This window comes from Liolophura sinensis, chromosome 10 (genome assembly GCF_032854445.1).
Source record: "Liolophura sinensis isolate JHLJ2023 chromosome 10, CUHK_Ljap_v2, whole genome shotgun sequence".
Classification (NCBI taxonomy): Eukaryota; Metazoa; Mollusca; class Polyplacophora; order Chitonida; family Chitonidae; genus Liolophura; species Liolophura sinensis.
The window spans coordinates 9556906-9678801 of record NC_088304.1 but is presented as its reverse complement, the minus strand read 5'-3'; the positions used below and the strand labels follow the sequence as shown (position 1 = coordinate 9678801).

At 39.5% G+C, this 121896-nt stretch overlaps 4 protein-coding genes across 5 annotated transcripts; 2 read left to right on the top strand and 2 right to left on the bottom strand.

Moving 5' to 3' along the window:
* Window positions 1–759: 759 nt before the first annotated feature.
* Window positions 760–8586, top strand: LOC135476227 (uncharacterized). The gene is made up of 4 exons (XM_064756173.1): window positions 760–957; window positions 2126–2730; window positions 4158–4306; window positions 5562–8586. The coding sequence occupies exons 1-4, from the start codon at window positions 859–861 to the stop codon at window positions 5717–5719; spliced, it is 1011 nt and encodes a 336-aa protein (XP_064612243.1). The 5' UTR covers window positions 760–858; the 3' UTR covers window positions 5720–8586.
* A 6866-nt stretch (window positions 8587–15452) lies between these two features.
* On the bottom strand, window positions 15453–36741 carry LOC135476860 (protein moonraker-like). Its single transcript, XM_064757003.1, has 19 exons — window positions 36687–36741; window positions 33373–33913; window positions 32634–32783; window positions 31147–31355; window positions 30628–30870; window positions 29268–29391; window positions 28647–28715; window positions 27964–28157; window positions 25679–25827; window positions 24905–25054; window positions 23851–23884; window positions 23339–23403; window positions 23111–23189; window positions 22385–22465; window positions 20699–20869; window positions 20073–20142; window positions 19487–19571; window positions 18590–18844; window positions 15453–16416 (listed from the first exon to the last, which is right to left on the bottom strand). The coding sequence occupies exons 2-19, from the start codon at window positions 33878–33880 to the stop codon at window positions 16260–16262; spliced, it is 2793 nt and encodes a 930-aa protein (XP_064613073.1). The 5' UTR covers window positions 33881–33913; window positions 36687–36741; the 3' UTR covers window positions 15453–16259.
* A 306-nt stretch (window positions 36742–37047) lies between these two features.
* LOC135476680 (coiled-coil domain-containing protein 74A-like) lies at window positions 37048–47963 on the top strand. 2 transcript variants are annotated; one of them, XM_064756787.1, is made up of 8 exons: window positions 37048–37342; window positions 38075–38545; window positions 39487–39606; window positions 42060–42110; window positions 42779–42917; window positions 43205–43397; window positions 43764–43975; window positions 44571–47963. In XM_064756787.1, exons 2-8 carry the CDS (start codon window positions 38221–38223, stop codon window positions 44713–44715), a joined length of 1185 nt encoding a protein of 394 aa, XP_064612857.1. In that variant the 5' UTR covers window positions 37048–37342; window positions 38075–38220; the 3' UTR covers window positions 44716–47963. The 2 variants fall into 2 exon arrangements, with proteins under 2 accessions (XP_064612857.1, XP_064612859.1); XM_064756789.1 differs by lacking the exon at window positions 42060–42110.
* Window positions 47964–50645: 2682 nt separating this feature from the next.
* Window positions 50646–66512, bottom strand: LOC135476533 (replication factor C subunit 2-like). Its single transcript, XM_064756580.1, has 9 exons — window positions 66366–66512; window positions 64377–64488; window positions 63638–63744; window positions 62698–62799; window positions 60856–60956; window positions 53641–53798; window positions 52981–53046; window positions 52408–52602; window positions 50646–51292 (listed from the first exon to the last, which is right to left on the bottom strand). The coding sequence occupies exons 1-9, from the start codon at window positions 66482–66484 to the stop codon at window positions 51179–51181; spliced, it is 1074 nt and encodes a 357-aa protein (XP_064612650.1). The 5' UTR covers window positions 66485–66512; the 3' UTR covers window positions 50646–51178.
* Window positions 66513–121896: the final 55384 nt, after the last annotated feature.

Below are 121896 nucleotides of genomic sequence, written 5' to 3'. Positions count from 1 at the left end.
GTCTATACAAGCAAATATAATTATCGAAAGTAGACTTTAAGTCGGCTATAGACATGTGCGGGTGTATAACATTACATAATATTAATTAACCTATATATAGCAGGCATTTGGCTTAGGTCACACAGTGAGGAATAGCATATATGTACATGGACTTATATGCTGGAATTTAAACTGTATGGTGTACACGCGAAAGTTTTACAGGGTCTACATGTGTCCATGTTAAATATCGGTTTTATTTTAACCCAATGGGGCCTCAATAAAGTGGGGAGGGGCTACAGTATTTTGGGCTACACTCCCCCAACACCTCAACACCATCCCACCCCCAATAACCACCATCGAATAAATTATACAAAGAGACAGTACGCATACACAATATCTACAGGTTGCACAATAAAATATATATTTTTTTGCTAAAACCCCAGAAAAACCTGGGATCCACACATTCCATCGGAATTTTAACTTGTTTTTTCCCCTATGTACCATTACGCATGCACAATATCTACATGAAAGCATTATGTGTATACTAGAGCTTATTGCATCAACACGATTTTAGTCTGCCTCTTCACCCAATTTACACCACATGGTTCAAGATCAAAATGCGTCATCACTGTATGCGCAACGCTAAAGGAATTCAAATTATTGGCGCTAAGGAGTCTACATTCTGAAATACAAAGCCCGCTAATGACGTCTGTCCGGCGAGAGTGACTTCCCTTGAGGTCCAGTCACTCTTCTTCGATAGAGGGCAGGCTGGATAGCAAAACATGTCAAAGTAAACGTAAACATGTGAAAAGAATGTTTAAGATTTACGTTATATACTCTAATCCACCTGGTTTTAAAATGTGACAGTGAGTGACGAGGATGCAAGAAAGATGCGTGCTGATAACCACGCAGTGGAACGCAGGAATAGTCGTTTGTCTTTTGGCAGTCAGCTTGACTGGATTTTCAGCTGGAAAGAAGGTATGATTGCTACAACAACAACGTTAGACGTTCGACGTGTCGGAGAACAGTCGGGTTGAGCTCAACGCGAATAAGGACCAACCTTTCGTTGTCTTCTAAATGGACTTTGCTATTACGCTTTAATTTTTCTAATCCAGCAACCTGGGCCCTTGAAATTTTGCTGGCAATCAATGATCAATACCCGTGCGAAATGTTTAGCAGCGTATCCAACCTACCTGGTCTTTCCCCACCTGCATCTGAGGCCAGGTGCCAAAGGCTCTGTGTGTACCTGACCAAGTGATGTTTTTTTTCTGTCAAAAAGTGGTTGAGTGCTTAGTAATTTCTTTAAAAAAAAAAACATCGCAAGTATCATTCAGAGTAGAATTATCTTGTGTAACATGTTGCAACAACAACATCTATCTGATCTGACCTTTTCTGACGGTTTAATCTGAAACCACTCCTAGCCTGTGACATACAGGCCTCATCACAGTAAGGAAAATAATTTTCTATACCCTTAGCTACTTTCTCAGAAAGTTACATACTTTAAGAAATTCTGTTTTTGTGTAGCAAGCTCCGACATAAAGGTACTAGCATTCTATGAGAAAGCAAAACTTTTTTTTTTTCAATAGGGCTAACTATGGCACCATGTTTCCACTAGGCTAGGTACTAGAGCCTCAGTTTCGGATCCTTGACTTTCCAACTATGACAGGAGATCAGTGCACCAAAAAAGAGGATATTTGACAAAGTTTAACCCAAATTTATGGTGACAGAATATGAATTTAAAGTTAAATGGACTGTTAGTTATGTGATAAGTGCACTGTTCTACATATGCAGACTATTGGATTGTAATTTCCACCAGGTTTTGGTCTTAAATGTACATCCTAACAGTAGTGTACATCTCAATCAACAACGTACATGTTGTGCCCTCAACACCTCTTAACAGTTCATAGTCTTGCGAATACTGTAACCTTTGACTTTCTATATGGTAGACTCTCTTAACGGTAACCTAATGAATAAAACTGGGCCTCTGGTGCTGTCTTAGACATATGTAGAATTTTGCCAGTAATTGAACTAGTGCTTTACTAATTTGTTAGGTCAAAAAGAATTGATGATGTATTATGGGTATTGACCTAACTTTTTGATACGTGTATATGTTATTGCAATGTTCTGAATTAGGCTTATGTTTCAGGGTTTTCATAAAGATGTAGAAAAGGAGGCTTCTGTGAATGGTCATGCTGGCAGCATTAAAGGGCAAGAGTTACTGGTCCTGAGGCCTTGGAATCCAGGTCTGAAGACAGAGAAATTCTCTAAATTGTATGAAAAAAGGAACAGACCATTAATATACAATGGAGAAAGAATGAAAAAGACACAAAATGGAGGGCATGTCAACCTTAAAAAGCCAGAAGTATCAAGGCAAGCAGTGATGGCTTTCGGAGTTGACAAGCACTGGTCACCTTTGATCTATCGAAATCCTCCACGGTTAAAAAAAGAAGTACTAAAGGGAAGGAAGAAATTAAGAGAAAATAGTGTTAAGAAAACACTAATAATGCATAAAACTGTAAAGCATTATGGCAGCATGAGACTGTATTATGACACGGAAGACAGGGGTTTAAAAAGAAGGCTCCTTGCAGTTGTGTCGTCTGGGACAGAGGAACAAGACAAGCATAAAGATAAGCAAGGGACAAGAGCAGGCGTACCAAGGCTTACAAAGGGAGACAAATCTGTGAATGTATCAGCTGAAAACTCCACTGCATTCCCGATTCTGACAAAGAGAAGGTGGAGGAACAGAAGAAGGTGAGCAATATAGGATTTTGTTTCTTTCCAGACTTTGAGAATAATGAAACAATCATTCTGCATATTTTTGGTTCAGATGCCTGCCTCAGCCGACTTTCTTTGGTGTGTTACATGAAAAAAAAAACGAAAACAGTTTCAATCACAGGCCTTTCATTCTGTATTTTCTAATACATCTGCTGTGCACTTGATTACATTGTATGTATTACAGCCAGGCAAACAAGGGTATAAAACTTCAAACATTTAAGGAAAAAAGGGCAAAATATTAAGCAAAATCACAACTGTACATCTCAGCATTGGGTTCCATGTGAACTAGGTTCCACATGTACCAGGTGCAAATTCATGAAATAAATATGAACACAAACCCCAGCCATAAATCAAGAATGAGTCGTCAGTGATTTCCAGACTGATCACAGGGGCCTTGGGAAGAGAGCAGCTTTTACTGCCAAATTTATCCCAAAGAACAAGGCTGAGACTTTGCTTGTGCACTTTTATTTAAAGAACTAATCTAATGTCAAGACTTGTATGTCAGAGCTAGGTTAAATAAAAAGGATTGGGATAGTCGGAATTGCTTTCTTATATTGCAAAAAGAAAATACATTGTATTAAGCCCGCTGTTGTTAGTTTGGGAATATAATACTGAAACAGAAGTTCTCTGTCATCTCCAATTTTGCCTGGTGTGATGTCATGCAAGAACACTTGACGTCACTCATCACTGAAGCATAGCCACAAATGGCGTTGTACTTTCATATATGTGCATGATGTCTTTCCAGTATGACTGCCTTACTCGACATCACATCTGCCTGATTCATCGTCACATCAGGAAAATTTCATGGAAACTGCTGAGGATTTAGTGTTTAAGGATTGACCGCTCATGAGGGTTAAATAGTGTTATTCGTCATAAAATTTGTTTGAACCGTATGTGCTAGATAGGGCATCCTACATATCATTTCAATATTTCCACCATGTTACTTGTGGCACTGAAGTAGCACTTAAAAACTTCAAAAACATTTTAAACTGCATAATAAGAAATAACAACCATACCATGCCTGACTCAGGCCATTTTTGAAACCTTCAAAAGGATTTGAGGGTCAGAAGTTTGAAATTCCAAGTGATGACGCTTTCACTTTTTTGTGTTACGGACATATACCAAACGGAGGGAGGAGGGTATACAAATAAAACTAAAAAATCATTTAATTTGTTTGAAATTGGATTGTCACAGCAATCGTTCCTGTTAAACACATATATACTTGATGGGAAAGACATTTAATCCAGGAAATTCATCTAAAACATGAAGATTGGGACAAATTCAAAAGGTGGATTTTCAATTTTATTTCTAATCCACTTTTGAATTTTTTAGTGTTGGCTTGCTCGTAAAACACAGAATAAAAATTGGTATAGCCTTATTAAATGTCTACATGTGTGTTTCAGTGGTGATGCCATGTGGGGACTGGCCTGCACCTCATTCATCATCATCCTGCTAATATGGGCAGTCTGGTTCTCCGGCATGTGTAAGGGGAAGAGGGAGGAGTTTATTCATGTGGAATATTCAACAGCCATTCAGCACATGACTGTCAGAGGTACGAGTATCTGTGGTGCTTTGTATGCGTGGGTTTTAACGTCCTACTAAACAATTTTCCAGTTACATGATGGCGAGGAGTCATTGATATGTGTACGTATATTATGTCTGCTTGTGGCAGGGTGAATCAATGCCACCAAAGTGCTGCTGCCATTGAAGTATCATGTTGAAGACACCAGACATGACACCCCACCCAGCCACATTAAACTGACACTTGGCCCCCAGTCTTTGTTTCCTTGCTCTAATCTCTGAGTGCTAAGCAAGGCAGCAACAAATACCGTTTTCAAAGTTTTTGTTATGGCCACTGTGTATGAGCCTGACACTGGCCCTGTTAACTTGCATGAAGATAGTATTAAAGTTGCTCATACCTCTCTGACAACTCAAGCTTGTTTAATATCGGAATATCCAGGAGCATCCCACCAATGCAGTTGTTGTGAGTTCAAGTCCAGCCCATGCTGGCTTCCTCTCCGGCTGTACGCAGGAAGGTCTGGCAGCAACCTTCGGATGGTCTTGGGTTTCCCCTGGGCTCTGCTTGGTTTCCTCCAATGAAAATGCTGGCCGCTGTTGTATAAGTGGAATATAATGGATAAATAAATGTTGAAATGCATTGAATCTGTAAGTCATTCGATTAAAAAAAAAAAAAAAAAGGCAAAACTTGTGTTGGCAAACCCTCTTGCTTCTTCCTTGATGGAAAGTGGAATTCTCAAAAGGGTTGCCTTGGATGTAGGTTAGCTGGATTGGTTTTCTGATACCAATTTTGATGGAGGTTTTTTTTTTTTTTAGAATGGGTTTACTGTATAGCAACTAAATGAGATATTATGCACAGCTGTGTTGGCCATATTTATTTGGCCATAGGCATGGAAGACTAGAAAAGTTACTGAAAATCCATTCAAGGTTACTGTTATGAATAGTGGCTATTGTTTGCTGAAAGCTAGTTTGGATAAAAAGCTAATATGAGTTTTGAAATTCTCTGTAAATCTGTGTAATATTAAATTAACTGTTTAATAAGATTAATAATGTAAATAGATTTCACAAAAATGCATTTTAGGGTGTAAAAATGCTTTCATATAAATACATACCAAAAATATGGCCCATAAAGCCCACCTCACCATCTCAACATCTAATACCAATTTTCTTGGTCAAAAAAAAAAAGAAAAACAAAGTATAAAAAATGAGTAACCTCACACATACGTCTAGAACAGTTGTTGAGAAACTGACGCATATAGTTCAGGATGCCTGTTTTTTTTTTTTCTTAGAGATGCTGAAGAATAGAGCTCGCCATTTACCAATCTTCAAATCATTATATAAGAAGAAACAAGTTGACATGATCCCTTTATTGGAGGTGATGGAAGAAGTGGAGGAAGAGGACAAGATGTTTGACCAAAAGTGGGAAAGTATTGAAGGCGAATCCTGACAGAGGAAGAGGACAAGATGTTTGACCAAAATGGGCAAAGTATTGAAGGCGAATCTTGACAGAGGAAGAGGACAAGATGTTTGACCAAAAGTGGGAAAGTATTGAAGGCGAATCCTGACAGAGGAAGAGGACAAGATGTTTGACCAAAATGGGCAAAGTATTGAAGGCGAATCTTGACAGAGGAAGAGGACAAGATGTTTGACCAAAAGTGGGAAAGTATTGAAGGCGAATCCTGACAGAGGAAGAGGACTAGATGTTTGACCAAATTGGGGAAAGTATTGAAGGCGAATCTTGACAGAGGAAGAGGACAAGATGTTTGACCAAAAGTGGGAAAGACATTCAATAGCAGGCAACCAAAACATATCCAGTATGTTGCTACATGTATACCCATGTACAACTTTCTCTTTTAAGGTCTTAAGTGTGAATTGACCCAGGATTGACCCTGGATGTACCGCACCTGATGCAGACGCTCAACCAGCTGAGCTATCGGGGCCGGTCAGGGAAACTTATGAACATGGTCAGTTTTCTTCCATTCTCACATACATGCAATGTTACTGAACTGCAGGTACCTGCAAAGTGGCAGGAATTTTGAATTTTACATTAAACAAAAATCAAATAAATAAAGAAATTACATATCAGATGTCATCACATACTGTAGTCTAGTAGCTAGGGGTCTGACAGATGCTGTGTAGTCTCTCTCGTGGGAACAGTGCAAGGTACTGACTGAAAATTAAGTGATGTCAACTCATGCTGGCCTAATAAGGATGACCAAATTTTTAAAAATAGCATCGGTACTGTCAGTGTGTCTTGGACTGGGAGAACATCTCAGAGAATTGAATTTTTTTTAATATTCAGTAGTTTATCCATGTGGCCTTTTTAAAAACATCTACATTTTATAAGGGTGCTCTCACTGTATTCTACTTGTCAAGCCACTATCTCACTACTAGCACACCCTTAGCAAGCATCTGGCAGCTTACTGTCAGTCTACTATCTCACTACTAGCACACCCTTAGCAAGCAGCTGGCAGCTTACTTTCAGTCTACAATCTCACTACTAGGACACCCTTAGCAAGCAGCTGGCAGCTTACTGTCAGTCTACAATCTCACTACTAGGACACCCTTAGCAAGCAGCTGGCAGCTTACTGTCAGTCTACAATCTCACTACTAGGACACCCTTAGCAAGCAGCTGGCAGCTTACTGTCAGTCTACTATCTGCACAGGCTGCAGGGATACTTTAATGACTTGTGATTAATGTTGACTGGTCAAAAGTAGAACTTTACAGTGCTCCTTCCCATGATGACCAGGTCATCATTACTGTAGGAAATAATGCTGTGCATAATAACTGTGTGATTTTTATGTAGTTATATCACTCGTAGTTCACTTTACAAATCTTTGTATGGACTCGTTGGACGTGTAAAGGTTATGTGTGGGACTGTGCCAGATATTCTGTAAACTCATAACATAGTTTATTCCCCAGGGTAACGCAGGACAAAGTTTGAAAAATCCGCCTGACCTGATGTGACATATTACCATTTTTATAGTACTTGACACCTTGCATATTCTGTGTAGTAACGTAAATGTTGTGTAGGCTTCACTCTCTCCTTACCGGTAACAGCCATTTTGATTGTTTACAATGAGCGAGTGCTTCTAAAGATTTGTTGTCAACCCAACTCTGCCTAACTTGGAGTCCGGCGTAGCAGGGATTTCAATTGTCTCTCCCCCAAGGTAAATATACGAGGTGCTTTAATGAAATATTACTTTAGGAATAGTGCTCCTCAGGTAATAAAGGCACAAAAGCACCTGTTAACTATATTTCCATTGGGATAGTTGTCTGCATTTTTCTCTGGAAAAGTAGTTTCCCAAATTTGGTTGATCGGTAAAGCTTGGATGTGATTGGTTAACTTTGGTCACATGGTCAATAGCCTGTTGGGTATAAATAGAGAAGCTTTCCAAGTATTTGCAGATGACACATGGAATCGCAAACGGCAAAAATTTTACTACATAATAATTAATACATCCTGTAGTGAATACCACTGCATTGAGTGGTAAATGAATGGATGGTTGGATATTTTATGTATGTAAAATACTGTAGTTTGATATGGGAAATAAGGCTAGTAAAAGTTGTGCCATCTCCCATTACACTCAACACCAAGCCTAATACATTAGAACACATTATATATAAAGGTGTATGTATCAATGAATTTGTGAGATATCACAGTACATATATTCAGTGTGTATATCAGAATACAGAAGTATGTGTTACAGCCAATATTCACTTACGTTTATTGGTCTTGTACTGATCAGCTGGTTGATTATTTATGTCGCTGGTCTAGGTAGAATTTCATTATGTGTTCTTTCAAATGCAGTGGAGGCCTATTAACATACACCTGTCTGTCTCAGTGTGGGTGTACCTGTAGGTGTGTATTTTTTGAGAAATCCTCAATTAATATACATGCACACACACTTGTGTATGTGTATTTCATTCAGGATTTCTGAAGGGCTGTTTGAGATAGAGCTTCCAGATTTGGTGCACACATCTTTTGTGTGGTGGACATGACCTGATTAAACTTTGAGCCTAGGCGAGAATGGGGGAATAGGGTGAGGGGTTGGTCAGTTGTTTGATTTTCCACTCATTCTTTGTCTTACGCTGTACACGTAGTATTATTCCTTCACGATTCAGGAAACCAACTGTCTTGTATGTACTTCTTTACAAACAAGGGCGTAAGTGTTTTTCATAAACATCATAGTGCAGCGTCTAGTTGTGTACTAAATGTCAAATTTGAGTGTGTGCTTTACCAGCCACCAGTCCATGATTATAACGTAATTCGCATGTACATTGTCTTGAGAGTTGCATTGCCATACAAGCAGAGGAACTGGTCATGTAACCACAACTTCAGACAATATAGGCCACATTACCCGTTCTTTTGCTACACTGTTTTGACCTCTGTAGGATTGTAGTTATTTAGAATTGCATCTAAAGCTGATCGAATAAATATTTCGGATTAATTTTACATTTCATTGGAAAACTTCCATATTTTGTATGTGGTACCCCATATATACAAATATCAAAGTAAATATGTCTGCTGTCAGTGCTCTATATGTCAGTATAATGAAGACTGCTGGTAATGGTAAATTATCCTATGGTTTGGTATATGCAGATTTGTAAATTGCCAGTTATAGATATTTTAACAATATATTTTTTTGAAATGCACTGTGATCATGTAAAACATGAATAGGTTGAACAGTACAGTTGTTTTGTGACCCGTGCTGGATTTGTGATGTTTTCACAGTATTCTATTGTTCTTTGTTCACATTAACCGGTTAAGACGGCTACATGTATCTGTAAAGGATTTCTCTGAAGCATTTTTGTTCAACAATCACAATTTCACATTAGCTCAGAGGACCCTCACAAAGTCAACCATAAAGGGTGTTGTGTCTTCCAGTCAGGCCACTTGATAACACAGGCCATTCACTTTAAAAGCTTGCAAATTTGCGCTTGTTTCGAATTTGTTGGAGCATTGCAACTCAGAAATTCTTCTTTTACAAATAGATAGCATTTCACTGGATGGTGTGCGATTTGAAAATTCTGAAATTCACCAGTTACCCAAGCTCATTACCTTGGTTCCTTCATTGGTCATTTCCCGGTTAAAACTTGAAAAACTAATGTCTCCATTAACTTTCCTTAACAATGATGAAACATCTTAATAGATGTGTGTGGACACTATTGAAAAAAAAAAAGCTTGTATGGTACTGAAATCATTCCCAACAACCAATTCAAAAAGCCTTTCAGCTAACCAATCAAAATGAAGATAATGCTGAGAAACTTTGTGTCAGTTATGTCAGTGATTGGGGGCCCCTGAGTCGAAGTCCAGAGATTTATTGACGGACTCTGTGTAACTGTGAATGTCAGAATATTCTATTTAATCACTATTTAATAGGGTGTTTTGTATGCGGTGTGTATAAAATGTGTTATGTGTAAACACACATACATAAGCGTATACTTTAAAGTACTTTGTATGCAATGTGTAGGACATGTTATGTGTAAATATACAAACAAAGACTTAATATCCCAAAGAAAATATCAATGCTCATACACACATATACATAGAATACCGATTATGGTAAATGGTAAGAAAAATTCACTCCTAAAAATGCATTTTGTCAAATATATATGTCATAATGTATTGCTTTTGGCACTGAAACTTGCATTTTTCAAGTAGGATACCATTCCACCTTTCAAATAAACTTCAAAACTACATACTCCCTACCTACATCACAGCTGTTCAGTCACAGACACGTATATTTCAATATATAACTATACTTTGACTACTAATATATCACTGTATAGTCTTAAATTGTTAATTATTTAACAGTTAATTAATTATTCAGGTATTCATTGTAATTATATTATAATTGTGTGTTATGTACATGAAACTAATATGCAGAAATAACCGATATATATAACAGCACGATGTTATCTCATTATCTGAAGGACACATTAAAGGTAGTGACTTACATGCAAGTGAGAAGTGAAATTGAAATGCCGACAATTTGTCAATTAGAATGAAACCCTCTTTGAATTTTTAATTTGTCCTGATTGACTCATGATTCAGCTTTGGACATTTGTGGGGATAAAGTTGTAAATTCGTGATTTATTTTCATTCATGTAGACCTTTATATGTGTATGGGAATTCCGGCACATAGCTGGTGCGTTACTCAAAGTTTGCTGCTTTATTCACGGTACCGTACTCCAGTCTGATAAGGTGACGTCAAGTAGCAATTTTCATTTGTGTTTCACAAAGAAGACCTAAGAAAATTATGTGTGAAGTGGTATGTACTTCAGAGTATGGTGTAAAACATCAACTCTTTCACCTAGGCTTCATGAAAAGCCGTGGGTTCTGTGATTTTATTAATTGGTATTTGGTGATTGTATACTTTTTATGTGATTACTAATCCACGCCCAGCCAAATTTGTTGAGTGATATCAGTAATGCCAAAGGTACAAGCTAACAGTTACAACAGTGTTACAGATCGTAGAAATGACCTACAGAGCTGATTATGTATGTAAATGTTTGCTAATTATAAGATCAGATCATAAAGGTAAGACAGGCAAGGTTTCTATTTAATAGCAGAAACTCATTCCACTGATGGTACCGGTCATCAAATTAAATCAGATTGCTTCATTGAAGACATAGGTTTTTTTTCAAAATGGCTGTGCTGATCAGTCATACTGGTGATGCAAGCACAGCTGATATCAATGTTACTGTGGCATTGACCAGAAATTTCTGAACTGTAAGATATTTACATGTATATATTGTATGCTAACTGTATTTGTAATAATACTGTGAGTCTATGATTTAAATTGTTATGCCTATATTTTTCTTACGTTTTTCCTACGTTTTGGGTGGGTGGGGATTGGTGTCCAAGCTGTTGTGCAAAACTTCCAATCAGTCAGGGTTCAAATCCGGCCTTGGACAGAGAATTTGTAGATTCCCGTGCTGTCACTGCTTCTGGGGCCTTGGTGACAATAAGGGGTTAACAGTGCCCAAGTGGCTGCTTGTGTGCAGTCAAAGGTTCATCAAAGACCATGATGTGCATACCAATATGTCGAGAATGGGAAAGTTTGTCTGTAGCTTACCATAGGTCAGTGATTTACCTCACACTTTGGTTTCTTCTGCCAGTAAAACTTACTGGCTGAAAAATTCTTAAACAAATCAATAATTCAGACACATGAGATATTGAATCAGTGTCTGTCATTTACAGGGAAGCTTGCTGATTGATGACTGTTGATGTGGTCTAACATGAAGTTTGTTAGAAATCATTTGCCTTCTATCGATTAGGTACTAGCCCCAATAGTACAGTTGGTAGAGCGTCCGTTTCAGGAGGCGGTAGATCCAGGGTCAATCCTGGGTCGAGTCACTCCTAAGACCTTAAAAGAGGAAGTTGTAACTTCTTTGCTTGGTGTCCAGCATGGAAGGGATAGTGCAACGATTGGTTGACCTGTATCAGTATAATGGCTCGGGCGGGGTGCCTTACTTGCCAGTGGTAAGGTGTCTCAGTGAAGCAGCACTAGATAAAAGAGCGGTGGAAATCCGTCCTGCAACAAGGAGGCACATTACATGCACTCTAAGGATTCCTTTAGTCGTCATGTCTGAAAAATTGTTAAGTATGATGTTAAACCGCAAGCACTCGCTCACTCTACCAATTAGGCATGCAAGCATAGAAAAGTTTTATAGATACTTGCCAGGGGGCTTTATACTTCAGGCTCCTTGGCCTCCTCTAGCAGTAAAGCACCACTATCATAATGGTAAAACACCAGTCAATCACTCTCTCACTTGTGTGACATGCTCTACTAGAGCACTATAAAGGCCCTTCTGTTCGTTTTTGGCAACCTGCAAATTTGTTAAAAAGAAAAATACACCATAGAACACACCACTATGATCGCAGTATACCAACATTTGGTCGGCCTGTGTTTAGTGTATATTCAGCTTTGGGGGATTGCCAAATGAAGAAGAGCCAAGACGGACAATTTTCAAATCTTATGTGTAACTAACCTTTGTGCTGAACCTGAATTTCATGCTTACTCAACCACTTCAATCATGTGATTAGTCAGGCTATTCAACACCTACAATATAGTGAGCCAATCGGGTCATGAGGTCTCGCTCTTGCTGCATTGGTGCGGCTTTAAGTCAATGGGGTTCACAGCATTCTACAAAATGAAGCACATCTTGTAACTTATAAAACAGCAGTGCCCTCTATCTATTTTAATAACAATGTCAGCTTTTATTATTCATGATTACTGGTGTTGGTATTGAAATCAGTGGTATTGTTATTTAAGTAGGTAAAGGGCACTGCTGTTTTATCAGTTACAAGATTTGCTTCCCTTTGTACAGAGCTGGCGGACCCCATTGGTTTGTCAGATACTTGGCAAAGGTAGGTGCTTCATCCTTGCACTCTTTGTACCAATCTTACACCTGAGTGCTATCATATAAATGAAAATGTTTTTGAGTCTGCCATTAGGCATGTCCAAGTTAGTGCATAAATCAATAAAATACTTTGCATATTTGACAAAAGCAACGCCTGTAACAAAAAAAAAAAAAAAATTACACGTCAGCTTCATTCTTATTTATTTGGAAAGATAACTTGAAACAGAAACTAAATACAAATACACATGCATATATATATAATATTGAAGTTAAGACTGCTGTCCAGAGATTTTAATCTGACTGAGCATTAAACCGTACATATGAACTAATCCCAGTCCTATATATTTTAGGATGTATTAATTTTTACAGAGAACATAATACATGCAGCATAACAATATACCCCTTTTTTTAAAACTCTTTACTTTAACTAATTTCGTATTTTTAAAAATTTCATTTGTGTTTAATGGCATACAAAAGAATTAAAGGTGGTTAGGTATATGGGCGGAGAAACTTTGAGAAAACTACCACCAAAATAAAATTTTGATTCTACCTCATTAAATTTGATATACCTCTACAAGTGTTTTTGTATTCCACTAATTGCCTTCTCTTTAGTCTCCAGAGAATGTCTGTGCCCTTGAGTACAGATATTCACAAAGTTAACAAATTTCTAAACCTATTAATGCAGATATTAACTTTCCAACCGTTATGTTTGTATTCTTAACACAAAATAGAGCTAACTCTATTTCAAGATGCAGCAAAATTTCTACTGTATATATCTACTGTATGTGTTACATGCTGATGGCTTACATGTGACACCAGTTGCAGAAACAGTTGTCATAGTGAGGGAGCAGTCATTATTTCAAAGCTATATCACTACACCAACCAAACCAGTTGTGCTGAGAGTATTTCCTCACATCTAGTGATTGAGAATTTAATGAAGGCAGTGGAGGACATGACTTTAGTGTAGACATTCATGGTGCACGTTACCTTTTTCAAAGACTGGTCAACAGAGACATAAAAAATTTAAAACCTGTCCTTCAATAAATCGTACTGAAGCACCAATTACAGACCCCAGTCATAATCAACCTACAAAACTAACAATACACCGCTCTGATCACTGTAGGGCCAGGCATATATCAAATACCAAAACTGTGAACCTTTTCAGTCCCTATTCATGTGACTTTTCAGACCTCCAGAAGATCTGTTAACTAACTGAAGGCATGAACTTTGGGGTTTTGGAAACCCATGGTGAATGAGAGCTTTCTCATTTAGATACCTTTTTAGTAGGTTAATTTTGCCTAAATTATTTACAGATACTGTATTACGAAACCTGAAATTAATGCCTTACATATCAAATGAGTTTGTTTTATATTTTGTACTGAATTTTTGTACTGTCAGTACACATGAATATAGGGACTTTCTTTCGAACATGCGAGTTAAACAGGCAGTATTCTCCACATTCTGGGATTTTTAGGGCATTGGGTAACTTGGGCACCTCCAATGGGTGTCAGAATACATGTTTTCCTTGTATCTGGCCCTGTGAACATGCAGATTTAGGTCAGAAACTAGGATTTCAGACAGCTATGACATACCACGTTGATTTTAAATATAACAGCAACACAAGCTACCCATTGTAATCACGAAGGACTTACGCAACTTTTTCCTGGATGGGTTGATTCTCACGCAGATGTTGGTATCGCAGAATTAGCCAACGTCTGTTAAATCATTTTATTGATTCATTTATTTCATTGGTGTTTAACGCCGTACTCAAGAATATTTCACTTACACGACGGCGGTTAAATGATATACATGTACCAGTACAGCTAACCGTCCTTGGCATACTGTAATGTACCAGATCTAATGTACCCCATTTTTTCACTTGCTACAATACAAACTTTCAAACCAGTCAATTGTCACAAAGCCATTAGCCAATCGTATGTGTTTTCCAGCCGTTACACTGTGCCGCAAACAAACACACATTATGAACCTCACTCAATGTCTAAATGCTCTTTGTGGGACAAGGGTTGAAGCGAATTCTTCCTGATCTGGTGGAATTTATGTTGATTTGGCAGCTGTTTCCAGTGTGTTTAGTGGTGTCTGTGGTTTGTCTGTAACTTGAGGGAGGGAGATATTCCAGATGTGTCCGTGAGCTCACTCAAAGTGTTTCCCACAGGAGGTCTTTGTGGGACAGTGACCAAGGGCCAATGCGAACACTCACTGATCTGGTTTACAGAGTGTATATTGATTCAGATCATGTTTCAGTGGTGTCAGTGGTTTATCTGTAACTTGAGGGAGTGAGATATTCCAGATGTGTCCGTGAGCTCACTGAATGTGTTTCCTACAGGACGTCTTTGTGAGACAGTGACCAAGGGCCAAGGCAAACACTCACTGGTCTGGTTTACAGAGTGTATATTGATTCAGATCATGTTTCAGTGGTGTCAGTGGTTTATCTGTAACTAGAGGCAGTGAGATATTCCAGATGTGTCCGTGAACTCACTCAAAGTGTTTCCCACAGGAGGTCTTTGTGGGACAGTGACCAAGGGCCAAGGTGAACACCCACTGGTCTGGTTTACAGAATGTATATTGATTCAGATCATGTTTTAGTGGTGTCAGTGGTTTATCTGTAACTAGAGGCAGTGAGACATTCCAGATGTGTCCGTGAGCTCACTCAATGTGTTTCCTACAGGACGTCTTTGTGAGACAGTGACCAAGGGCCAAGGCGAACACCCACTGGTCTGGTTTACAGAGTGTATATTGATTCAGATCATGTTTCAGTGGTGTCTGTGGTTTGTCTGTAACTTGAGGGAGGGAGATATTCCAGATGTGTCCGTGAGCTCACTCAATGTGTTTCCTACAGGACGTCTTTGTGAGACAGTGACCAAGGGCCAAGGCGAACACCCACTGGTCTGGTTTACAGAATGTATATTGATTCAGATCATGTTTTAGTGGTGTCAGTGGTTTATCTGTAACTTGAGGGAGTAAGATATTCCAGATGTGTCCGTGAGCTCACTCAATGTGTTTCCCACAGGAGGTCTTTGTGGGACAGTGACCAAGGGCCAAGGCGAACACTCACTGGTCTGGTTTACAGAATGTATATTGATTCAGATCATGTTTCAGTGATGTCTGTGGTTTATCTGTAACTTGAGGGAGGGAAATATTCCAGATGTGTCCGTGAGCTCACTCAAAGTGTTTCTACAGGAGGTCTTTGTGGGACAGTGACCAAGGGCCAAGGCGAACACTCACTGGTCTGGTTTACAGAATGTATATTGATTTAGGTCATGTTTTAGTGGTGTCAGTGGTTTGTCTGTAACTAGAGGCAGTGAGATATTCCAGATGTGTCCATGAGCTCATTCAATGTGTTTCCTACAGGACGTCTTTGTCAGACAGTGGTGAAGGACTTGGTTCCAGCCGGAGCAGATAAACCACAATTCTTTAAGCCTACACCATATCCAAGAAACTACCCGTAGAAGATGTTTTGTCTGACAGTAACAACCATGATCCTAAAAATTTTTGTTTCTTATTGAACTGAATACTTGCTTTTTCTATAAATATTATAAGATTACAGAATCAATAGTTTATATATCACAGACACTTTTTGTTTGGTTTGAATTTGAGATCAGGAACCAAAGGAATCCAGGGGAGCGGCCGAAGGTGGGTCTTGCGTTGTCACGGCAAACTCAGAGGTGTACAGATGATTGACAATGTCAGAGCTCATGTCTTCTAGTTCCCCAGCAACTTCTGTGAGACAGTCGTCGATAATTTCATCAGATACCCTGGAAAAGGAGAACAAAATTTGTATTCTTTTATATTACTTTTCCAAATGTAAAAAGTAACTTACACGTGCACATGACTGGTGCAACATCTTTGTTTATTAATTTGTTTGATTTGTGTTTTGTTGGCGTATTCAAGAATATTTCACTTAAACGTCAGCAGACATTATTAAGGTAGGAGGAAACCGAGCGAGCTGCTTCTGCAACATGAATGCTTCTTTCAGTAGTTATATTTCCATATATGTCATCAGGGCAAGTGAGATGGTACCATTATGTTGTTTTGATGTCACCTAAGGAAAACCCAAGCTAACTGCTCTGTAATGCAAGCATTAAAACAAATGAGCTGAAAATGGCCAAAAATCATAAACACTTAATACAACTGTGCCAATTAGGCATGAATATATTCATGTGCATGAGTTAGGCATGGACACAAAGTTATGCATGAGTTAGGCATGGACACATACATGTGCATGAGTTAGGCATGGACACATACATGTGCATGAGTTAGGCATGGACACATACATATGCATGAGTCAGGCATGAACACATACATATGCATGAGTTAGGCATGGGCACATACATGTGCATGAGTTAGGCATGAACACATACATGTGCATGAGTTTGGCATGAACACATAGAAATGCATGAGTTAGGCATGGACACATAGAAATGCATGAGTTAGGCATGGACACATACATGTGCATGAGTTAGGCATGAACAAGTAGGCATGAACACAGAAATGCATGAGTTAGGCATGGACATATAGAAATGCTGGATATATGGATGTATTCACAACCTTAACACACAAAACAACCCTGTTGCTACAGTGTTTGGTCACACACCCTGTTACTACAGTGATTGGTCACATACCCTGTTCCTACAGTGATTGGTCACACACCCTGTTTCTACAGTTACTGGTCACACCCCCTGTTACTATAGTGATTGGTCACACACCCTGTTCCTACAGTGTTTGGTCACACACCCTGTTCCTACAGTGACTGGTCACAAACCCTGTTCCTATAGTGTTTGGTTACACCCCCTGTTACTATAGTGATTGGTCACACACCCTGTTGCTACAGTGTTTGGTCACACACCCTGTTGCTACAGTGATTGGTCACACACCCTGTTCCTACAGTGATTGGTCACACACCCTGTTGCTACAGTGTTTGGTCACACACCCTGTTGCTACAGGGATTGGTCACACATCCTGTTGCTACAGTGTTTGGTCACACACCCTGTTGCTACAGTGTTTGGTCACACACCCTGTTGCTACAGTGTTTGGTCATACACCCTGTTGCTGCAGTGTTTGGTCACACACCCTGTTGCTACAGGGATATGTCACATATCCTGTTGCTACAGTGATTGGTCACACACCCTGTTGCTACAGTGTTTGGTCACACACCCTGTTGCTACAGTGTTTGGTCACCCACCCTGTTGCTACAGTGTTTGGTCACACACCCTGTTGCTGCAGTGATTGGTCACACACCCTGTTCCTACAGTGTTTGGTCACACACCCTGTTGCTACAGGGATATGTCACATATCCTGTTGCTACAGTGATTGGTCACAAACCCTGTTGCTACAGTGTTTGGTCACACACCCTGTTGCTACAGTGTTTGGTCACACACCCTGTTGCTACAGTGTTTGGTCACCCACCCTGTTGCTACAGTGATTGGTCACACACCCTGTTCCTACAGTGTTTGGTCACACACCCTGTTTCTACAGTGATTGGTCACACACCCTGTTCCTACAGTGTTTGGTCACACACCCTGTTGCTACTGTGTTGTTCACACACCCTGTTCCTACAGTGTTTGGTCACACACCCTGTTACTACAGTGATTGGTCACACATCCTGTTACTACAGTGTTTGGTCACACACCCTGTTACTACAGTGATTGGTCACACCCTCTGTTACTACAGTGATTGGTCACACAACCTGTTCCTACAGTGTTTGGTCACACACCCTGTTCCTACAGTGTTTGGTCACACACCCTGTTGCTACAGTGATTGGTCACGCACCCTGTTACTACAGTGATTGGTCACACCCCTGTTCCTACAATGTTTGGTCACATAAAAAGATTCACTATATTTTACTTCTCTATTCACTGAGTATAGAATCCAATATGTTTAAAAGATGTGTATGTAAATGTATGTAGATCTATGAGTACCGGTACTCACTCCTTAACGAGTTGCCAGGGATCAAACTTCCCTGCCACATGGTGGCACGTCCTCTTTAGGTAGCTCTCATACTGCTCCACATTTTTTCTAATCTCCATGACAACTTCCTGTGGCAGTTTGACAGGAACTCTGGTTATAACCTCAGGAACACCAGTATTGACAGAGTTAGGCAAGGGTTGTCTGTCCCTGTCTGCCCTGAATGGTTTATTCACCTTTGTGAACAAAATAGGTCCAACATCTGCTTCTGGCCTTGATCTAAAACAAGTATTTATTACATTTAAACAGTGTAAAGTAATCGAGAACAGATTCTGAATTGACGTGAAATTCCACAATTTTACACAACTTACGTATTTTTAGTGCAGTTTATGCACATTTACAATTAGATTTTAGAGACAAAACTACACTGGTTGGATTGCGCAATTTCAGGGTTTCACAAAAAGTATAATTTTATCAGTCTACACAGAATATGCTACACAGAACAAACACCTTGTAAACGTGCAAGAAGGTTGAAGAAATACCAGTAATATCAACAGACGTATTTCCTTTGGAGCCAAGTAATTTGAAACGAACATTTTCCACTTGTTTAAAGAGTTTATATCAACCTCTGTTCAGTGAAATGACATGGACGAAATGGTGGAAGAAAACAATGTATTTGAAAAAAAAAAAAAGAATGACAGATGTTTTCAGAACGTTCAATATAACATGTTCTTCATACAAGAAAATTCAAATGGCAAATTAGAATCGGCAACCAGAATAAATGTTTCCCACACATATATCACCATTACAAATTTATCGGGCTATCAAAGCTCAAATGAGAGTGTTATATAAAATAAAATTTTTGCACTAATATGACTGACAGTTGTGTCTGGCCAGTAGATATGCTTATTGATAGCTCACCCTAATTTCAGTCGCTCAACTTCGTGTCTGGAAAATGATGCCAAATCTAAAGGTCCAGGGTCGGAGGGTCCGTCATCACCAACAACTGGAAGGTATGAAATTTGAGAACAGATCTAGATATTCTGATTCAAGTACAGCTCATGCTGGTTCCTCTCCGGCTGTAAGTGGGAAGGTCTGCAGCAACCTGCTGATGGTTGTGGGCTTCCCCTGGGCTGTGCCCGGTTTCCGCCCACAATAATGCTGGCCGCTGCCATATAAGTGAAATATTCTTGAGTATGGCGCAAAACATCAATCAAATAAATAAATAAATAGATATTCTGAATATTATCATGATACATTAAGCTTCAAAGTGTATCTCACAGCCATCTCACAGCCCTCTCGCAGTGCTGGGTACATATCAGCTTTTCTTATTTCCCAATCATTTGAAAATTTACTGGAGCAAACCAAACCCCATAGAAACCCACTCTTACTTCTGATTAGTTTAATGGCTTTCTTCACAAAAACGAAACAAATAAAAATGGTTGTTAAAGGTGGGATTTTAAAATTGAAGAAACAAACCATAAAAGTTTTATTGAGATCTACATACCACATCTGCGTATCTCTTCTGTGTCAAACTTCACTGATGTCCACCTACGTCGTATCGCTTCCTGCTCAAGCTGCAAAACGTTTCATATTGGAAAATATTAAACACACAAACCAGAAACAACAAGACATATACTTTTATACATGACGTCTCTTTCTTGTTGATCCACCAATATATGCTTAGCATAAAAAAAGCATAGATACTTCTTAAAAAGCTGAGAATTCACACATTTAATGTTTCCATATTTTGACCAAACTTTATATGTAAGCTACAAATATACAGAAGGTGTATACAATAAAATACTGTGTCTTCTCGTTAGTTGTTTCAGGTGAGTCCATGTCGCCGAAGTGTTGCCGCCACAGAAGCTTCATGCTGAGGAAGTCAGACACGACACTCCACCCAGTCACAATATCCTTACATCCGACCAACCAGTCATGTTTCCTTGCTAAATCTCTCACTGCTGAGCGCCACGTGAGGCAGCAACAAGTGCCATCAGATCCAGGTCTGATCCCAGGAAGCTGTCCCCTCTAACCATTAGACTATTGTGTGCTGTCCTATTAAGATACAAGCCTGGCTTAAGCTCTAATACACGCTTCAGCAATCTCTGTACAACCTAACCAACATCTCACCTCCATTTGCTCCAGTCGCTGTACCATCACCTCCAGTGAGGGGTTGTTCATCAAACTGGCAGCTTGTTCGGTGACAGAGTTCTTTCCCTGTATAGCTTGGAACTCTTCAACAGTATTGGTGAGGAGGTCATTAAACAATAACTCACTCAGTACCTCTCCTCTTGTCTGTTGCTATTAAGAAAGAATTTAAGATTTAAAACCCAAATCATAGAAAACCCTTCACTGACAGACTGGGTTCCAAATAAAGCTTCTTGATCAGGATTTATTTATTTATTTATTTGATTGGTGTTTTACGCCGTACTCAAAAATATTTCAGATATGACGACGGCCAGCATTATGGTTGGGAGGAAACAGGAAGCCCACAACCATCTGCAGGTTGTTGCCAGACCTCCCCGCGTACAACTGGAGAGGAAGCCAGCATGAGTTGGACTTGAACTCACTGCTTTGGTTAGAGCCTCCTAAGTCATTGCACTCTGATGGCAAGTTAACCACTTGGCCACAGAGGCCCCTCATGATGTCTTAAGATTTTCTCAAGGTTATGTCTTAGTACTCTCTATACACTGAAAAAACAAATGTTTGTCATTTAAACATATCTTTGCAACAGATAACAAACGAGTTTAACAAATTAATGCCTTTCAGTAAATATCAGACTCGTACCTATACTATTTAGAGCATTAGAATGATCTAACAGTTTCAAAAGCCTGTAATTTGATATGTTTTATACATTTTAGGACATTCATCAACTATTTTGAATGGTAACACCAGCACATACTATAATAACTGCTTACTTTTAACATGTTCAAGGGATGTTCGTTTTTCAAATACACGTGTTTGTTTCATAAATATATTGATTTATTTTATCAATACAGTATTATCAGTATTTTATAAATACTCACATTTACTGTATAAATGCAATAATTTATGCAGTAAATTGGATGGGTTTATTGCTTAAACAGAGTGATTTGAAGTTGTTAATGTATATGATCAACATTTTAAAGGGGACTTATTATCAGTTGTTGGGTAAACATGTTAAAGTGTTGAAGTATGATATGTTAAATGTTAAATATTAGCTTTTTCAGTGTACAAGAGACTACTGGCAAAAAATTGATCCACGTAAATCTCATCAAATCTTTGCTACTATCTAAGAATAGCCCAAAAATATCAGCCTTATCTATGCACATGTAACCTATCAAAATTGTTAATAAAGTTCCTAAAATTATAACTCATAATTTCTTTTAAACTTTGGAGTCATTTTAACACTGTAAATAGTACAGGTATGAGTCTGACAGGCAATAGGTAGAGATATTCTTAGTATACAATACAGAAAATTTATTTTTATCAGCGAATATGGATTTTTTGCCAAAAATCTCTGGTACAGCCTCTTTAATGTTCTCAAAATATACAGAGAAAATGGGGTTTTGGATTTTCAGCTAAACTTAGAGAACAGGTTGTTAATATTTGTCATTTTGGGGAGGCAATTTCCTAAGCTCCTTGATTTTTTTTCTACAGCTAAAATAAACCAAACAGTCATTTCTGGTCTGTGATGAAATGTGCATTCATTTACTTATCTACGGTTCTTGAATTGCAGGAAGTCCCAAACCAGTTTTTGCGGACAAGAAAAACAGATCCCAAGAAACATTTATCTAAACTTACCAAGAAGAATTCTCCCTTACGCAAAATACTCACATCAATGTCAGAATCAAACTGAAAGTTTCTCCTCCGGTCTAAATTTGCTCTCATCGCTGCCTCTTGCTTCTTGGCTAGTAACTGGATTGAAAGAAATAAACCAAAATAGCGACTGATGCATGTGGAGAGATATAAAACTTTGTAGAATTACTCATACGCTAATGAAGTCTTTCATGTGAGAGAGAGCCCCTCTCCAACTCTCACAAAGTTTTCCTTCCAGCAATAATTACATGTGAGACAAATTGATTGATTTGATTGCTGTCAAATTATGTCATAGTCGAGAATTCTGTTTTCCGGTATTGAAATAGCTCTAGATATGGCCCTGCTGGCACTCAACTTTGTGGGTGGCAGAAATAGGAATGCTATGGAAAACCACCAAACATTGGAAAAACACTCAAAAACATTCTCACATTTTTGTCAACACTTTATGGTCGCAAAACTCCGATAAACAATGAGAGCAGCAGAATGTATAAAATCAGGTCCAAGGCTGGGATTGAACTCATATCTTGTGTGCCTCCAGATAACATACCCACTCTCACATACGCACTGGTTCTACATATGTACATTATTTTAAATCGAAGAACACACAATTTTCACATTTCTATGTGAGCCATCTGGGCATATGAAATTTCAACAACAGCAGGACCCCAGCAACCTTCTCTCACTGCCGAAAAATGCATTAAAATGACATCCGTAGTTATATTCTAGACCCTTCACCATTCTCACCTCTGATTGGCTGTATAGGGGCTCCAATCGCCTGGCAATATCTTCTTCACTGTGTTGTGCCACAGGAAATCTTCTATAACTGTTTCAACAAAATACAAAAGCTAGAGTAATACAATTGGAGAATTTGCACGCACTTAGTGTGGATGGAAGTTTAACAACAGCCAAGGAAGAAACCTTACAGTTGATGACCTATGGGTGATGAAAATATTTTATATTACAAAAACATACCTTGGTGATGGCGACCTTGACCTGGGCCTAGACCTTGAACTTGCAAAATGGACATGACCTTTGGGCTAAAAAATGAAAAAAAGAAATGACCTCAAGATAACATTGTAGTATGATCTGTTTTGTAAATTGATGAAACTTGCTTTTTTTAAAGACTTTTCTGTTTATGGCAGAGTTTTTACATCAAATCTGCTTTGAATACTGTATTTCACCTGAAGTTAAGCTTTGATACATTTTGCTTGATTCTGATACATTTTGCTTGATTCTGATTGGTTCATCCACCTCATAGAGCCACTGTGTTTTCTATGAAGTCTGGAAACATAAGTGTTTGCGTCAAAATGATCATGCCTTTATTTGTTTCTAAAAGTGTACTTGTGCCAAATATTACGTAAAATACAGCACATGGCAAAAATTTTACAGAAGCAGGATAGATTACAAAGTTAAAAAACAGATAAAACCACTTGCTAGAAAATAAAACGTCTCATTTGTCACAAATCTTCTGCACATGATCTCACCGATTTTTGTCTCCTTTTCTCCCTGAACAGTTCTCTGTGGACAAAAAAATTGACGGACCATATATTTTGTATCGATAACAGTAAATATTCTCCAGATGTACACGTTAGCTTCAATTTATTTATCAAATGCCATACAAGCAGAGTTTTTCACTTACATGATGACTGGCATGTACACGTATAGGGTTTTCATTGGTGGACAAAACCGAAGTGCTGAAGGCAACAAAACTATTGGCAAGTTCCTGACAAACTTTTCCACACATTAAGAACTGCACACTGTTATATTTAAAAAAGAAAAATGCATTATTCAGATCTCCTCTCAAACATTTAAATGGGATACTACAATAGATAATGGAACATTTTTACAAAGAAATCTATAGTGAATCCAAATTTGAATAAAAATTTGATTAAATGCCAAATTATGCACAACAACTTGTTTAAGCCTGTTCCACGGTATTTATTTCATTATGTATTTATTCATTAATTTTCGTTAATGTTTAAGTGGTTTACTTCGGGCGCTCAAATTTCCTCCACCTATAAAACTCAAAACCTTTATATGAAGTATGAAGTGAAAAAGGGTATGATTAAATAAGTCAGATAAATATAATACTTACAAAGTATTACTGATCTTACTGGTCAAGTAACTGAGTCATTCTGAGTAAATGGCATTAGGTGAGTAAATGACACTTGGTGAGCAAATGTGCTTTGGTGATTAAATGACACTTGGTGAGCAAATGGCATGTGATGATTACATAACGTTTGGTAAGCTCATGACCTTTGGTGATTAAATGACACTTGGTGAGCAAATGGCATGTGATGATTACATAACATTTGCTAAGCTCATGACCTTTGGTGAATAAATGACACTTGGTGAGCAAATGGCATGTCGTGATTAACACTTGGTAGGTTCATGACTTTTGGTGATTAAATGACACGTGGTGAGCACATGACCTCTGGTGAGTAATATACCCTTGATGAGTCAATGACAATTAGGTGACATTAGGTGAGCAGAGGCTGTTAGTATTGTACATGACCTTTGTGAGCAAAAGATGCTTACACAGAGAGATCCTCCATGGAAGCATTGAGGCTGGCACATGTGACACACCCAGGGCTGTGTGAACGGCTGCGTGGGGTGCTCAGTTTACGGGTCTGAGTTGGGGTGCCTGGAGGAATCCAGTAGGCGTCAGGTGGTTGACTTCTTCCTCTGCTGTGAGAAAAAAAAATAAATAAATAAAAATTGATTGTACTGGAGTTAATTTGCCAAAAAGGAAGTTTCATGAAAAAATGAGTCTAACTATACATAAATAATGCAAAGTCACAATATTTTTCTTCAAGCATTCTCTCCCGAGGTGGCACTCCTGCCAGCTCACCCTAACAAGTTATTGCAGTCTCCTGCCCAACATGTATGCATTGTGATACGGGCAGCCGTTCTCAGTTTCCTGAGAACTCACAAATGTGTGGTCCAATACGCATCAGTTTAATAATGAAACTAACCTCAAAATCCAATTCACTGCATCAATATCCATCTATCCACTGCAAAAAGCCACACTGACAATCAACAGCTAAGAAGTTTTTTGACGTGACAGCCATTTATCATGTGATGCTTTCAGCGTTAGTCATTAGCCAAGGTGATGAGGGCTTCTACAACATGGCTACTTGGAATGAATTGTCTGTCAGTGCTATATCCCCAATGCTGAACTTCATTTTCTTGGCTTTCAGAGTTTTATAGAATTTTTTTACATATTTTTCTGTGATAACTGTATCCTATATCATATTTTCTACGTATATATAGTGGCAGATTTTATGTCCATTTGAAGCTTGTCTGGCATACCTAGGGGAGGCTGGAGCAGAGGATGACCTGGGTTCACTGACATTGTTTCGCTGGGGGACAACTGCCTTCAGGTTAAAAGACATGGTAGGTTCTGCAAAATGACCACTAGGCACTGCGGGAACACCCATTGTGGGGGCAGGCCGAGGTCGCTGGAAAGACAAAATCGGATGCATATGTACATGTATGTGTGCTGTTGTTTTAATGTCATACTTAATTTTTCAGTCACTTTATACTGACAAAGAGCTAACCAGTCCTGTTTTCTTGCTCAACATCTTAATACTGAACTCGGGGATTCATGCAAGTCCATATTTTTACAACTGGAAACACAAAATTGAGTTTTTTTTCTGGACCAGATTGAGTTTATTTATATTTTAAGCGCTGACTGTAACTGGGTAATGAATTTTATTCTGCTCTAGCAACCAATTGTGAACCTGAAAGTATGTATTATATATATATATATATATATATCTATGAGAGAGAAAGTTTAACATGTGCACGATAAGGCGAGATAAGGCTTATCCTGCTCAGAGGTATGTAACGAAATAAACCATGCATGTTCAGTTGTTGGTTGCTATGAATATTAGAAGAAGAAAAGGAACTAACAAATATTACATAAAAGATAAAAATATAGGGCCTACATAGGCCTACACAACAACGACAACACTTATCCTGATCAGAGGTATATCCTGTAAAGTATTTTTATTTTCACAGATTTACTTCAAAAATGGGTTCCCCGAAATTAATCTTTGGTGAATTAATGAAGGGAATACTGAAAAAATATCTTAGAACTCTGTCGAGTGAGTACTTTTAGTTTTAATCAACTGGCAAAGTGACCTGTCACCTTTTAGGTAGTTGAACGTAAAATATAAATTCACCATTATCGGAGCCGGTCTTTCATGCTTGATTAAGTCAAGCAGTCAACGGCCATTGCGTTGTCGTATACAACTCATAATTTGTTAGAAGCTCACTCACTGGTCCACGGGTGACACACTGGCCAATGGGATAGGGTGTATCAAAGTGATATTCATTTGAAGCTAGTACGTGTTGTATCTACTTTTCTTTCACTTTCTTGGCATACCAAAGATTAATCAAACTAAATACTAACGAACTCCTAATTTGTTAGAAGTTCACTCACTGGTCCACGGGTGACACACTGGCCAATGGGATAAGGTGTATCAAAGAGATATTCATTTGAAGCTAGTACGTGTTGTATCTACTTTTCTTTCACTTTTTTGGCATACCAAAGATTAATCAAACTAAATACTAACGAACTCCTAATTTGTTTTATACTCACTAAGTCATATCACCATAGTCTGTATATATTTACAGCTTAATTTTAATATAATTACAGCCAATATATGCATGACCACTTCGGCCTGTCACAGATACAGCCGTCGGCGATGAAAGTCAACCACTCATCACTACGCTTATAGTGTTGAAAGCAGTTCCAGTTTCTATCCAAAAATTTGAGTAATTGTACCAGAAAACACAGAATTGAGTTTTTTAACCCCAATATTCAGTCCTTAACTGAATTTTACCACTGAATGGGTCTAAAATTGACGTATATGAATCCCTGTAAACTCCAAGCGAGGCAGCAAGTAACATTTTTGACCTGACGCAAGTTTGATCACAGGTTTACTGACTTTGAAGTGGAGGCTCACATCATTACATCACTGAAGCGGTTATCAATATCTGACAACAGGTTTCATGGAACATTTCTATATAATCCCCACCGTCCTCCCTCAAAACAACTAAACGTATTTACATGTAACATTTTCAGAAATTTAACCAAAAAAACTCATCAAGGCAAGCATCACAAGATGAGCTACCTCATATAGTTTCTCTGATCAGTGAGGCTGTGTGCCTGAATCCAGCTTCGGTTTGGTCGCAGATTTTTCGGGGCGTGAATTTACTTATCTGACTTGAGTTTTACACTGTACTAAAATATATCCCACTAAAATGACGGTGATCAGCATTATGGCGAGAGGGAACTGGTCAGAGCCTGCAGCTGGACTTGAGCTCTCTGCAATCGCACAGGTGAGAATGATGTGAATTAAGTAACTAATATATCATCATTGGTAAGTAACTAATATATCATCATTAGTAAGCGAATCTGAAGAGTAATTCATTTCTTCATTTGAGGTATCGGTATGCTTTGACTTTTTGTTCAAGTTTGTACTCCAGGCAAAATTACATATAAGAATGTCAAATTGTTTCCAGATATCAAGGTTTACCAAATACCAAAAATTTTCTCATACAAGTGGGGGCAGGCCTACAGACCTTACCTGTAAGTGTGGGGGCAAGAGTATCCCTTTGTGTTCTGCTGGTAGGGACAGAGGCTCAAACCTCATCCCCCTCCAGTTTACGCTGTCTTCCTCTGGCCCTGGCCCCGCTGCGCGACCAGTGGAGTTGTCTTCCCTTAGTATGGCAGCCAGGCCAGCTCTGAGGGCTGCTCGTCTTTCGGGGCTAGCAGATTTTACTGTGTGAGGGAAATATGAATTTGTATTAGCAAAAATGATTACAGAAAACTTAAGATTGGTAAATTTTTTAGCTGTACTCTCTCCACCATACATTAAAACCTGCTTGTTGAAAACAAAACTAGATCAACAAAAAAATACAAAATCAAACTAATAAAATACTGATCATGATACATGACCGTAACATTATTAGGCCTCACGGGGAGTAAGAACTTGAAATATATTAAGTTAATTTTTTAAGACGGGAAGCTTTGAGAGAAATGAAAAACAACAAATGACAGACTGAGAACTATTCCTGGAAGTAACTTGAGTACATTAGACAACATTACAGAATCTGCACACGACCTTTCCATTTATACATGTCATATGATGGTGGTCAGTTATATGGGAAAGAGGAAACTGGAGAGCTGTTGACCACTTATTGTCAGTAATGCTCACACACACAGTTAGAGCTGGCGAAGGTAGTGAAGAAAATACAGACTGTACTTTACCTGATTGTCTCCCCTTAGACTGAGGTTTAAACTTTCCAGCAGTGGATTTGGTTGCCTTTTTCAACACACCTACGGGTACATGGAAAGATATGCTTGTTTATACATTTACACTAAAACAAGTTCCTTGAAATCTTAAAAAATCAGTATAGTACCTCACCAGATTGTCAAACAAAAAAAAAAAAAAATATGGGCAAATATTTCCATTTCCACTGATAAGCTTCATAAAAGTAGAGGATTGTGTTAATTTCAAGAAACGATACAAAGCGATGTATGATTCAATATTTTGGTATTATTTAAACCATTTTCAAGAATGGGCAAAAAATCTACAGCTATAATATAAACTCCCAAATGTCAATGGTCATGGGCTTGTGCACTCAACACATAGCTTTTGAGTTATCTTTATGATAACATAGTGACATCCCAATGCAAATTGACATTCACATATTGCTAGCAACATATTTTTATGGCCTAAGACAAGACCGCATTTAGTCTGAAATTTTGCAAGATACCTTTACTGTTTTCATGACCATCTCGGTAATTTTGATTTCTTCTAACTACATGTACTGACAACAAAATCAACCCTAATGACCTTTTTGCCAGCACAGCGATGACTGCACCCACCTCTCTTCTTGGTGTCCACCTTGCATCCGCTTTGTTTGGGTCGGTCACAGTTGATGTTCCTCTCTGGCGATTTGTGTGCTGCTTGAATGATTCGACTTTCCTCCTCCCATACCGATAGCAGATCCTTTAAAGAGCAAAAAATGAAAAAATGATCATCAAAGTCAGGCAGTGAACCGGGAATATTTCACTTTTGCAAAGATTCAATGTATTTATGAAATGAACTATGACATTCATTTCAGGCATTCATAGAATGCCGATAGCTCGCCTGAAGTTCATAAGGCTTCATACTGTTTATGTCATGTGAAACTTTCAAATCTAGACCTCAAAACCAAAATAAAGGTAGAATGACTGACACTGTCATACACAGATATTATTCTCTTGTTAGACAGTGCTAAGATCTTGCCATTAATCAGCAAGAAAGGACAAATTATTATACTGTAACAACTATGACCGTTTGTCGCATGTGTAAGGATTGCAGAACAGTGACTGCGTGTGTTCTGGAGTTGTAGATCGTTCCCGTGGTGAAAGACACAGCGGAGAGTTTGTGCACAAATTTACCACAGAGGTCTCTGATATGCACATTGAGAATAGCATTTAGCAATCCATGTACTATAGGTGGCAACTGCAACCCTGTGAATGGCTAAGGAAATGTTGAGCTATGAGGTTAAAAAACTCCCTTGGTCTGATATGCAAATTGCTTCTGAGGACTGGCTATCTGTGTACTATGGATGATCAGGGCAACCCTATGATTGGTCCAAAACCGACCGAACCTGATCCCCACTCTCACAATACCCCTCCTTACTTTGTACAGGTAAGCTAAAATGAACAGCAAAAAGGTACCGATGGACAGTTGGATATGCACACCATACTGGTAGAAGACAAAGGGTATTCCACAAATGTAACACTCCACAAGATGGCCACATGCATATCATGAGAGCAGGTGAATCCACACTTTCCCTGTCCAAGTCTTAGCGACTCTTCCACAATCTGTTCCCTTAGATCACTCTAACTACATTTACCGACTTCAACAAGTGTTTTGATTTGTACATAGGCTTTACTTTGAAAAGTACAGATTCACATGCAGTGTACGTGCATATTTTATTTGGTGGGTGTTTAAGAATATTTCACTTACAAGATGTCGGGTGGCATTTTGCTCAGAGGAAACCGGGCACAGCCCTGAGCAAGTACATAACCATCTGCAGGTTGATGCCAGACCTTCCCAGTTAAGACCTGAGAGGAAGCCAGGAGAAAATGGAACTGAACTCACATCAACCGCATTGGTGAGAGGCTCCTGGGTCACTGCGCCATGCTGCCATGTTAACGACTTGGCCATGGATGTCCACTGAATAAGAATACTTACTTCAATGTGACCTAGAAGAGTGACTGTTGTCTGAGCATCCGTCTGTTTGTCTTGTGCGTCTGTCTGTCCATTCTGAACAATTTGTGATGACAGAGTGGTTAACTGTTTGACAAGTCCTGTCAGTTCCCTGCACCCAGCTGGGGGGCCCTCACGGGGCAGCTGGTTTTGTAACTGAGTGACAAATGTCTGTAATGCCCTCACAGCACCTCGATGGGCAGAAGCTAGGCGGGTTAGAGTTTGAGTCTGAAATATGCATCAACATGTTTGGTGAACATTAAAACAATGAAAATGCTTCTACATTTTTTAATGTTATAGGGCAGAATTTACCATTCAACACTTTTCCAGTGACACTCAAAGTTTTCAAAATCACGGACTGTCTTAGGGGCGTTAAAGGATTATCAAAAGCTACATGTAGATCTTTTCGTAGATGCTTTCATAGGCACTGCAGAAATATCCACATTTTATTGTGGATTCAAAAACACCGAAACAGAAGAAAACATAGAAAGGCGCTATACTCACCATTTTCACTTGTAGGATTTTCTCTGGACCCAAACGAGTGAAGTCTTCCTGTATCCCTCGCACCTGTTGTTTGAGGAAGTAGACTGTCCGTGATGAGCGCGTTGCTTGTTCTTCACATCGTAATCGCCTTCTTACCTCCCCTTCCTCCTGACCCAAATGTAGGTCATCTTGACCTCTCAGCTTAATTGTACCATCCCGCATCATGTCTCCTGTCATCAAGTAAATTTATTTATTATCTGATTGTTGCTTTCATAATGCCATACTCAAGAATTTTTCACTTCTATGATGGCAGTAGGCTTCATGGATGGAGGAATTCAAACTCAGAATGCCCAGCATAAACCACCAATCTCGGGCAAATTACTGACAGACTTTCCCACACTTGACGTACAGACATGCACACCATTCTGGTAGAAGACAAGTGGTCTTCTAGACTTAAGACTGTGCAAACAGCCATACGTGCTTCATGGACAACTTAGCAAGCAGAGAGTGGGGGAAACCAAGCAAAAGGTGATGTACATAAAAGCCAGTCAATTCAAGCAATTCTGACTTAAAATGTAAACACACATACAACCATAGCTGTAATATTTTTGAAAACACCCCTTTGGACAAACTGAGATGAGCAGTATAATATGGACAATATGGTTCTTGCCACTTCCACCGAATAAGCTTGTTTCCAAAAATATAAGGCTCCCATTTTCAGGCCTGTGGAAGCAAGATATACAAGAATGGGTCACTCTCTGAGTGGTCTACGCTGCCAACGTCCAGCCCACTAACCACTGGGCCACGAAGCTGCGTTTTTGAAACCGGTTCAATCGGTATTTTCTACCTGGTCCAACTGCGGCATGTAGTCAGGGTACTTATGTAAGGTACCTTGAGAAGAGGAGTTGTTATCTCTAAGCTCTGCTCGGTTCCCTCTACGCTGAACGCCAAGCGAGGAGGTTACAACTTCCTCTTTTAAAGTTTTAGGTGTGACTCGACCCAGGATTGATACTGGATCCATCGCTCCTGAAGCGGACGCTCTAACAATTGTGCTATCCAGGCTGGTCATGGTGAAAGTACTGTATTTGGTCTCAAGTTTCGTATTTTTCACGTCGCACATTTTACTTGATTATGACTGATTCATCCACTGTATCATCCACTCGTAAGATTTCTTGTAAAGTGTTATTAATTTCTTATCACAAAAACTTAAGTGCTTGCATCCCACGTAACTGTTTTAAAGCATTTACAGGCCAAACTTTATGTGAAATAGAATGTTTGTTAAGTTTTCATTGTTTGTTATATCTCATTTGTGCATAAAGCATTTACATAACCAACTGCAGTAACATTTTTTCATTTTAAAATACATATACTAAATGTTCAATATGTTTATACCAAAAATCAGAGAGAAAAACTTCTTTTTCCCATCGCATGGCAAAAGAATACGAAATGTGGCAAATATCACATTATAGTTTGACAAGAATGTATGAAAAATAATTTGTGATAAATACCGTCTAAAATTCCCTGAATCAAATCCTGTATTTTCACCAGAAATTGCTGGATCTCTGTCTGCAGGCGCTTAATTTCAGAAGATTGAAGCTCATCTTTTGTGAGAGCTCTTCTGGGGTTGTAGTCACGTGTAGGTGGAGAGGACGTTGTTACTGAAAAAAAAAAAATAAACATATAAAATAAAGATGTTTTTGATGTTTCTTTGCAGGTATTTGACAATAATGTTCCTGCATGTATCATCTTTGGCAGGTATTATAACTCTTCCTCACTGACAAATATACTGGCAAAAGTTTGACCAGTACGTCACACACCCCGCTGCTGAGCATCAAGCAAAAACCAAAGAAAGGCCATAATATTTTGTAGAATGCAGCAATATGATGTGCATATAATTATCTGCAGGTCACATGTGGGAAAGTTTGCCAGTAACTTGCCAAAGGTTGTTGGTTTAAATGGGTGCTCCGGTTAACTGCACCTATGAAATGCAACGGAAAAATCTTTACTGTGTCATTAAGCAACAATGAAATAGATCAACCAGTTTGGAGGAGGTGTGCTCTGACATGTCTTTGAGGAAAAAAAAAACATTAATTCATGCTTAGTTTTTTTCAGTCAACAAGACTACATTTAATTATGTGGATTTATGTTTGTGATTGAATGTTATGTAGGAGGAAACGTCAATCCACAACGACATTCTTGGAAAATATGCATTTAGCGAAAAGTGTGATTCAGTCTATAAACACAAACCTGGAAGCTGGGAGGTAGGAGTTGGACTCCCAGTCCTTTCTCTTGATACCAATGGCTTTCCCTGTTTGCTGTTATTTCCAAGAATTCCCTTCCCAACCCGTTCCCTTATTTTCAGCACATTTGCTTTTTTCTTCTTTAATTCCTGTTGTCTGAGTCTTTCTCTGTATTCCCTGCTTTTTACTATTTTTGTTCCTCTTCGACTGAGTGGTGAGGGTGACCTTGAATGATCTCTTTCATTTGGTGACCTTGATTTTTGACCCATTACTTCTGCGAGTTTTTTCTTCTTCATGTCTCGTTTTGCCAACTGAACTGCGATGTCTAGTTTGTCTTGTGAAAGAGCCTGAAACTGGAATGTTTTCCCAGCATTGACAGCCAAAGGGGGCATAACTCTGCCTCCATCTACTGCTCCAATTTTTTCCACAATGATCGGGTCAATAACTTGATGTCGTAAGGCCAGGTTTGAGGCAGATGGAGGCACGCTCATGTTGAACTGCAGCTGGTTCTTCATACTGATTGGTTAACTATGCTTCATAAATTATTTCTGAAAGTCAAAAGGCATATATATAAACAAGCATTCTATTTATTTATTTTTTTTTATTGATGTTATGCCATACTCACGATTACTTCATTTACATGACAGTGGACAGCATTATGGTTGAAGAAAAGCTGGGAGGGCCCAGGAAAAACCCATGTCCATCAGCAATTTGCTGGCAGAAGTTCCCATATACGACTAGAGAGGAAGCCAGCATGAGCTGGACTTGAACTCACAGCAACCACATTGGTGGGAGGCTCCTGGGTCATTGCGCCATGCTGGAGTGCTAAACTCCTCGGCCCACGAAGGCCCCTAACAAGCATTCAGGAAGTACAGGGAAAGCAATACATGTCCCAAACAAGTTTAAGCTCAATACTTACATGTAAACTTAATCTGTAACTTGGCATGATGAAGAAATGTTTCAATTCAATATGAACCGTTGAAAATATGGACACATGGCTTTCACGGCAGACCAAGCATGTGTTATATTCCGGAGAATTTTTATTTTCTGTAGATAATTACTAATTACTTCTATAGTTAGCCACTTGTAAGAGTGTGTAATATCCAATTTGCTTATGGAACCTGCAGCATCCCTGTCCGATAAAATGGTTTCATCCACACGCTGCAATGATATAACCACTGACACAAGGGAATGTCAACAATGACCAGCTCATGGAAAGTTGTTGAGTAGTGAAAGTTTAAATTCGGTTCAAATTGAATGTCACCTTTCTCCACCTACCGCTACTTTCTCACCAAGAGCACAATACATGACTGACAAATGCTGCCAACCAACACGTGTTGTGTACATAACAAAGGAGACATGTAGTGCGTATGGTCACTGTAGGAAAATGTGGCTGACAGTTGTATAGTACTTTCTCAGTGAAAAGGTTTTATATTTTTGTCAAAGACGGAAGCTTTCTCAGGGCTTATCTGTATGCCATTGCCAAATTAATAGGTGGTTTGCAGACTTTACATTACAGCACAAATTACACGAGACAGTGCAGATGCATTGACCTGATTAATAAATAGAGCACAGACCTCAACCCAATTTGGTCAGAACAGAAAGCTAGTGACTGCATTTAGTGCATAATGGCACTGAGTTCAAGTCCAATAGTTTGCAGCATCACAGCACCACATGACAACTTCGTTCACAGTTGTATTAGCACTTGTTTTTTGTCAGCAGTTAAGTATTAAGACAAACTGGGAAGAGGTAGCTCTAACAACTGACACGATTTCCATTTTGTGTTAGCTGTCTTGACATCATACCCCGAGGATAGCCGGCAACCTGGTGTGGGTAACTGTAGTATAACCGTTAAGTGCTACTCAGTTCAAGCGCTGCATTTGTAACAACGTTTCGTGGGACAGATCAGGATAACCTATTTATCGGTCTGCACAATTACACTCAACGCAACCGATCGTTTCGTTCGCGTCAAATTCTGTGGCGTGTATAAAGCTTCATTCCCACCCATTATTGATAATAATAATTGGTCTAAAACTTGATTTTCGTCGTAGTCTGCATAGCATCATCGATGTCATTATGGAAAAATCTGGGACACAATTTTCTTAATTTATTACAGTACCATAACATCACTGATGGACTCCGCCACAGTGTCAAAAATAACGCAAAGACTAAAGTTCATCTACATGTAGATGGAGTGGTGCGTTGTTGCAAACTTTAGGTGGATTCTCTGGGATGCGGACGAAAAGTTCCCCAGATGAAAAATCCCCAGACAAAAAGTACCTGGACAAAAAGTCCTCCTATTACTGGAAAGGTGGACAAAAAGTCTTCATAACTCTTCATAACTTAAGCTTGTTATCTTCATACATTTGAACAAACTGATACTTGTAAAAGAAGAAAAAGACATTACTGTTGTTCTTGATATAAATTGAAGCACATGTATTAAAAGCTATAGCACATGAATGCAGCACAACTTTCTAGCAACATTAATGCAAAGCAGTCCACTTTGATTCTTCTCTTAATCCTCTTACCAGATAATGGGGTAACAGTGATTAGCAGCTATAACAGTATATACTGTACAACAGTATAACAGTATATACTGAAAAAAATGAAGTAAAGGAAATTATTTTCAATTCATTCATTCATGGATTTATCGTTTATAGTAATTTAAAGTGGCACTGTCACCCAGAAATTAGAGAATTTAACACTAAAACTGAAGCTGTGAAGTGTACTTCTTTGCATAAATGGTGCTAGAAAGTTGTGTCACGTTTTTGTGCTATAACTTTTAAAAAGCAGGCTTCAATTTATATCAAGAACAACAGTGATGTCTTTTCTTCTTTTACAAGTATCAGTTTGTTCAAATGTATGAGGAAAACGAGCTTTAGTTTTGAAGAGGACTTTTTGTCCACCCTTCCAGTAACAGAAGGACTTTTTGTCCAGGGAATTTTTTGTACTACACCCGGCTTCTCTTCCACTGCTTCATAAGACATGGGCCAGAGAGACCAAAGATACAGAAAACTACAAAATTACGACAGGGGAACAGAAAAATCAACAAATGCTTTGAATCAATCTCTGCATTTCAACTCTACCTGAATTCATGTAATTGCCGTACGCTGTTTGATTTTTTTTGGCGATAAACTGTCACTTTGTTGTTGTTGTTGTCAACAAGCTGTGACATGTCAACCTACATCAATCGCCAGTTTGCTGCAGCTTACTGCCCTGAATTACCAAATAAACCAACCAACAATAAAAAAATTATCTGTATCTTAAATCTTTTCTCTGAACTAACAGGACCGTTTAGAGCAGAAATAGAAACCAACATACTGTTTCAATTCATATCTTTGCAGAACATTTGCCGTCAACGTTCGAACCATCCGCCATTTGAGCAAAGGGAGATAATGCGAACCGGCAAAAGTGTTAAGATTGAATGAGAGCAAAAACAGCCTGATTCGACAATGTGTCAAGTTATATAAGCCAATGTAACTCTCATTTTATGTTTTACTAAAGTTTTCGATGGAATAAAAATCAAACAAACGGGGACGTCAATTATGAACGCTGACACAGTTTTAGATAAATGTTTTCTGGTGGGCTGCTCTCCCCTATAGTACTTCTTTATAACTGTACTCTACTCTCCCCTAGTGGAACTCTTTGGTCGTGGAGGAGCACCTGTCCCGCCTCCTGACAACTGAGTACGCACAATATTTGTACTGAAATTCGTTTTTGGTCGTTAGGCTAAATCTAAAATGAGTTGTGTTTAGATTTGTAGCAATTGGAGAGCTAAAAACATGGATTTCTGGAGTCATTTCACCCCAAAATAATTCACCTTGGTTTCCCTCTCCGACAAATTGTCACAATTCTGTGCAAATTCTCCTTACTACCTTTGTGTCCGTTAGAAACAGGGTCATTAACATATGAAATTATGACATGCCATAGGATGAAAGAAGCGTTGTGCCTGGAAGGTAAACTGAGGTGAACTGCAGGTGAGATTCCTATATATGTCTGTTATGTTCGGTTGAGTGTACTAAATTGTGAAGTCACTGAATTTGATTAGGAGTTTGACTGTGTATAACCGTGGGATTTATGGAAATGAAGTTGATATAAGTTGTTTGATTTGTGAGAGATGATGTGTTTTTCACTGAATTTGACATATATATATATATATATATATATATATATATATATATATATATATTACATGTACAGGCAGCTAGCTGGTGCGTGAAATTAAATGTTGGTGTCTGTGTCCAAAAATTTCTGATATTGTAGAACTGAATGTTTGATTTAATTGAACCACGAATTGATCTGAAAATCCAGGCTAAGTGATCTCCTTAATATTTCATACAACTCTCATTGTAGTAGAAGTGGACAGGAATTATATGGGGTGTCCAAGCTAGCTGCTATCCAGACTTTAATGTCTTGATATTCTCCCAATATTAGTCATAGGAGTGGGCTTAGTCCCACATACTTGACACCATCTTTGCTCCAATACTTTGATGTCTTGTGCAATGTTCCATACGCTTTTCTTGGAGTAGTACCATCTCCCATCTCATGCACTGCAAAAATACAGGTCAGATCTCACTACAAATATGCACACTACAATGCAGGTGATTCCACCTTTAATCCGTAGCAGCCTGCCCACTTCGCAGATCGCCCCAAATACGTTAAAATGTAGTGTACCAGTGTTTAATTAAAATCATTTATATGTTTTGCAGGACCTGTTTAGGTGTTGTTTGAAGATATTAGAAACCTAAGGTGAAGTTCAGGAAATGACAGGCAGTTGTATCTAGTGAAGTGTATTCCCAGTGTGTGTGTAAGTGGTGAGGGCAAGAGGTGGAGAACTGCAAGTGGAACACTCGGAATGCTGAAGCAGAGCTTTGTCCAGGAGAAAATCTCCGATTTGTCTCCCATGAATCACCTACCCCCGCTGAAGACACTTCCTCAGTGGTCCCGAGTGAACACTCTGGACAAAGCGCGCTACCCCAAACCCTTTGTGAAGGACAGATTGTTGCCCCCGATGGAGCCCCCCAAAAGTGATGAAAACTCTGAGCAAGACATGGCATCGCAGAGCGGATTACAGAGGGTTCATCATTTGGAGAAAAGCGTGGTTTTCATGCGTCAGCAACACAACGAAATTCTCCAAAGTTTGCACCAGGAAATAGAGGCTCTCAAGAAAGAAAATAAAGGTATTTGTAAGATATACTGTACGTAACCTACAATTCCATGCATGACTAATTTACTTATTTTGCATGATTCAGTGAGTTCCGTTGATCTTAGAAAGGTGTTTTGGCAATTGTTTGAAAGGCAGAATGATAACCCTGTAAAAAAACACAAAAAGATTAAATAGCTGTCATGTTACATTACATATTACCTTTTCTTCACAAAAGGTAATATGTCATGACCTGTGTTTGCTGCTAAATGTGCCTTTTTTGTACAAATTTTTAGAGCGTTTGCAGTAATTGCAGTTTAAAAGAAAAGAACACATGTGTGCAACCTATGGTATACCTGGAATAAAAGAGATATACCAGCTATATGGAATTCTATTTTTTTTTTTTAAGTTTTCATAAGGAAGAAACCTCTTCATTTTCTGCAAAATCCACTGATTTTAAACTTGTCCAGTGAAAAGCCTCCTTTCCTCCTCATGAATATTCATTGTGATGTCACTGTGCTTAAGGTTTTAATCCTACCATATGATTAGCTTGAATTTAAAGTCTCAACTAAATATATTCAAATAGTCTCAACTTAATATAAAAAGGAAGACTTTGGGCTGTACCACATGGTCTTGCCCTGATCACCCTACTTCGAGAAATTATGAAGTAACATTCATTCTTGTATACATGTGCCCAACCACGAACAGCCTCAGAGTTCAGTAGAGTCCATTGTAAAAAGAGGTTAATAAGGTAGCCACCAGGGACTACCATTATTCTTCTGATTTTTCGGACACTCTTATTTTTTGCATATCTTGAATATTCCCCACCAGCCTAGAAGTCTGAATTTCTCAAAAGGTGATGAAATGACATTTGAAATGAAATTTCCAAGATCAAATCCTTTAGTCTAGAAACAGTTGTACAAGTTTAATTTATTTCAATAACTTGGTCATTTTCTGTATTATGTACCTCTTTTATAGATCTCAATTTTAAGATAATCATGACACAGAAATCAAAATCTCCTTCAAATGCCGATTTTAAGTCTGATGGAGAAGCTGGGCGGGCGAGTGCTGCCAGAGAAAACCTCATAACAGAAAAAGGTAAAGTAACATTTGATATAACAGCATGACACTGAAAAGATGATATCTGTTTTCCAGCTGGCCTCATTAAGAGCTCTGCAAAACTTTCTGCATAGATTGTAATTGTTTTTTTGGATGAATGACTTTAAAAATTTAGAAAGTATATGTAAAGATGTCTGTAAATTTGTCCGTGGCAGGTATTCATTTCTAATCTTATTTTCATAGTAAGGTTGGACAGTTAGTACATGTACTTGCCTGCCGAGTTTTACGATTACTGTGATTCTTCAACCTTTTCACATGTTTGAAAGGTGTTTATTCAAGCATATTCTGAAGGCATTATTCCAAGTAGACTGATAAAGTTACACTTCTGCTGAAGCCCTGAAATTGGCCAATCCAATCAACAGAGTTTTGCTCCTGAACCAAATTCAGTATGTGCCTAAATTGCACTACAAGTTCCTCTTTGATGTGCGAAAAGGTTGAGGAATTAGGGTACAATGCTTTCCCATTAATCTTACTTGAATGTCCCTACACAGTCATATACTCTATGTCTGTGTTGAGTGAATGGTATCATTTCCACAACATGTACAGTGAATATTTTATTTATTTGATTGGTGTTTTACGCCGTACTCAGGAATATTTCACTTATATGACGGCAGTCAGCACAATGGTGGGAGGAAACCGCGCAGAGCCCGGGAGAAACCCATGACCATCCGCAGGCTGCTGGAAGACCTTCCCAGGTCTGAGAGGAAGCCAGCAGGAGCTGGACTTGAACTCACAGTGACAGCACATGGTGAGAGGCTCCTTGGTCATTATGCTGCGCTAGCGCGCTAACCAACTGAGCTATGGAGGCCCTCAACAATAAATGAGTAAAATATTATATTAATAAAGTATAGTACTTACATGTAGCACATATTATTTGCCTGGTAGATGATTACAGATATACTCAAATATGCATAAAGTAAGTTTGTAGTTTGATTAGTAATACATCTGTATTCATACATTGTACTTTTTAAGAATGCTATGCTGCGTGGATTATAATGTTATTGCTTTTCATAATCATCTAGGCTTATATATATATATATATATATATATATATATATATATATATATATATATATATATCATGTGTGCACATGTATATCTACAAGCCTGCATAATATTCTAAGATAGCTAAAAGCTTTCTCATACTGTACTGTGTTAACATGCCCTCAGTCTGACATATGTGTACACTGTTTTAACCAAGGTTTGCCATTTGCTCAGTATAGGTTGGGATTTCCAAATGTATGTGCAGTCATAGTAACACATTGTGTAAAGTTTCCACCACTTCAGAGGATAACGAATTATCACTCACATGACCTAAATGTAAATGTTACATGACCTAAATGTTAATGTTACATGACCTAAATGTGACATGAACTCTGTGAGAGCAGGAAGCAAAGGATAAAATGATTTTTTTTTTGTTTTTACTTTAAACCACACTAATTTAGATTGTTGTTTTTTGGGTGGAATAAGTCTTATTTTAATGTTGGAGGAGGGCATAAAAATAAAACTTTAAAATTTGCGGGAAATGTGGAGTATCCCAGGGCCTGGGATCACAAAGCAATCTTAGTCAAATTTCAAACATTAAATTTGGTATGTTCATTTGCATTATATTAGCTGAAATTTGTTATACAATAACTTTTTTATACCCGAAATTTATGTTGCCAAGCTATATTTTGAATTCGTTACATAAGAAATAACAATATTTTAAGGTTTTGAAATTATGACTTTAGTCTAAGATCTCTTCGTGGTCCCGAGACCAGGAATATTTCCTCTTGATGGCATATTTCTCTGATAGAAAAGCTTTGAACAACATGAATATCAGACAAAATGAAAAGGTGGATATTAAGTTTTATTTTTATTCAATTTTTGGATTTTGTTAGCTTGCCCGTAAAACACAACATAATGACACTCTTGCCTTATATATTAAATTCAGAAAATCTGTGTTTACCCTTCTGTGTCCTCTAAACTCATTGCCACCTATTGCTCCCCTTATTTGCATATTATGCATATTGTCTCTGTGAACAAATTGGTATTAAAAATGAACATATGAATCATGATCTATCAAATAGACAAGTATTTTTTGGACAGTCTGGCTTAAAAGGAAAACAGATTCATTTCTTCAATCTGTCTTAAGGTTTGAGGGATTCCTCGTAGATATCAAAAACACATTAACATGTAGATACATGAAATATGTCAGAACTAAAATCGGTACAGGGATTTTTATTTTATTGCTGATATGATATCAATCACACAAATGGTAAATGCCAAATAGCAAATGGCAGTTGTAAAATGACAGTATGGAATAAGAGGATAGCATTTACATTTTTTCTTCAATCAAGGGACCTGACTGAATAGCATGTCCTAGCTCACCTGTGTGTGCGCTGCTTTCTCTCTCTTATTTATGCATGACAGCTATTTAATCTTGTTCCCAGAGCTTTCCTCATCCTCTTTGAAATCCAAGGTCTCTGACAATTCTGACAGAGGTAGGTATATGTGTACATATCTGTTACTTGATGTGAGAAATACTGCGAATTTCACCTACACTCTTTTTCTACTAACCTTTTCACATGTTCTCTTGGTGCTGTCTTAAGCATTTTTTGAGGATATTTCTCTGCTGTGTAAAATAAAACATTATTTTTTTGCCCTGATGTTGGCAAACCCACCAAAACATAAATTCTCACAAAACATTGAGGTGGATAAATTGCAATCAAAGTTGCTTTTAAAGATGCAAAAATATTGTGTGGGTGTACAAAATAGGGTGTGTATTGTGTTACACCATTTCCCTAATTCCTTAACCCTGTCATACATGAAAGTGTAACTTTCAGTGCTATTTATGCACCCTTTAAGTTTGATTTTGTAACAAAACTACAGTGGCATAATTTTATCAGCTTTCACAGAATAGTGCCCTCAGAGTATGCAGGAATAAACACCTTGCGAACATGTGAGAAGGTTGAAGAATTACAGTATGTAATGTCATTTTGAGGCATTAATCTGATTTGGAGCTGTCATATTGATCTACTCCACAAGCAGTAAATAACTTCTATATATGTATTATTTTCATTATTAAATTTATTGTTACTCCATGGATGCCTTTAAACTGATAAGCCAGCATATGTGTCAGAAAGTTTATAGATCTTACTGGTGTTTACAGAGGAGAAGCTGGATGAACTGAAGGTGATTTTCCTGGAGGAAGAAGTTCGCGAACTCAAACAAACGGTCAGGGAGGCAAAAAGTCGCAGCGCTCATCTTAGTCAGATGCTAGAGCAGTCTGAAGACCAGAGGAAGCGACAGTGAGTATGAGACTCATAAAGATTTTCGGCCACCCTCCAGAAACTCTGTAAAACTTCTTCAGTCACTTTATAGTAACTTTATAGTAACTTTACTCAGTTTCTTAGTTCGTGTGTATGACGTCGTTCCATGAAACTATAAGATATTGCAAGACATTGGTAGCGTTTCAGTAGCCTGATGGTTTAGAGCGTCCACATTGGAGTCAGGAGACCTGGGATCAAACCCATACCAGTGTCATACCAAAAGTCTTTACAGTCCTAGCTAACACACCGTTTGCATGATTTTACAGGCACAAGGCTATAGAGGCGCTTCAGTACCAGCAATATCAACAGGCTCAGGCCAGCGGCTTCACCATAGACAGGCTGCCTCAGCACCTCAACCCCCTGGGGCTTGTCTCTAACCCCCAGAGGCCCCCAACCCTGGCCGAGTGTGAGCTCATTATACGACATCTACAGCAGGTCAATGAGAAGCAGGCTCATGAGGTAAGCTCATAAAGTACAATTTGGTACCTAGCTTCATGTGGTATACTTCCACAGCAATGTTAATACATAATGTTATCTTAGTACTTTACCTGGACCCTTGTTACCTCCCCTGTTTTAACAACACGGTATGACACTTTCCTTTTCCAGTGCTGTTGGCTCATGAAATTCAAAAGCTGCTGATCTCGAAATTCTGGAGTTCTTGAAATTCAAAAAACAGTTGTTAAAACAAGAAAGGAGTTCTTGAAACTTAAAAATCAGTTCTTGAAACTCAAAAAGTACTTCTTGTGCCTTAAAAAAAGCAAACCTATCATTATGCTATCAGCTTGTTGCTGTTATGATGTTACATAATGGGTACTGTGTTTTCAGTTAGACAGGTTAAAGTCAGACCTGAAGGACGTGTTATACTCGCACAAGTGGACGCCTGATGCTTACCTGCTGGCTAAAGCCTACGTGGCTGAGGATGGGAGGGAACCTGGGGCTGCCCCTCCCCCACTCATCCAGGGGGCACCACCCCTGGATCAGCCTGGGTCACGCCTTCCGTCCAGTCGTCCAGTTCCCAAGCATCAGCCAAGAAAACTGTGAGTTGTTGTGTTTATAATAGAACATCAATGAAATGTATAGTTTGTATCTTAATTTGCAATTTAGGGTGTGTTGCAAGATGGAAAAGTACAATAAAACTTCTCAGCCTTGTTCTTAATCCTGTGAGGTGGTACTAGTGTGAGGACTTTGAGTGACTTCTACTTGTAACACATTGTGCACAGTGTTACAATGTATCAGTTTCTACTGTAACGTTCTGTCTAATGTGATGTCATTATGATGTGCTGGGAAAGGAATGTTTGACGTCAGTAAAATGTTGTCAGAGTCCAGCTGTCAAGGCATGTGATGGGTACCCATTAAAAGATATAAAATTTGAAAGATATACCTCATGATATTGTAATGGGAGCATCTTGGTTTGCATGTGTCCGTGAGTGGGTGTGTCAGTTTGTTCATCCATTTAGTGTACATTTAGAGGGCTGGGGGAGCATTTATGTTTAGTAAACACCTAGCATAGCATTTAGTATTTGTTCTCGCAATACCAAAAGCCATCTTTTCAGATTGCCTGAAGCAAAAAAGAATCATTGACATATTGTAAGATGTTCGTTTACTGAGTACATTAATACATCTTGTTTCCAGGCCTGACATAGCATATATCCAGAGGGAGAATGTCACACTACCAGCTCTGAAGCAGACCGTAGGTAACAAAGCCGTAGAGAGACGGAAGAGAACACAGGTGTTACAGAAGGCTAGAATGAAGAAAGAGGTCAATGAGCAATACTGAGATACCTGTGGTCAAGGCATGGGGAGTTCAGGTTTTCTTATTGGGTTATTTTGTGTATGGGATATATGGTAAATTGTTAATAGATGAAAATTGACTGTTGTATGCCTCACATGGCTATTCAGAGCTCAAAGTCCTCATTATAGGCGGCTCAGTGGTAAGCCGGCAGTCAGCCTGTGATTTGTCTGTAGTGTGTGCCTGTGGAGTGGTTATGGAAGGGTTACACTAAAATGATATTCCAGTGCACCATTTGTCTATAGACCTGGGCAGACTTAAACAAAAGTTCGCAAATTATATTTTGTAACTGTCTTGGTATATTAAGTCTCTCTGTGGCGCTCCAACCAACATAACGTCATTTACAAAAATTTTACAATAAATTTGACCTACAAAGTTTTGTGAAAGTGTCCTCCAGGGTAGATAGGGGCTGGATGAATGGTAGTGGAATGCTAGAAGCCTGCTAGTGGAATGCTAGAAGCCTGCTGGTGGTAGCTTGCCACTGTAAATCTTCAGTCTAGTTGGCACTGTTGATATTGTAAAATTCAGTTCCACGTATGCCACTCTGGAAAACATTAGGTTTGTACATATGACACATAATTTCCGTTATGAACTATTTTGTTAAATTGTTGAATGTTTTTCTTTGTAGCATATTTTATTCCCCAGTTCAAGACATAATAATGGACAGACTTAGCAGTAGTAAGACAACGTCAAACAAGTTTTAAACTCTAAGATTAAGGAATCTTGACTGTAGTTTAATATGAAAAGGGCTTTAAGGAGACATCCGTCCACTCAGAAAGTCCCTCCTTTGTTGGTTACATACATAGTAACATTTGTATTATTTTATTGGATAAGAAGAAGTCTATGATATGTTTTCATTGTTGAGGAAATAATTGATACTTTAAAATTTGTTGACCTCCTTTGTTTCCATGGCAATTAGTATTTTGTGTTGAGTTCTTGTATAGTAATTGTTGTATTTTGGGGGAGATTGTGGGGACAGTTATCAGCAGCTGTGTTGGTTATCTTGATTACAACATGTAAACCAGCTGTAAAAAACTTTACTTGTCGTTTATGGGTACTGTATTTCTTCTAATTTTTGGGACATGTGATCTGCTCATCATAGCTGATATACATGTATATGTAATTGGAGCGGGAATATTGAGTTTCTTTTTTCTCAAATGGTTTGACCATCTAATGAACAACATACTCATATCTTTGCTTTTCCAAAAAGCTGGTAAAGAAATGTAGTATTCTACTTTCAACACTACTTGTATTTGTCCCAAGACTTAGGATATATCAAAAGTAAAAGTACAGCCACCAATGGTAAAAACTTTAGTTATGGTTTATGTGTGGGTATTTTCATTCCTCCATTCTAAGCCATGGGGGTAGTATTTTATTTATCAGGTGTTGTTGACTTCATCCCATGACTACAAATGAACATTCCAGCATTCTGAGGGTATGAATTGTACTATGTCAGAGTAATTCCAAATTTCGCATGCAGCTTCATATTGAGGTGAACTACATGTAAGTTCTTTTAATAATGGGGCAATATTTCAGTCAAATTTCTGGTTTTTACATGTATAGCAACCAACTAGAAATGGCATGGAATTTATTCTAAGTTTTACAGCGATTACCAGCGACGTATTATTTGTGGCTTGTCCTAAGTAGTTGTGAGTGTAACTGTGATCAGGCCTTGACAGTTTTAATGTTTTGAAGGATTTGGGTGTAACAGGGTTTAAGGATTATGGTTTAAGTCACACATCTACATGCAGTTAACACTCAGCATTGTCTTTTCTTGAAACCTACATTTTCAATACTTGTTCGTGCACTAAAATCAACATTAAGTCAAGAATGTGTGTCACGTTTCACTAACCAATTCTTAACAAATAGATCAGTTGATGGCCTTACACTCAGGGGTCACTTTCATGATGTGTTCGTGACCTTATCCAAATTTTACTACCTTTTCGCATATGAAAAAGCAACTTTCAGTGCAATTTATGCGCTTTTTAAAGTTGATTTTGGAGACAAAACTACATTGGTTTGATTGACCAATTTCGGGGCTTAACAAAAACTGTAATTTTATCAGTCTACACAGAATAATGCCCTCGGAAATTGCTTGAATAAACATCTTGCATACATGCGAAAAGGTTGAAGAATTACTGGTGTGGTTTTGTCAGCCTACACAGAATAATATCTTCAGATTTTGTTTGAATAAACACCTTGCTATGATGTGAACAGATTGAAGAATTATAACAAGTACCACATAGCTACACCTGTAAGTATACTTCATATCTCTACAGCATATTCTGTGATGGTAGTTAAGGGCTTGTCTGGCCAAGGGCGCTTCATGAAACTGGGGCCTGACAGAGACTGTTACATACGTGTGCATTTACATTGTTATGGGTCATCCGAAAAGAAAAGAAAAAAAACCCAACAAAACAAAAAAGAGGACACCTTACGGCCATTGTTCCATTAGCCTGTTTAGTTAGCTGCTCCATACACAGTTGACCATGATTGTACACTGTGTGCCAGATGATCTCAGACTGGGTTAGCATTGACATGCACGCGCAATCAGAATAAAGTATTTGAGGTTGGGTGAGCAGGAAACAGCTGTTTTACCACACACAGTGCATGTAGAGATGTTAATAATTCTAATAATAGAAGATGAAGTCATTAATTACACCATGTTTAGATTGACCCTAGGTAGTTGGCTTACAAGGTCATTTGCACATTTATGTGTATTTACAATTTCCATGATTTAAATTTGCCATTTCAGCCAAGGATGCGTATTAAGGTGTACCCATACGGCACCCTGTGCACACTGGAGTTTGGTCATGACATAGTGTAAATATATTCTTTGTTATGGCTCAGGGGCCTTTTCTCTGTTAAATTCATCAGTGAGACAAACATGATATTTTTTATTTTGTCTGGTTGTTTAGCTAAGTATTTTGTCTTCACATAGTGTGACAGGTGCACTTGCTTGTACTTTGATTTTGTAGTAGAGGGCAATTTAAGATACAAGCGTTTTGATTGGTCAATTGGTACAGTGCCACATAGTACATCTACATGATTGGTTGGGTGCTGCTGAGTGTTAATAAGTTACAGTTGTTTTGATTGGGCAATTACCTGTAATGCCAGTGTATATTGTATGCACTGGGAAGCGTGACATTTGATTGGTTGAGCCATGTTTTATGTTGATGACACACGACAAGCTAATTTAATAATGTGATTATCACTAATTATTATATCATCCCATTTTGAGATTTAATGTGACATGAAAAAAAATCTTGCAATATTTTATGAAGAAAGGTTAACTTTTTAATTGATTTAGGGTCTCAAGACATTGTATATTCACAATTAATAACTGCTAGGGTATTACAGGAATTTATATATTTCTCATTTATTGAAAATATGATAGCTGTTCTGCATTACGCATTTTATACGAACAGGTCCCAGAGTTATTGTAGCTTAGGTAGATTATGAACATCACAATAAAAACAAATGTAGTGAACATGTTCACATGATAAAGCTGTATTCCACGTGTGCTAGTTTCAAGTACGACAAGTCAGAAAACACGATAAATGCTTGTTCCATACGGTTTTGATCTTTCAACCAAAATTGTGATCGTGTTGTGAATGGGGGCTTTGGAAGAAATGCAGCAGTATTTTGTTATTTTCTTATATTTTTCGAATTGTAGATACTTTTATAGCATCCAGTTTTTTGACATTGGATTTGTTAACAACATTTCATTCCTAAACATAATATGTGAAGTAAATTCACAAAAGCATCATTCATTTGTTGATTTGATAATACGTTAATATGTCATGTATGTACTAAAATTTATGTTGTACACTTAAAGGTGTAATATCTAAATGACAAAATGTTTAATTTTATGGCTGATCTTTGTGACCACAGAAGACACTGTGATAAGAAAAGAGAAATAATGAATTTATTTAATGTGAAATAAACTGATAAACAGCCTAGATGAACTTGTTTTGGCTTTTGTGTATTTCATGGTGATGCTTAACAGCATAAGAGTACATGTATTACATTCTCTGCTTAATTTGTTATGTTTTATCCAGGTTAGGTTCTGTGTTAGGTTATGAATGGAGAGCCGTACAGGAAAATGTGGGATTCTTGGTTTTAACTGTCAGAAATTTTGGATGTTAAAACTGCTGCCCTAAAAAATTTGGCTCTGGCATGAATGTTTTCTGCTCTATGTTATATTCTTGAACCAGGAATTTGGGGTTGAAAATCTAGTATTAAAGTTTGTTCTACATAAACACTTTCTGGCAAGTTAGGCCAACATAAGGACTCTCTGGTGAGTTAGGCCAACATAAGGACTTTCTGGTGAGTTAGGCCAAAACAAGGACTTTCTGGTGAGTTAGGCCAACACAACGTCATTCTGGCGAGTTAGGCCAACACAAGGACATTCTGGCGAGTTAGGCCAACACAAGGACTTTCTGGTTTTAAAGTTTTCGCTGACATGGACTTGTGCAGAAGTCTGGCTGATATTAGAATATGACATGGACCTTGAAATGTCAGTTTTGGCAGTGATAGATAAACTTTTTGTTTTATAGGTAACTGAAAAGTACTCATTTTCCGGATTTGTGGAAGTTAAGGGGCTGTGACAGAATTTCACATGATTTTAGGTTTGCTCCAGCATTACACCATGTACATGAATCAGGGGCCGATTCACTTGTGTGTAGTTTAGGTCTACTGAAATTCTTCAACATTTTCACATGTTTACAAGGTATTTATTCAAGCATATTCTGAAGGCAATATTGGATGAAGACTAATAAATTTATTTTTTGAGATGTCCTGAAATTGGCTAATCCAACCGATGTAGTTTTTTCTTCAAAATCAAATTAAAAATATGCATAAATTGCACAGAAAGTTGGTCTTTCCAATGTGAGATGGTTGAGGAATTAGAGTACACTCAAATTTTGTCACCATTCAGGATTCTGTCTGAAGCACGTTGACCTAGCAGCATCTCACCAATGCGATCACTATGAGTTTAAGTCCAGCTCCTGCGTGCGTTCTCTCAGGTCGTACGTGAGAAGGTCTGCCAGCAAGCCACAGACTAGTGTGAGTTTCCAATGGGCTCTGCTCGGTTTCCTTACACCATGCCTGCCACAGTGGTGTAATCGAGCTGTTTTTGAGTAAGGCCTAAAACTCCAGCCAAATAAATTCAAGTTTCCTTCAGCCATGGGTTTCCTTCAGGTATGGGTTTCCTCCACCCATAACCCGGACAGCCACAACAGAAGTGAAGAAGAATTGAGTATGGTGCTAAACATCGACCAAAGACATAAATACATGAGGTCATCTTTGTTATTTCTTCAGCCCCTGGCCCCTCAGGATTTTATAAGCCTGCTAAGTAAATGACCTAAAATTTTGCCCCAACTGAATATAACAATTTTTAAGGCAGGTTATCTGCCTACCTTCCATAATAACCTCAAAACACCTTTCAAAGATAAACAGAAATCTCACAAGTGAGATATATGTGTAATGTGAAACTTTATCATTGATGAATTTTTTGGTCAGTTACTAAGCTCATTACACCAGTATTTGTGACTAATGAGCTTGGATATAGGCATGGCTACGCGTGTGCTGTTTCCATAGCCATCTGCATAATGGGCCTACCTTACTCTAGATTTTGGTGGCCCTGACGCCCATGCCTTAAAGGCAAAGAAAACAATAAAATGAAGCGTAGGCCAAATGACAGACCATTGCACATTATCCAGAAAAATTTTTGGATCTATTTTTTTTTAAAGGAATTTTCAAACCGAATAAAATGTTTTCAAAACAATGGATTTTATGTTGGTCAGTTCTGATCAAGCATTTTAATCAAGCAATCAAATGTGGGCTTTTTTACACTAATCACTCTTCATGATTGGAACTAATTGGAAAAAACATTTCTGCAATAACGATAATCCAGAAAACGTTTGGATCAATGTCCCAGCTCAACAGACTACGCAAAAAACACAATTTCACAAAACTGCTTGTAATGTGTATATTCTCAGTTCAATGAACATAAATGGTGTATATTTACAGGCAATGCTGATGAATTTCAGAACTGACAAAATGCTTTACTTTCTTTGGGTTGCACTTTTTGAAATCTTTATGACTGCACATATTACATTTATCTCCGTTAAACATGCGAATTCTGTGTAATGAAGGCATTTCAACAAACAAAATTCTAGGTCTTCAGATCAATTTTCTGGGATTTGCCATCTCTAATTTCTACACCATGAGTGTTCTTGCAAACAAATGCCTCTGCTTACTCTTTTTATCAAATTACATGCCAAAAAAAAACTTTCGCAGAACTTCATGGATATATGTAGATTTGCTCTCTGCCGTCTTCATCAGGGACATAAAAGAGATAGCAATTATTCATGCAGAAAATTATTCCTCTGAAGTTCCAAGAAACTGGCCTCCAATCAGTGACACAAGTGCACATTTTTTGATTTCGTCACACTTTAAGTTTGGGATCCAAAGTCTTTTTACACATTCTTGCCAGCAATCCGGACATCTGTAAAAGGGAGTCAACTCCGTCACAAATCTTCATGTGAGTGAATCCAATTTCCTGCAAATGGAAATTGAGAAAAACATGATCTTCATGTGAGTGAATCCAATATCCTGCAAATGGAAATTGAGAACAACATGATCTTCATGTGAGTGAATCCAATATCCTGCAAATGGAAATTGAGAACAACATGATCTTCATGTGAGTGAATCCAATATCCTACAAATGGAAACTGAGAACAACATGATTACGATGTGTAACAGCAGCTTCAGTATGCAAGATGACTGTGCTATAAGTGGCATGTAATTTGCGAGTATTTAAAACAAAAACACACCAGACTAAATGTTCATGTTCATCAACAAAGTATCCCACATGAAGTTTTAAAAAGCAGAACTTTTTGTCCTTGTGATGTTGTATAAACAAGTTGAACATAAGCAAAATTGCACACACTGATAAAATCAATAAAGGTGCCGTGATTTTATCAATTCTGATCAATCAAGGGAGAAAGATCTCTATAAAGCGAGACTGCAGCTGTTTCTGCTTACATCACCTGAACCCTGGTTTGCCTTTTAGCTATATGTGTGTGACAGGTATGAGTCATGTGACAACTGTGTCCAGGTGCTTTACCATGGCGCATCCCATGGCCCAATCAGAATTCCTGATTGAAACCTGATTTGTTGAGATACCAAGCACATCAGAAAAAGTTAGTTGTGGCCGTTCACCCTAATTCTTCAACATTTTTGCAAATGAAAGAGCAACTCCCAGTGCAATTTATGCACAATTTTCATACAATTTTGGAGACAAAACTACAATGGTTGGATTCACAATTTCAGGGCTTCACACAAAGCATAATTTTATCCGTCTACACAGAATAATGCCTTCAGAATATGCTGGAATAAACACCTGGCAAACATGCGAATAGGTTAAAAGAATTCGTGTTCTAATTCTGAACATCTCTGGTTGTAATGTTTCTTTCAAGCATTTACATGAGCAGTTATGACGTATATTGACATAAGGCCATGGCTATGTGTGACCCTTTGTCCAATATCCCACCGTCTTGGCTGCTGTAAGTCAGCAAGTTTCCTTCAATTTTCAAGGCCCAATTCTATTAAATTTGAGAATCTTATGCTGGAACAAAAATTCAATTCACTGAAATGATCCCTTCAAGACTTTACCTTTATGAACTCCAGCTTGAGAAACTCTGGCATGTTTGTCGTCTTACAGACCCTGAAGATGATGGTGATGATGTCATGAGGGGAATACCCTAACTTCCACAGGTGTGCCATTACAGTGTACGCCTCGTCAATGTTACCTGCCACACACTGTTCTAACATCCCCTTAATGAGCAATGGGTGAGGCTCATCACATACCTGAAATTACAACAACAACAAGACAGGTGTGGCATAATTGTGTTTATACCTGCCCACAAAGTCGTTACTAACGTGAAATGGAAAGGCCAACTGATTTCAGATTATGGCTTGATTTGACGCATCATTTCCTCCATCTAGGGACTTAGCTACCATTCTTTGAAGAAATTACTACATGATGATACCATTCTTGAGCATGGCACAAAAAAAAAAAACAATTGTATAGAATACAGAAATAACTCATTACAGGTATTTTTTAAACTTCTGGGCCCAAATATTCGAACATGCTAGCAGCAAATGAAGTACAAAACAACTGAGCTCTGAATGGTTGTAAAGCACTGAGATAATTTCAGAGGTTTCCCTCGGGAAATGATTGCTTACCTTAAACACATTTTCACTGCTCACATGCCCAAAACCTTGGAAAGTGGACTGTAAGTTGTTCAATCCCTGCAACATGTCAATCATATGCAAATTAGATACTTGGTAGCCAATGAAAACAGTTGCAGCAACATACATGTATTTCCCCATAATATTACATACTGACAATCACAAAACTCTCCACAGTAACTACTCAACTTCCTGTACCTTTTCAACTCTTGATGCACAGTCTTGTCCTGTTTGTTTATAGCAGCCATCGTTTTCGAAATTTGAGAACAAGTGACCAATGTTATTGTTTACATATAAACTACAGCTTATTTTTTCCTGCTTGATTCCTATCTCATCACCTGAAAACACTATTTCTATTACAAGATTTCAGTCCAAGCACTGCTAAAGGGGAGAGAGGCCCCTAATAAAAATATCTGAATTTTGACAGAGTTTGTAAAAATATTTTTCTCACAATGGTACTTTCTTTAAACCCCAATTACTTCAATAGCAGCCTGCAGATGATTGTGGCTGCTGTCGTATAAGTGAAATATTATTGAGTATGACTGAACACTCAATCAAATCAATAAATCAATCTTCAAAAAGCGCCAGACTGAAACGTGGATAGAACCTTGCATAGATTTCCTTCCAGCTTTAAGGCTTCATCAACTCCCCTACCTGTCTCATGTCCCCTTGAGCTGTGAAGATGATGGCCTCCAGTCCGTCATCTGTATAACTCACGCTCTCCTGCTCACAAATCTCTAAAAGCCTGGCCAATAGTTGGGCATCTGATAGTTTGGAATATCTCAGCACGGCACAGCGAGACTGGATGGGCTCTGAAAATGTTCACTGGAAATATTTTTTTTATGCAACCCTCAAGAATATTTCACTGATACCACAGTAGCCAGCGTAATGGTGGGACGAAACCAAGCCGAGATTGAGGAAACCTATGACCATTCCACTTCCAATGAGAAGGAAGTCGGCACGAGCTAGACTTGAACTCACAGGGACCGCATTGATGCAAGGCTCGAGTTCTCAGCACACTGCCCACCAGGTCGTGGAGGCCCCCTGTAGCAAAAATATCAGTTACTTAAATGAGGAGGGTGGGTTAAAAGTGATTTTCAATTTCCTTTGTGTCCATTTTTTAAAGTGTCTGTATCATCCAAAGTCATTCCATCAAGTCAGACACTTCATGTATAGCTACATTTAATGCCTTGATCTAATAAGGATGAATACCCGATCCACCCAGCTCATTGGCTGATGAATATAAACACAGACACAGTATCCAATCAAACTGTGATTTCCTTAACAACGGACAGAAATAATAAACAACAACATGTGGAAAGGTCTGGCAGCAACCTGCGGATGGTTATGGGTTCCCCCCGAATTCTGCAGGGTTTCCTCCCACTATAATGCTGGCCGGTGTCATATAAGTGAAATATTCTTGAGTACAGTGTAAAACACCAATCAAATAAATAAATAAATAGAAAAAACAACAACATGCAAAGGTTGTCTGCATTTATGCCTGGTGGCAGGTAAAACCTCATAACACAAGCACTTTCCACACGCTCTATGCATGGGAGTTAAAACTGGTAGAAACAGTTAGAGGCTGGTTCACTGTCATATCAAAAGATGATGACAAAATACTTCTTAGAGCTTCCAGTGCATCTGACCAACACATCTGAAATTTTCAATCTGCCAACTTCTTCTAATTGGACAGCGATGGCTGTCTATTATTATATTCTGGTATAAAGATTGTTGAGTAGCCGTTGGATCAGAGTGAATTACATATATAAGAGATATACCTTGTGTATGGCTGGATTTTGTGACAAAGTCATACTCTAGGTGAGTGTAGCTACACAATTTTTGAAGTCGTACATTTAATGCATGGGTACAGTAAAAGGAACCATGTGATATCAGGGTTCCCACACTTCTGAAAAAATATTTTACCAGGACTTTGAAGGACTTAAATGGTTTTGTTTTCCAGCACTTTCAAAGACCTTAATTCACATACTAATGAGCCGTTGGCATGCAGCCATACTTTTTTTATTAACTTGTTTGTACAGTTGCACCGGCTGACATAAAGCCAACATACTTGATAGTGAAGTCCCTCATAATGGTCGTAGTGTCTCACAGGTAATTTGAAAACATAGTCATCTCCATGACCTACCACTGGAACTATGCATTTAAAGGTAAGAGCAAGGAGTACTTGGCCTTGGCTTTTGTCATTATTTTGACAGTAATGTGACTTGATTGGCCATCCGTGTCTACATGTACCACAAGGCACTTCAGTGCTGACACCTCTGTAGTGTCAGGGACCAGCCCCCTCACAGGCAGACACAGTGGTCAGGGGTGTATGTGGTGTATGTCCCAAAACCCAAACCTTATACATGTACAGCCTGGCACTTCAGTGCTGACACCTCTGTAGTGTCAGGGACCAGCCCCCTCATAGGCAGACACAGTGGTCAGGGGTGTATGTGGTGTAGGTCCCATAACCCAAACCTTATACATGTACAGCATGGCACTTCAGTGCTGACACCTCTGTAGTGTCAGTTACTCAGATGTACAGCATGGCACTTCAGTGCTGAAACCTCTGTAGTGTCAGGGACCTGCCCCCTCACAAGCAGACACAGTGGTCAGGGGTGTATGTGGTGTAGGTCCCATAACCCAAACCTTATACATGTACAGCATGGCACTTCAGTGCTGACACCTCTGTAGTGTCAGGGACCAGCCCCCTCACAAGCAGACACAGTGGTCAGGGGTGAATGTGGTGTAGGTCCCATAACCCAAACCTTATACATGTACAGCATGGCACTTCAGTGCTGACACCTCTGTAGTGTCAGGGACCAGCCCCCTCACAGGCAGACACAGTGGTCAGGGGTGAATGTGGTGTAGGTCCCATCACCCAAACCTTATACATGTACAGCATGGCACTTCAGTGCTGACACCTCTGTAGTGTCAGGGACCAGCCCCCTCACAGGCAGACACAGTGGTCAGGGGTGAATGTGGTGTAGGTCCCATCACCCAAACCTTATACATGTACAGCATGGCACTTCAGTGCTGACACCTCTGTAGTGTCAGGGACTCACCCCCTCACAGGCAGACACAGTGGTCAGGGGTGAATGTGGTGTAGGTCCCATAACCCAAACCTTATACATGTACAGCATGGCACTTCAGTACTGACACCGCTGTGGTGTCAGGGACCCACCCACTCACAGGCAGACACAGTGGTCAGGGGTGAATGTGGTGTAGGTCCCATCACCCAAACCTTATACATGTACAGCATGGCACTTCAGTGCTGACACCTCTGTAGTGTCAGGGACCAGCCCCCTCACAGGCAGACACAGTGGTCAGGGGTGAATGTGGTGTAGGTCCCATCACCCACACCTCACACATGTACAGCATGGCACTTCAGTGCTGACACCTCTGTAGTGTCAGGGACCTGCCACCTCACAGGCAGACACAGTGGTCAGGGATGTATGTGGTGTATGTCCCATAACCCAAACCTCACACATGTACAGCATGGCACTTCAGTGCTAACACCTCTGTAGTGTCAGGGACCCACCCCCTCACCGGCAGACACAGTGGTCAGGGATGTATGTGGTGTATGTCCCATCACCCAAACCTTATACATGTACAGCATGGCACTTCAGTGCTGACACCTCTGTAGTGTCAGGGACCCACCCCCTCACCGGCAGACACAGTGGTCAGGGATGTATGTGGTGTATGTCCCATAACCCAAACCTCACACATGTACAGCATGGCACTTCAGTGCTAACACCTCTGTAGTGTCAGGGACCCACCCACTCACAGGCAGACAGTGGTCAGGGGTGTATGTGGTGTATGTCCCATCACCCAGACCTCACACATGTACAGCATGGCACTTCAATGCTAACACCTCTGTAGTGTCAGGGACCAGCCCCCTCACAGGCAGACAGTGGTCAGGGATGTATGTGGTGTATGTCCCATAACCCAAACCTCACACATGTACAGCATGGCACTTCAGTGCTAACACCTCTGTAGTGTCAGGGACCCACCCCCTCGCAAGCAGACACAGTGGTCAGGGATGTATGTGGTGTATGTCCCAAAACCTAAACCTCACACATGTACAGCATGGCACTTCAGTGCTGACACCTCTGTAGTGTCAGTTACTCAGATGTACAGCATGGCACTTCAGTGCTGAAACCTCTGTAGTGTCAGGGACCTGCCCCCTCATAGGCAGACACAGTGGTCAGGGGTGTATGTGGTGTAGGTCCCATCACCCAAACCTTATACATGTACAGCATGGCACTTCAGTGCTGACACCTCTGTAGTGTCAGGGACCAGCCCCCTCACAGGCAGACACAGTGGTCAGGGGTGAATGTGGTGTAGGTCCCATCACCCAAACCTTATACATGTACAGCATGGCACTTCAGTGCTGACACCTCTGTAGTGTCAGGGACCAGCCCCCTCACAGGCAGACACAGTGGTCAGGGGTGTATGTGGTGTAGGTCCCATCACCCAAACCTTATACATGTACAGCATGGCACTTCAGTGCTGACACCTCTGTAGTGGCAGGGACCAGCCCCCTCACAGGCAGACACAGTGGTCAGGGGTGAATGTGGTGTAGGTCCCATCACCCAAACCTTATACATGTACAGCATGGCACTTCAGTGCTGACACCTCTGTAGTGTCAGGGACCAGCCCCCTCACAGGCAGACACAGTGGTCAGGGGTGTATGTGGTGTAGGTCCCATCACCCAAACCTTATACATGTACAGCATGGCACTTCAGTGCTGACACCTCTGTAGTGTCAGGGACCAGCCCCCTCACAGGCAGACACAGTGGTCAGGGGTGTATGTGGTGTATGTCCCATAACCCAAACCTTATACATGTACAGCATGGCACTTCAGTGCTGACACCTCTGTAGTGTCAGGGACCAGCCCCCTCACAGGCAGACACAGTGGTCAGGGGTGAATGTGGTGTAGGTCCCATCACCCAAACCTTATACATGTACAGCATGGCACTTCAGTGCTGACACCTCTGTAGTGTCAGGGACCCACCCCCTCACAGGCAGACACAGTGGTCAGGGGTGTATGTGGTGTATGTCCCATCACCCACACCTCACACATGTACAGCATGGCACTTCAGTGCTGACACCTCTGTAGTGTCAGGGACCCACCCCCTCACAGGCAGACACAGTGGTCAGGGGTGTATGTGGTGTATGTCCCATCACCCACACCTCACACATATACAGCATGGCACTTCAGTGCTGACACCTCTGTAGTGTCAGGGACCAGCCCCCTCACAAGCAGACAGTGGTCAGGGGTGTATGTGGTGTATGTCCCATCACCCACACCTCACACATGTACAGCATGGCACTTCAGTGCTGACACCTCTGTAGTGTCAGGGACCCACCCCCTCACAAGCAGACACAGTGGTCAGGGGTGTATGTGGTGTATGTCCCATCGCCCAAACCTCACACATGTACAGCATGGCACTTCAGTGCTGACACCTCTGTAGTGTCAGGGACCAGCCCCCTCACAAGCAGACAGTGGTCAGGGGTGTATGTGGTGTAGGTCCCATCACCCAAACCTCACACATGTACAGCATGGCACTTCAGTGCTAACACCTCTGTAGTGTCAGGGACCTGCCACCTCACAAGCAGACAGTGGTCAGGGATATATGTGGTGTATGTCCCATCACCCAAACCTCACACATGTACAGCATGGCACTTCAGTGCTGACACCTCTGTAGTGTCAGGGGCCCACCCCCTCACAAGCAGACAGTGGTCAGGGGTGTATGTGGTGTATGTCCCATCACCCAAACCTCACACATGTACAGCATGGCACTTCAGTGCTGACACCTCTGTAGTGTCATTCCCTACATGTACAGCCTGGTACTTCAGTGTTGATACCTCTGTAGTGTCAGTTACCTACATGTACAGCATGGCACTTCAGTGCTGACACCTCTGTAGTGTCAGGGACCCACCCCCTCACAGGCAGACACAGTGGTCAGGGGTGTATGTGGTGTATGTCCCATCACCCACACCTCACACATGTACAGCATGGCACTTCAGTGCTAACACCTCTGTAGTGTCAGGGACCTGCCACCTCACAAGCAGACAGTGGTCAGGGATATATGTGGTGTATGTCCCATCACCCAAACCTCACACATGTACAGCATGGCACTTCAGTGCTGACACCTCTGTAGTGTCAGGGGCCCACCCCCTCACAAGCAGACAGTGGTCAGGGGTGTATGTGGTGTATGTCCCATCACCCAAACCTCACACATGTACAGCATGGCACTTCAGTGCTGACACCTCTGTAGTGTCATTCCCTACATGTACAGCCTGGTACTTCAGTGTTGATACCTCTGTAGTGTCAGTTACCTACATGTACAGCATGGCACTTCAGTGCTGACACCTCTGTAGTGTCAGGGACCCACCCCCTCACAGGCAGACACAGTGGTCAGGGGTGAATGTGGTGTAGGTCCCATCACCCAAACCTCACACATGTACAGCATGGCACTTCAGTGCTGACACCTCTGTAGTGTCAGGGACCCACCCCCTCACCGGCAGACACAGTGGTCAGGGATGTATGTGGTGTATGTCCCATCACCCACACCTTATACATGCACCTCAGATAATACTTATGGCTATAAAACTGAAAGCCTTTTCCAACATCACATGATAAAAGATTCCAGCATATACTCTGAGATTTTTGAGCAATTACAATAAGTTATCCTTGAAAATTTCATGTCAGAAAACGAGAAAATTCAATTATGTAAGAAAAACAGATTTATTCTTTAAGCGTTACATGCCCACCAGCTGACTTTCATGTAACTTCATGTTCATTTGTTCCTAACTTTGTAATTAATTAAAACCTAAAAAAGATAATTTAGCTAGATCATCATATGTATATGATAAAACACAAAACAAAAAACCCCCCAAAAACAGCATAAGTAAACTGTGTTTGGAATCAAAAAAATAGATGAATCTGAAAAATCAATAATGGTATGTCCCATGTATAGCAATTAACTGTTTTCATTTCGTTTAACTAACTTTCATTTTCTGAGATAACTTTGAACTTGTTGGCACTGGCGCCAGAAACTCAGTTGGAGTCAGTGTTGGACAAGGCTGTATCAATCTCTTTTATACTGGCGGCCTACAAACTGAAACCATCTTTAAAATTTGTTGCCCCACAGCGAAAAGCTGGTAAGGACATACTTTCCCGGCATGGTGAAGTCTGGGGTAAAGTGTGACAATCCGTCCCCATGAAGAAGAACTTTGCTTCTCTCCACACATTCTGTTTGCGTCATATCACTCTGTCAGTGATGTACAATAAGATAATACTTTCCAGAAGGGGAGAGCAGTGTTATATTGACAGGAGCACTATCTAGCAGTGGGTACCTCCCTTAGCATCGATATGCATAATGACAGTTTATCCACTGTCACTTGTTTTAGACCACTTTTGGCCTACAGTTTCGATACATTTTGCAAGCATTTTACATACGTATTTTTATTTGGCAGTTAACTACCTGTGACAAAAACAATAAGGACCAATTTATAAATTTCAAGCACTTATTTGTAAAATATGTGATATTGAAGCACTTTATAGGTCTGGAAATCAAATCATCTAAAATCAAGGACTTTCCAGTATTTTAAGGACCAGTACGAACAGTGGATATGTGAAAAATTAAAGGAACATTTGATGGATTGAAGCGAAAAGATTAGAAAAATTTGAATGAAAGATGTGATTCATGATGTTTTAAATATTTAAAACGTTTCTTAGTTCCTCAAACATATTAATACAAGATTTTGTACTAGGCAAAAAAGAAAAAAAAAACAAAACAAATAAACAACAAACAGCGTTGTATTTCAGCACCTTTAACACGAATTGCTTGATTGACTTACCAATGATTTTGTCTGATGCGTTACAGGCCAAGGCAAAGCGTGTGGTTTTGGAGTAGATCTCCATTGTCCTCCTCAGTGCCTGCTGGGCTCCATCTGTCATACTGAAACATCGTAGATCAGCTCTTTATAGTCCCTTCTTATTTATCTGTTTGTCTACTGATTCACACCATAATGAAGAATTTTTTCCCCTACTGTAAATGTTCAACCTATTCAACCACTTTTTTCAGTGCAATTTATGCATACAATTATCGTGAAAATGGTGCCAAAAATGATTTGTTTCTGTCATTAAGGATGCAAGCTTCATAAAGTGTGCAAATTGTTTCCCTACCCCACATAGCTCCCTCAGAATGTTTCAAAATATTGGTTGCAGTGATGTTTGAAAAGGTTAAAGAATTGGGGTATATGTATATGAAGGCCCACAGGTATACGGGTCATGGTGGAGGGAACTGAAGTTCTAGTGGTAAACCACCTCTTTTTGCCAGATATCTGATAAACTGCCTTACTGTATTTCAACTGAAGTTTGATATCAAATAGCACTTTCTGAAGCCCATGAAGGCCTTAAAATGATAATTCTGTGAACACGTATGTAACACAGGCTTGATTGCATAGTTTTTTTCAGTTTTTGAGGAAATACAAGAAATCTCATTACAGGTTTACAAAAGGAACAAGAATTGAATTGTACTAGAAAATCTTAAATTGAATAAATAATCCAATCAAGTTAAATTAGCATCTAAACCATTAAAAACTGGGCTCCAGTCTGTGACCTCAGGGGCAGATCACTTGAGGCTGAAATAAGCCAAGAAAGAGCTAAGATGAAAAACTTTCTTTTTTGAAAATCCAAGCTAAATTCATGTCACATTACAATTTAAATGAATCAAGAAATGAATGGCACTGTAAGAGCTTAATAAAGTTTACAACAGCCAACAAGAGCTCAGTTGCATACATTTTTAAAAATAAGTATTTTTACAGTTAAAATAATCAATAACTGAACTGTACTATAAGAACTTAATATATCAATAATCAGAAATAGAATCGAAGGACTTTACTCAGAATGTATTTCTTGAATGTTTTGTATGTGAAAAATAAAAACTCTTTCCCAATTTAAATGGATTCGCCTTTCATTCCAGTTTCTTGAAATATCAAATTTAACTGAATATTTAAGCCAAATTGAAATTACTGTGTCGGCTGATAAAATCATACTTTTCGTGAAGCCCTGAAATTGGTCAATCCAACCCATGAAGTTTAAATCTCCAAAATCAAATTAAAAATTTGCGTAAATTGCATTGAAAGTTGCTTTTTCATATGTAAAAAGATTGAGGAATTAGGGTAGGTCTGTGATGTCACCATGGTGATATTCATTTGTGCCATGATGATGTCATTTCAGGCCATGGTGGGGCAGACCACTGCATTTCAACACGGGGAATGTATAAACAATGACGAAAATTATCCACCAAACATGACTTTAATTTGCTGACTTACCTTGCAAATCTAATAAAAATAAATATTTCAAGAAATAAAAGTCATGGATTATTGTACATACCTACCCATGTTAAAATATACTGGTTCATAAACCCGCGTTGATGCAGGAGCCTCTTACCACTGGCTGGGAGTTCAAGTCCATCTCATGCTGGCTTCCTCTCCAATGGTACGTGGGGAGGTCTGGCAGCAACCTGCAGATGGTCGTGGGTTTCCCCCAGGCTCTGGCCGGTTTCCTTCACCATCGTATAAGTGAAATATCCTTGAGAATGATGCAAAGCACCAATCAAAGAAATAAATAGATAAATACAGCCACAATTTTTTTTTTTTCTTTTTTTTTCTAAGAAGTGCAGTCTGTAGGCTTACCTGTCTGCCTCGTCTAATATGATGATTTTATGTCTTCCTTTTGGAAGTGTGACTTTCTTCTGAGCAAACATCTTGATTTTATTTCTCACAACATCAATCCCTCTGTGCACAAACAAAAATGCTCGATAAAATTTGCAATGTTTCCTCAATCGATAAAAAAGTAAAATTAAAAACGCAGTAAAGAGTAAAGATTCATCTTTTTAATTGTTTTCAATTGATTAGGAAACAATGATGAATAGACACCCTTGCATATTAACAGCTTCTAAAGTGCATCTACATTTTCCCAAATTACTAAATCCTGTGATTTGCATATTACCACTCCTGTATTTAGCACTTTACAGATTTTTTGGCACATTACCAGGATCTTTCTCTTATTGGTAAATGTTTACTTTCGTCCTCTTCGGCTAGATGTTTCACTGCTCAAGTTGGAATGACATCCCAGACAGACAATAAATTTGGCCAGAAAAAAACCCTTAAGGTTTTATATGGCAGGGCAGACATGTTCTTAAAGCCAAAGGGTGCATTCTAGCACGACACAGAAAACTGCATAACTTCGCTCATCAATATCTACAGCCAGTTTCAAAGAATGGTTCGAAGTATAAATGTGAAATTTCAAACTGAATACTTAAATGACCAGAAATTTTGTCCACGACAAACTTGCCCATTTTTCCTAATCCTAAGAGTTCTATTGATTTCAGAACGGTGTTTTGAGGTTTGCTTGGGACATGGGATAATATTATAGAGCACCAAAGCTTCTGCACCGAAAACAATATTTTTTAACGTTTATTTGCCTCTAAAAATGCACTTTTGTCGATGAAGATTTAAAGTTATTATGGCAGTTACAAAATTTCTACTGAGTGGTAGGCAGTTTTACAGAAACTTTTGCAGCACTTTTAACATGTATTATACTTCAGCCTCCTGCTTCTCAAAATCAACAAACCTGTCGTTAGAGGCGTTCAATTCCAGCACAGCATCTTTGAAAGACTGACCAAGGAGAGCACGTGCCAGACACAGAATACTTGTGGTTTTCCCAGTACCTGGCGGACCCTGAAACACCAACAACAGTAATACCTTCAGAATTACCCAATACCAAGCATGCACTGCAAGGTATTACGATTTCGAAGAACTGCTGTTTGCTGGCAGACCTTCCCATGTACAGCCATAGAGAAAGTCAGCATGAGCTGGACCTCACGACATTATTGGTGAGAGAAGCTCTTGGATCATTGCAATGCGCTGGCAGTTTAACCATCTCGGTGATTACCATGATATAAAAATATTTGGTTTCAGAGATATTTGCCTTTTTATTCAATAGTGTGTCAGGACCGGAACTTACGGAAGTTCAACATGTATTTATTAACGCACGTGCTTCACATTCAAGGGAAATAACCTGGGAAAAGCATCTGGTCTGTGTGCATTTACATGTACATGCATGTGTACTGAGTTGCTCCCCTTTGCACTTGCAACACCACTTGTAGTCCTCGAGCAGGAAAAGTTGAGATGGGAGTTGTGAGTGATTTTTTTTTTCTGATTGATTCACTGCTTTGAGTTTTCAAGTTGTGAATTTTGTTATGACTATATAGTTGTCACAATGGCTAAAAAAATTCTAGCTAGCTCTAGCAGCCAATGTTTCTATATAAACACATCCACATAGAGTTACCCTGTGGATTCTGCAGACTTACAGCTATGATGACGTTTGGGACATTGCCCTCTCTAGCAAACACCTCTAGGCGGCTGATGGTCTCCTCATTCCCTACAACATCCTTCAGTTTGTGTGGTCGGTATTTCTCCACCCTGTTAATAACAAATCATGATAAACTAGTTTACTCTCACAAAGATAAATTCAGACAATGTTTTCGTGAAGAAAAAGAAACTATGCCACTTTTCAGTGACGCATGGATTAGCCCTCTCTCTTTTATATTTGTACTGACGCTGGCATAGTCATGGTTGGTTCCAATTCACAGCTAAAGGATGGATTGTAAAATTTCGGAAAACTGTCGATTACTAACCTACTACACCAGTCCAGTCAATACTTTACAATGCCTAAGTTCCTAGGGCACAAGGCTGTTAAAATTCCGAAGTCCAACCGCTCACCTTTCATTTACACAATGGCCGTCATCTACACAGTGCACGTGCACAGCCAGGCAGCTAGATATGAAACTATCCCTCCCTTCTATTATGCTGGTTATGATGTCCTTTGGTAGTTATACGATCAGGTACGGCTGGAGTTGAGTCCCTTTGACTCTAGGTAGTACAAAACGCATCACAGTTTGCTTGTCGTAGAACCAACTTGAGCACATGCCCTTGTTTTGACATGCTTGACATCCACAAATAAGGCCAGTATGGGTCAATCGTTTTGTACCCAGCTGCCTGGCCATGCATTCGGCTTGTGTTGATGGTGGCCATTTCGTAAATGAGAGGTCAGTGGAGAGGTTGGACTTTAATAAATATGGATGGATATTTACCGTTCGCACGATGGACATTTCAGGATTTTAATGGTCAGGTGTCCTGATGCCCTAAGCATTGGAAAGGAATGACTGGACAGGTGTGGGAGGTTTGTAATTGACTGTTTTTCATGACTGTGAGTGTCAGTACAGATATAAAAGAGCAAAGCATAGTCATCTAGGGTTGCCTGAGGGCTATGTGTACCCTATAATGCTTACATTAAACTACCCCCTAGTTCAATTCTGAAGCAGAATTTAGCTTTGTCTTGAATACACATAAAAAATGAATGATCATGGTTTAACGGCGTATTGGCAATATTTCAGCCATATCGTGGCAAAGAATACACATAAAGCATGGCAGTTCTGAAAGCTAAAATATTTATGTGCATTCTGCCATGATCACTACTTTGAATTACCATTCTCCTGTAAATCTTAGCCAAAGTCAAAATAGGCTCATATTTAGCAGGTCGCCACGCGCTACCATGTTTTTAAAATCTGGGTCAGCGAGGCATGCATGTGCTGTAGCGGTTGACCTTTCCATGGCGTCATATCTTGAAATTTACATCTATACTAACAGTAAATCTATGCCTCAAATCAATCTGCTGTCCTAGAACATGAATGTCATAAAAGATAAATCACCCATGCATATGTGGAGGGGGCGACAATCCGGTTTACTATTTCACGCTGTTGACGTGGCATGTGAGCGTAAGTCACATGACAACTGGGAATTATCTTGGAATTACTGGTAGTAAAAGCTACAAAATGTGGAAAAAATTCGCAGAGGAACAGAGAATATCTTGGTGAAGATAATAGATTGAAGTTCTTCCTGGTTGATGCACATTCTGGGTCATTTTGCTCGGATTTTTGTTGCTCAGAAAATCTCAGCGCTAAGCTGTTCTTAAATACCAACATTTTAACCTGGAAAACTCCTCGGCGGTGATTTACGCCTAACCCCATACTGGAAGATCACAGCCAAGATCCTCGGCTATCACCCAGGGCTACATATGTATATGAATAATTAGTTTAACCGCAACAATTGACCTTGGTTTATGACTTTACCCATTCCCTTTAAAGACGAAAATGACCAGCTTTCATTCTAAGAGCCTAGCGCTGTCTTTATTATTAATATGGTGATTCGATGACATTATGAGCGACGGAAACTGGACACTTGCTGGGCGATGTTACTCTCAAAATGCATTAGTTTACGCTACAAGAAAAAACACATACCATGGTAATTCATACGTGCCACGGCCTTTTTCTTGCTTTTTAGGATCAGCTGACGTTGAGCTAGAAGGATCTTTGCTACTCTCTTCGTCAATCTCCATCCTTTCTTCTTCGTTCGCCATCCCTTGTTTTTCTGACTTTCGCGCCAAGTCTCACGCCACTGACTCGCCACGACAAGGACAGACAACTCTAATTCAACTTTCCGCTGCTGTCCGCTGGTGTCCTGGCGGGCGAATTATGTTATGCTATTGGGACAACGTTAGGAGACATCCCGGTAGGGTCCTATCAGCAACTATAGGCAGCATTTGGGGTCTTTCTGTCTCTCTGTACCACTTGTACACGTCACAATCTCCTTGGGTATATAAAGTTACTAAGTGTTGTGCTGATATGCTTGTCTTCTCAGGTCTTTCTGTCTCTGTGTACCACCTGTATACGGTGACAATCTCCATGGGTATATTGCCACTATATTTAATAACGTCAGTCCAGATTGAGTTTTGGAGTCCTTTGTATTCCACGTGCTTTACATCTGTCAAAATTTTTATGGCTGCTTTCCCACAAGCGGGACCAGGTATGCACCAATTAAAGCTTATTGGACGCGGAATATTTGGGACTGAGTTACAGCACCAAACGTTAACATTGTGGAAAATTAATAGGGTTCTGAAGTCAGCTCGGAGGTTTAGCAGGACAAAAATCCAAACTTAACCAATCGTCTATAAACATTTCCCCGAAGCCCCAAGTTCCAGATGGGAATTTACGCCGTACTCAAGAATATTTCACTTGTACGACACTGGCCAGCATTATGGTGGGAGGAAACCGGGCAGAGCCCGGGGGAAACCCACGACGATCCGCATGTTGCCAAATGGGAACTGGGTTGTAGGCCTATATATACATTAGTAATTTACTGAGGACGCAACAACAATCAGGCGGACACACATAAAGGTTAGCGTTTTAGATTATATATTGCTGGCAACTTTGTGTAGCCTGCATATTACATATGTTATCTTGCACATTTCAAACACTTCATATCGCATGTGGTACAAGATACATAGATACAGGCATAGGCCGGCAATAAAAACCAGACTTTCTGAAGTTTAAAACTCGCTTTTAAATGAGAACTCTGAAAATGATTTGATACCTTGTCTGCCATTTCCCCTACCATGCTTCAGTCTCCTGAAATATACATATCCACCTCCTCGTGGGAGGGGACATGAAGATGTGGGAGACTAATCACGCTGTGGATGTGTAGGTTCTGGTTACATGAAGGTCGAATCTGCCACTCATTCGCTATCCCGATAGGGTACAGACTGTGAGGGCTACATTAAAGCGCATTTGGACCAACACATGCTTGTGAGCCAGTCTGCAGGTTCCGTGTCCATTGAAAATAATCCATACCTGCCTCATGTTCTAAATTGTATGCGTCTACTCTACAGAGTATTCATTCCACAGGTAGGAAAAGTATGCATGGAAAGGCTAATCATTTTGCGGCGTTATCATTGCCTAATTTGCATGCCCAATACGCTTACTCTACACTGCACTTCCATGACTCCTCGTCAATATTCCCAGTAAATTGTGAAGTCGATAGAAAAACGCAGAAATAGAAAATTCATTCATAGAGATTTTCTAAAGTCATAGAAAGAATTTGACAAAAATCCTTATTTTAAAGCCTTGACCCTCAAATTGGACCTTTTTCCACTCCAAGGCTGACAATTTGCCCAGGAGATTTCGCCTAACAAGGAGAGAGATGATATTTCGCTATATCGATAAACTGACAGATAGAAAGAGAGACAGACAGGCAGACAGATAGACAGATAGACAAACAAAAAGAGTCAAAGTGACAGGCAGACAGAAAGAAAAAAAGGCAGACAAACGGACGGACAGACAGACAGACAGAGAGAAAGAGGTTCAAAGTGACATACAGACAGGCAGATAGGCAGACGGAAAGAATCAAAATGACAGACAGACGGACAGAAAGAGTCAAAGCGACAGACATGCAGACAGACAGACGGATAGACAGAGTAAACGTGACAGACAGCCAGACAGACAAAAGTGACAGACAAACAGACAGACAGAAAAAGAGTCAAAGTGACAGACAGACAGACAGACAGACAGAAAGGGTCAAAGTGACAGACAGACATAAAGACGGACAGACAAACAGACAGAAAGAGTCAAAGTGACAGCCAGAGAGACAGAAAGACAGACAAATAACGGACGGACGGTCAGACAGACAGACAGACAGAAAGAGAGTCAAAGCGACAGACTGACAGACAAACAGAGAGTCAAAAAGTGACAGACAGACAGACAGACAGACAGACAGGCAGACAGAAAATGAGTCAAAGTCACAGGGAGAGACAAACGGAGAGAGAAATACAGCCAGAAATCTTGTAGCATCTTTATCAAAATAATGACAATAAAAATTGCCACATATCACCTGGAAGTACTGTTTAAAACTTAAAATTACTGTAAGACTCCCACGCTTCAGAGGAAATTGATCAGCCCTGTGTCTTTTTTTCCTTTGTCTGTTACGTCTAAAGTGAAGGATTTCTTTCTGATCTTGATACCAGAAACAAGCGCATTGAATTCCGTTTCACTGTCACGCGAGCTCAGTTTAAATTCCATTCACTTCCAGTTCTCGTAATTCTTTTCGCTGCCTCCTCCAATGACGTTACATCCGCGAACAAAAAGCGGCAAAAATACACGGGTGAAATGGACATGGAAGACATCACTACTCTGGGAGAAAAATAAATCCCGCTGTGTTTACAGTAGATCTGTAAGGTTAACACACATGGGCAGGTGTTGATCTCGATGAAGTGAAGGAAATACAGTAAGGAGACTCGCTGATGTATACATCAGATCGGTAAATGGGTTCAGTTTGTCTGACGTCAACTACTGTCATTACATGTGAATGTGAAGCTGTCGTTTAGTTTTACACCAGCACCATAAAGTACTAGAGGTATTAATAAATTGTTAGCCATCTTTAAAGCAAAACCAGCAAAGACATGGAATATTCTTTTGTCAAGTGTTTGTCAGAAACAGATGTAGGGACTCTGGCCCACATAGTTGTTCAAAGTGTGCCGGAGCAAGGTATCATCGGCTTCATTCTTACTCTTTACTTTCTGTTTTTAAAGCACTTTGTTCTCCGTATTAGAAATGTATCATCAAACTGTTTGATTCAATGATTTATGATTATGATGTAATATAGATTATAGATTTCTGTCCTTCTGGAAAGTAAGATCTAGTTATCTGAAGAAATCATCGTGTACAAGGTCAATAAACGAGGAATTCTCACCGAGATGAGAGTGAGTGTCGACGACGGCGTAATAACAAATCAAACTACAGCCAAGAGGGTTTCTCGATGAAACCTTCAACGACAACGAATATTTTTGTTATTCGGCGGAAGAGAGGGAAATCAGGTGGACTGAGAAATATCCCCCATGACAAACAATACTTTTAAATCATATTGCAAATATTAAATTGCTTTTTCGTAACGTAGGGCGTTATAACACGACAAACATAAATAACTTCACAGAATCTCACAGCACATAAATTATGAATCGTGTCCCCGGGCTATGTTTGTCTAGAAAGCAGGATAATCAGAACGCCAACACACAATAAGTCACCAAAGCCATCTGCTCTGATCCCTAATTATAATTGTCATTCATTACGCATGACACAACAGCACGTGATTTTATTCTGTGAACTGTTTAATTTCCTGCGCACTTGTCCAAGTTATGTGAGGTGGCGTACTAATTCAAAGGGAAATATATCTGAACGAGATATTTGTCACTCAAGAAGATGACAGGGACGTTATTCGGACTTATTTATTATTATTCGGTCGTAATGTGACTGAACTTTTAAACGTTTAAAAGGTAAACACATTTTTACTCAGACTAAAATTTATGTAACTTTGTACTTATGTCACCAGCGAAGGTAAAAGTATAACATATATTCACACTAAAAAACGTCTCTTTCCTTGACAGAATTCTTTGTTTTCTCAGTGAGGCAGAATAGATTTTGTCGGCATTGAAAACTATATACACATAGCAGGATTAGACCGCGCGACCCCAGCGGTCAAGTTTGGTCAACCGGGCTGAGGACAGTGCTTGGCCAATGATTCTCTATTACTTACCGTCAGGTAGGTAAAACTTCCTCATGTGAATATCACTCTAGTTATCCTACATGTATTAACGCTTAAGGGAAAAGAAAACGTAAAAACATGACACTATAGGCTGAAAAGAGCACATTTTTTTCTATCTGGTGGTGCCTGCTGCATTATTTTGCGACTTTTCCTCGCCATACACGTAAAGCCTGAATACGGCCATCTTTAACACCCTGTAATTTATGCTGGGGGGTGTGTTGCCTCTCAGCCAATGCGAGTCGTTAAAACTGCCGGCTTGTTCGTGTAAACTCGGAACCTACTTCCAACATTCCGGTTTCCCGATCGTCAAGCGTAAAACGAACTGTACTGTTCGCTACCTATTTTTTCTTCTTTAATTAGCTTTGAAATGTATGGTAAGAAGCACTTTGGGCCTTCAAGGTAATTTCCGCCAAGGATAAATTACTGAACCAACTTGTTTTTAATAATATTGTTGTATATCTGTACTGATTCGCATACAGCCAACGAAATGGAGACTGATGCCAAGGGCAAAATAATGAAAAGATGACTTAAGTGCATGTGAAAGTAACTGTAATAAGATACCACAAAAGACAAGATCCCCCAGGCCTTAGCCATGCTGTAACTGTAAGGTTCTGGCGAGAAGGCAGACTCTCAACTGCGTGTAACATAGATCTCATATCATAAAGAGGTTTACAAAACTCGCCGGGACATTTCCAGGTCAGATAAGGTTATAAGACATTCTTCATAATTTTTGTTGCAATTAATCTACGACGAAGGCACTGTAAGTAATTAACCTGCGGAGAAATTTATCGGCCTTTGATGTTATATGGCCGAAGGTTTTCAAGAAAAATAGAGAAATGCGTGGCTCAAATCGACCTGGAAGATATCAGTCCAGTATACAACAGAAGATGGATGACTTATGATTCCGGCAAGTTTATAGCAGTTCTACACACGACATTCATGGACAGGTGTTCAACTAAGTGGAGGAAAAGTGTTGTGAATATTGAACAGAATGAGAGTTTCAATCATGAACTACCAGACTGTCTTCAAGCATGTTTGATTGCTCTTGTATACTCATAAATTTTTGCTTCCATGCTTTTTTTTATGCTGTATTGGTATTGATTTGTAGAGTAGATAGGTGGACACATGTGGCAATGGCCCATCTGAGTTAGTCACTGGTGTAGGTTGTATCAGCAGACAGAAGCTTTTGTGCTACGCAAGAGCTGCTTTTATTACCAAATCTACGTGCACAAGAGCATAATGCGATCAGACGAGACATCCAGGCAATTAGACGAGAATAAGAGTTGGAGATAGAGATAGACAGCCATCAAGCTTCTGGGCCGACGCCTACAGACGAGAGGACTAACAGGCAAGATTAAATTTACAATCAAACCTTCAACAATATGAATATTTTCTTTCTGTGGGTTATAAATAGAGTTACAAAGTATGCATTGAAATATCTCCACGATGACATGGTTGATGGGAAAGTGATATGAATATTTCATGTACGGAAAATTGTTATATGTCAGATTCTGGATCACTGAGAACATGTGAGAAGAAACAAAAGCTGGGGTTTGATTTGACACGCGGACTGAAGCTCTTTAGTACACCAGTGGTTCGGTTATACGTTCACCTAATACAGCCTAATGACCATTTTAAACTGACATATGCATTAAGCATACGGCTGACCTGATAGTCCATGTGTCCTCTGGCCTTTTCTGGTCTCGTCAGCGTTGATGGGTCTGGAAACCAGTGAAGTGGCGTCTTTATGTGTAACAGTCTGTCAGGTACCAGGGGAAGGAGTAGTGATGACCATAGAGTAATGGTTTACGATATTCCCCGGTGTCATTCTCTCTCCCCTACTCATGAATCAGGGGTCGATTCTACACAGCTACTTCTGACTTAAGTTAAATTTAAAATCTCATCACAGCGATTACTTCTTGGCACTGGACGTTAAGATTTTAACACATTTGTTGTAAGGTGGCACACATAAAGGGGTCAAATTTTTAATTTCTACGGCTCAAAAGTAAGCTTTAAAATCCTATTTCAGATTTTGACTTAAGTCAGAAATGGTTTTGTGGAATCGACAGAATCGGAAGATCCCCGAGGAAGGGATTTAAACTATTACTGCAATGCAGTTTTGGCCAGGGTCCACGTAGTTTGTTGTCGAAATTATTACTGTACGCTATCACATACGAGACAGAACTATGGCGCACAACCACTTTGAGAAATTATGGACAGTACAGTAGAAATCAGCTATTCAAAAGAGTATATCTCTGTCCAGTTGCCCATCTTATTCAGTGATAAAGCAATGGGCTTAAATATCTGTCTTTGAAAAACGATGGTGTCATTTAAATCTTCTAACGAGAAAACTATTGATCGTAGCTAAAATCCGTTGGCACAGGCCAGAAAGCGCATGTCTTGGACTACAATTTGATGCAAGTTCCAGGATTTCATAGATTTCTCATATTTTGTTACAGTGGACTGAAGTTACACACCTACAATAAGTTTTTGACTATATATCTTAAATAGTTACAACAAGATAGACAAAAACAAAAGCTGATTCGGAATCACCGGCCCAAAATAGACCAGAATACTTTTGACACTAGTTGTTACGTCTCAATTGTAACCACAATTTTTACCGGAAATGAAGTGATTTCAGCAAACTTATAAAATTTTAGAGCAATCCATTCATTGGCCAGTCGGTCACACCGTCTAGCGGGTTCACAAAATGGTAGAGTATTAATAATAATCCAAACGAGGTGTTCAGCAGGAAAACCTGTGTGAACCCCTAATAAATGAAAAAAATTCCGTTTCTAATCATGTCTCACGTATGCTGAACAATAGGTCAACAACGGTCACGTGTCAACAGGATGAAAACCACGAGAACTCGGGAGACGCGTAGTTGGAATGCAGGACTTAACCCAGAAAAAGGTCGAACGACGATATTACCCACTGTTTCAATTCCCTTTAAGGACCAGATTGCTCTTCTGTCTGTATAGGCTCTGATCAAAATGCTCTCGCGCAATATGGTCAAGTTATTATCGGAGTTTTTGTTTCTAGGCTAAGTAGATAAAAGCCTAGTATTTATACCCCTCAATCAGACTACTTGAAATGGGTGGCATTACGTTTATAATACAGCTATCTATTAACAGTGATATCATTTTGAAGAAACTTTTTGACATAAATACCTTCGGGGCTGTGTTACTGCAAACTTTTCATTCAAACCTTAATCCAGACAAACTAAGGAAACAATGTCTTCAGAAATTTCCATGGTGGAACCGACCTCCTATTACGCGTTTCACATAAAGTCTAAAGCTTTAACTTAGACGCCTAGTTCAGTTTGCCGACTAGCAATTTTGTCTAACCCATTTCACAAAGAAAATATCTGGCTTTGGACTAAAGCTTTTTGTCTTGGATTTGAAAAATATCCCGATATCCTTAGTCATGTCAGAAGGTGGCGGGAGGAAACAAATTTGGCGTTTGGCCTTTCTCATAAAGTGCATGTATTAATTGTCCAAATGGAATAAATCCGCCTCTGTGAAGGTCTTTTTAAAGCTCACAAACCATCAAATCTCATCCGTTGTTGTTGTTTCACTGCGACAGTTAGTTGTGAGAGTTATCATTCTTCGCTTACAAACCTTATTATAAACGAAAATGAAGAAGAAATTATCTTTGTAGATGGTAATTTAGTTTATCTACATTTTGAAGCCAATTTAACATTAAACATCCTGAAATCTACCAATTAAATTGCTGCAAAACGGCCACATAGCCAGCTTTGTTAAGCGGCTAAGCTTTAGACAGTTTTACTTTTGTGAAATGACCTACTACAGACCTTTCGTGAAACGGGTCCCTATAATCTCGGCTGCACCTGTACGAAATTACGGACGTTCGAAAGGCACTTGGCTTGTGTGCGGAGATTTCTACCATGGTTTGCCCGGCTGCCTCAACTTACAAACCTGATGTATGTGACCTTGACCTTGTGGGTAAGTGACAAAGAAGTTGGCCAGGCTCCTCTAATCTGGCGTCAGCTCAGACTTTTAATGTTAGAAAGCAAAGAAGGTTTAAACATGAAGTAGTCTGGGGCAGCCGTATTCAACATTGATAACCGGACGTGAAAGCAGTCCATCTAGCCCTTTTGTTTCTAGCATGATCTAATCGATCGATTTGGAGTTTAATAACACTGGTTTTACCAGATTGTACCTGTCCAGACTGTACCTGTCACAAGATCCTTAATATGTTTGTTTTGTGAGAGATATCATCTTGTAGTACTTGTATGGATTCTTCATTTGTCAATAACTGTTAAGCAGCCGATACTGATATGTGGGCAACACAGTGAAAAGTTGTGCCCATTTCACTGCATTTACTGTTTTTGGATTTGGCTTAGTATGGTTTTAGGCTATGCTCTATACTAGTATATAATCTCTTACGCAAGAAAGTCTCACTTTCTTTTCGTACTAGACGCTCAAGTGACAACCGGTGTCACTCTCCGTCAAGATCTGATTTGAGACGATATATTCTCAGCTGAAGATAAGGCTTTTTCCGTCAAGGTGGCAGGATCACCTGATTATAGAGAACATTTTGCGTTGTTCAAAGTGAAAAACGAGAAATCAAGATAAAATAATTTATTCATTAATTGCTCGATGGATAATGTATTAGATACATAATTCTTTTAATTTTCATATAGTGAATGTTGTATTGAGTGTGAGTGCGGATTCGTCATTGTCTGTTTCGTGTGTGATGTTTGTGTCCAGACACACATGGGAAATAGTTTCCAATCGACTGTTAGAAAGCCTGATTACGTTAAGAGACTGTCAGAAGACAACATGGTATTTTGGGTATTTCTAGAGCAGTAATGTCTAATAAATTGGAACTAACACTATTTTGTTTGCCTAATTCTGCTTGGGCCATGGTGCTGGGAGCGTATTGTTTGCTACTGTTTGGGAATTTACAGGAACAGTCAGGATAAAACCCTGGCCGAAGTGAAGGCCGTGATTGTTTTTTCCCCTCTACGCTGTAAGTTCGTTATTTTCTATATCTTAAAAGCAGCCAGTGCGAGTTCCGGGGAAAGCCAGATAGCTATCAAATCCCATTCTCCAGGGCGAGGTGATAACTGACATGTGGAATTACAGGCAAGAGGGTCTTTACACTGAAACAGCTAACAACATGAATAATTATGTTATTGGGTTATAAAGAAGTATGAACAAGAAAAAGAAGGATGGATTAAGAAATCTCCCCGGATATTTAACAGTTCAGTTAACAGTTCGGTTCACAACTCAGTGTGACGTCACCTGATGTCAGGTGCCAAAACTTGTGACGCCGTTTTGTAGGGCTTGCCAAGTGGTGTTTGTCTAATAAATATGTACGATCTATATATGTAATTTTTCTAAATATAAATTATTATTTTTTATCTGAAAATAATTAATGGTCCCTTTTAAATTGTGAACTGTTAACTGTGAACTGCTAGCCAAGTTCACTCATGTTGGATACGGGGTTGATGGGAAATAGATATGAATATTTCATGTACGGAAGCTTGTTACGTCTGGTGTATAGGCCTATAGTAAAATGTCCTGGCCTCTGTGACCGAGGGGTTAGAGTGCTATGGCAGCACAGTGACCTACGGGCCTCTCAACAATACAGTCGCAGTGAGTTGAAGTCCAGCTCATGATGGTTTTCTTTCGATCCATTCGTAAAATGTCAATTTGGGGGAAAGCCGGGCTTTGTTTTGACACGTACACTTAAGCCTTTTTGCATGATCGTAGGTCGATATAATCAGTTTACAGCGACACATACATTGAATATGGTTCTCACATTATTATCCATGCCTGTTCGCTGTCCCAGTCATAAAATGTGCTGTTCTCTAAGCATTTCTGGGTGCTCTGGGTCGACATCAGCTTTTGATCAGCGGGTGTGTCAGGTAAATGACGAAGATATAGTTTTCCTTTCCTTGAGCTGTTTCAGGTTTCCGTGAACCACAAACGTAACTGAAGTTGTCCAAGTGAAATATTCCTGACAAAGACGCGATGTCCTGATGACAAATTTATCGTCCTCATACCAAGTGCATGCCCTGCCAGCAGAATCCTGGTTTATACCAGAAGACAGTATAAAAGACGTACAGCATAGAGAGTAAATCCCTATCGACAAAAGTGTCATGGCTGGCAAATAGTCACATGTTACCGGCGATACACAGCTTCTTGTCACTTTACTTCAATTAGGGTTTTATTGTGAAATATAGCCTCTCTTCATTTTACATCAGTTAGGGTTTCATTGTAACTATTCATGTAAATGCGTAAACAGTGGCAAATATACATCCTCTAGCTCCTCGGCTTCTTATAAATGGAACGAGTACACCCGCCCGTGTTGTTGCTTTTATATTCGAAACAGTTTTGCTACCAGACCCTCCGAGGACGCTATTCTGGTAACGCGGGACAAGTGAGATAATAAGAGACTACATCCATCAGGTTTATATAACTTCCAGAAGATTTTTATGATCGCGCAAGAGTCTGGCAGAAGGCACAGCTGTAATGGGCTGGCCAGAACAGAAAGTGTGTATTCGACCAGCTCTACTTCAAACCGCGCTGCGCTGTCTCGTTTTCGTCAGTACTGTATGTATATCAGTAGTTTCCTATTTCCTCCGGTTTCGCCATTACGGTTTCCCCGTCCATAGACATGGCTGTCGTTAAACAAGTGGAAAATTCATAAGAATGAGGTTCTCAAACAATTGACATTCCATGACCGGTTTCGTATATCCATTTAACATTATATGGCCATATCACTGAAAGAGCAAGGTAACGCTGTCAGTACCTTCGTGCATTGACTTCTGTCTTAAAGCTGGTATATATGTTACTGCGTAAAACCGAGGTCAAATAAACCGATCAATCAAATTCGTCAAAGCCAAAATTGTCTGTCTACAATGTTTTTTTTCTGTTAAAATGTCCCCCAGGTTGAAGACGAGACATTCAAATGCGTCGAGTTGTATTTGCGTCACTAATATGCGCAGCTGATTTTTATCATGGCTCTCGTGCGCGCAAAGAGAAACTTAAATTTCTTACCCTATCACTCTAGATTACAGATCTTTTCCCTAAGGTTGCAATTATAACATATTCATATAACAGTCTGGGAACGGACATAAATAAAGGCCTAATTAAGTACCTTTCCATTCCCCTAAGCAGAAATGTTAACTGGCGTTTTAGACATAAGAAGACAGAAGGTATGGGAGAGTGTTGTATAGGCACAGTGTATGGCCGAGGTGTTATGTTAGATAAAGGAGGCCTTGCGGAGCTAATATATAAAAGACGTACATCATAGAGAGTAAATCCAGCGCAGCGACGACAGTGTGATAGTTGGCAAATCATCACACGTAAGGGGTGAAATAAACTTTCTTTACCTCAGTTATTTTATTCTAAATGTTCAGCAGACTTAAGCAGAATTGGTTAAAAAAATAACTGGTAAAAGCATCCTTTATCTCGCAGATCGTTTCACATCTTGTGTAGGAGCAGTAATTTAATAGGATGTGACATCCGTATCTCCCTTTTTTCAGCTTGCCATAACTGCGCGAACGATATCTTATGTTCATACTCTCCACCCTCGAGTAACATGACTGATTAAATCAGCAAAGGTCACTGGGATTACAAATCAAAGTCTCTGTCGTCTCAATGTTGCTTCTTAAACTTGTTACATCAGAATGCATATAATTAACATGTCTGTGCATGTACGCAATTGAAACGGAGGAAGTACGTAGTCCATACCAATTTACTTTTAAAACATTGAAAGGTTCATACCTGTACACCTAAAACATCAAAACATAAAGCAAGAAGAAGTAGAAAAATATTTCAGTTACGCCTTTATTGCAATTGTTCATATGTTTATTTATTTATTTGATTGGTGTTTTAAAGCTGTGCTAGGTTTCATGCTGCCTCTTGCCCCAAGCTGAAAGACACATGCTTACAAAGCGCATCGCGGTACAGATTCCACCCTATGGTTATAACTTGTAACAATAAATGCTTGGTATATTCGGCAAAATTGAAGAAATTTTCAATGAAGCTATTTGATAGAATAGTCTTAAACGTTTCAACAGAAATGTTTTACGACGTAGATTGATATCGCTGATGTTGGTATTATCTTGTAACTTCTAACTTCAAGATCGTCGTCTTATGACTGAAAAGTTGTTGAGCACGACGTTAAACCCACTCACTCACTGACTCTAACTTCAAACTGGAAGTAGTTCTACTCATTCTACTTTGACGTTACAAGTTACTAGTTAAACTTTAGACTTGTGTCGATCCACATTATTCCTTTGGCGAAACAATTGTGTTTGATTCGACTGAAATGAGATATGTTCCCATTATTGCTTCGAATATGCAGGGACTTCAACTCACAACGACCGCATCAGTGAGAGGCTTCTGGGTCATTGCGCCGCGCTGACGCGCCAACTGAGGCCCCGACTGCACTTCAAGAGCTATCAGCTTTATTATTACTTATTAAGTGTAAATATTTCAACACTCCTCAAAGCTGAAAGAGCGTGAAGCCGGTCAATCAACGCCTTAAACCAACACTATAAACAAATTTTATAAAATAACACTTTTCATGGAGTAGCAATATTAACACCTTTGGAGAGTATTTGAAAGATTTACATTAAATAAAACTTAAGTGCAGTCCCTCCTCGTGATCTTAACAGAGAAAAATGTAAAAGCTTTGCGATATATGAAGTTGATTAGTTTTTTTGGTATTTTCTGCATCAGGTTGTATATTCATAGGCCAACCTGGGAAATTTCCCGTGACATAAATCTTTAAAAATTGTCAAGCAATGAAACGCGGCTACACATCAGCTGTCGCACGAAGAATGCAGCTGTCATACGAGGAACGTTTACCCTGACTAAATTCCCCGGTGAAACTTACATCTGGAAACCCACTGACAGTAGGTTTATCAACCTGCTGACCGGTAAGAACATAACAAGAACAATCTTGTAACATTTCGGACGAAGTAGTTGATCGGCTACTGCTGCTGTCTTGAATTCCAGACGATCTACATAGCAAAAGCGCAGTGACTTTCCAATGCTTGTCGGCGAACATACATGTCTTTATCTTTTTCTAATCCGCCATATTTGACTGACCAGCTTCACGAAAAACTTAGTTTCAGTTTAATATTTAAATGTTGACATTTCCGGCACGTGGAGTCAGTCAGCTTCCGATCGGATCATACAATGTAAACAATATTTTGCGTATGGATTCGCCATGGTTATTGGTCACGAAGCTTAACGCAGAATGAAGCTGTATTTGTCAGTGGGTGGTCGAGAAAAGAATGAAGAGATAGGCCACTCATATTATAAGTATGCATTTGGGTGGGGATTTAATGGATTTATTGTCATCCCCCATCGTGAATCTGTAGTTTTTAATCTCAGCCATACTCATGCATTTCTCTATACCGCCATTTTCTGGAGAAATATTCACCTCATACTGTTTGGGCACTTGTAACCAAACGGGAACTGAATATATATATATATATATATATATATTATACGTTCACAGCTAACATACTGTGGCATGGTACACGACTTATTTCACTCATTTGCCAAGAACATTCCTTGCGTCTTTTCAACATCTCTGAAAACTGGTGACTTCTTGTTTTTTGCTTGATTTCTTCCTATATTCGTACTTTATAGACCGGTACTTTCTTTTTTCAGTTCTTTGATGATTTTTGTTTTGGGAATTGACCTGGAATGTCCATTTTGACCTGAACCTGACAATGCCCCGCAGATACGACGTCAAGGTTCCAGGTTCATCCCCGGAACTATCAGATTTTCGAATGTTGAGGATAAAGTTTCCTGCGTAATTATTCAATTCGGTAGCGGAATGTTGTGAATATCACGAGTGTACGATCGTAGAAAGGAACGGAACCATTTCTGGAAAGTGCCAACTGTTGAATTTGTCATCCTTTCTGTGTTCTTGTTTTTCATTGTTTTCACTCAAAGTCGGACTAGGTGTATGCCACATCAACGAAAATGGATACATTTGGTTGACTAGGTATTACTGACACTTGGTGTTATAGGCGCAGTTTCTATGGGTATGTATGGGCGGGCCTTCATCACAGGAGAACTCATATCCCATGTCAAAGTCTGGACGATCTTCGCCACTGTCATTGTCAACAAACAGCTGATCAGCCATCCTCGAGGAGAAATTAAGTTCCTTCACGTCCTCGGAAAATTTTATAACTTGAATAACAATGGGAAAAGTCCTAACTATAAAACAGAAAACTTTAGCTGGAAAACATGTATATATGAATTGAACTAAATAAAATGGGAATTATCGGAGTGAAAAGTAATCCGGCATGAGATTGGTGAAAGCAGAATATAAAAGTGATAAGCAGTGGACGCTTTTTATTATGAAGCTTTTTATATTCTAGATTAGGGCTGAATTGTTTTCTATCAAACTATACATTTTTTCTGTATGTCAAATTGAAAAATAAATATATTTTTTTCGTCAAGAGCCGTTGTTGTTGTTACAATGTATTGTGATACATTCCGATGTTAGCTCAGGACTTTCTTACTAATCATGCAGTGAATTTGTCAATTTCAACAGCATATATATATATATATATATATATATATATATATATATATATATATATATATATATATATATATATATATATATATATATATATATATATATATATATATATATATATATATATATTTCCGATGCCTTTTTCTCTGCACCATGTGCCATTTTTATGTGTCAACGAGGGCAGTAAAGTGATAACAATTTGTCATTTGGTAACCTTCAAGGTTACCCAGTTCTATCCAAGAGAGACAAAATTCTGATATATTGCAATTAGGTGCAAGATAACAGTGCATCTAGCGTATCAACATATACAGTATATGAGGGGCCTAAAACTCCTCAGTTGTGAGACAAATCTTGGAATTGCGCATGTGTAAAACTATAGGAGTAGGGAATTTTTTTTACAATTTTTCTTCAGCAATATATAATGTGTTGATATGATACTGGCTCTCAAGTTAAAATGTTATACAACCCAGGGCAAAAGTAAGTATTACAGAGCTGTATCTGGTAACTCAGTCAGGTTGATACGTACCTGAGATATACTGTTTGTGAAGCATGGATTTTAAGTGTCTTTTCTGTGAAAACAAATTCCTCTCTACAACATATCAAAAATACAAGCCAAATGTTTTCAGCCCTATCCAAAACAGACAAAATCCTGATATATTTTAACTATAATTGAAAAACAACAGTTTAGAAATTTAAATTTGAGTATGATCAGCCTATAATGTCTGAGTGGTTGTATTATCTAAAGTGGTTGTTATATTAATAGCAAATCGCGGCAGATATGATCTATAGACATATGTGATTGGGGTAAGGTAGTGAGGCAGCATTATGTTTCTGGTTGCTCTAACATACATACAAATATATACGCTTGGCATCTGATGGTTTATCATTTCCCCCTCTCACTAGAACAATGATTATGGTATTCAACCTTCACTGTGAAGTATCCTCTACATATTCCTTTTTCAAACAGAGATGTGGAATTGTACGTTAAATGTGATGACAACACAGCATTTTGAGTAAGTCTAGATCAGTGACCTCTAATAAATCGCAATTAACATCATTGCATTTTTTTTACCTAATTCTGCTTAAGCCATGGTGCTAGAGGGCGTGTAAATGGCTACTATTTATGCATTAACATGAACAGTTTGAATCAAACTCTAACTGAGATAAGGTGACAAGAGGTCGTATTTTACCCGTTACGTCTGACCATTTTCCAGCTATCACATTGTCGTCGCTACTCTCGTCTTACTCTCTACTCACCGCCACAAAAACTTGTATCTACTCTCTTAACGAAGGCACTACAAGAAGTAAAGTCATTTGGGAAAAAGTATTGTTGTGCAAATTGAAAAAAAAACTCAGGCGTTAACTGTATGTAGGTCCTTATAACACAAAAAAGCTAGACGCTCAAATACACAGACCGTATCTACTTGGGATTCCTTTTTTATCGGTGTTTAATAAAACTGGTCACCCCTACATTAACGTCAGTGACAACAAAACCTTCTTCAGTCCAGCTTCATACAAGGGTTACCCTTCATGGGATGTTTCGTTGCTCATCAAGTTTGCTTGCTTTCCTCATTAATAACATCTATGTGAAAATCGGGGAAATGATATATCAACAGTGTATAGGTATTCCAGTGGGGGCCAATTGTGCCCCTTTTGGCTGACCTATACCTGTTCTCTTATGAAAATGACTACATGCCCAAACTGCCAAGGACTATTTCTTACCAATTCGGATATTTCTCATTCACTAAACGGTGTATTGATGATCTGCTAGCTTTAAACAATCCATATATTGCAAAGGTTGTGAAAGATATTTACCCACCGTCGCTGGATTAAAAGTAAACCACAGACTCTCCAGATGGTACATCTTATGTGAACCCATATTTGTTCAAAGACCAAAACAGTTTCCTCTCTCGCATACTGTACGACAACAGGGCTAGTTTCAATTTTGACATTGTAAATTATCCTTACTTGGGCAGCAATAGACTGAAGTGTCTTGCATATGGCATGTACATGTATCGTCTTATAGCACTTATTAGATCGAGTGTGTTGTGTGACGATTTCAATCAACGTCACAAGTTATTACTGCAAAAACTAGTGTGTCAAAGTTATTCCATCACAGACCTTCACTGAAAGTTTCTTGCTTTGGGCTAGGGGCGTTTTATTATGGACAACTGATGTTCTAGCATGGCACACGATTTGAATACTGATTTCACTTAGTCGCCTAGAACATAAGTTGCATCTTTCCTGCATCGGTTCTTGTGCTTTCTATCATTTCTTAGTTCTTTGGTAGTTTGTGTTAAACGTGGTTTTGGGAAATGGCCTTGCGGTTATTGATTCGTTGACGGCTGTTATACAAATATCTGTTTCGACGCATAGATCTTGGGACACTGTGATGCACCAGGCCACGTTTGATAAATATAGCTCAGCCTACCGATCACAGATAGGTTTGCTCTTCTGTTTGATTAGGTTTCTCTGCCTCCCTTACTCGTATAGCAATGAAACAAAAATTCTCTTGGCACATGGGTATAAGGTGCACTTCTCAAATCAAGCAGATAACGGGAACTATAGCCTAATACTTAAAGTAGAATTAGGTACAAAAACTACCATTGGTGTTATCTACAATTTAAAAGACGTCTAGAATCTAAAATGAGGCTCACAGAAATTCATTTTCTTGCGTAATTTTTTTCGCATCACCTGATTACTTCATGAAGCAGGTTCAGTGGACTTGTTTTTAAGAAACATTTTTATCCACAGATGGACATGGGCATTTTCCAAGGAAAGAATCAATTGATTTTTATCCTCTCAAAGATACTGGTGCTTTACAAAACGTCCCACATGGTGAACAGTTCAATTCTAGTTTGGGCGCTAAATGCTAATGTATAAATTGTGAAGACGTCAAATCGGTGATCTTTTTGTATAGTAGCAAAACAAAACACTGTATCAGGGAAAGTTTGTTAATTTTATTAACAGTTTATATGTCTAGCTGTGTATTTCTTTTATTTACGCCATTTATTACAGTGAGTTAGGTATATTAGCCTGTGATCTACAAGTCGGAAAACTACTATGTCAGAGCAAACCTTTGATCAGATTAAAGATTAAGGACTAAATTATTCTGTAATATTCTTTGCATAGTGTAAATGTCTGCTTTGAAGTGAGAGAAAAATAAAACAAGCAAAAAAGAACAACAACAACAACAAAAACAACAACACTCTTATGAAGTATATATCAGACGAAATAATATTTTTTCAAATTTTGACATCCTGTAAATTGCCTTTAAAACATTGGAGACTTGAGTGGCTGTTTCTGATCTTATTGTGAACAGTGACGTCACAAAAGGTTTTTTCCACTTGACAAATGCAGACTGCCATAAATGCATTAACCGAATAGACTCTAAAGCAAATTATTTCTTAATTGATATATCATTTTTTGATGGACATCAATGCAAATGAAGCAGCCAGGAGCCATTCATTGTTTTGATGATGACTCTGAATTCTTGATATCGCGAAAAAGTTAGGTTCGTGGAACATTCTACAACGAGCGGCGGACATCAGGCCACAGGATTTGAACACGAACAAATTTCGAAAATGTAACATAAATGCTAGTTCAGTAGCATTTTTACCATGACAAAGACTTGACTGTACTATCTAAAGGCGCTTGTGATTAGCCTGTAACTATCGCTTATTGAAGGGGTACACCAACTATTTCCAGAACGTTCCACCCAAAACGTTGTTTGATAGATCTCAAAATGTTAGACCTCAAGATGTCTTTAGAGATGAAATTGTTCGTGCATTCTCTCCCAGTAGTATACAGACATGCCTCAAGAATTATTATAAAGATGCAGTTATTCTCTAATGGACGAAAACAAACGAGCCTCCAATCCAGTTTGCTTAGCTTGGTGCAGATGTCAGCGGACTTAAAACAGCAATCCAAAAACTTGACCAAAGAATCTTTGCCCTACACAAGAGGGAACTCGAAGCTGCAAAGACTTTAGATTATAGTCAAAGAGGAGTCTTCATCCAGAAACAGCGGTGTTAATCCATAATCATTCATTTATTCCTCCAGGAGTAGTGCAGGAAAGGAGGAGAAACACATTGTAGCAGGAAATGTTTTCTTTGTAAATGAAAAAGTGTTACGCTTGACAGATTTAACATCAAGGTCGAAACGTCCACAAACGATCATGTTTCAGAATGAGTTGGATAAATCACTTAACTTTGTTTTTCGGATGAGAAAATTCGCCTTTAGGCCTATCCTGATAGCTTGACCATACAACGAACCCATGACCCAGGGTTCACTGCAGCTCATCCCTCACCAGCCCAGAGAGGGCTAAAATGTCATCTCTCATCAGCAAATCTGACATTATGTTTGAGAAGATTGGCTTGAATTATTTAAGGAAGTATTCCTAAAGGTAAACACTCTGTTCTTGAACTGACTGGGGCTGGGGGGGGGGGGGGGTCTGTTATTGTATGACTGTTGGAAATATATCAGTTAGCACACTTAACAATAAGTATGTTTATTAAAGGGGGCACAACCCATACAAAGCTACCCATCTGCGAGGGCTATCATATCAATACACGAAATAAGACATGTACCAGCTTAATAATAGCAGGGAAGTTTGGCCACCTTGTTTGGTGCCAATGTGTGAAATTTTTGGCCTTTATCCATGGATTACTGATAACTGCAACTGAAAACGGTCTAATTTAAAATCTGTAACAACCGAAGGCTGTTACACTGAGAAAAATTAATTTGCCTTGCGTCTTATTTTGTCTGTAATGTCTAAAGACTCGGATTTTCTTCTGGTCTTGATACCCCAAACAGCCCCACTGGATTCCAGCCCGCTGTGTAACGCAGCCACGGTTTAAATTTCCTGCCATTCACTTTCAATCCCCGTAATCCAGCCTCAAGATCAGTCTCCTTCCCCACAGCGCATTCACCGCTCTCTACATTCACTTTACATCTCTGCCTCCTCTAGCAAAATTTCTTCAGAAGTCTTGAACAACCCAGAGGTCACTGAAGTCACTGTGATGAGTTAGGCAACGATGTCAGAAAACACAAATAATATTAGTATCTCTTTTTCCCTCGAGATTGGTAAGGAACAAAACCCTCAAAACAGTATATAGACTCGAATCAACAACCCTTATGGATGTTCTGAATTGGAACAGTCTAGGACATCTGGTCACCACGGTTTGGATTCCAGTCCGCAACCATCATATAATCTTCGCCAGTTAACTGACAATCCTGCTGATTAAACTCGTTGGCGAACCAGAGAGAGCCCTATTCGAGTACGTGCCTACAGAAGCTTATAGAGAGGAGCGTTGTACGCTTATGTATGGAAGCCTGATTGTCTCTCCCGGTTTGCCCCAAACCAGTAACAGCGACATTTGAACGACACTGCGAAATTTAGTCGAGATTCAGTCGAGATTAGGGCGCCAACGGGGCATTCTGACGAAATTGCAACGAAACTCCAACGATATTCAGTCGAGAATGTCGTGCAAATCTCCCTCCCTCGTCTGACTCTTGTGTTGTCGACTAAATCTCGCATCTTCGTTCAATTCTCGCGTCCTCGTTCAATTCTCGTCCTATTCTCGACCTAATCTCGCGATGTGCTGTGAGTTCCGACTTAACCTCGTCAGAGTGTCGCCTGTTTTCTTAATCTCGTCTGAATGTTGCGGTCTCTGTAAAATGAGTAACATTATGGCCAATCTTAATTTACCAGCGAGGGCGACATTTGATCGACATTTGGAAGAGATTTGGTCGACAACGCGACATTCCGACGAGATTCAGACGACATTCAGTCAAGAACGCGACATTTTAAGTCTAGCTCTGTCATCCGAATTGCGCGCAATTCAGTACTAAATCCCGCTCTGTCGTTTGAATGGCGCTCGAATCTCGACTAAATCTCGCGTTGTCGACTGAATGTCGTATGAATCTCGCGTTGTCGCCTAAATCTCGCACTGTCGACCAACTTTCGTCTTCCGGTAAACTCTCCGGGATGCATTGTGGAAGGTAATGACATGGCTGTTGCGAACGATGCGGTGCCGGTGTCAAAATCTTTCACTCTAAGTATGTTAATTCACTGCAGAGAAGTGGCATGACACAGGACTAATTAACATACCAAGAGTACACAGAGATCGGGATATCGGCACCGCATTCTTTGCAACAGCCATGTCATTACCTCACATAATGCACCAGAGAAAGCTTACCGGAAGGCGAGATGACGTCGACAGTGCGAGAATCAGGCGACAACGCGAGATTCAGACGACATTCAGCCGAGAACGTGAGATTTAGTCGAGATTCGAACGTCATTCAAATGACAGAACGAGATTCTGTTAAAATGTCGCGTTCTCCACTGATTGTCGCCTGAATGTCGTCTGAATGTCGCGTTGTCGACCAAATCTCGTCCAAATATCGCGTTGTCTATCAATCGCGGACCTTTATGATTAATTAAGTTTGACCATAATTTTACTCATTTTCGAAGACCGCAACATTCAGACGAGATTAAGAAAACAGGCGACACTCTGACGAGATTAAGTCGGAACTCACTGCACATCGCGAGATTAGGTCGAGGACGCGAGAATTGAACGAAGATGCGAGATTTAGTCGACAACACAAGACTCAGACGAGGGAGGGGGATTTGCACGACATTCTCGACTGAATATCGTTGGAGTTTCGTTGCAGTCTCGTCAGAATGTCCCGTTGGCGCCCTAATCTCGACTGAATCTCGACTAAATCTCGGTGTATCGTTCAAATGTCGCTGTTACTGGTTTGGGGCAAAACCGGGAGAGACAGCATGGCCGCATCCGGCTTCCACGCCTATGCCAGCGAGTACGCTTTGTACAATCTCAGAGGCTCACATTCATAGCATGTATTGCTTTAAACTGATTATCATGTTTTAGCTTTGAAGACATTTCCGACTTACTACCATGCAAAACAGCTTGCGCCCGAGTATCAAAAGGACGCCAAGCTGTCTTCTATTCTAACAACGCCTTCAAAGATCGCCAGTCTGATATGCTGCTATAAGCCTGTACATCAGATATGACAAGCTTCCTTACATGTAATATTCACATCAGCTATGTTATCGGGGAGATTTCTCAGTCAGTTCTATTTTCCCCTTTTCACACTTACCTATCACCAAATATAATAAATATTCATGTTCATTGTAAAGATCCACCTGTAATTCCATTGGTCTGTTATTAAACCGTCTTAGGCCCTGGTGTTTGTGACCTGCCTATCTATTTCCACGTCACTCTCCTTCACCTCAGTTACCCTGGTGTGTCGCCTGACTTTATTTATTGATTTAGTTTATTTTTTTTTGATTTTTTTTTTTGATTGGTGTTTTACGCCGTACTCAAGAATATTTCACTTATACGACGGCGGCCAGCATTATGTTGGGAGGAGACCCGGCAGAGCCCTGGGCCGGTGACGATGTAGGCTCAAATGGAGTGTCTGGAGTTAGTCTCAGGCACACAAACAAGGATGCAATTTTTTTAAGAGTTCAACTATAGCTGTCAACACAAGAAACCAGTCTTGTGCAAATAAAGGATTTCTATAACACAAAGAGCAATTATCCGCATGCCATTAGTAATTCATGATTTTAACTACAAACGGTGAATTGCAGTCTTATTTTGCTTTCATATTCAAGAGAATTCGAATAAACAAGTAAATACAGATTAGGTAACTAGCACGATACCTTGAACATATATTTTTTATTTCCATATAAGACAGAGGTTTTTGGGATAGCATTATGGTGGGTGGAAACCGGGCAGAGCCCGGAGGAAACCCACGACCATCCGCAGGTTGCTGGCAGACCTTCTCACGTACGGCCGGAGAGGAAGCCAGCATGCGCTGGACTTGAACTCACAGCGACCGCATTGGTGAGAGACTTCTGGGTCATTACGCTGCGCTAGCGCTTTAACCGACTGAGCCACGGAGGCCCCGATTTAGTTTATTCGTCACTAGCTTTTTGTAAAGCTCTTGAATGAAATCCAATCGATGGAATTTGTCTGATTTATGTACACGTTTCAGCGGAATCCTCAATTCAGGATATTGTTCTGACCGATGGTCTGAAGGGTATATTATCCCTTTACATAAGGATGGTAGCAGAAATGTTTCAGCAATTACAGGGACGTAACTCTACTAAGTAATATAAGGAAGCTTTTCAAAAGAATACTAAACAACCGGCTTCGTAGTTGGAATGAAGAATACAGAATGTACATTGAGGTACAGGCGTATTTTCGATGTGAAAGAATTACTGTTGATAAGATTTTTGTTTTTCACGGTATATTGTCACATACCTTAAATCAAAGCCGTAAACTGTACTGTGCATTTATGGACCTTTCCCAAAGCATTCGATTATGTGGCACGCACAAATTTAGGGTTCAGACGGTTGAAATTAGGGATACATTGCAAACTGTTATTATCTCTATGTATCAATCTGTCAAGTCTAATGTAACAGTGTAAGTCTAGAGTAAGTCAGCAACAACTTGAATTCGGAATTTCAGTGTATGACTGGTGTCAGACAAGGCGAATTTCTATCGCTTTCTTTTTTCTGTGTTTGTTAATGACCTCGAAGAGGAATTTTATCTGTTGCTCATTGTATTAACACTGATGCACTTGTTCAGCCTGTTGTATGGCTGATAATATTGTACTTTTCTTAAATTCCGCTTCCGGGCTTCAAACAGGGTTTAATATATCAAGCGCTTATTGTAATAAATAGAAGTTAAAGGTAAACGAAACCAAATCTAAAGTTAGGATATTTCGCTGTGGCAGGCGCATATCTGAAGGATTGAAGTTTTACTATGACCTACATGTACTGGAAATGGTCAGCAAATTCTCATGTTTAGGGATTGTCTTAACATCTGGAAGTTCCTTTATTGGCGCACAGGAGATTTTAGCATGCCAGGGGAAAGCAGCATTTTTTCAGCTTAATAAAAATTTACACAAGTTTAACAACTTATCCTGTAAACTTAGATTTGAGCTATTAGTAGTTCCAATTTTGAACTACGGAGAAGAAGTTTGGGGTTTTTAAAAAGCGGATGCTGTCGAACGTGTTCACTTACAATACTGTAAACACGTGATGGGTGTTAAATCGTGTTAAATCAAAACTATTTTATGTAGCTTGTTGGAAGTACTCTTGATGTTTGAAGATATATTATTATTAACAAGCATTGGCTGAAGACAATCAAGTTTGGCACTGATACATGTAGATATATTAGAGATGTGCAAATAACCATCTTCAGTTTGTCGTTGAAATCTAGAAACTCGACCTGGGTGACTCAATTACGAGCCTTGCTTTATGGTCTGGAATTGAACTATACATAGTAAAACCAAGCAGTCGGAAACTCTAATGACTCTTTGGTAAAACAACGTTTAAATGACACTTTTCCTTAAAAACTGGAGAGCATGCTTAGCATAGAGTCCCCTAGAGCTAGGCTCTATCGGAATAGTTGTGATCAAGTTTTTTCAGTATAGCCGTATTTAGAATGTATCGGTACTGCCAAATTTAGAACTGCTCTCTCGACACTAAGATTGTCATCGCGTACATTGCAAATCGAAGTAGATAGGTGGTCAAAACCATTTAAAACTTCTGTTGAAAATCTCAACTGTAAGTTTTGTGATGCTACTGAATTTCATTTCATTTTGATCTGCTCTGACCGATATCCGGGTAAGGCATATTTCCAAATATTAGGGGGTTGTTTCCAGAGCAAGGACGACAGTATGATATTTGGCAGATGGTCACACGTAACTGGTGAAATATAGCCTCTAGTTAATTTACCTCTTTTACAGTTTTATTCCAACTGTTCATGCATACACTTATACAGTAACAACATGGACGTTCCTTAGTGCCACGATTTAAGTAGAATTAGGTAAATAGTAAACTGCCGTTACTTGCTTTATATTAGACTACAATGGCACTCACAGAAATTCATTTTTCTCATAATCATTTGATTACTTCATGAAGCTGTTTTTTTTATTTGGTCATTTTCATCCAGAGATGATTATTTTCCAAAAAATCTCACAATTGATTAGCTTATTGGCCTCATGCAGATATTGATAGGCGAAGTGTGTGAAAATCGCGAGACCTGGTAAGATATCTTTAGTTTGAATACACGGCAACCCTGTTTGTGGCCTTCTGAAATTGTAAGGAACTTGTCAAATGCCAATATTACCCACTCCTTCAGTTTTTTCATGGATCGAAATTCTCCTCAGATATCAAACAAGATTGTAAATACAGTGAGATCGTTTCAGGGTTTTACCGGATTAATTGTTTCCAGGTTCAGTTGGGAAAAACTCAATACTAATACTGCTAAAGCAGACCACAACAAGTGGCTGGTTTTATGACGGAATTACTATGGGTACGATTCTAAATCCCGTAGACAAACACAACAAAGTGTTCGAAGCCGTGGCAAACTTTCTTACTGGCTGCCACAGGTTTTAACCACGCTCTGTTAAAACAGTTATGACTTCGCCTCTCTCAGATCTTTCTATGTAAATGTCCCTCTGTATATGTTAACCTGCTGCTATAAGCTAACCAGTCCCGACTTTCCTCTGTTTTTAAAACGTCCCACTGCTATCCTCAGTCTGTCACTGATTAACGAATCCAGGACAAAAGACCCGGCGAACAAAAACCCTGTCGGATAAAAGCCCTGTCGCCTTAATTAACCGAAAAACATATCCTCAACCTAACAGACATGATGTTAAATATTTGTTGACGAAAATTCATAAAGTGTGACTTTGTTTTCCATCTAAACATTTGTCGTCAAAGAATATTCCACCCGGGTAACTTCCAGTCTGTCACTTGGGTTCATCAGTTTTACTCTCATAATCGTTTGCAAAACAATATAAATCAGCATGGCATGCAGGTCATTGCTTACTATGAATCACAGTCTCACATCGCAGCTAAATTTTAAGATGTTTGTTTGATAAATATGGGCCCTGAGATAGGGCGGTGGTTTACTTCGGACAACACTGTATCGACCACCCATAAACCACCGTCAACACACACATCCGGGCACCCTGGGTCCGCCCATCCATAAACCACCATCCACTCACCTATTCGGGCACCTGGGGTCTGTCCACCCTTAAAGCACCGTTCACCCACCCATTCTTGCACCCCAGGCACGTCCACCGATAAACCACCGTCCACTTACCTATTCGGGCTTCCAGGATCCGTCCATCCATAAACTGGATATGTAAAAGTGAAAAAATCTAGAGCGCGGATCAGAGCAGGTTCAGATGTTTTTGTCCTGGAGCCATTATCGGCGTGGCTGATTTCCGGATTGAAACTGATAAACGGAATCATGATGTAAAGAACGCCTATACGAAAAACCATTCAACATCGAGAGTAGCTTTGGGACGTTGTCTAAACTTTCTTTATTTCCTGGGGATTTCAATTCTGAAGGGGATATCGGACACTCTTTTACCTTTTATCAACGAGAAAGAGTCTTCCCAGTCGACGTTAATCTGTTTCCAAAACAACTATATTTAGTGTCGTTATAAAGGCTATACCGGAGGCTATTTTTGGGGAAGAAATCCATCTTAGCTAATGGAATCAAATTTTCTGCATTTTCCAAGTAAAGCTAAAATTATTGCCTTTCAGTGAATGTCTGACGTATACCTGTACTATATACTGTGTTACAATGATTATAAAGTTTAAAAAAACACAATGCACCCGCTTTACAAATTTCAGAACTTATTCTGAAATAATAGCAAAAATTCGGATGATTAACCTTAATTTTGTATAAAAATCTCCGCTGTTGAAGAATTAAAGAACATCCGGTTTTCGATGTTGAGAAAATTTATTGATTTATGTAGTTTAACCTGAGTTTGATTGTCTTAATTCCTTGAGTAGGCCTATAACTTACCGCTTTATCCTGCAACTCCTTTGGTCTGTACTTTAGGCATTCGCTGCAATTCGACCAAAGAAAATCACAATAGTCAAAATGCGGCAGTATAACCGTGGTAAAATTTGTACTAAACGGAAAACCAAACTGAAAGTATCATCTGACTTGTGGGGATCAGGCGATCCTTTTGGGAAACTACTGGTTACGTGTGAACTTGTCTGGAGAGTTTTGGATCGTATCAAACCGTTGTTAAATTTTGGGTTGTTTTTCAGTTTTTGCTGATTTATTTGATTGGTGTTTATTTTACATTCTCCACGGCGGTCAGTTTTATGCGTGGAGGTAAATTTCCAACATTCCACGAGCTCAATACGTATGTCAGAACGGCGGAAGAAAAGTCATCTCGAAAGGACTTGTAACATGAATACTATCCTATGTTTCTTACTTTTTCTAACTTATATGCGTGCGACCAAGTTTATGGGCGAAGAAAACCTGGGTGTTGGGAGTAAACTACCACTAATCGCCGGGTGCGGTACACATGTACCTGGCGAACATCTGCCACACGGTGTAAACGCTACACAAATGCCTTATATAGTATTCATTCAATAGCCATGGAATGTATACACGTAAAAGCGATAGATCTCTGATTATACATAATTTGAAATTTGGCAAAAGCTAATTTGCACCCCCTTCCCCCCTCCCCCCTTGCGAGAAGTGTGAAGTCGATCGGATGTGGAGAAAATCAAAGAAGATTCATTTGTTAGGTTAGACGAGAGAGAGCGATAGTTATTTTTAATGGTACTAGAAGTTTAGATTGTGACAGACCTAGCCAGGCATTCGATTGATGTTCAACTTTTAAACTAATAATGTTCATGTCTCAAAGCAATTGTGTACCCACAAGTGTCCTGTATTTGTTACAACTTTGCAAACCCACATTACTGTATACCTTGCATAGAACATGGACGTATTTACATGGCGATCTATACAAACACTTGAGTATAAGGCAATGTAAAACTGCCTTTTCACAGTAAAAAAGATATTAAATAACATTGTAAACAATAGTTTCATTCAAAACTGACAAGGCATGTGCGTGATATTAAACAAAAGGTATATGTATGTGGAGCTTATTTTTGGATAACGCACGTGGGATGTCTGACAGCAACCCGCGGATGGTCGTGGGTTTCCCCTGGGCCCTACCCGATTTCCTCCCACCATAATGCTGACCGCCGTCGTATAAGTGAAATATTCTTGAGTACGGTGTAAAACACCAATCAAATACTTAAATAAATAAATATTTTTGAAAAAATATAAAACAAATGGAGAGTAGAATCAGAGCCGTGGCAACAGTGTGATTGTAGTCACATGGTCACAAAAATTACCGATGAAATCCGACCTCTTGTAAAAAGACATGTTTGAAATACCTACATTTTCAGTAGCTATATAGAGGTATAACATGTGATTCATTTTGTTCTTGATATTTCACATTGCCTACAGGTGATATGCATATCATAACCAATCAGGGTTCCTGATCTCAGAATACATAGATGTGGCCGTGGGCAGGTACTTACATGGACTCAGGTGAGTGTTAATCACAGGCGGAAAATACACAAAGACTCCTCTCTTTGAGGTTAGAGATGATAAAGTGCTATTTTAAGACCTTGGTCGTCACCAAAGATTGGAACTATATTGAAACACTGACTGTTGAGAACCAGTGATTAGAACATTGGCACGAATTTTCGACAAGGTCACGCTAAAGCCATGCATCTGAAACTAATCTTAAAAATGCTAATATTTCCCGTATAAGCTGTCCGACGTCGTTGGCTGGCTCAGTAACCAATCAAGATCAAGAACGATCGACTTATTTGCTAATGCACATTGATTTTTTTTACTCCTTTTACAGTAACATCCATTAAGCTGTTCTCAAAAAAAGGTAAGTGCTGTCATTTGCCAGTTTAACTGGTCGAGTGGGGATACGGGAGGAGGACCATTGCGGTATGGTATGCTTTACCGATCAACCATATGGGGTAAAATGAACCCTCTTTATCAATGGAAAGAAAAATAATTAAACTTGAAAGGGTGTGACGAGCTACTTGTAAACATGAACTTATGAACAATATGTTTTTCAAAGGACATTTGAAATTAATTTTTGTACGCTTTGTAATGTGACCGCAACTGATGCTTAATCCTCCTTGTTGAAAATGACACAGTTTTGGAAGGATTCTGTCGTTGGTGTCCTTATCTATCCAATGTTTTAAGAGGGAATACCTTCGCGGCCATCTTTGTTTATTTCACCCTCCGCAGAAGGATTTATGTCTGTACACAAATAGGAAGGGAAACGGCAAATGGGAGCACCTAGGGCTCTTCAAGTTATCTCGTGGTCACCAGTCAACGCGTCAAGGCTCTTTTTCTTTTAATCGCAAGGTGACAGCTATGAGTCGATGTGATTGTGTAAATGGGCTATACAAAGAGAGAATGATGAATACAGAGCATGGTCACTAACGTTTATTATAAATTTGATATTTTTTCCCTCAACTTGTGGTCTTTATTCTTGCGTTTTTTTCTACACAATCAACGTCAAATTGTCAATCATCGCCGCTGTACCATATATTTGTTAGTGGCTAGGATCTAGGCTACCACGGATAGACGACATGCACGGTTATTCAGCCACCCTTATAGATGTAGTCTTCCAATATATTATAACAATACCGACAGCATGGAAAGCAAAACCAGAGCGGCGATGACAGTGTGATAATAGACGGATCCAACACATCCGATTTCCCACCACCCCTTCTACTTACTTTTATTCCATTCCAATGAAAGCAATTATGACAATTGAAAGATTGAACATTTGTAACCAGTGTGTGGAAAATCTGGTTGACCTATATGCAGCAATATTGTTCATGATTAGTAAGTTGCGTGATCTTGTTTGACAGACCGGAAATGTCTATAGGTATCACCGTTTTTTCATTGAAACAGGTTCATCCACAAATACTTCTGGCCTGGACGCTAGCCAATCGCAGCAGATGAACCATTTTATTTCATCCAGGGCCCACGGTGGCCGAGTGGTCTATTACCCTTGGACAAATTCAACTCACGATGATTCTATATTGGCGTTTTCCTAAGAGACTTGAAGAAATGTAAAGGTTTCCTAAGAGACTTGATGAAATGTAGAGCTTTCCTAAGAGACTTGATGAAATGTACAGGTTTCTTAAGAGACTTGATGAAATGTACAGGTTTCCTAAGGTTATTGCCAGGTCTCAATGAGTTCTAATCTTTGCCGATTTAATATATGTGAAATATTCTTTGTCCCCGCACAAAATAGCAAAGACTTGATCAAATATGTACAGTCCTTACACCACGAACAGCCAAAGTTATGCCCCATCCTCTTTCGCTTAGATGGGACATGCGTTTTGTGTTCTTGAAACACAAACTTTCTGCTCTCCCGACTTCATTTGAAAAAAATGTTGAATGTTATGGACAAATTGCCGAAAATTAGAATGTTTTCGAAGAACACCTGTATACAGAAAATATTAGCTGTGAAGTAGCTTCGGTGATAAATCTGATGTTTTAGGAAAAACATGTTTTTTTTGGACTTATTTGTGCAGCTTTCTATCCTAAACTAAAAAACTTACAGGAAATGAAAGTAAATCCTGGATTAAATTCAAAAGATTTTACTTTCTGATTGCCCACCAAAGTATTTATTTCTTATTTTATGTCTCTTCCTTGGATCTGATGACATAAAAATATATCTTCTTTACCAAACAGTATTATTTTGGAAACAGTTGAGAGTATCAAATGAGAGTATTCCATGCACGGCTGACGTCATCAAGACAAACGTCGGATACAGCACTAAATGTTGGTGATTACCTGTCGATCTGGAGACAAAATGGCTGCTGTAAACGAGCAGTCAACACATGTCTTCCTCTAACAGCTTTGACGCCACTTTTTCAGAAGGTACTTCCGGGAAGATACTTCCGAGAAGGTGTAAGGTAATAACAGGTCAGCACGATGTTAATATATTCACAGACTACTTCCCTCAAGTTGATTGACTGATGTGTTATAACCGCTTGATTGCCCAGGTTGATTGAATGATTTTCTTGATTGGTTAATTGGCTTGATTGATTGATTGACTGATTGGTTGGAACTAAACTGAAGAACCTAACATCTAATAAATAGCTTTTATCTGTGGTTTGTAGGGGTGGTCAAGGCGTTTGCCCACTAAGAGTATGGGCCTCTCTTGAGCGAGGAACTATCAGGCCCTCAATCAATGATGTTGCGCGTTCGAATCCAGCTCCCGCTATTTTCGCGGCTACTTGATTAGGTTTTGTGACAATAAGCCATCGACGACGCTCGCGTGGCTGTTTGAGCAATCGATCGTTTGATGTTGACCGCTTGTCTGTCACCAATATGGCGTGCTTATATAAATGTCAAACGTGGGGAAGTTCTCCAGTAACGTCAGTTTCCTCTACCCGAAAAACTGACGGCCACCATATTCGTGAAAAATTCTTCAATATTGAATTAAAAAACAATGAAATAAATCAAATGAATTAAAACAAATTTTTAAATCCATTTTTGACATGCCCTATTCCCGACATTACCTCAGTCTGCTGAAGTGTTCTTTCCAATTATTTGATTTTAAACAAATATTTTTGAAAAGTCCCCAATGTATATATGCAGAAATCAACGTCTATTTATTTTTGTTTTCCTGAAGTTGCGCGCTGTCTCAAGACAAAAAACTGTGTTCAAGCTACTGTGACTGGCATTAAATGTTTACCTTTTTCCATGTTGTATGAACCCGTAAAATACCGTTCTCATCAGTGACGTTAAAAGAACGGATACTTTCTTCATGAGTGTAGCAGCAGACAAAAACATTTCGGTCAAGATGAAAGTCATCTTATAAATGTGTAGCATATGTCCATTATGGCCCCTTAACAGTTAAGTATGTTTTCATTGTTTTTTCACATTCCTGGAATATTTTCTGTTCGATGTCTGTTTATTCGAAGGAACACAGATTGTCTTTTTCATTTGTACCCAACTGAGATCATTTCTCTAGGGGTCCGAAAATATTTAGTTTAAAAGTAGATACATATTTGTTTATCCCAAAAACCTCTGTCTTATATGGAAATAAAAAATATATGTTCAAGGTATCGTGCTAGTTACCTAATCTGTATTTACTTGTTTATTCGAATTCTCTTGAATATGAAAGCAAAATAAGACTGCAATTCACCGTTTGTAGTTAAAATCATGAATTACTAATGGCATGCGGATAATTGCTCTTTGTGTTATAGAAATCCTTTATTTGCACAAGACTGGTTTCTTGTGTTGACAGCTATAGTTGAACTCTTAAAAAAATTGCATCCTTGTTTGTGTGCCTGAGACTAACTCCAGACACTCCATTTGAGCCTACATCGTCACCGGCCCAGGGCTCTGCCGGGTCTCCTCCCAACATAATGCTGGCCGCCGGCGTATAAGTGAAATATTATTGAGTACGGCGTAAAACATCAATCAAATAAATAAATAAAGGTGAGAGTACACTCGATCTGGCACAAATGCCGAAGCAAGTATCCACGTGGCAAGAAAAAAGAGCAATATTTTCGTCCACAGAGTATATTTGTTTTTCCTGAGTGCACTACTAAGATTAACACACATGGTTGTATCAAAAACTTTTCACCCACGTATCTTTTTCTAAGGCTTAAGTCTTTTGTTATTTATAATCAGTTACTGTATTCTTAAACCGGATTTACACTGTATTGTGTAGACATACGAAGGCTTATGACTTGTCCCATTAGATATTTCCTGAGATTATTGGCCCACGACATGATGTCACTGAAACGTCAGGGCAACGACCCTGAAGATTCGACCAATGACTGACGTTTGACAAAAAAACGGTCCTAGTTTCACAGAACTATAAAGATAATATCCTTCAAGAACCAAACCGTCATCCTGTAATAACACACGGTAGGTAAGAGATAGGGTTGTTGATTATTGATTTATTTATTTATTTGATTAGTGTTTTAGGCCGTACTCAAGAATGTTTCACTTATACGACGGCGGCCATTATTATGGTGGGAGGAAACCGGTCAGGGCCCGAGGGAAACCCACGACCATCCGCAGTTCGTAGACACTGATATAAGCACACCCTTTATATGTGTCTGAAGTTTAATTTCAAAGTTGTCGATCGTATTTTAGTCGCTAGAACATTAGGGGTGCGAAATATACCTCTGTTTTGTGAAACAAATGTACAAAATGTTGAAATTCGTGGATACCGTCAGTCTCATTGTCAGCGAAAACCTCACCTATACGTGTGCGAATATATAATATAAAACAAATGACTACAGCTTTAAAGAGTAAATCCAGAGTGGTGACGACAGGACGATGTTTAGCAAATGGACATGCATAATACCAGTGAAATCCGGCCTCTTGTCAAATTACCTCAGAAAGTCGCAGGTGATAACAATTGGTTTACGATTTACATAATGCTCAAAATTTTTTAGCGTATACTTTCAGTTGGTGGTGAGTTTTATGAGGAGTAGCTGGAGTAAACCTGTGTCCTGTGGCATATTACTGAGGAGCTTTTCCACGAATGATGCACTGATAAGGCAAACGTTGCACTACCACAACCCAGTCTTTGCAGTAGTTTAGGTAGCCAATCCTACACGTTCAAAAGATCGCCGCCATTAATACATCGGTAATCAACTTCAATCAGTATAAGTATCCTTATTAGAGGTTAAATACATCAGTTATTGGCCACCCACATAATCCCAGCATCATTCCCTGGTCCTAGATGGTGACAGGTATTATTATCATCTGTCTTTACGTGTCTTACAGAGCAACAAAAAGATATTATTTTCCTTTGATGTATCAAAAAGAATACAAAAGAATATGATTTGTAAAGATGTAATATAAATGCAACTTCCAGCTGGTTTGGGACTTCCGTGACCAAGGTGATTAGCGTGCCAGCGCGGCGCAAGAACCAAGGAACTTCTCACCATTCCGGTCGCTCTGAGTTCAAGTCTAGCTAATGCTGGCGTCCTTTTCGGTCGTACTTGGGAAAGTCTACCAGCAACCTGCGAATGGCCGTGGGTTTCCCTGGGCTCGGCCCAGATTTTTCCTACCATAATGCTGGCCGCCGTCGTAAATGGCGGATAAGATCGATCAAAAAAAAATCAAATCAGATAAATAATTAAATAAATTCAGTTGGGTTGGGTTACGCGTCTGCAAATCTGATCCAAATTGATAGCTTTATTTCAGTGTTTGTTGTTTTGGATTTCTTACATGTACGTACATCATACAAATAAATCTGGTCTCCTATAAAACCTCCGGTTCAAGCCCAGCTTTCGCTGATTCGGCTTTCTAGATTTTGTTGAAAGATTTGTCAGGTACCCAACAAGATGTGGAGGTGTTCTTGAGGCCACTGCCCTGTCATCTTCACTTCCAATCCTCATCGATCTAACATATGTGTAATGTTGTTTGGTGCCGCATATAACACAAATCAAAACTTAGTAAATATTCCACCACTTACATCTTGAATGTCCATTCCCATTTTTTCATTTATCTAAAAATTAAAACATTTTCTACCTATTTTGTACGTACAAATTTTATCCTGTCGTACTTGAAGGGAGTATTCTAAAACAGTTTGTTAGTATCCCACAACAATCTTTATTCATGTATACAGCTACAATCTTGTTGAAGAAATAAACCGAGGATTGTATACGTATCTAATTTTCCACATCAGTATTAGCAATAACCCAAGAACTCTTAACAGATTAACAGTGTGCTTTTTGCCTTTAATTTACTGGCTGAGAAATCAGTCATCTTTACCGCAGCGTGATAAAACACGGTTTGTTTTGAGAACAGTTCTAACAAATGGGAGCGCTGAGTACCGCCTGTACGCCTGACGCCATCAGGCCAAACGTCGGATACAACACTAAATGTTGGTGATCAGGGGTCGATCTGGAGGCAACGCGCTGCTGATGTGATTCGAGCAGTAAACAAGCGGTTTTCGCTGACAGTTTTGACGCCACTTGGTCGGCTTTATTGTTACTTCCGGGAAGGTGTTAGACACACCGATTCACTGATTTACTGACTGGAACAAAAATGAAGAATACTCTAACAGGCAGATTTATGTTTGTCTTCCATGGAGAAGGCCTTATTAATGTTGGTCTTAACAGTCCGCAAAACGCCATTACATGATAATATGACACATGTCCATTGTCGTCTTTTACGTTATGCAGGATTTCTATGCTTCGTTTTTACGTTCCAGGGATTTTGTTTTCTATGTTCGCTTGGCAAATGTTAATTTCAGTGAAACAAAAATGCTCATTATCTTTTTGACCCACGCAGATCTCTTGGCCAGAAAATTTTTACTTGAGAAACAGACAAATTATTCGTTATCTTTATCCGAAAGACATACATTACGCACCTAAAAGTATAGATAGGTACAATGCTATTTACCGAATGCAAATGCGTTTGTTTATCATATTGCTTGGAGAATGCATGCAAAATATGTCTGTCACCGAATGTTTACATTTGCATTAATAAATTATAATAATGTTGTGCAGTTTAAGGCTGATTGTATCATAGAAATTCGTTATTTCTATAAAATCTGCATTATCATCGTCGCAGCTAGGAACTCGATATTTTGCAAAACTCCATCCTTTTCATGTTCCTGCGACCAGTTTCACGCAAATTTCAGTTCACGGGAACGGAAACTTGATTTGAACGTACAACCTCATCCGCGAGATTTCAGTTCCGCACAAGTTAAGAATCCACTGGTCTAAATATAAAAAAAGCTAAAATATGTTTGCCGATCTATGATACATAACTCACCTCGGAAGATAAACATGTCTGGGTATGTGAAAACCTTGACACCCACGTATCTTTTCTACGGCTCTAATCGACATCTTTGAAAACCAGATTTACTCTGTACAGTGTAGGAGGACGGTTGCTTATTGGCCTGTTATCAGATATTTCCGGTGAGATTATCTAAACACGTCACTGATACGTCAAGAGGATGTCTCTGACAGTTCAACCAATGGTTCGCATTTAACAAGAAGCACACTTAGAGTCACTGACCATTCTATAATAACTCTTCGTAGTTGAGATATGGGGCTCTTGACCATTGGCATTGAAATAAACAGCCGGGACAAAACCCTGGCCTTTGTTGGCTTGATTATGTGGGAGGAGGCACTAATTCGGCACTAAGACTTTGATATAAACACTGACGATATATTTGTATTATGTTCATTTTTAAAGCTGGGAAATGTGAAGGCACTTGTTTTTCAGTCGCAAGGGCATCCTGTTTTGTAAAGGGAGTGCGTGGGAATTTGTGGATACCCTGCTCTCATGGTTCGTAGGCATGGTGACAATTAGCACACGAGGCTCGTGCGGCCGTTTGCAAAGTCTTACGTTCGCTGAGGTCTATGCCAAACGTCATTTTGCCAACTTTCAGCGGTATACATTTCATGCAATACTCTTTGGTATAATCTGATCCAGTTTTGAGCCCAGGGAATTTCAAAGCTGGATCTAGGTGTCAGGGGAGGTGATAAGTGTATCGTCTGTAACATTACTCTCGATAGGGAATTCTTTGGAAGCCTGATGAGGACATCGTTCGGCTCGCGGCCCCCACGGAACGAGGGGGCGAGGACATCAGCACCAGAACAATACCACTCGTGCGCGATTTGCACGCGACCCTGGAGATGCCCTCATCCGGCTTCCATAGAATTTCCCATCAGATAAATGAGCGACACCATTATCATACTGACCCGGTACGATACTGGCCGGGGAATATCGCCAGAAGACGCATTGTCTGGAGTTTCTCGATGGAGGGATAAGTACCTCAAGGCCAGCTACAGAGATCGACCGTTAAACAGACAAAAACCAAGCAGATGATCTTTCCAGCCATCGTTTATTAGTGAAACAATGAAGATGATTGATTTCTGAAATGCATAAGTAATTGGATTTATCGTTTTTCTTGAAATCTGTTGTCCGGCCTTGTTTGCTTGGAGAGGCTGCGTTAAAAGTAAATCATGTCTTTGTTTTTATGTAAGGTTGTGTTTCCTTAGACGTCAAAAAAGGTTTTATTTAGATTGTTTGTGTAGTGTTTTCAGCCAAAGTGCTTGTGTGGACTATAAAAAAGATAGAATAATGAACACGGAGCGTCGGAACATCGGACGCATGCAATTTTTTTATCCATTGGAGATTTTCCCATGGGTTTAAATGTCTCTCAACCAGATATTTGTCAGTGTCACGGGTCTAAACAATCACGTGTAAACAACATGAACTCTTATACACCTTACATGTCATCTGCTAACACCTTTCATTTCAATCCAGAAATACTTTTGCCTAGACGCCACCCAATCTCCACAGTAGATCAACCAAATATTTTCTTACATCCGGGGTCTTTGGTGGCCGAGTGCGGTATAATAGCCTCCATAAATGTCATAGGTCAGACTTCAAGGTAGCCCTGAGGAAATGTGAAGTCGTGAGTTCGAGCCCAGCTCTTACTGATTGGGTTTTGGCATTTTGTTAAGAGACTTAATAAGGAGCAGAGTTTCCGGAGGCCATTACCGAGATCCACTCGTCCATAAACTCATGATGAATGGGCACTGGATAAAACACTGAGCAAAATTAAACAGATCAACCTCCCGTCACGTTGCTTAGAAGATGGCAACGAAATTGTTAATCTTTATCACAGTTTTATAAAATAACTTGTGGGAACCTTTCTCATGAATATCCCATGGACAGCTGACGCACATATCGGATACAACACTATCACTTGGTGATTGTCTGTCGGCCTGGAGAAAAAACGGATGATCTGAACGAAGTCAACACGTGTCATCCTGCAGCAGCTTTGACGCCATTTAGACGCCTTCGCTGGGAATGTTCTTCCGGTGAGGTGTCAGCCACTCTTAATAAGTTCAGCACAGTGTTTGTATAATTACGGAAGCCACGCGTGAATACTACACCCCAGGTCATTGATCGATAAATAGATATTTCTATTTGCCTAATAACACACGTTGGTTGACTCATAGATCTGCATTGACTGATAATCTTAATTATCTCATTACCGGTTATTCACTGAGTAGTTCATTGACTAACTAATTCCATCGGCTGGCTTGATTGTTTGATTAACATTTTTCATTGTGTGATTGAATGAATAATGCTTTTGATTGATTGACTCAATGACCCTCTTGAATATTATCGGCTACCCTTTTCTTAGAACCCACCTCTTAATACCCTCTTCCCAACATTACCTCCATCTGTAGAACTGTGTTTCCAGAAGCCTCTTTTTCAGGAATCCCTGTATGTAAACTTAATTTATTCTTCTCTTTTTCCAAAACTGTACACTCTCTGGAGGCAACAGCATTTTTGTTATCAGATAATTTACATCAAATATTTATTTGTATATTTCTATTTTGTCTTAAGATGTCGATCAATTGCAGTTCTCATCATTAATATTCACGAGTGTGTAGAAGCAAAAAAAAGTACAAAAATGGTTTTGTTCAAGATTCCAGTAAAGGGTGTTACACAGATATGTAATCCTTCTTGTTATTGTTGTATTTTAGTAGTTATGTACTGTTTCTAGGTATTTACACATTTGGGGCATATTTGTTTAATCCATGTCAGTTGCGCAAGTCTAGACTACACAAAATGCTCACTTTGATCTGAAACCAGCAATTTACTCTACCGGTAGAAAACACAGCCTTTAGACGTAGATAAATATTTAGTAATCTTTATCCGCAAGACATCCGTTTTATGCGAAAATAAAATATATATGTCAAAGAAAGAATGATATTTGCATAATCTGTATGCATTTCTGTTTTTTTGTTTGGGTATTCATACAAAATAAATTTACTGCCTACAGGGAAATTTATGAATTAGTGATGGTGTATGGATTCTTAGTCTTTGTGTCATAGAAATGCCTTATTCGCACAAATCTGCAGTCATGTGTCCTAAGCATCACTGGAATTTGTACAAAATCCCATCGTGTTCGTGTGCCCTGGATTAACTCCAAGTTGAATTTGAGGATACAGCAGCGGAGACTGGGATTGAACAAGCACCCTCACTGGTGACAATTCAGTCCGGCACAAATGTCAAGCTAGGAAACAAAAGCCAAAATATTTTCTTCCTCGCTTTATTCTTATTACTCTAATACGCCTCATAAGATTTACATGCAGAGTAGGTTATATCAAAACCCTTACACCCACGCATCTTTTCTACAGCTTTGATCATAATCTTTCCTTACTGTTTCCCAACCCCGCAGAAAGGGAATACAGTGTACTGTGTAGACACACGGAGGTGTACGACGTGTTATCCTGTCTGATGTTTACGGTGAGATTATTCCCTCGTGACATGACGTCATTGAAACGTCAAGAAGATGATCCTGAGAAATCAGCCAATGGCTGGTGTCTAAAAAGAAACACTTTTAGTGTAAAGGATCTTTTAGTATAAAGCTGATAAGAACTTTCTTAATAACGTACCATAAAAGTAAATGACGAGGTCGTTGTCCTTCCGGGTGAGGAGGGTGTTGTTTACGGGGTCCTGTGGGTCAAGATATTAATTATTCACTACCTTTGATGTAAGCGCATATGAAGTTTAAAATCAAAGTTTTCAGTGGGCCTTGATGAAATGGTTAAAAATAATTTAGATAGGACAAATGAGCTGCTGAACGTGTAAAAAAATTATGATTTCCGCCGCTGTCATTGTTGGTAAAGACTATATGCAATCCATCAATATGGCGCGGATATCTTTTTAAGTCAATTTGCTTAAGGTCGATGCTTTATGGTCTGCGTTTTGTTCAAGATTTTTTCACTCAGTTTTATGTAGTTGGAGGCATCCAGAGTGCTTAGTATAAACCACAGACGTATGACAAGATACTGACGAACTTTTTCACATTTGTCGCATAGATATACATGGTATCACACTGGTGGAGGTAAAGCAGTCGTTAGTCAACGGTTTAACAAGCCTCGTCAACCCTTAACTAATATCAAGGCACTACAAAGGAATGAAAGCAGGGGAAGGCAAGTTCCTTATCCAAGACCGGGGTTGAACTCGCGTAGGGTGTTTCTCATGGCAACGCCCACTTGGCTAGCACAGCTCAAATCACCATGCAGTTCTTGCAGAAATTCTGACCGCATACGTTACAAGATAACCATGTATTTGCAAACTTAATCGTTTTCCAGTTTTCAAAAACTGGACATGTCATCCTCGGCATGTTTTGTTTGAACTGCTGCGTTGATATGGCCACTTTGCTGTTTTCGAGGCCCGTTTACATTTATGTTGTAGAGAACACATTCCGTGAGCACTCTCAAAGGCACTGAGAGAAAAAGGGATTATTCATCAGCTCAAGTAATGTAACGGGCTCTTGGAGAACCTTGCCTTCAACAACAATATAAAAAGCATGGCCTATTTGATCTGTCACTTGAAGCATGATGCTTATTCCAGCTAAACCTGACAGGCTATCGACCAACTAAAAAAAGAAATACCCCTTCCAAAAAAACCACCCGTCGTGAATACAGTCGTTGCCATTGGATAGATTTAAGCTGAATCCAGAAAAAAAGGAAAAACAAAAACACATAGAGAGGCGGGGAAGATGAAAGCTGACTGTAATAATTTCCCTCGGATCTTCCACTAGAGCTGGCTTATTTGTCCTTGACGCGACAGACGATTGCTGCATGCTCACTTCACGTGGCGCATAATGCAGACTACATGTATTTGTTTACACGTTGGTGCTTTTTATTTGCCTTTCCACTCTTCACAATCTTCTTCTCGAGCGGTAAACGTTCATGAGTTCCAACCTAGCTCTGTTAAATCTGCTATTTGTACTATGTAATTATTCGTCTGAAAATACTTATTGCCTACTACCACTTTGTTGGCACACTGAACCTTCAATTGCTCCAGGTACCAACCAACCATTAACCATGTTCGTTTATCAACATAGTCAGCCTGTTCGTATACCAAAACCTCCACATTGTTCGTACACCAAAACCTTCATTCTGGTTATTCGCATACACCAAGACCTCAATCATGTAACCGCATTGGATGGAGGTTTTGGTGCCTGCCAACAAGAAGGGGTTTTTCTATCCAGACATGGAGAGTTTGGTATCCGCATTGTATGGAGGTTTTGGTACATGCCAACAGGAAAAGCTATTCTATCCAAACATGATGAAGAGTTTGGTATCCGCATTGGATGGAGACTTTGGTATATGGCAACAAGATGGTGTTTCTATCCAAACATGATGAAGAGTTTGGTATCCGCATTGGATGGAGACTTTGGTATATCCCAACAGGAAGAATAATTGCATTATTACAAAGATTATTATAGAATGGTGTAAAAAGCGTAATGTGTGGTTAATAGCTGCTCATGTTTCTTGTGATTTAAATGAACAAGCTGAATGTGAGTCTAGTAATAATCTTAGGGAAACAGAATGGATGTTAAATACATCAATGTATGACAGAGCAATGACCGAGGAGTGTCTCCAAATATTGACTTACATGCATCACGAATTAACTGCCAGTTAAAGCCATACGTAGCATATCGACCTGATCCAGATGGGGCTGCAATTAAGGCTTTCCGTATAAGCTGGAAATCTTACGATATTTATTCTTTTCCCTCTTTCAGCCATATATCGCAAGTTCTGCAAAAGACAGAGGAGGAGGGAGCTACCGGAACAGCTGTTGTTCCAAATTGGCTAACACAGAGCTGATATTCTCAGTTAATAAGAGCGCTCATTCTATATCCAAAGGCGCAACCAAATGGAAAATCTACACTGTTGTCATCAAGCCATCAACAGAGGATCCACCTACTTCACAAATGTCTGACCCTGTTGGTTTGTCGCTTATCTGGAAATCGCTCGCTCGTCACAAACTTTCGGAAGCAGCTATCCGTTTTGTCCTCCAGTCACGGTGTGTATCCACACATGAACAGTACGGGACATACGTCAGCAGATGGACTGCATACTGTAGTGTCAAGAACATTGATCTCGTTTATTCCTTTTTAGACAGTGCTGTTAATGTTCTTGGAAACCTGTCCAGTTCTAGGATTGGTTACAGTGCAGTAAAAATCGCTCGTTCACCGCTGTCTTCGGTTATTACATTACCAGACAACCAGGCATTTGGATCACACCCAATATTTCCCAACTTGTAAAAAGCAGTGTTCAACGAGAAGCCCTCTCTGCCTCATTATACCCACATATGGGATGTTAACTTGGTGTTTCACTACTTATTACCTTCCGTCAATGTGATCTCTTGGAAAAACTTGACGTTGAGGTTAATCATGTTGTTAGCACCTTTAACTGTTCAGCGGTACCAAACTCTGAAGGCACTGGATATTCGTTACATGTATCTCTTCAGATAATAAGTGTGAATTTTAAATCGTGGACTTGCTCAAACAGTCAAACCCAGTCCGTCACATAGCGAAGATGGTGATTGAACAGTACAAGCCTCGTGACTGATTATGAGTCATTGTCCTTCTGAAAGAGTACATGACCAGAACCAAATCCTTGAGAGGTAGCAACTAAAAATTGCTTAACAGCTATAACAAACCCCATCACCCTATGTCTACAGATACTATAAGCAGATGGTTGAAGAGTGTTCTAAAGCACATCACCAGGAGTGCGAGTGCCTCAGCAGCTATGGCGAAAGGAATACCTATTGATTTACTTATGAAGAATGTCAGTTGGCAAAAGAAGCTACGTTTTATCATAAAGCAGTTGTATCACTCTCTTTTGCGAACTTTGTTCTGTGATGGACGCGACATTAATAGATTTTCTGTTCACGTTGTTAGATCACTGTGCTTAGAAGGCTGGATGTTTGGTTCTATTACAGTATTATGGACCTACATGTTCATGATTCATTTTAACGAAAGCTGTCCAGTGTATTTTCTCTATCATCCAATGCATATGTCACTATAAAATCTCACTTAGTTTCGCAATGCCGTAACGATGATGTAGTAAAATTGGAAATTAAACGAATGCTTGCCTGTTAGTTGAAGTTTGAGTGCAATTCTACATAGCGTATAGCATAGAGCAAAGCCAGAGCAGCGACGACAGTGTGACAGCTTCTCAATTTACTACACTAAGAGTTTTACCGTTCATGTAAATGTGTTAAAACTGGCAAATTACACGCCCAAATAGCACCAGGGCTTTAGCAGAATTACGTAAAACTCTATGCAGTGATGTTTGCAATTTATTAAACGTCACTGATCTAGAATTACTCAAAATGCCGTCTTGTCATCACCTTTCACATACACTAACATTAAAACAGCGCAATAACGTACGGTAGACAAATGGCCTTGGAGAGCCTGAGGCTCAGACTATGGCTGTATCTGAGTAACATCCGCGACATGTCAAATATGGCGGATGAGCTGTGTTAGCCATGTACAGGGTGATGATTTGGTGTGAACATCAGTCGAGTGCTTTGCTAGGTCTGCTACAGTTTAAACGTCTTAAAACATAAAAATCGCAGATTCTGACTCATTTATGAAAGACAGCCTCTTTGATTTTAGGTATATTATTCGATTTTTTTTTACATCAACTGACCCATGAAAGTCCAGTGATGAGTGTTGGGAACAAACGTGAACAAACGCCAGATAGGCATCGATAAATCACCATCATGCCTGCATTCCCTGTGCAATGAATACCATCTACGGTGGTACGTGGGAAGGCCTGTCAGCAACCTGCAAATGGTTGTGGATTTCACCCTGGTTACCATGGTATGAGTGAAATATTCTTGAGTACGGCAATGAAATAAATAAATAAGGCAACGAATACTATATGCAAAGTAGAAGCTTGTTTGGTGGATTCTTCCGGCCACTCAGATTATCTTTGTCCATAAATCGTTGTTTATATAGGATATTTTTAATCTTCTATATATTTTTTTTCAAATTGGACCATTGTCTACTGGAAAGGCTCTTTCTCCTTGGCAAGTGAGTGTCCGATATCACCTTCACAATTACGATCACTAGAGTTTAGACGACCTAGAAGATCCACCTCACAAAAGCCAATCTCGATATCAATAGGTTTTTTGTACTGCCGTTCTTTGTATCCTGACGTCGCTGATCAGTTTCAATCCGTAAGTCAGCCACGCGAGTAATGGTGGCAGGGTAAAACATGTGAACCGGAAGTGAAATCCTATTGACACGATTGCCCGATGCGTCCCTAAGGTTGGTTGTTGATTGCAAGTCTCCATGACTTTCATTAGGCCTACATGATCTGGGACGAAAAACAATGCCAGGGAAGAAGCAATTTGTGCTCCGATACTGTCAACAAAAGAAAAAATGACATGACAGGCGATAATCCAGTTGGCAAACGCCCGTCGCCTGCTCTTGTTCTCAAACGGAAGGTATAGGCCTTACATTGTATTTCTCACCTCATTTAATCAAATACCACGCAACAATGCTCGAGTGTTTATAGCGTACTCATTAAACGCGGGAGATCAAAGTTCATTCCAAATTTAGGTCATGTGGTAAATTAACACAAGACTGTATTTCACTGGTTACTTGTAATCATTTGTCATCTATCGCACTGTCATCGCTGCTGTGGTTTAATTTTTACGTCTATACGTCTACACAGAATCTATTAGCAGTTGCAGGACTCTTCAGTATATTCCTGTCCAAATAAGGGTAATTTACAATGTCAATATTGAAACTATCCCTTATATTGTAAAGTCTGTGAGAGAGGAAAGTGTTTTGCTTTTCGTATCAATACATATCCAGATAAGATGTCCCATCTGGTGAGTCAGTCGTTACCTTTCAATCCAACGAAGGTGGATATGTATCATTCGCAGCCTTTGCTATATATGGATTGTTTCAAGCTAGCAGATCATCAATATACCATTCAGTGAATGAGAAATTTCTGAACATAGTCGTATTTATATGAGAACAGGTATAGGTCGACCAAAAAGGGGCCACAGATTGTACCCGTCGGAATACCCTTACACTGCTGATATATGGTTTCCCCGAATTTCGCACAGATGTTATTCAGAAGACATTCAAGCAGCCCCATGAACAACGAAACATCCCATGGATGTTAACCCTTGTATGTAGACGAACTGAAGAAGGATTTGTTACTTTTGGCGTTAATGTACAGGTCACCAGTTTACTTAACACCGAAGCAATTAGTGATGAAATTCTATCAGTTAAGACTTTACGAGGAATAGTAGTATAGAGTGTGGAGAAATCCAAAGTGCGGCTGTCCTCACACAATCCGTGTACATGAGCGTCTAGTTTGGGTGTGGGTCGTTTTACTTAAGTTACTTGGAGTGGATGCGTCCCTGGCAGGTAGTGGGGCAATGGACAGCTTATAAATCTAGTGAGGCGTTTGGCGTTTATAAGAATCCACATAGTGTTGAATCCCGAATTTTTTGGCACCTGCACAACAGTACTTTTTCCAAAAGGACTGTACTTCTTGTAGTGCCGGTGTGAATAAGGTCCCAAAGAATGTGTCGTACTGTAAAACATGCTGAAAGCAATGCTAATTCGAAATGAATGCAATGCACTTGTACAATTGCTTGTCATTAAAAAACCAGCATGGGATGAAAGAAATCCTACTGATATTTTTGGCTACGACATGAATTTCATGTGGTAGAATTCAGAACTATGGATGTATTTAATTACTAGAATAAAAAATCCTGAAGAAAAAAAAAGTTCGAAAAAAATTCTAAAATTTCGAATTCAGCAGTGGCGGAGATCATGGCATCATTCTACTTTAAGTTCTCTTTACATTTTGACATGAAAAAAATTTTCTTCACAAGGGATCACGTTTGCCTTCACAAACCACACTGCATCAATAAAACATTCAGCTTTATTTAAGTTATTTTTTTTACTTTAATCGTACGTGCCATCTGAAGCTCAAATTGCCCCGGCATTGGAGAACCTATCACGCAACACCCAAAATGTTCCTAGATGTATTACAGTTCAGCTATACCCTCAAGGTTCCTTCATAAATTAGTATGTGTCCTTCACATGAACTCATCTCCTCTTTTCAGTAATTCAGTATTTTGCCGATGGCAGGAATCCATTAAGTTATTTCGTTACTGAATTATTTGAGTCCATATTAAGTGATCATATAAACATCACAAGTATGTAGGTACAACTTACAAATGCCTCACCTCATAAAGCATACATCTTTATAACTCTCGTTTCCTGTTTACATTCATCTTTTGATTGCGCTTTTCGTCTCCAGGAAGCAATGTACAACAAATCCAATAACTACTTCAATAATTGTCTTCACCTTATTTGAAATGGCATTGAGCGCTCACGCTGGAATTTACCTTCATAATCTCTCTTTTAGGAACAGCCTGTAAAGCTTTCTCCCAATGCGCTCTGTAAGCTACAATTTAAATATCTGAGCAGACACCGGATTGAATGAGCTTGACTTAATTCTTTTCTAACTTCCGCAACTACCCATAAGGTCAAGGTCACATGTGTCAGGTTTATGAGCTGATAACCGGGAATACTCTGGGGGTACTTCCGCACACAGGTCACGTGTCTGTAAAGCTTTCCGACGTAAAGCCGAAGCCGCGTCAGCAGGCGCTTAGCTTCAAAAAGGAAATTCCTGAAGACATAAATTTCTTACGTCAATTATTTTATAACATAGCATTGCGCTGCGTTCCATTACTTGCAACATACAGTAAACCGTTTGGTTTGTAGCGGCACTGTTCTGAATGTATTTATTAAAACAAGTTTCTTAACAGCGATGTGGACTATTTCCCGTAGTCTTTTTAACAGTCAACACTAAGTTTTTACCTATGTAACCTTGTAATAATTCATCTGATAAAATCTTCAAAAAATTTTGCAGTGAGCTCACTTTCATTAGAATCTTGTCTGATTTATTTATTTATTTATTTGTTTGATTGGTGTTTTACGCCGTATTCAAGAATATTTCACTTACACAAAGGCGGCGAGCATTGTGGTGGGAGGAAACGGGACGGAGCCCGTGTGAAAGTAGGTTTCTTGCAGACTTTCCCATATGTGGCAGGAGAAGAAGCGAGCATGCACTTAAACTCACAGGAACCGCATAGGTGGGAGACTCCTGGATCATTGCGCCGTGCTGGCGTGCTAACCCCCTCCGCAACGGAAGCCCCCGGATCTTGTTTGATATCTTCATAGAGGAGAAATATGATCCATAAAGAGGATTAAAACAGTGGGCAATATTGTTTTTTGGCCAATACCTTGTACCTCCAAGAGGCCATAAATGGGATTGTCGTACATTCGATATATATACATGTAATATTATAAATAAAGTAAGTTCCTTTAATGCTAAAAGGTTATATAGAGAGTAAAACCAGAGCAGTGACGACAGTGTGATTGTTGGTATATGATCACGCAAAAGCTCTGAAATCAGGCCTTTTCCCCCCTAAATTCATTCTTATTTTTTGTGTAAATTCTCAGAACTTAACAACTTGTTCAATCAACTCTCCCAAGCCGTCGATTAAGCAGTAAATTGCCATGTTTTAGACGATACTGACCTAAAATTACTCAATGTACTATGTTACCATCACATGCAATCAATTATCACTTGGAAACAACGCAACTGGATCCTTCTGTATCTTCTTTTCCCTCGACCGTGCAAAAGAGCAAAGCACCCAGAACGGTACGGATTGGAACCTACAACCCTTAAAATTAAAGGGTCACTGATCTGAAATGTGACAGTCTGAATCACATTCTTTCCGTGGGTTATTAGAACAATTTATCTGCTCATGGTCGTTATGCCCCTGTCAGGGCCGTTTGGACACTTTGACAACTTCAGTTAGGTTTGTTGGTGATAAGAACCGGAAATAGCCCGAGGAAAACGATATCTTAGTCAGGTGCCCAAAAACTTGCTGATCAACAGTCTCTGTAAAACAGTCTCTGTAAAACAAGAGAAAACCTCGATTCGAGCATGCGTCCAAATGTCTGGCACTCAGTTTCATAACTGTGTCTGATGCCGATTAACCCCAGGCTACTGGTTGTATTTAGATCGCCATATTGGATATATGAACAGTTGCAATCAAAGCTATTCCTGTGTACAGCGTAAAATTCCATTCAAAAAATATGATATATTGCTTCTTTTTAGCATGATTCCGTCCTAATTGTGTACTTTACATAATTTCTTAGTTCTTACTCGGGGTAAACGTCGTATTGGGCATTGGCCTTGCGAACGTCTATCTGTTTCCACGCAAAAGTTTATTGGCTAGGACACCGATTAGAAGCGTCGAGAGCAGTACGCTGTACGACTGAGCCATTGAGTAGGCATGGGCAATATGGGGCGCATCGTCAGTGTGTGTGTCGCTATAAACTGATTATTAGGTTGTGGCTTTTAAAAATATTACCAACCCAGGGCTATGCGGATCAGCGTAACTCAGCGTGTCGAAACAAATCCGAGCACTCTTCTCAAACACATCTTCAGAGTTCCTCAAACTGACATGTTACGACTGGATCAAGAGAAAAGCAGTGTGAGCTGGACTTCAACTTACAGCTACTGTATTGTTGAGAGGCTCCTGAGTCATTGTGCCGCACTAGCACTCTAACCCGCGGCCACGGAGACCTCGACATTTTACCATAGGCCTATGAACCAGATATTTCAAGCTTCTATACATGAAATATCACTTCCTATCAACCCTGTACTCGGGGAGATTCTCAATCCACCTTGTTTTCCATTTTTCACATTTGCGTATAACACTGGTTTTCCCGGTCCCTCGCTCTCGTTGTTCTGAACAAATGGAAAACAAAGGACTTACAGCACAGAAAATTCTCAGCTTTGAGCTTGTTTTAAAAGATTTGCCTCCTAATAGAGATTACTTAGGTATATATTACTTAGGCAGTAAGAAATTTCGACTTAGTTATCAAGAAATACCTTGTTAGTATCGCTTTCATTTCATTCTCCTTCTTAATAATGCGTATTGCAGATGAACAAGAACAAATGCAACACGTCACTCACGTGTACGCAACAAATGATGACGTATTGGATAGCTGGGAACTCTTAGCAATAAATTCTTACAACAAAGTTCGTCAGTGCACAGATTTATAATACCTAACAGATTTTACCCATCGCATCACCTAATCCATTTACACAACAAGTCACAAGATTTCTTTACTGCACTTCATCGCCATGGAGTTAGACATCCAATTGAACATCTGCTCATATATATCGCGAGTAGCACCGCTATGAACAAAGCGGAAATCTTTCTTCCTTCTTGTTTAGTGATATACTGCAAGTCGATTTGACAACTGCGATCGTATCGACATATTTAAACGCCATTGGAGAAGAATTTAACATGAATTATGATTTCTGGAAGTGAGATGAAGAAAATTTAAACCCCGGCAGAGTTAGACAGCGAGTTGAAACCCATCGACGTGTGAAGAGGAGAAGAAAACCAAATACTTAAGACATTACTACCAAAATAAGAGACTGGCTTAATTAGCTTTTTATCAGTGTAGCAGCCTGCTTGTTGATTAAATTTTAATGCATACTGCTTTCAGTTGTCCTTATCAAAGGTGGAGACCATAAAGCCACGCGACTTCAAGTTTAAGCTTTCTTTGCGTTTTGACATGAAACGCTTTTTGTTCCCAAAGGATGAATTCTATATTTTTTACAATACACAGCCTCAGGAAAACTGTCAGATTCATTTATTATTTTTACATTGATCTTACGTCCCATTTGAAATTCACTCTCTCATCACGACACCACACTGGAAATCTGTCTTACCGATACTGTCAAATCTAAACTGTCCCTACAAACCTCTGGGTCCCTGAACATAAAGGTCGTTTGTAACAAGCACTTATTATAAGCTCTTCAAATGAACATGATTACATCAGAGTTTGGCAAACTTAAGAAGCCGTGACCCCATGCGTCTATTTCAGACTTATTTCCCATTAAGTAAAATGGAACGCCATGTGAATGCTAATTCAAATAATTTCGACAAAAGTACAAAACTGAGTGATGGTCACACGTGATCAAAGTAAACGACTATGGGAGTTATTATCTGACCCGCCAGTTACGTGACACTTGTTATTCCGGTCCTATTTATAAGTAATGTAGCCCCTGGATACGATTTTTGAATTATTTTTTCCTCTGGATTTTGATGCAATTATGTGTGTTTACTGAATAATTATAGTCCACTTCATGCAAAAGTGCGGAACCATAAAAGGAACATCAGAAATTTAATAATACCTCGTTGGGAAGAGATAATATCTTGGCCGCTCTACAGTCAAACGTTCATATATCAAAAATTCATGCCTTTGGCCCACCTTCACAACGCTGGCTTCCTTTGGTTTTTTTATTTCTATTTTCGCTTTTGCTTAATCGCGCCATTTAGATCTTTTCAACACTCATACTTTCTTCGCTGCTCTGGTTTTCACTCTCCATGTTGCTATTATCCAAGGAAATCTTTACTTAGTCGTCTTGGCCATTTGCAGATAGGCACTAAGTGCTCGACTTGGGGATTGAACCCTTTGTGTTGGACGATATTCTGTAAGACTCTAATACCCTCTTTTCTAAGAACAGCCAGTAAAGCTTTCTCCCAGTGCGCTGTGCAACTTTCAGTTTACGCCAGACTGGATGGGCCTGGCCCAATTTGTTTGTCATCTTTCGAGACATTACCATGAAGTTAAGGTCGTATGTGTCAGGTTTGTGAGCTCAGGAAGTCCTGGGGGAGACCTGCGCACGAAGGTGACTTGTCCGTCAAACCTCAAACCAGTCATGAAAATGTTCTTATCAAACAGTTTTTTTTTAAATAATGAGTTACATGTCCATATTACCAGCGTAATATCCTCCGTTTAGAGGTATCACTGCAAGGCTTTACGTACTTAGCCTGGAAACAATTCATCCGATAAAAGTTTATGGCAAAATGTTGCACGAGAGCATTTTGGTCATTTAACAGCAGATCAATATAATCATTTCAGGCAATTGAAACAATTGCGAATATTGTCGCTTGAACTTTTCAGTGTTATTCTGTACAGGATAACACAAACTGGGTTGAGTCGTGCATTTTAACTGCCCAATCTATGCGTCAAAACAATCTTTCGTATACGAGCCGTCAACCAATTGGCACGTTCCAGGTCAATAATCACAAGGCCAATTCTCAAAATGACATATAACACAAACCACCAAAGAACTAAGAAAGTATATGAAGTACGAAAATAGGACGGAGTTTTCAATGACATTGGAAAGACGCAAGGTATGTTCTAGGCGACTGAGTATTCAAATCATGTACCAAGCTGGAATATCAGTTGACAATAACAAAATATGTATCTCATTTGCGCTTTGATTGCAAACCGTGTATACATCCAACGCGGCGATCTTATTTGACACGATGAATATCCAACCCCTAGCCTCGGGTTATGCGGAGTTAGAAACAATCATAAAGCAGAGCACCAGAGATTGTGAACGCCCCTGTGGATATTTATTTACAAGGAAATAATACTTATTGTAAAACTTAAGAAACTTGGTGGAACACTAGTTTTTACGACTTGTGATGTCGAATGAAATAGTCACACAACTCGCAGAATCTAACAAATGCTAGAAGGCGGGATATGTACACGCCATATTAGGATCCCTCGCTACATTGCTGTCCAAGTAAGGATAATTTACAATGTCCAAATTAAAACTATCCCTCTTGTCGCACAGTCTGCGAGACAAGAAACCGTTTTGATCTTTGAAGACATATAGGTCCAGATAAGATGTACCATCCAGAGAGTCTGTGGTTTCCTTTAAATGAAACGACGGTGGATATATGTACCACAACCTTTGCTATGTTTGGATTGTTTAAAGGCAGCAGATCATCGCTATATCGTTTACTGCATCACCACTTCTCACAATTTTCGTCACTTGTTACTGAGTTTGGCTTTCTTGGTCCATAAGGGCCATAATTTTATTATTATTTTTTCTGAGATCGACGCCTTCCTTTACAGCACAGAGAGACAATCCAGAGCAGCCTCGACAGTGTAACAGTTGGCAAAGGGCCACACGTTACCGTTGAAATGAGTTTTTTTGCCAATTTACTCTGGTTAGGGCGATATTCTATCTGTTCATGTAATTGCTTAAATATCAACACATTATACACTTCCTAGTACCATGGCTTGAACAGAGTTAGATAAAAACTGCAGTGATGTTAATTACATTTTTTAAAATTTATTTATTTATTTGACTGAAGTTTTACGCCGTACTTAAGAACATTTCACTTATACGACGGTGGACGGCATTGAGGTAGGAGGAAAGGCGCAGATTCTGGGGGACACCCACGACCAGGAATTTATTAGACGTCACTGGTTTAGAATTACTCAAAGACCAGTGCTTTAGACCGATGAGCCATTGAGGACACATGGCCCATCAGGCCAGGTACATCCTTCATGTATATGTCAATATCAGCTGGTAACTAGGTTTTATTAGGTGGGCGTATAGCCGAACGGGATCAACCAAACCACTACAGCACTAAAACGCTTCAGTCCACGTGTCAACACAAAGCCCAGCTTTCATCTCTTCCCACATGTCTTCAGAGCTCCAGAATGTGATATTTTACTCCAAGCCCATGCATCAGATATAACAAGAGTCCGTACATGAAATATTCATATCTATTTCCCATCAACCATGTCCTTGGGGAGATTTCTCAATCCGTCCTATTTTTCCTCTTTCACACCTATCCGTCACGGAATAAAATAAACATTCAATTTATTGGAGGTTTCGTCCCGTCGACTCTGGAGCTCGTTGTGTGTCTATCTCTAGCTCCGGCGCTCACTCTCGCCTCAGTGCCCGGATGTCTCATTTGATCGCGTTACGATCTTATGTACGTGGATTTGGTGAAAAAAAAACAAAAAAAACATGAGCAATCAAGCACGTTTGAAGAGACTCTGGCAGTTCAACATCGAAACCCTCATCCAATTGAACATTAGCTGCACTTTTGTTTTCTCCACTGAGTTGAACACCTGCCCATGTATGTCCCATGTAGAATTGCTATAAATGTACCGGAAGCGGAAATCTTCCATCTTGTATAATGATATCTTCCAGGTCGATTTGACCCATGCCTTTCTTGTTTTTGAACATCCTCGGGCATAAAACATCAAAGACCAATAAATTTCTCAGCAGTTTTGTTACTGGCAAGGCCTTCGGTGTAAATTACTCGTTGTGCAGCAGCCCACAGTCTGCATTCGAGCCGGACATTTGTTCTAATGGCGATTGCCGTAACACCTAGCAATCATCAAACCTAAATTAACCGCCAAATCTCCCGGCGAGCTTTGTAAACCTCTTTATGATATGTTATATACGCAGCTCAGAATCTGCCTTTGCATTCACACCTATAACTTTTGCAACGTGGCGACAGCCAGGGGGTTCTTGTCTTTTATGGTCTCTTAGCTGATTTTTTCGTCATTTTTTTCTTGGCTTTTTCATTTAGCAGTTTGTAGCTATATTTATAAATGCCTTAGACAAATACATTCACATGAAAAAGGTCAGTAATTAGCTTTCACAAAAATTACTTTGGAGGCGAAAATTACTTCTTATATTATATTTCAAAGCTAGTTAAGATTGAATACATGAAGTTGCTTGCAAAATATTCATACCATGAACTAGAAGGACATTCATATAAGGAAGTTTTTATTCGTAGATGTGCCAAATGGCGGTGGGTAATGAGGGATCACTGGCCAAGCACTTTTTCCAGGGGAGAGGACCAAACCTGGCCAGTGAGATCGCACGTTTGTTCCAGTTATATAGTTTGCACCGGGAGCAAAGCCTATTCTGCTTTTCACTGGGACAACATAGAATTTTGTCAATTAAGCAGAGGTTTTTTTTTAGTGTAAATGTATGTACTACAGTTTTACCTTTGGCAAGGATAACACTATCGGAGAGTAGATATGAGAAACAACTTTAGTCTCAGATCAGCGATAGACATTACACAAGATAAAAAAAAGAAACACGAAGACGACTGAATAAGTTCAAAACATATATTTAAACATAATAGACAAATAATACAACTGACAATAATATACAAAAAAAATACAAATAATTACTAATATATATGTATTGTCTCTTACTAATGACAGTGGAGGGAATATTCCGGCTTCCAAAACTGAGTCAGTCCATGTAAATATAGAATCCACAGCCCTGGGGAATTCCTCAATCGACACGATGACTATGCCGGGCACGGCACGCTGAGTATGGTTTGTTCCCCAACTACCTGTGAAGGTGTAACTTATCAGGGCAGACAGGTTGATAGTAGCGTGCTGTTGTGTCATGCGTAATGAGAGGCAATTATAATTAGGGATCAAAGCAGATGGCTTTTGTGACTTATTGTGTGTTGGCGTTTTGATTATCTGATCTCCGGACAAACGTAGCCAGTGGAAACACGAATCATAATTTATCTGCTGTGGGATTCTCTGAAGTTATTTGTGTTTATCATCTTATAACGCCCTACGTTACGAAAAAGTATTTTCATATTTGCATATATGTTAAAAGTACTGATTGCCATAGGCGAGATTTCTCAGTCCATCTGATTTCTCTCTCTTCCGCCGAATGATATAAACATTCATGTTGTTAAAGGTTTCATTGAGGAAACTATATTGTCTGTAGCTCCACTGTTCTATTATTACGCCGTCTTCGACACTCACTCTCGCCTCGGTGACATAAATGTCAAGCTTAATTCAGTTATATACCGGGATTTATCGACATACCTAGATCTAACGTTACAGAAAAATAATCAGTTAAAAAAAACGGACACAAGCTGATGATGCACTACTAATATGGACAAGAATGTGCATGAGTGTAGCTATTTCTGTTTCTGAAAAACATTTTTGATGAGAATGTTCCGTGTCCTTGTTATTGCTTTAATGATGATCAACAAAATTATTAATACCTCTAGTGCTTCAAGGTGCTGTTGTAAAACTAAACGACAGCGTCACATTTAGTAGTTGACATCAGACAAGCAGATCGGGTTTACCAACGAGTTACCTTACTGCACTTCTTTGACTGATTTATAAATTTGATTGGTGTTTTACGCCATGCTCAAAAATATTTCTTTTACATTTCACGGCGGCCAGCATTATGGTGAGACGAAATCGTGCACAACTGGCAGACCTTAGACCTGGCCAGAGGGAAAGCCAGCATGAGCTGGACTTGAACTCATAGCAACCGCATTGGTGAGAGCTCCCGGGCCACTGTACCGCGCAGGCACGCTAATCACCTTGGCCACGGCGGCCCCCACACTTCTTTGACTTGAACATCTGCGCATATATGTATAGCTGGCATATGATTTATTATATGAATGTAGACTTGTAGTTTACATTTGCCATAGTATACCATAGAACACTGATAAAAAAACTGAAACTTCATATGTGTTACTTTGTGTTCGATACATGCCGATATGTAACAAAGTGTGTTGCTAGTGGATAAATCTGGTTTATGAACGTAATAGGCGTACACTTAAAGAAGATTAGGCATTAAGGTGCGCCTGATGTTTCAACATGGCACCTACCTCTTGAGCATTCTGGGGTTCTTCCACGAGCATCTCATACGTGTTTGATGGGGTTAGGTGGTCTCGATGGTCACTCGATGACGTCAATACCCGCATTTTGCAGAAAACTGGGCCAGGAGCAGGTACGAAGGGCACCAGCTCCGGGCAAGGACCTGGTAACGATGTCCCGCAGTGCTGAGGTTCCCATGAATTACGAGACGTGAGCTCATGTTGCCGAAGAAAGTTCCCCAAACCATTACTTCCTGTACGCTACCATGACCTTACATTTGCACTGTTCCGCAGTGCGGCTAAAGTGTAATTCGTGATTACATCGACTCTTGTTCCAGCACAGTTTAATTATGCGTGGAGCTTTATTACGGTTCACCTAGGTCAGAATCGGCATTATCATAAGGGCAACTGGCACTAAGATGAGCAGCACGCAAGTAGTGCGAACATTCCAACTATAACTTGCAGGAAATACTGTGATCGGCTTAACGGCATGCTACAGAGATCTATCGGCTTTTTCGCAGCTAAACTTTTTTCTCCTCATTTGATTAACATGGTACTAATTATCTTTGCAGAGAATAATTTAAAG

Coding starts and splice junctions, on each gene's coding strand:
- LOC135476227 (XM_064756173.1), top strand. CDS start 859: ATGCAAGAAAGATGCGTGCTGATAACCACGCAGTGGAACGCAGGAATA. Junction 2,731..4,157: donor AGGTGGAGGAACAGAAGAAG/GTGAGCAATATA, acceptor TGTGTGTTTCAG/TGGTGATGCCATGTGGGGAC. Junction 4,307..5,561: donor TCAGCACATGACTGTCAGAG/GTACGAGTATCT, acceptor TTTTTTTCTTAG/AGATGCTGAAGAATAGAGCT.
- LOC135476680 (XM_064756787.1), top strand. CDS start 38,221: ATGCTGAAGCAGAGCTTTGTCCAGGAGAAAATCTCCGATTTGTCTCCC. Junction 39,607..42,059: donor AAACCTCATAACAGAAAAAG/GTAAAGTAACAT, acceptor TCTTGTTCCCAG/AGCTTTCCTCATCCTCTTTG. Junction 42,111..42,778: donor CTCTGACAATTCTGACAGAG/GTAGGTATATGT, acceptor TGGTGTTTACAG/AGGAGAAGCTGGATGAACTG.
- LOC135476533 (XM_064756580.1), bottom strand. CDS start 66,484: ATGGCGAACGAAGAAGAAAGGATGGAGATTGACGAAGAGAGTAGCAAA. Junction 63,745..64,376: donor TCCCAAACGTCATCATAGCT/GTAAGTCTGCAG, acceptor TTGGTGTTTCAG/GGTCCGCCAGGTACTGGGAA. Junction 52,603..52,980: donor GCAGTGAAAATGTGTTTAAG/GTAAGCAATCAT, acceptor TTGTAATTTCAG/GTATGTGATGAGCCTCACCC.
- LOC135476860 (XM_064757003.1), bottom strand. CDS start 33,880: ATGAAGAACCAGCTGCAGTTCAACATGAGCGTGCCTCCATCTGCCTCA. Junction 32,784..33,372: donor TCCTACCTCCCAGCTTCCAG/GTTTGTGTTTAT, acceptor TTTTTTTTTCAG/TAACAACGTCCTCTCCACCT. Junction 22,466..23,110: donor CCCTATACAGCCAATCAGAG/GTGAGAATGGTG, acceptor CTTTCAATCCAG/TTACTAGCCAAGAAGCAAGA.